This window comes from Astatotilapia calliptera, chromosome 20, assembly GCF_900246225.1.
Source record: "Astatotilapia calliptera chromosome 20, fAstCal1.2, whole genome shotgun sequence".
Classification (NCBI taxonomy): domain Eukaryota; kingdom Metazoa; phylum Chordata; class Actinopteri; order Cichliformes; family Cichlidae; genus Astatotilapia; species Astatotilapia calliptera.
The window spans coordinates 12,468,966-12,612,220 of record NC_039321.1 but is presented as its reverse complement, the minus strand read 5'-3'; the positions used below and the strand labels follow the sequence as shown (position 1 = coordinate 12,612,220).

General features: G+C 40.6%; 8 protein-coding genes across 9 annotated transcripts; 5 read left to right on the top strand and 3 right to left on the bottom strand.

The window, feature by feature from the left end:
* Positions 1-6,766: 6,766 nt before the first annotated feature.
* efhd2 (EF-hand domain family, member D2) lies at positions 6,767-14,306 on the bottom strand. Its single transcript, XM_026153738.1, has 5 exons — positions 14,143-14,306; positions 13,743-14,044; positions 8,792-8,939; positions 8,552-8,686; positions 6,767-7,162 (listed from the first exon to the last, which is right to left on the bottom strand). The coding sequence occupies exons 2-5, from the start codon at positions 14,027-14,029 to the stop codon at positions 7,031-7,033; spliced, it is 702 nt and encodes a 233-aa protein (XP_026009523.1). The 5' UTR covers positions 14,030-14,044; positions 14,143-14,306; the 3' UTR covers positions 6,767-7,030.
* Positions 14,307-22,284: 7,978 nt separating this feature from the next.
* On the top strand, positions 22,285-31,584 carry tbc1d25 (TBC1 domain family, member 25). The gene is made up of 7 exons (XM_026153737.1): positions 22,285-22,610; positions 25,766-25,875; positions 25,968-26,122; positions 26,400-26,527; positions 26,615-26,803; positions 27,141-27,416; positions 28,181-31,584. The coding sequence occupies exons 1-7, from the start codon at positions 22,566-22,568 to the stop codon at positions 29,879-29,881; spliced, it is 2,604 nt and encodes an 867-aa protein (XP_026009522.1). The 5' UTR covers positions 22,285-22,565; the 3' UTR covers positions 29,882-31,584.
* A 2,848-nt stretch (positions 31,585-34,432) lies between these two features.
* Positions 34,433-40,318, top strand: ndufb11 (NADH:ubiquinone oxidoreductase subunit B11). Its single transcript, XM_026154893.1, has 3 exons — positions 34,433-34,684; positions 35,609-35,739; positions 39,899-40,318. Exons 1-3 carry the CDS (start codon positions 34,511-34,513, stop codon positions 40,026-40,028), a joined length of 435 nt encoding a protein of 144 aa, XP_026010678.1. The 5' UTR covers positions 34,433-34,510; the 3' UTR covers positions 40,029-40,318.
* A 2,711-nt stretch (positions 40,319-43,029) lies between these two features.
* rtel1 (regulator of telomere elongation helicase 1) lies at positions 43,030-87,832 on the top strand. Its single transcript, XM_026154286.1, has 32 exons — positions 43,030-43,364; positions 47,122-47,317; positions 55,696-55,789; positions 56,464-56,545; positions 60,880-60,940; positions 64,854-64,929; positions 67,163-67,247; positions 67,414-67,479; positions 69,181-69,337; positions 69,603-69,641; positions 69,719-69,794; positions 71,354-71,451; positions 71,566-71,621; positions 71,813-71,884; positions 72,075-72,156; positions 72,325-72,457; positions 73,450-73,563; positions 76,565-76,605; positions 77,936-78,021; positions 79,822-79,899; positions 80,048-80,125; positions 81,485-81,631; positions 81,731-81,846; positions 82,008-82,131; positions 82,574-82,739; positions 83,042-83,199; positions 83,318-83,413; positions 83,792-84,002; positions 85,056-85,193; positions 86,688-86,876; positions 86,969-87,097; positions 87,492-87,832. Exons 1-32 carry the CDS (start codon positions 43,263-43,265, stop codon positions 87,560-87,562), a joined length of 3,417 nt encoding a protein of 1,138 aa, XP_026010071.1. The 5' UTR covers positions 43,030-43,262; the 3' UTR covers positions 87,563-87,832.
* Positions 87,833-89,007: 1,175 nt separating this feature from the next.
* icmt (isoprenylcysteine carboxyl methyltransferase) lies at positions 89,008-97,152 on the top strand. Its single transcript, XM_026154682.1, has 5 exons — positions 89,008-89,271; positions 90,811-90,899; positions 91,053-91,222; positions 91,879-92,096; positions 94,918-97,152. Exons 1-5 carry the CDS (start codon positions 89,053-89,055, stop codon positions 95,095-95,097), a joined length of 876 nt encoding a protein of 291 aa, XP_026010467.1. The 5' UTR covers positions 89,008-89,052; the 3' UTR covers positions 95,098-97,152.
* Positions 97,153-101,649: 4,497 nt separating this feature from the next.
* Positions 101,650-104,680, bottom strand: LOC113013885 (troponin C, slow skeletal and cardiac muscles). The gene is made up of 6 exons (XM_026155103.1): positions 104,544-104,680; positions 103,846-103,876; positions 102,849-102,995; positions 102,606-102,720; positions 102,251-102,387; positions 101,650-101,860 (listed from the first exon to the last, which is right to left on the bottom strand). Exons 1-6 carry the CDS (start codon positions 104,565-104,567, stop codon positions 101,829-101,831), a joined length of 486 nt encoding a protein of 161 aa, XP_026010888.1. The 5' UTR covers positions 104,568-104,680; the 3' UTR covers positions 101,650-101,828.
* A 5,479-nt stretch (positions 104,681-110,159) lies between these two features.
* On the top strand, positions 110,160-114,652 carry LOC113013631 (60S ribosomal protein L22). Its single transcript, XM_026154685.1, has 4 exons — positions 110,160-110,256; positions 111,063-111,170; positions 112,823-112,947; positions 114,265-114,652. Exons 1-4 carry the CDS (start codon positions 110,245-110,247, stop codon positions 114,407-114,409), a joined length of 390 nt encoding a protein of 129 aa, XP_026010470.1. The 5' UTR covers positions 110,160-110,244; the 3' UTR covers positions 114,410-114,652.
* A 2,316-nt stretch (positions 114,653-116,968) lies between these two features.
* Positions 116,969-136,045, bottom strand: rcc2 (regulator of chromosome condensation 2). Of its 2 annotated transcripts, none has more exons than XM_026154177.1 (13): positions 135,995-136,045; positions 133,105-133,326; positions 132,613-132,706; positions 127,126-127,269; positions 126,920-127,051; positions 126,582-126,670; positions 124,274-124,388; positions 123,455-123,621; positions 123,155-123,335; positions 122,263-122,368; positions 121,097-121,169; positions 119,379-119,456; positions 116,969-118,663 (listed from the first exon to the last, which is right to left on the bottom strand). In XM_026154177.1, the coding sequence occupies exons 2-13, from the start codon at positions 133,303-133,305 to the stop codon at positions 118,559-118,561; spliced, it is 1,485 nt and encodes a 494-aa protein (XP_026009962.1). In that variant the 5' UTR covers positions 133,306-133,326; positions 135,995-136,045; the 3' UTR covers positions 116,969-118,558. The 2 variants fall into 2 exon arrangements, with proteins under 2 accessions (XP_026009962.1, XP_026009961.1); XM_026154176.1 differs by lacking the exon at positions 135,995-136,045 and adding an exon at positions 134,371-134,491.
* Positions 136,046-143,255: the final 7,210 nt, after the last annotated feature.

The window sequence follows — 143,255 nt, the reverse complement described above, 5'->3', positions numbered from 1 at the left end:
ACTCAGGCACAGCTGGCTGCCGGCGGAGCTCACGAGCACGTCACTGCAACTCCCCCTGGCTTCTGCGCCGTGGCTGCTGAGTGAGCCCTCATCTGGGACTCTCCTCAGCTCTTTCTGGGATGGTGGCGCGGCTGCCCCTCTGTTAGTCTTCCTTGGTCTCTTGTGTTCTGGGGGCCTCTGGATGTCTGGAGCCTGGATCTCCTCCATACCTGCTTCATGCCCTGGAGGACGGGGCTGTGGCCCCCCCACACCCTCTAGCAGATCATTACATGAAGGAACCTTTTAAAAACAAGTGCATTCATGCTCATAGGTGTACACACGGGTCCTCACACACACAAACTACACCCTTTTTGGCTCCTACCTCAAAGCACACTGTGCGCTGTCGATCTTGCATGTTGCACAATAATGTTTAATATTTAGTATTTACTTTTTTCTTTCTCAACAGGTGATCCTGTTGTACAAGACCAATTTCAGGCACTTTTTTTCACTGTAAATCAATAAATGTACTTTTTTATATCCTAAACCATACATTCCTATAATTGCTACCTAATATATCATTTGCTCAAAACTTCTTAAACTAAAACGTCTTAATTTAATCTGTGCCAAGTACACAACAACATTGGTACAATTAATGTTAGGCATTATTTTATTCTCCTCAACTCAAAAAAACGAAATTTTTATTGACTAAACAGCTAATACATCAACCAAATAACTCACAATCTTTCAAATTTGAGCATTTAAATTTTCCATTAAATAAGTTTGTAGTCATGTAAATGTGTTCATGTATATAAGGGATGGGTATTCACTAACTGATATGATTGAGACTCTAGAGCGGCTCTAGACTCTAGAGCGGCTCTTCCTCAACCTCCTCCGACCACAGGTACAACATGCCCAGGACCCACTACAGTTTGCATACAAGGCGGGTGTCGGAGTGGAGGATGCCATCCTGTACCTCCTACACAGAGCCCACTCACACCTGGATGGGGGAAAAGGCACGGTCAGGATCCTGTTTCTTGACTTTTCCAGTGCCTTTAATACCATACGGCCCTGTATGCTTCAGGAAAAACTGAACAGGATGGAGGTGGACCCCTGCCTGGTCGCTTGGATCTCCGACTACCTCACCGACAGACCACAGTACGTCAGGCTGAAGGACATCACGTCTGACACAGTGGTCAGCAGCACAGGAGCACCACAGGGAACTGTGCTGTCCCCTCTTCTCTTCACCCTGTACACCTCTGACTTCGGCTACAACTCTGAATTATGCCACATTCAGAAGTTTGCAGACGACACAGCCATCATGGGGTGTATCTGGGATGATCAGGAAGAGGAGTACAGAAGTCTGGTGAGGAACTTTGTCGCATGGAGTCACACAAACCACCTGCAACTCAACATCTCAAAGACTAAGGAACTGGTTGTGGACTTCGGGAGGTCCAGAGCAGGTCCACTGCCGGTTCAGATAGAGGGGGAGGAGTGGAGGTGGTCAACAAGTACAAGTACCTCGGGCTGTGGGTGGACAATAAACTGGACTGGTCATGCAACACAGAGCACCTGTATAAAAAAGCCCAAAGCCGACTGTACTTCCTCAGGAGGCTGAGGTCTTTTAACATCTGCAGGAAGCTCCTGAGGATGTTTTACCAGTCGGTGGTTGCTGGAGTACTTTTCTATGCTGTGGTGTGCTGGGGGAGCAGCACAGCAAAGAGGGACTCATCCAGGCTGGAGAAACTGATCAGGAGGGCTAGCTCTGTGGTCGGCATGAAGCTGGACACTCTGGTGACAGTGGCAGAGAAAAGGACATTAAAGAAACTGATGGACATTATGGACAATGCCAGGCATCCTCTGCACACGGCCATTAACAACCAGAAGAGTCTGTTCAGTGACAGGTTGCTTCTCCCAAAGACAAGAACTAACAGACTTAAAAACTCCTTTGTCCCACACGCCATCAAACTGTTTAACTCCTCTCTGGAGGGGAGAGGGAGGGGAAACAGGTGGACAAAGGAGGGGGGAACAACTAAGCTGTAGTGCCTCTTCACCTCACTGTGCAATACCTTTTGTGCAATACTTTTGTAAATAGTCAACAGTGCAATAGACTCAATACTTGAAATGTGCAATTCACTTGTATTTTTATTTTTTATTCCTATTTATTCTATTTATCCCCTTTGTATATTTTATTTATATTGTCTCTGTATTTATATGTGTGTGTGTGTGTGTGTGTGTGTGTGTGTGTGTATATATATAATATTCTGTAACTATGTAACTTCTGTCGGTGCTGTGCTTTTTTGGAAATCGAATTTCCCAGAGGAACCCACCCGAGGGATTAATAAAGTTCTATCTATCTATCTATCTATCTATGATTCTGATTCACAGGGTCCTGATTCAAGTCAATTCAATTTTACTTAGACAGTCAAAAATATTATAATTCTGATCATTTACAGTACATATCCATATTTGTATATCTATGTATAAAAACAAGGCTGACACTGTGAGACTTCATCAGAGGTGTGAGCGTCACAGCAGATGCCTTTGTGTCAAAGTAACTGAGGATAAAACTCAGAAAAACATGAAGGATTTTCCTGGCCTGGCTTTTTATAGCAGATAACCTAAAAATATTCTGCAGGAGATCAAAAACTGAAGAAAACCATGAATCAACATCTGAACATTACCTGATGCTGAAGTGAAACAGAGCAGACCTCTTGTCAGAGGTTATTTTTGAAAAAACAAAACAAAACAAAACTGTGGGCAACAATTCTGAACTGCAGGAAACCGATTTTTTATGGTTTTGAAGTACACTCAGAGAAATGACCTGCTCAGCATTACATAAATCCTATTTTCAGTATATGCTGGTCAGCTAGCTAAGTCTTTTCTTTACTTTACCTTTGTATTTCTCCAGCTTCTCGTGTTCCTTCTTCCTGATGTTGCTGTCATTGGGAACCGCTACATCTATCACTACAGCCATGTTCTTCTGCTTGTCCACCACTATGTCTGGTTGGTTAGCCACCACCATTTTGTCCGTTTGTATCTGGAAGTCCCACAGGATCTTAGCTCGGTCATTCTCCATCACCCTTGGGGGTGTCTCCCATTTTGACCTCGGGACTTCCAGGTTATACTCAGCACAGATGTTCCTGTACACTATGCCGTCCACTTGGTTATGGCGTTCCATGTATGCCTTGCCTGCTAGCATCTTGCACCCTGCTGTTATGTGCTGGATTGTCTCTGGGGCATCTTTACACAGCCTGCACCTGGGGTCTTGCCTGGTGTGATAGACCCCAGCCTCTATGGATCTTGTACTCAGAGCTTGTTCTTGTGCTGCCATGATTAGTGCCTCTGTGCTGTCTTTCAGTCCAGCTTTGTTCAGCCACTGGTAGGATTTCTGGATATCAGCCACCTCCTCTATCTGCTGGTGGTACATACCGTGCAGGGGCCTGTCCTTCCATGATGGTTCCTCCTCTTTCTTGGGTTTCTGCTGCCTGAGGTATTCACTGGTCAGTTGGGGCCATCTTCGTGATGTAATTGTGGATGTTTGTTGTCTCATCCTGGACCGTGGTGGTGGTGTGGATCAGTGAATCAATGTCTCGTTCACTCTTGATGTCATCCATGTAGAGAAGGTGACTGACAACTGCTCCGTTCCGTAGTTGGTATCCGTAGCCAGCCTTGTCAATGATCTCACTACGTCATACCCAGCCCAGGGGCTCAATATCTTTCATGTTTGTTGGAGGTGATACTGAGCATTTTTGCCCAACCGCATGTCTGAAACCAAATTTTCACCAGACCTGACACGTGTGCAAAATTTCACAAGTTTTTGAACATGTTTAGGCCCTCAAAAAGCCAATTCATTTGCAGAAATGATAATAATAACAATAAAAGCTGCAAGCAGCGATGGGTGGGCCCTCGCACACATGAAAATGGCACAAAATGTTAACAAATTCCTGTTGCACATGGCTCCAAGAAACTTTTTTGTACATCTTGATAGCTTACATGTGGGTGCCAAAATTCAGACTCACAGATCAAGCAGGGGCTTCGGTTTTGAAATTGTCTAGGAGGAGCTGTGGATTTATTTTGAAATACTCAGTGAAAATGACCATATAACATGAGAGCCTTCGTCAAGTTGGAGGTCTGTGACAGGTTACATGAATTTTTTAAGCTTAAAGCACAAAGCTGCTGTAACTCCAAGACACATTTGTCCAATCTCCACCAAACTTCACAGGCATGGTGAGAGTCCAGCCCTGAACAGACTGATATGCAGTTTGTATGCAATACTGAGAGCGCCACCTACTGGGAACAGGAAATACTCAGACGGGTATAATCATAATTAATTGAGACAAATTTGTCCCAGCAGTCAGCTAATATGACAAATTCTCAAATTTAGATAAATATAAGAACACATTGTTGACTTAAAATGACATTTTATTGGTATTGGGGTGAGTGTAGTAAACTAATAAGACAAATAGAGGAGGAAAAAGCAGTGATGCTGGCACATTTGGGAAGAACTGTAACTTCAACTGATTGGTCATTTAACAATGATTTCCTTATCTGTTCATCTTTAATCTGACATTATCATGGCAGTTTACCTGGTAAGAAGTAAACCATCTTCCTTACGTGGTTAACCCGTAAGGTTTGTCCAAAGTTGCCTGGATAAGCCAAAATCCTGCTCTGTAGTATTTGGCTCTGGTGAGTCATTTCAACACGTTTGTAAACTAAAGCATTAATTTCAGTTTATTAACTGTGTGTCTATCATGTCCTTCCTGATGCTGAAAAACAAACATTTTCCAAAGTACAGGGTAAAATTGCTCATACTGGAGATTTCAAAACCTTATTCTTTTAAAATGTGCATGCAAGTATCCAAGCTGGGTTTTTTCAGCAGTTTAGGTTGTTGGGTAATTTTCACTTTGTGCCCCCTAATACCAAATGATGGCTGCTTCCAGCTGGGTAAAGGCACCACATAGAGCACCTGTGGGAAGTGATTTGGTGTTTTTTTTTCTCCCAGCTGGATGGCAGGTTGGACGAAACACAGCGTAGCTCCATTAGATTATTTTTCAACAATGTGCCTCATACAGTATAAAACAGCCTCTTTAAAAGTATTAATGCTTGTACTACACTAAAAGAGCTGCAAAAGCACAACAGTAATCCAGCTGTTAAACATGTCATTCCAATTGAAAAAAATATTTAAGAACCAATCTGTTTCAATAGTCCCGTATGAAGAATAAGAAAAGTATATGAACAAATCACTTAACTAGACGCCCCAAAAATACTTTACGAAGAAAGGGCATTGTATCAGAATTACATACATCTTGCAATCACAGTTCACATTATAAGCCATGTAGGACAGTAATTTGGAAATGTGAGCAGAAACCCATACTAACATCATGAATACGCACCTCAGACCATAAATGATTCATGTGAACAAATGTCACACGATAAATTAAGTCTTTTTAATCAAAATATACCAGGGATGTGTATGAATAAATGAATGCTAATTCATTTGAGAAAACAATTTAAAGAGTAATTTGAGTAGGTGAACTTAGGCTGTAGCACCAAGTTTAACTTTACTTCACATATTGGAAGTTTAACAGAAAAAAAAGAAAAGAAAAAATGCAATCAACTAATTTAGCAACGCAAGAATTATAAAAATAAAATAAAAATTAAGAACACAAACACACAGGCCTAGAGACTGCTCGACAACCCAGAAACCAGCGATCGCAGTATTCCCCAACCAGTCTGGGGTGGTCGCTGGCAGTAGTTAGATTTGTCACAAAGCCTTGTATAAGGCTTGATTATTATAGTTTACTGGGCTCCACTTGGTTCCAAGTAACATATCCTTTGCGAATCATATGGCGAGTGTGGACTTCAAAGAAGTATAACCAGACAGCTCAGCCATGATGTCTGCAGCTGTCCGTCTCCACAACAGGCTTTAGACTCTGACGGAGACGATGACTGATTACTTATTCCTGTTATACAGTCTGCTGCCTGGAGCGCATGTTAGCGCATTAAATTCTCCACAGACGAGTCTGTGTGGTCACAAAAAAAATCTGGCAAGTGCCCAGATGTCTGCTTGGCCCCCATCTGATGATGACATTTACAGAGCTCTGACCAATCACCTGTGGATAAGGTGATGCACTGAAACCTTCCTTGTGATTGGTCACTAACAGGTCTCTACAGTCTTACATCGTTACCTTGGAAGAAACAGAGCTGTCTACTAAAAGCAAACTACTTGCCAAGAAGCAGTGAAACTGTACAAGGGTGACACAACTTAGAACCAGACGTTCAAAGCAGAAGCTGCACCTTTGAAACATGTTTTAGCATTAAGGCACAATTTTTATCAGTTTTTGGTTGCGTCACATTTTTAAGTTTCACTACGACTTGGTGAGTCGCAGTATGAACCAGGAAAGATATTTATATGATACACACTTTATCATGAACCTGGTTTTTGTTCTTATGCCTTTCATTTACACTTCAGGATAAATCATTTTGATAGTCTGATGGCACATGTGGTTAAATCAAAGCAGAATACAGTAAGGTCACATCATTCACAGCGGTTAGCAGCAAAGTTGGTGAATAAAACAAAGAAGGCTGATTGAATGAAAAAAAAAAAAAATAGTGCTACAAAAATATTACCTAATTTCTAAAATAACTTCATTTTAAATCTCTGTAGTACACGAAGCATGACACTAAGGAATGATGACCACTACAGCTGTCCCGAGGCTTCTCAAGACCAAGTTACAACCCTGGTATTGGACCATACGACTCTTTGTGCAGTTAAAAAAAAAAAAAAAAAAAAAAAAAAAAATGTAGAGCATTACATTGAGTGTCTCTCTTCTAAGACTGTGCAGTACTGAGTGTGGAAATTATGACAAATGTTAGAACTGTGTTTAGTAACTTGAAATTTTGATGTTTAAGAGGCTTAAGAGACTGATTTTAAGAGGGCAATACTGATATTTCATATTGTAGGATTTCTATTATTATTGTTAAGACTAAGAGTCTTCAATCTACCAATTTGAAAACTGACAGCATTAGTGATTTAAAGGTCTTGAAGGAGTTATTTGAAAGCTGACTGCAGTTCTTTGAATGCGGCTCGTCTTTGTTTCTGCTCCTCAGCTTGCTTTTTCTTGACCTCTTGTTCCTGGCGGATCTCTGACTCAAATCGGTTGGATTCATTGATGGCCTTGACCTGTTCAACAGAAAAACACAAAGCTGCCTTAGTAAAGAAGTGAGAATCACAAAATAAAGAAGAGAATCCTCTGACCTCTAAACGACAGCTTTCAGGGTTTTCATCAATCTACTATTAATTTGTACCTTTAGTTTTTAATCAGTGAGTGAAACGCATACACATGTGACATAAATGCTGAGTCATGTCAAGATGAGGCGATAGACTCAACCACTGGAAAATATTATACTTCCTTGCTTGAAATGCTTTTGCAGCACATCTTGGATTACTGCCAACACTTATTACCACACACCAGTGTGTGAATGGGTGGATGACTGGATATGTAAAGCGCTTTGGGGTCCTCAGGGACTAGTAAAGCGCTATATAAATACAGGCCATTTACCATTTATTACAAAGCACAGTCCAATCAGTAGCAGAGGATCAGTTTTTCATATTGGTGTGTAGAACTCACACAGTCAAACTCACACAGCCACTAATCACAACGTTGCATGTTAAGGCAGAGATCAACAACAAGGTCAAAAAATAAACACATTAAAAGTAAGATAAAAAAAAATAAAACAAGGAGAAATGTCTTAAAATGAACAACTACAGGAAGATTAATCTACACGAGGTCTGTCAGCTTTAAGCGACCTGAGGTACGAGGTAACGGCCTGAGACCAACTTCCTGAATTCAGATGACAAAACATGTCCAGGATGGATAATAAGGCAGAGGCCAGCCACCCTTTGGAGAAAGCTCATATCTGCAATCTCATCCTCTCAGTCACTACCCAAAGCTTGTCACCATAGGTGAGGGGCATAGATCGACTGGTAAATCCAGAGCTTCGCTTTTACTCAGCTCTCTCTTCACCACAAGAACCGATCCTCAATCGGTGAACAAGACTCGGAGATACTTAAACTCCTCCACTTGGTCAGGGATGAGTTCCTGCCCCAGAGTGGGCACTCCACCCTATTCAGCTGAGGACCATGGATATAATAATACTTTAAATATTTTCCAAGGGTCTCTTGTGTTCAATGTGGAAACAAGATTGCCCACAAATAACGCTCTCGCCAAATAATTAGTCTTGATTTCAATTATTTGTATTTTTTTAGGAGGTGCAATGCATCCCTGTTTCTCTGTGCCACTAATGAAATGATGTGTTTTTCACTAGAAAGTTGGGAATCATCTGGTTCAAATTTCTGTGCAGAGTTTGCACAGTTTCTCTCTGAGTTTGCTCCAGGTACTCTGGATTCTTCCCATAGTTTAAAGAAATACATACTAAGTTAATTGGTGATAAACTAAATTGACAAAAGACGTTGATGAAAGTTAAGTGCAATGACGAGGTGACATGCAATGATCAGAAAGACTAGGAAAATTCTATAGAATAAATCCTACTCTATTCCATTTCAACTTACTTTAGCTTCAAAAAAGGTCTTGGCTCCTTTGACCCCCTCTGTAGAGACGTCAATTTCAGAGAGGCGAGCAAGGGCACAGAGGCCACTGTCCTCTGCCAGCTCTCCTGCTGCTGCCTTCCTGAAAATCAGTAGGAACTGTGGAAGACAAGAACAACAAACAGATACTGATAGAACAGGAACTTCGATTCTGACTCTGAATTTTAATTTAATTAAAAAAAACAAACAACTCTCTTGCTTCACCTCTCTGAAGCTGAGCTTGTTGTCGAGGTCTTCATCCACCTCTTTGATCATATTCTTCAAGCCGATGTGCGTCTGCGGAGCTCCAAGCTTCTCCATCATCAGCTTCAGCTCCATTAGGTCAATGTAGTTGTCCTTACCAGCATCATACCTTGACAGAATTAAACAGAAGAACAACTGTTGCTACATTTGCTGAAAGAGTTCATGCTGGTTCTGACAGAAAGATGACAGAATACGCAGTGCATCACAGTCAGGGAGGAAATTATTTGAACCCCTGCTGATTTTGTAAGTTTGTCCACTAACCAGTCTACAATTTCAGTGGTAGGTTTATTTGAACAGAAAAAAATCCAGAAAAATGCATTGCAAAAAAGTCATAAATTGATTTGAATTTTCATGAATGAAATAAGTATTTGATCCCCCATCAAGCAGCAAGTTTTCTGGCTCCCAGGTGTATTTTATACAGGTAACAAGCTGACATTTGGAGCCTTTTCAGCTCGTTACCTGTATAAAAGACAGCTGTCCATAGAAGCAATCAATCGATCCAGATTCCAAACTCTGCACCATGGCCAAGACCAGAGTTTTCCATGGATGTCAGGGACAAGATTGTTGACCTACACAAGGCTGGAATGGGCTACAAGACCATCGCCAAGCAGTTGGGTGAGAAGGTGACAACAATTGGTGCGATTATTCGCATATGGAAGAATCATATAATAACTGCCAGTCTCCTTCGGTCTGGAGCTCCACACAAGATCTCACCTCGTGGAGTTTATGATAATAAGAACTGTGAGGAACCAGCTCAGAACTACTCGGAAGGAACTCCATCAAACATGGAGGTAGAAACGTGTTTTGGGGGTGTTTTTCTGCCAAGGGGACAGAACAACTGCATCACATCAAAGGGAGGATGGATGGGGTGAGAACCACCTTCCTTTAGCCAGGGTACTGATAATGGGTCGTGGGCGGTTATTCCAGCATAACAATGATCCAAAACACACGACCAAGGCAACAAAGGATTTGCTCAAGAAGAATGTTAAGGTCAATATTAAGGTCTCGGAGTGGCCTAGTCAGTCTCCAATCCCACAGAAAATCTGTGGAGGGAGCTGAAGGTTAGAGTTGCCAAACATCAGCCATGAAACATTGATGTCTTTGCAGAGGATCTGCAAAGACGAGTGGGACAAAATCCCTCCTGAGATATGTGCAAAGAAAAAAAAAAAAAAAAAAAAAATCTGACCTCTATGATTACCAGCAAAGAGGGGCAGCCATCTGGCATAGCCGGTTGAGGGTAAAAGAAGACAACCAGAGATTAATAATAGATAATTATTAAATGCAGAGTGGTGGATAAGCTAGGGATGTTCCTAGTGATCAATCACTTTGTCAACTAAACAAAGAAAAAAGTTTTAGTCGTCTAAAACTAGGAGGCACTCAGATATTAAGGTGCACTTGAGAACCGTCTAATAGAGCATATGAACAAACTAATAACCAAAAGGTATTTAAAACTATTTATCACATTTTTCAGTAATGACTTTGTCGCACCGTGACTTAAATGAGGGGCTTATCTGGAGTCAGGTCCAAGGGGCAGCAGCAGGGAATGAGGCGACATTTGGTGAAATGCAGAGAAGGCTGGACATATTGCTAATCCATCACCCAATGAGCAAGTGGTTTGGTGATGGTGGGAAGGAAAAACTCCTTTTTAACAGGAAGAAACCTCCAGAACAACCAGGCTCAGGGAGGGGCGGGGCCATTTGGCGCAACCAATTAGGGGTGAGGGGAAGAAGACAGGGGCAGCAGGGTGGCACGGTGGTTAGCACTGTTGCCTCACAGCAGGTCCTGAGTTCAATTCCACCATCAGGCCGGGGTCTTTTTGTGTGGAGTTTGCATGTTCTACCTGTGTTTGCGTGGGTTCTCCCACAGTCCAAAGACATGCACTTAGTAGGGGATAGGTTAATTGGAAACTCTAAATTGCCCATAGGTGCGAATGCAGGAGTGAGCGGGAATGTTTGTCTCTGTCTACGTGTTAGCCCTGCGACAGACTGGTGAGACTTGCAGGCCATACCTAACCTTCCTGTATACCAGGGGTGTCCAACTCGAGGCCTCGAGAGCCGGTGTCCTGCAGGTTTTAGATCTCACCCTGGGTCAACACCCCTCAATCACATGATTAGTTCGTTACCAGGCCTCTGGAGAACTTTAGGACATGTTGAGGAGATCATTTAGCCATTTCAATCAGCTGTATTGGATCAAGGACATATCTAAAACCTGCAGGACACCGGCCCTTGAGGCCTGGAGTTGCCCACCCCTGCTGTATACTGTGCCAGCCACTTGGTTATGGCATTGCTAGGGACATCGTTACACAGCCTGCACCTGGTTTCTTGCCTGGTGTGCTAGAGCCCAGCCTCTATCAATCTTGTGCTTAGGGCTTGTTCCTATCTTTCATTCCAGCCATTGGTAGGATTTCTCAATATCAGCCACTTCTTCTATCTGCTGATGCTGCATGCCGTGCAGGGGCTTGTCCTCCTATGATGGTTCCTGTTCTTGCTCCTCTCTCAGTTTCAGCTGCCTAAAGTATTCACTAAGCACATAATCAGTTATAGCCATCTTTCTGATGTACTCATGGATCTTTGTTCTGTGGTTCTGAACCCCTAATTTGCTGTAAGAAGAGACATGGTGATATTCATAGGGGAGCACAGTTAGGGGGCAAGTTAAACATGCACTGGAGCCTGGAATAGGAGGTATGCCCACAGGGAGCAGAAACTGAAGGAGTGTCAGAAATAGTTGTTGACTAATTGACTTTGTTTAAAAATAATAATAATAAAAATAAAAAAAACCTGACAGATTAGTTGACTGCCAAACAATCCTTAGTTGCAGCCCTACTCTGCACCTTACTAAATATCCCCTAAATAAGTTAAAATTACATTGTTAATTTGTTGTACAACAATCTCATAAAAGCAACAAGATGAAACATGTTGTTAAAACAAAGGTTTTCTATGGAATTATGTTTCTTCATCCTGAGTTGCAAAAGAATTTAACTTTCTCCGTCTCCAAAAAGGAACACCGTTGATGATAACTGTAACAAATGTGCAGTAGGGGGAAGTGGCACACACCGTTTAAACTAAACACATTTACACAGCAGCTTATCAGTTCAAACTGGAATGTTTGAACTGATAAGAACTAATCCATTAGTTCTCACAGCTAGAATTACTCATGAATGGGGAAACGTCTTCTCAGTTTTTTAATCAATTTAGAGAATCCTGCAAACATGTAGTTGTTCCTTAGTGTGTTAAGAGGGTAAATACACTGTTAAATGTAATTAAACTGTTAAATCTTAAACTAACTGTTAAATTGCAGTTAATGTCAGAGTAGAACGCTTGCATGTACACGCCAGCCTCTATCAACTTGTATAGTGGGTGCAAGTTTTCTTCCTGCAACATACAAATGTGATTTTGTTTCAGGAGAATGTATTTTCCTTATGTTGATGGCATGAAAATGTTTGGACATTCTGCAAAATTACGTGATTTGATTACGTGACCATCTCACAAAAAAGCGGAACAGCACCCCCATCGTGTTTCTACGTCAGTACGTCCGGTCATTTCATGTCATTTTTAACCTTCATTGTAACTGCATCCAGTTAAGGAGAGCACCACAAAAATGTTTTTAACTCCCAAGACAAATTTACAAGAACAAACTGTAAAGCCCTGATGTCTCAGGAACAGTAAAGAGTTTATGCCGTAAGCAAAAAGCACTTAAGTGGCCTAGACAGGCCGAGACAAGATAGAAACTTGAAGAATCTGGGTTGGGCATTGCAAAGAAGCAGCCATGACTTGTGAACATGCAAACATTTCTACCCCGATCTGATTTTTACTGTACTACAAAATTCTTAAACTATGTTTTCTTTGTTCTTTTAAAACAAAGTAGCAAAAAACAAAACTTGATAAATGTTATGAGCTTGAAACAATCTTTGAATGTGGTGTTGGAATGACCATGTCAAGATTCTTCCTGCTGAGAATTTTAAATGTGATTTCTGGCATTTGCAGCAGGCAAATGGCATTTAGTTTAATTACATCTAAGAGAAGACGGACAGTTCTACACTACATTTCCAAAACAGGGCAACTCAATCAAAATCATCAAGGATTAACATTTCAGAGGAGGCTGCTGCAAAGTACATTTCATGAAGAAAGACTAGTTGAGTTTACTGAAATTAAATGTTTGCAACATCTGGAAGAGGGTTCAGGCCAGCACACGTGAGACTGCCATGGGCTCCTGATGTCTTCCATAGGCAGAACTTCCTTTTTATTTCAGGTAAATCTCTTATTTGCAAAGACGCATAAAATGAGGACTGGTCTCCTAATACACCTCATAACGGTCAGACCTGCATGTAACAGGTTATTAACAAGACTCATGCAAAGCTGTGTTTGTGGTTTAGCCATTTATAGTCTTCTGTAAAACAACATTACCATTAACTGTAAATAACAACTAATTATCAGTCAGCACTATGTCAGACAACAACAACTAAAAATGAACTTCTTAACCTGACTTGAGTTTCCTCCATGTTTCTTCTTTACAGTGATGATGTGACATTTTTTTAATTGTTCTTTTGCAAATGTGTGAGTGTAGGCATTACTGTTCACCCTGGAAATCACATATGAAGGATAATGCAGACAGCCAAAGAAACAGCGCGCATATATCTATATCCATATTTATATCCATAGGGAGGAAGACAGACACAGTTGTTTATTCTGTCATTTGTAGTAGATGGATAAGGCAAGTTATTTCCTGTTTAATTACGATTTGAGCTACACCAGCAAACTGTCAAGTCAACTTCCTTAATCTCAGTGCGTAATCTCAATGCTACTTCCTTGAAAACCAGTGCCCAGTAAAATGACATTAAAATGGGGGCAGCGCTGTCTATAGGCATTTCCAAATTATAGCTCAATTTAACAGGGGGATATTGTGAAACACTCACGTTTTGAACAAAGTTTCCATATCTTTGATCTGCTTTCGAGAGAACTCTTTAAACTCAGTGTAGGGGTTGAAGACCTTCATGCTGGGTAGGGAGTGTTCACCAATCCCCTCGTTCAGCTCTTCTCGCCGCAACAGTTTAGCGCCCAGCTCCGAGTTTGCGTTGGCCGTATTCGCTTTCTCTTCCGAACCAGTGTGCTGTCCGGGAGCATCCACGGCGACAGGATCCTCGGATCCTTCTTCTATCTGCAGCCGACGGCTGAGTTTGGACGAGAGCTCATCTGTGGCCATTTTCAAACCAGGAAACTAATAATCAAGAGACGGACACATGTCTGATAAACGTTTTACAGCCAGAGAATACAGAAACAATACAGAATGTATGTCAAAATCACAAAAACACTCACCTTTCTTTATTTTTCTGTCAAATAATGCAAAGTTAACATAAATATCTCCACTCCAGAATGTACAGGACGCCAGATAACTGTTCAGTACGCTGTCACGTTTATCACCACACCTTTTAAAGTGGCAGTTAGCGTAGTTGTAGGACGGGCGTGTTTTCAGACTGTCGTGCTCAGAAGCCACTAAAGCCTTTTAAGCCTCGAATAGTGTCCTGAATTTTACAAAAACACAGGCAGCCCCTGTGTTCTTTTCTTTAAAAAAAAAAAAAAGTAAAAGAAAAGAACATTAAAACACACCTGGCTGTATTTCATTATCTCACCATGTTGCTCCACTCCTGCGTGTCTTCACCTTTTTGCACTCCTAGTTATCCTTCTTATCTATGTTTTATTTATTAGTTTTAATAACATAACATCCGACAATGTACCACACCGGGAAAAGTCCCATAGTCCTTTTAACCAATGGGAAAAAATGACTTATGATTATTTTAAACGTAACTCAAGCAATAAACCAGTGTTGTGTTTACACATATAAACAACTTAGCAGAGAACCAATTTTGGAACTTGTAACTATGGTACTGACGACAAACAACACATAGTTGTTCCACTTTCTTTAGCTGAATGGTGTTATCTCTGGTATTTCAGTTTGACAGGCGTTAAACGGTATTTTTGCACCAACGAGTTGATTTACAAAAAGAACTTGGCATATCTCGGCCTGGTGTGCAGTGTGAGCTTAAAAGCAAAACTGCCCACTGCACACAAACAAATAAACAATAATAAGAATTGTAAGACACACCTAGACACAGTCAATATGTTCAAATTTGCTCATTTATTTACACAAGCTTTTCCACGGCACAAGCCTGTGAAATGACATTCACTACCCACGTGTATGCTTTGCACACTTTGTTTCTCCTTCGCACAGCATGTCCTGCTTGCGCTGTCACACTCCCACTCTCCTCTTCCACAGACCAGCTTCTGACACTGCTTTTTAGCCTCGTCATAAGCTGCTCTGCCACCTACTCTCTTACCAGATACTAAAAATAAGGGAGGCATGATTAGAAAGATAGTCCAATCTCACTCATAAATGTAGACATTAAAATACTTTGCAAAGCCCTTGCAAGAAGATTAGAAAAACTCACTCCATTCATAAATACATGCTGATCAAACAGGTTTTATCAAGGCAGACACTCAGCCAATAATACACAGAAATTAATTAAGGTAATAGATTATTGCTTTGATTCATTATTCATAAATTGGATCAAAACACTATACAGCTCTCTAAATACATCTGTTAAGACAAATTATGTTACATCCCAGAGCTGTCTAAATCTAAAGAGGTGCACCAGACAGTGGTCCATTTTCATCAAACCACTAGCAGCAGCAAAATGTAGATATTAAAGGAATTTAAACTGAAAATACAGACCATAAGATAAGCCTATATGCTGATGATGTATTGCCTTTCCTTCTGAAGACAATAACATTCATAGATAAGTTCTCATCCATATCAGACTACCCCATTAGCTGGAGTAGATCAACAGTTCTACATCTGAGCTGCGAATTTCAGAACACCTCCACCAGTCCACTACAATTAGGTAACATTAGATAATTAGGTATAGATTTTTCGACCAGGCTCTCACACTTGGTACAATTGAATCATATTCTCCCACTAAGAAGAAGAAGAAGATCCCACGCATTGGAATACTTTACTCATATCACTCATGGGAAGAGTCGCACCACTTAAAATGATGATTCTGTTTCAAATAGACAACTGGTTCTTGCTGATCTCGAATAAACTCTTTACTGCCTGGTTTAAGTCACTAGAAAAAAACCATCACGTATAAGTTTGAAAACTCTATTAAAGCCAATAAAAACCAAAACAAACAATGGTGGTCTACAACTACCAAAATTGTATTACTCCTTCTTGACCAATAGATTGCTTTATCTTTCGAAATGGATCAAATCAAGCTCGCCTGTGGCTGCACCTAGAAGAAGCATTGTGTGGGAAAGTGAAAATCTCTAGTCTGCCTTTCATAAGCCTAGAAAGCATTAAGCATCATAACTGCTTTAAAAGCCTTAACATAAACACCTCTCTGACAGCCTGGTGGGAATTTTTAATAAATAGCTCATTCTTGACTTATCCCATGTAAACTAACATCTATTTAACAATCCAGACATCTGCCAGAAACTTGCTGGTCTGCGTCCTTTGAAAGCTCTGAGGAGGGGAGGTCCATGGAGGTTTCCAGAATGTCTGGGGTATAATAGCAGGCCAGAGGGCAGGCAAGCAGACAAGGAGGTGAAGCAGATGTCCAGGTGAGACCAAACTGTGAGAAACAACAACCTCTAAATTCAAGGAGAACAAGGTTACACAGGGAAAAGCAGGTAGAGGAGGTCTACAAGTCCAGAGGTTCTGGCAGAGGTTATGTGAAGACTATCCACATGGTTTAGTTGCTGTATCCCAACCTCACTGAAGCTGAGCATCTTGGCTGACGTAAGTGAATTAGATAGGGAAACAAAAACATCACATATAGTCCTTACTGCCCTATGCATTGCTAAGAAAATTATCCTCATAACTGCAAATGAAAAAAAAACCAGTTTGTGTATTACTCAATGCAGAATTTTACTTCTAGATCACATTAGTTTGGAAAAAACGTCTGTCTCCTCGAAAAAACAAAAAAACAAAAAAACAAAAAAACAAACTACTGGATGAATTTATTTCTTATTGGTCTGCACTGATCAGTTCCTTTACTCAGTTGGGGGTGGTCGGCTATAGTCACATTTCCCTGTGTGGCTTGCAGGTGGCTGGGGGTGAACTCTAGGTCTAAGGAAGTCTGGCAGTTTTCTGGGGTCCTAAAGGTTGCAGCTGCTGTTTTGTGGCATACGTATGTCTGCTTTGGTCGGTGGTGGTGGGTGGCTGTGAGGAGTGCTGCCTTGTAGTCTTGGGATGTGGGGCCTGGGGTGGCGGGTGGCTGGTCTCCCTTGCGCAGGTCTGGGTGCAGGGCCCAGGATGGACCAGTTGAGCGGATGGCGTCACAACGGGACCCACACACAGATTCAATCACAGACACCAAGGATACAGTTCTCACACAAGCTTTAGTGCAAAACGTAAAAGTAAACAATGGCACAAGGAGAGATTGCTTAATGTGCTGGGAGGAGAAGACTAGGGAGAATCTTGTGGCTTACTTGGCAGGAGGAGCGGAAGAAGCTCCTGGGAGAAGTAATATTGACCGGGTGAGTGTCCAGAGAGATGGGAGTGTGAAGTGAATCCAACCTGGTTTGTACAGTGATCCAGAGCAGTGGAAGGCAGGAAGGCGGTGAAGCATGATCCAGAAAACCTGAAGCAGCCTGAGAATTTCCAAAATGGTGACCAGCATCCGGGTAGAGATGCAAACTGCACACAATGTGAGAACAAGGTAAGTTAATTATAGACGTGACTTGTGAAGCAAAGGTGGCCTGTTACTAACACAGGTTAGATAACAAACTGGCGAGGAACAGATGTGGACATTGGTCTTAAATACTGCCTGTTGATACTCCTGGATCAATGACAGGTGAGCATAACGGCCACCGTGCAGGGGAAAGCACAGCGTTCGATAATGTCGACCATAATATCCTATTAGAGCCATTAGAGCACGCTGTAGGTATTACAGGTACTGCGCTGCAATGGTTTGTATCATATCTACAGTGGGGCAAAAAAGTATTTAGTCAGCCACCGATTGTGCAAGTTCCCCCACTCAAAATGATGACAGAGGTCAGTAATTTGCACCAGAGGTACACTTCAACTGTGAGAGACAGAATGTGAAAAAAAAATCCATGAATCCACATGGTAGGATTTGTAAAGAATTTATTCGTAAATTAGGGTGGAAAATAAGTATTTGGTCACCTCAAACAAGGAAAATCTCTGGCTCTCACAGACCTGTAATGTCTTCTGTAAGAAGCTTCTCTGTCCCCCACTCGTTACCTGTATGAATGGCACCTGTTTGAACTCATCATCTGTATAAAAGACACCTGTCCACAGCCTCAAACAGTCAGACTCCAAACTCCGCCATGGCCAAGACTAAAGAGCTTTGGAAGGACACCAGGAAAAGTATTGTAGACCTGCACCAGACTGGGAAGAGTGAATCTACAATAGGCAAGCAGCTTGGTGTGAAAAGATCAACTGTGGGAGCAATCATCAGAAAATGGAAGACATACAAGACCACTGATAATCTCCCTCGATCTGGGGCTCCACGCAAGATCTCATCCCGTGGGGTCAAAATGATCATGAGAACGGTGAGCAAAGATCCCAGAACCACACGGGGGGACCTGGTGAATGACCTGCAGAGAGCTGGGACCAAAGTAACAAAGGTCACCATCAGTAACACACTACAACGGCAGGGAATCAAATCCCGCAGTGCCAGACGTGTTCCGCTGCTGAAGCCAGTGCATGTCCAGGCCCGTCTGAAGTTTGCCAGAGAGCACATGGATGATACAGCAGAGGATTGGGAGAATGTCATGTGGTCAGATGAAACCAAAGTAGAACTTTTTGGTATAAACTCAACTCGTCGTGTTTGGAGGACGAAGAATACTGAGTTGCATCCCAAGAACACCATACCTACTGTGAAGCATGGGGGTGGAAACATCATGCTATGGGGCTGTTTTTCTGCCAAGGGGACAGGACGACTGATCCGTGTTAAGGACAGAATGAATGGGGCCATGTATCGTGAGATTTTGAGCCAAAACCTCCTTCCATCAGTGAGAACTTTGAAGATGAAACGAGGCTGGGTCTTCCAACATGACAATGATCCAAAACACACCGCCCGGGCAACAAAGGAGTGGCTCCGTAAGAAGCATTTGAAAGTCCTGGAGTGGCCTAGCCAGTCTCCAGACCTCAACCCCATAGAAAATCTGTGGCGGGAGTTGAAAGTCCGTGTTGCTCGGCGACAGCCCCAAAACATCACTGCTCTCGAGAAGATCTGCATGGAGGAATGGGCCAAAATACCAGCTACTGTGTGTGCAAACCTGGTAAAGACCTATAGTAAACGTTTGACCTCTGTTATTGCCAACAAAGGTTATGTTACAAAGTATTGAGTTGTATTTTTGTTATTGACCAAATACTTATTTTCCACCCTTACGAATAAATTCTTTACAAATCCTACCATGTGGATTCATGGATTTTTTTTTTTCACATTCTGTCTCTCACAGTTGAAGTGTACCTCTGGTGCAAATTACTGACCTCTGTCATCATTTTAGGTGGGGGAACTTGCACAATCGGTGGCTGACTAAATACTTTTTTGCCCCACTGTATCTAATAGACTCCAGTTTGTTGGAGAGTCTTCTTCACACACTGACGTTAATTATGGAGTTCCACAGGGTTCAGTGCTAGGACCAATTCTGTTTACATTATACTGCCTCGGGGAAGCATGTATGATCAGATTATTATGCATGCTTCCCATTAATGGCCTCATATTACCACATCACCCTATTAGAGCACATCACTCTCACACTGCAGGTTTCTTCTGTTAATTTGTGCATTTTACTCTGTGAGAGGAAGTTCTCACTCACTTCCTGTATTTATAGCTTCCTGTTTATTGTTGACTTCACAGAAAGGGACAAGATGAAGAGAGGGAAGAAAACTGTTGTCATTTAATAGAAGTGCATTTTAGGGTTTTGTTTGCTTTAGTGTTGTATGTAATATTGTAAAATGTAATGTACACTTTAGAAGTGTGTGTTTTGTTGCTGGTGAAAAGTGAGTAAGAGGATGATTATAATATTTAGTCTCATATATGTGTCTTACATGGATGACTGTATTCTATTTGTATGGACTAGCCCATTGGAGGCAATTTTGTTTGTATAGCTTGAGAGTATTTAAACAGAAGAACTTAGTTGTTCAAGAGACGAGGACCAGGTCAGTGTGCATGTGAGATTCATTTTGATTGGTTTAAGTTTAGTTATGTTTATTTGTCCAAGGCAGCTTTTGAGTTATTGATTCTTGTAAATATTTTTTGTCACAATGTTTGCAAATAAATCACCTGCTACATTGGACAGCATCTGTTTCCTGATCTTCTTCAGCCACTTTGGCCAAGCCATCTCAGTCATTTTGCAGAATTTAATTTCCTGCTCTTTTAGTTGTTCGGCTGTTTTGCAGGGTTATACAAAAATGTTTTCATGAGCTTTTGACTGAGATTCTGAGGTTTCTAAAGCTACGACTGATGTCTGTATTTAAAAAGACTTTGTGTCACATCATACTAAACCTGTTCCCAGGGGCAAGAGGGACTTAAGAAGTTAATAAGTTGTATTTGGGGAACTCCTGACTGAGGTTTCCCTGAGTCAAATCACCAAGAACAATGACTAAGGAGTCCCTGTTTCTCTGCTCCACACAGCATTTGCTGAGCAAACAAGCACTGGGCTTGAGGTTGCATGTACACACAGACCAGAATAAATTAATAAAACTCATGTGGGGAGATTGCAGTGAATGAAAAAAAATATTCCAGATGACTGTCACCAAAGCAGTTGCTAACAGGAAGTCATATGATTGTTGGGTTCTCTGTTGTATTACTGTAGGGTCTACCTTACAATACAAAGCACCTTTTGGCGACTGTTGTTGTGATTTGGTGCTGTATAAATAAAAATGAAACTGAGCTGAAAGCAGTGTTTCTGAATAACACTGAGCATCTTCTTCAGTGTTATTCAGTCCCATCTTTGTTGAGTCCTCCAGCAGTTCCTAGAAAACAAGTTAGATGCGTAAAGGTAGCATGTGTCAATTTCATGCTGACAATGTTTCCATCCTTGGCTACAGCTCTGAGAAGAGTCAAATCAGAGCCAACCCAGCTAAGGTCCAAGCAGTTCTGGACTGGCCAGAGCTAACCACTTGAAAACATCTTCAGCGCTGCCTCGGCTTCTCTATGTCTTTTATGTTGCTTCAGTTGTCCAGTCTTAGAATATACATTGGCCACGCATGTCAAAATTCACCTGTCATCCAGCCAAAGTTCAAGTTGCTACAATGTTGTCATATACAGACAACATTGTAGCAACATTTACCCATAATGTGAATCCTTAGACAAACAAAAGTCTCAGAGACGTCTGAGTGGCTGTCTGCCACCTGTCTTCAAAACAAAACTTCTCCCACTCTCCCAGTTGGTCTGCTGCATCATACCTGGAAGTGCCACTGCTCCCATATTGCACTGGATTTTGCTACCTGACTGCCTCCATCTGCAGGTAACACTGTCGTTCTCACAACTGACCGTTTTTCACACGCTGTGTACTTCATTACTCTCCCTAAGTTCCTCTCTGGCCATGAAACCCCCCACATCGGTTTACTTAGAAATAACTCAGGAAGTAAAAGTTATCAGCAATATTTTATTATCTTAGACAAATGCATTTATATGATATTCCGGTGCATACTCCATACCAGTTTTGAGTGTTCAAAAATCAGGCAGGTGGTAGTGTGCTCTGACTCGGCAGCTGTTCTTTCAAGTCTACAATCATTTTGTTCGAAGACAAGGCAGGGCATGCTGTATGCTATTCTGGAGACTATAAGAAGGATAAGGTGTTGTGGTGGCAATATTCACTTTCTTTGGGTGCCAGCTCATGTAGGGATCAGTGGAAATGAAAAGGTGGATAGGTTGGAAAAAAAGAGCGTTGACTAAAAATAGGACTGAGATGGCAATTACAAGCAGTGGATCTGAAGCAAAAGCTATTGTTTGGAGGCAGGTTGTTAAGGAGTGGCAGACGCGGTGGGACTCGGGAAGTAAGGGCAGACAATTGTATCATCTTAAGAAGGAGGTGGCAGAGAGTAGGTTGTATAGGGGTAATAGGAGAGATGAGGTGGTCATTACCAGGCTTAGACTGGGACATTGTGCATTAAATAAAACACTACAGATGATAGGAGAACATGAGACGGGGCTTTGTGGAGTGTGCCAGGAGGAGGTGGAGACAGTAGAGCATGTAATACTGCGGTGCAAGGGTTATGATGTGGAGAGGACAGTTCTGCAGAATAGGTTGACGGAGCGAGGAATTGGGGAATTTAATCTAAAGAGTGTGTTGGAGGGTAGTAGGGCACAGGTGAGGGAACTGGTGGGGTTTCTGAAGGATATAGGTGTTTATGAAAGAGTGTAGGGTTTTTTTGTTTTTGTTTTTGTTTTGATACAAATTGTAAACTCACTGTCTGACCCATACTCCGGAACAGTAGGAGGCGGTAATGCTCCTTTACGTTGGTTGCCAACCGCCGTTAAACACAAAGAAGAAGAAGAAGACTCCATACCAGTTGGTGGCGGTAATGCACCAATTCGTTGTTTGTCAACAGCCAATGAATACAAAGAAGAAGAAAAAGAATCAGCAGAATATCGTCAAGCATAGGAACTCGGCTGGAGCCACTTCCATCATGTCAGGATAGAAAAGCAAACAAACAGCAGACAAAGCTCGGTCGAACCATCCTTTTCCGAAACGGAGTCTTTACGATGGAAGGCGAGGAGGAGAGGGGTGTTGTTCGTGTCAAAGTCAAGGTGGGAGGATGATGGTTTCTTTGACTTCCACATAGGCTGCCAAAGACTGCTAACAGCGAGCAATCATATTATCGCATAGGTTAAATTGGCTGTTTAGACAGACACGCTCCCGCGTTAATGTTAAACATCGAAAATATGCACTCCGTAAACTGGATGTTTAGCAGTGTGCCATAACAGAGGGGGCCTCTTCTATTTATTTGGGGGTTTTCGGTAGAATTGCTTTTTCTCGATGCCGATCAGTCATTGTCCCTGTCAGTTTACACTGAGTAAACCTGTAATGTACACCTGACACGGTTATCGGTCATAACACGTTGACAATATCCAATGCAAACATCGGGCTGTCACAGAGGTGAGCTGACGTCACTTGCCTGCCCAGAAAATGTGTGCGTATTGTGCCTGTAGGTATCCCCGGCGGTGTTGTTTCCCCTGCGTCGGGAGCACGTCCGGTTGACTCCGCCTCCATTACAAACAGCGAGACGTGGAAGTAGCGATGTTTACTTTAGTGCAAAACTGAAAGATGACTGTCGTTACAAACAGAAAATGATACATTTATTGTTCTCACTTTATGAGATTATTTTAACAAACCGACGACCTTTTGCCCGATAATCATTTTTATCCTCCTGTACCTTCACTGCATAAAGAGCTAAAACTCCAAAATTTCAGGAGTAGCTGGTCATTAGAAGAAGTGTTTGTGAACTAAAAATCAAGAATGAGGGAAACTCTTTGTCCGTGATTTGGAGAGCCCAGTGGGAAGTCTGCCGGGGATGCCGTGGCAGGACAGGTGCACCAGCATTTTTGTTGTGTCAATTGTTATCTGCATCAAAGACATAACAGCTTATAATGTTACGAACCTTTTTGCTGTATGTTGCACAATACTTCAAAGTTTAAAGGTCATAATATGACAAACTTCATGCAGAGGAAAGAAATGTACACTGTATACCCTGCATCATTTAATTATACTGTTAAATTAATGGCCTTTTTGTGACACAAAAGAAATTCATAATACTGTTATAGTTGCATAAATAAAAGTAGGGTAGAATGTGTAGAAACTAAAAAGCTAGTTTCTACACATTATTTCTATCACATTATCAGATATCAAAAAGGTTTAATATTCGAATGCACATTTGAACAAAATGTATTCAAATATTGAACCAAATAATAATGTTGATTGAGATAAAAACCAGAAAAAAAATCCCTTCATCCTTCAAGCTCGAGTCCTCTACCAGAGTCTTGGGAGCTCAAGGGTCCTGCACGGTATCTTTGCTGTTCCTAGTACTGCGCTCTGCTGGACACCACTACTGTATCCGGTTGGTCAGCCATCACCAGTTTATCCGCCTGTATCTGAAAGTCCCACAGAATCTTAACTCGGTCATGCTCAACCACCCTAGGGGGCGTATCCAATTTTGACCTCGTGACGTCCAGGACATACAGATGTTCCTGTACACTATGCCGGCCACTTGGTTATGGCGTTCCATGTATGCCCTGCCTGCTAGCATCTTACACCCTGCTGTTATGTGCTGGATTGTCTCAGGGGCATCTTTACACAGCCTGCACCTGGGGTCTTGTCTGGTGTGACAGACCCCAGCCTCTATGTGCTCAGTTCTTGTTCCTGTGCTGCCATGATTAGTGTCTATGTGCTGTCACTCCAGCTTTGTCCAGCCACTGGTAGGATTTCCAGCCACTTCGTCTATCTGCCGGTGGTACATACAGGGGCCTTTCCTTCATGATGGTTCTTCTTGCTCCACTTCTTTCTTAGGTTTCTGCTGCCTGAGCTGTTCACTAAGCACACAGTCAGTTGTGGCCAACTTCCTGATGTACTCATGGATGTTTGTTGTCTCATCCTGGACGGTGGTTCAGACACTCACTTGCCCTCTGCCTCCTTCCTTCCGCTTAGTGTACAGTCTCAAGGTGGTGGATTTGGGTTGAAACCCTCCACACATGGTAAGGAGATTGATGTAATCTCTCCAGCATGTCTTGGGTTTGCCTCGGTGCCTCCGTCTGGTGGGCCGTGCCCAGAACACCTCACCCAGAAGGCGCCGAGGAGGCATCCTAATCAGATACCCAAACCACCTCAACTGGTCGTGCTTCTTTTCCAGCTGAGGACCACAACCTCAGATTTGGAGGTGCTTGTTCTCATTCCCGCTGCTTTACACTTGGCTCCGAACTGCTTTAGTGCAAGTTGGAGGCAACCACCAAGGCCACATCATCTGCAAACACTGTTTTTCCCATGTGAGCGTTGAAGTTTTCCAGTAGAATGACAGAAACACTAGATGGATCACCCTAAAGCATCCCACTCAGTGACCCCAAGAAGGCTGGCTAGTCTGAACTGTCCATTGGTGCATAAGCACAGATGACAGTCAGGACCCATTCCCCGACCCAAAGGTGCAGGGAAGCAATCATCTCATCCACCAGCAAAAACCCCAGCATACTGGCAGCAAGGTGAGAGAATACAAGAATACCCATACCTGCCTACCACCTGTCACTGAGACCGGAACAGAGTCCAGCCCCAAGCTGTGCATTGAAGTGAGGCTACTGTAGCTTTATGTATCTGTTAACCTCAGGCTTCTTATTCACCACAGAGGTTACATTCCATGAGTGTGGTCCCATGACGCTTCTTTGGGCTGTGCCTGCCAGCACAGATGGCATAAGGCCCGACCCCCCAGACGCTCACCTTTGAGCTCCCTCTCCAGGCCTGGTTTCAGGGTGAGACCCCAGTAACCCTTTTGCAGATAGAATAAACAGTCCCTTGATTTCTATTCTTTTCATAGGGGTCGACTTAATCGTGCTTTGTCTGGCCCCTCATCCAGGACAAATTTGCCCTGAGAGACTGTAGCACCCCCTAGGCAACCCCCCACCCCCCAACAACAGAGGATGATGTGGAGCATTATTCCATTAATTTTATGTGTTTTGTATGCTTTACATTCAAATAGACGAATTATTATGTATTTTGTTTTATAATTATTTTACAGTTATGGTCTAGTAACAATGCATTGTTTTTTATTTTATTATAGGGTGGTATAGTATCCCATTGACTTGGTTTGTATCTCTTATTCTCCTACCATGGTTTAACCACACCAAGAATGTTTGTATGTTTACTTGTTTGTCAGTGATGAGATTGTAATATGATTTTTATTTATTTATTTATTTTTTCCCAGAAATGTGATGGGGCACTTCCTGTGGAGTTTCGCTCCTTTGCTGTTGATCCCCAGATAACATCGCTGGAGGTTTTGCAGCACATACTTATCAGAGCCTTTGATTTGAATGGGTAAGAATAGTCAGAATGGCCAAACAGACTTATAAACAGAGAAGTGCCCAAAGAATTTATCTAACATTGTTTAAATATCTTTCTTGAATTAGGAAGAGAAATTTCAGCGTTGGTTACCTGTCTCGCGATCGCAGCGGGGCTGAAATGTATATGTCTCTGGTCTCTGACTGGGATTTGGATGTTGCGTTTGTCAGTGCAGCCAGACCATTTCTGCAGCTCAAGATGGATATAAAACCTTCTGAGGACAGTAAGAACACCAGCAACTTAAATCAAGACTGAAAGCAAAAATGTTATAGATTTCTAATTTATGATGTAAATAATATAAATTTTAAAGATCAAAACTACAGTCTGTGGTAGAACATTTTGTTACCCATCACATCCAAACTTTTAAAAGTCTGTTTGCAGAAGAGAAATGATTACAACAAAGAATACCTCTTTCAGATTGAAACCAGGCATCAAAACGTGACACAGGAAGGACTAAAACACTGTTGCTGTTAAATCTGCTTGTCATTATTTCACTGCAGGCCCTGTTTTGGAAGACTGGGACATCATAAGCCCCAAAGACGTGATTGGCTCTGAGCAGCTTCTCACAGAGAAGACTAGATCCTTGGCATCTGCAGCTCTTCCCTTCACCCAGTCTCTACTTTCCCAGGTTCCTTTACCTTTCCTCACTCTGTTTAACCTAACCACACTCTCTGAGCCACGTTTTTGCTGATGCACCTGTTTCTATTCTGTTTAGGTGGGCCGGACCCTGTCGAAGGTCCAGCAGGCCTTCAGCTGGTCTTATGGGGAGGAGATCAAGCCTTTCAAGCCCCCTCTAAGTGACGCTGAGTTTCACAGTTACCTTAACGGACAGGGACAGTTGACCCGGCCTGAGGAACTCAGACTGCGAATCTACCATGGGGGTGTGGAGCCGTCGCTGCGGAAGGTTTAGCACCTGTGTTTGATTAATATTGTATATGAGCACCTTGTACGCTCTAAACAAAATAATCTGGTTATTATTTCTGGTTATTATTTAAACTGAACAAATTCTCGTGCTAATTCTAGCTATCCTGCTATCCTAGCTCTCCCTCTTGGCTGAGAGTTTTAACAGTCAGCCAGCTTGCAACCAGATTTGAACTGATACGTTCAGTCATTTGCGATTTTTGGATGAAAAGATGGAACTTGAAGGACAATTAAGAACATATATGTGCAATTATAGAATTTGTATTTTATGACTTACATTTCTCAAGGATTAACTCCTCTGTTGTCCTCTGTTGGGTTAGGTGGTTTGGCGTTACCTCCTGAATGTCTATCCAGATGGACTTAGCGGACAGGAGAGAATGGACTACATGAAGAGGAAGACGAGAGAGTATGACCAGCTAAAGAGAGAGTGGACAACCCGGGTTAGTCATGAGGACCTTGAATTTATCCGTGGAAATGTTCTCAAAGACGTCCTGAGGACGGATCGAGCTCATCCATACTATGCAGGCTCTGAGGATAGTCCCCATTTGACTGCCCTCACAGATCTACTCACCACATTTGCCATCACTCATCCACAGGTTTGTATTGGCGCATTATCTGGAACGCAAATCTTCTCCTGCAGTCTGAATCTCTTAACCCTCTGTATCCACAGAAACGCCAGAATCTTGGCTAAAAGCTCAACAAACAAATAGAAGAGCATGTAAACACAAATGACATAAACACAAAGCACGGATTCCCTGTTTGCAGAGTCGCAGACAAGTATGTAACATTGAAAGCCGGCATCTCGCAGATTCCAAAACTGCAAGTTTCATCACGCTCCGACCAAAATTCAGTGAACCAGCAGCAAAAGAAAACCAGACCACGCTTCGAGTTTGAAAAATAGTAGCATGAATTTTGTCTTACCTTTGCTGTTTTTCATCTAAAACCTATTTTGTCACTGTTAAAGTTCATTAACTAAATAACTCCATCTCCTACAATGCCTCAGAGAAGTTTTTCATCAAAGGAAAATCACAATTTTCTGCCCGTTACAGAGATTACTGTCTGATAGTGACGGCACGTATGAGAAGAAAAGGAACAAACCAAGACAAAATAACAAGGCTGATATTTTTCTTTAAGAAAAGACTGAGTTGCATGACTTTAGCTTTTCTAATGGTTTGCTCAAAGCAATCCAGTTTTGATTCCTTTAAAAGTATTTTAATGTCGGCTGTTTTAAGGAAGAAAGACCACAGTCTTAAATGATACATTTGATGATTGTGACATGACATATAACGTGATATAGAAATGTGTTCTTTGTGCAAACTGTCATCTTTTGTAACGTTTTGCCATTGTGTTGTTTTTCCAGATCTCTTACTGTCAAGGCATGAGTGACATTGCCTCCCCAATACTTGCAGTAATGGACAACGAGGCACACGCCTTCATTTGCTTTTGTGGCATCATGAAACGCTTAGAAGGAAACTTCCGGCCAGACGGGCAGCTCATGTCTGTTAAGTTCCAGCATCTGAAGCTCCTCCTGCAGTACTCCGATCCTGAATTCTACTCTTACCTAGTGTCCCGAGGAGCTGACGACCTCTTCTTCTGCTACCGTTGGCTTCTTCTGGAGCTTAAACGAGAGTTTGCGTTTGATGATGCTCTAAGGATGCTGGAAGTTACTTGGAGCTCTCTGCCCCCAGATCCTCCTGAAACTGAAGTGGAGCTTCTGGGGCCACCTCTGGAAGCCGACGAAACAATGTTCAGCAACTTTGAGGACAAGACGGTTGAGGACTACTTTCAAGATAAGGAACAAAAAGAGAAGCAGCGTCGACGGCACATGCTGCGACCTTCAAGAGAAGAAGCAGACATGAACATAAATGCCATCGCTGATGAAATGGACAGGCAAAGCGTGAGCTCGGACAAAGCAAATGTGGGTGACGAGTGTGATATCCCTCAGGTAACCATGGCAAAGACAGATTTGAAAGGTGCTCCCTTCGAGAGGCAGACTAGTTTTGGGGAGTTTAAATATTATACTGCCCGAAATGAAGACAGCTTTGATATGGAGGAGGTTGAACAGCATCCTCCATGTCAACAGGGTGCAGTGGTTTCAGAGTCGATAACGAGCATCCCGAGGCGCCAATCCACAACTGACACTGAGGAGGACACGGGAGAGCAAACACCACTGTTTAAAAATTTTGATAATGATGTTTCTCCACCTCTTTTCCCAAGCAGCCAACCCGTCTGGAAAACTGGCTCCTCTGTCTCTCCCATGTCTTCAGTGTCACCATCGAGTTGGCCTGGTGTTTCTCCAGACTCTCCTCCAAAGTCCACATCACCATACGTGAGCAACGAAAGTGAGGCCTTACCAAGAGCTGGCCTAAACGTGTCAGCTTCTTCTACTCAGTTGCCCAGCAGTACACGCATCAGTTCACCCACAACCCCCACTGCACGGACATCCGTCAGCTCTCTTTCTACTGCTCAAAACAGATCCCTGCTGTCTTCACCCATTTTGTCCTTTGGAAGAGGAACATCTTTGTCTGGTTCCAGGTTGTACTCAAACAGTCTCCTCTCACCTGGCAACAAATCCCCCAGCAGCGCTGCTAATACGCCCAGTTCTCTAAAAGCCGAGACCACTGGCATCAAGCCGTGCTCCTTGCCACCTCCTCAAGAGTTTGGTAAAGGCAACCCGTTCATGCTGTTCCTGTGCTTGTCCATCCTGTTGGAGCACAGAGACCATATCATCAAGAACAGTTTGGATTACAATGAGCTAGCCATGCACTTTGATCGCCTTGTGCGACGCCACAACCTGAGCAGAGTGCTGCAAAGAGCCAAGGCCCTGTTTGCAGAGTACTTGCAAAGTGAGGTGTGGGACTCAGAAGAAGGGGATGAGGTTAGCTCAGACTCTCCAACAACAGCTACTGCTACTCAGCACTCCCCTTCTTCAGCCATCTCTGCTAAGCCCATTTACAGCCCTTTAGCATCTCCACAGTTGTCATCTCCAAACTCAACCTATAATTTGGCAAACACCATTCCTTCTCTGATAGCTCAAAATTCCTTTTCCACCAGTTCCTGATTCTGTTGTACATCACTGGCCTCCTTTTCCGGACTGCTTAGTGGATTCAGCTCTTTCAATTCTGTCTCTAATTAAATACATATATTCCTTAAGGTCAGTGTAATATTTTTCATTTTTCTTGCTTGTTCTCTGGAAGTCGGGATAAAGAACCTAAGAAGCCTTTTTTCCATTGGGGTTGCTGATTCTTGAAGCTCAGTAATTTGGGGATCTGATATTTGACCCTGAGCCTGTCTGAATCATACACTTGGTGCATTTAAGCCGTGTTGCCACTTTTATCATGTTTGTTTACAATCTGATTTCCTCTCCAGGAAGCCATGGAAGTATGTTAATTAAAACACGGGAGTTCAATTATTTAAAAACATAATGGGATGGTGGTTTCTTGAACTCATGAGTCAAGTCTTTGCTTTCACTCATCCCGAGTGCACGAACCACTGAATAATTGCAGAATTTGTATGTTTTGTTTTGTTTTTTGTTTGTTTGTTTGTTTGCTTGTTTATTGTTTTTAAAAAAAAACAACCTCAAGTGTGACTTGTTACTCATAAAATAACATGCTCGATAGGGATGTGACCCTGTGACCCCAATAATTTAATCCGATAATCTAAATTCTTTTAGTTTGGATATTTTAAATAAGTGTGTGTGTGAACAAGGAGCCACTCGCTGACTATTTAGTTGGCATGTTGTTTCATTTCTTTGTATCTTCAAAGCAAACATGCAGAAAGGCATTTGCAGTGACATTCACTGTGCTCGGGAGCACATGGTACACCATCCAGGACTCATTTCTGCCTGAAATTGCTTCCTGTTGAAAGTAGGTTGTCCTCTAAAACACTCACTTGAGGCAACTAGTTGTGAACTGGTGCCATACAAATAATATTGAATTGAAAACATACTTGGCAATATTTGACACATAACACGACCATAGCTGCATACTTATTGGCCAGTAGTTCCTCATAGAGTAGCTATGGTCCAGATGAACTGGTTTACTTATTACAAACATATAGCTGCTGCGTATGGTCCAGTCTCTGCTCTTTAGACGTTTTCCAGTCAATTTCTAGTTCTTTCTAATTCATCTTGGAGTTGTAAGACTAGCTCACCATAACCACAACCTACCCTATACTGGAGCAGACAGTATGAAGGCGTAGGTTCTGATGTTGAAACTGAGATGGGGCCGCTGTCTCTGATCCAACCTCTGCTAAGCCGCTGTTAAAACAAACAGCTGTGACGTCTCTTTAAAACATGTTAGCCCAGGACAAAAACTGGCTGCCATGCTGTGAACATCAGTGTGGTTTCAGTCTACTTTGTACAAATGCCTTTTTATTAAGAGACCTTGTGCTGGGGTCACAAATTAAAACTACATCAGTAGTAAAGTAAGTACTGCACACTGTAAATGTGTTTATTGAGTAATGTTTAATTTTAGCACTTTGCTCATTGCTCTTTTCCAAAGACAGTGTTTTATGAATGTACAGCTCGCATCTTCTTTTGTCCTTTTTGGAGGGAAACTAAGATCTCACAGAGTGAACGCGACTAACAGCAATCAATCAAAAAGCAGCTGAAAGCTGTCAGGACACGCCCAGGAGGATTGGCCCTATTTTGTTGTTTTGGTTTTTTTTGAGTTGATTCACAGATTTATTGATCACATTAGATATGTGCCTGTGAAATCAAAGCTTGCATTGTGCTAGCTCTGATATAAACTCCACTTTAACAAAGCTTACATTCATCATTTTCTGTTATTGTTTGTGTCAAAGCAGTTATGCTCATGCTGTGGTTATAAAAGGTGGTGATGATATTCTGGTCTTATTTTTTACCAGCTCAACATAGGTGAAGGGAAGCAAAATACATATTTATGTTTTAGGCCATGACACTGTCAATAAGCTGGGCAGCTGGAGAAATGCTTACTCTGGATGGGTTTTGGCCCCGGTCACATGAATCCATCCTTAGACCACATGCTCGACGTTCCAGACCTCAGCTCAGTTGTGTGCCATCTGTTAGGGATATGAAGGCACAACTACAAATTTTGGGAGTAGATCTTAAAACATTCTTCTTCTTAGCATGGTTTACCTTACCTATTCTTACTTTTTAAGGGATAGGTATTCTGCAAACACAGTACTCATGCAAAAGTAACGCTTATTTGAGAATTACCTTCTGAGGACTGTTTCTGTTTAAACAGAATTTGAAGTGACTGATATCGTTGGAGAAGCTCGTATGGTTCTGATTCTGGGGTTCTGTTTTGCCTCCTTTTGTATGTCAGTATTTAATATCAAAATAAACCAATCTGAAGTAACTGTACTCACTGGACTGTGAGCTAGCAATATGTACATTTATTTAAAAAGATTTATCTCAAGTTATCTATGTAAACAAAAGTTAAAACACAATGTTACTGATTGTATATTGGACACAAATAAATATTCAGTGCAGCTGATTGCATGGAGGATGATTGTTTTGAACTGATTCATGAAGGCTACAAAAGTCCAAGTGTAGAATTTGAAATACAATCCTGTTCTCAAAACTGCCTCAATTTTAATTTTACTTGGGTGGATCTAGTACTTCTTTGTTAATTCATTTAAAGCAATTAAGCATTTTAAGAAGTTAGTCTAACTGATGCACACATGAGGTTCACGCCTGATTATAAATTCTGCTTCACACCCACCATCTGATGACAAAGTTGAGTTGTAGACACAGTAGGGTTGAATTCGATGTCAGCACATCCGTTGCAGCTGTAACAGCATCAGCTCTTCTTGGAAGGCTTTCTACAACGTTTAAGAGTTTAATTATGTCAATTCTGACCATTCTTCCGAAAGCACATTTATGAAATCGGACACTGACGTTGGACCAGAAGGCCTGGCCTATTCATCCCAAAGGTGTTCTGTCGAGTTGAGGCCAGGACTCTGGCGTGGAAGAGCTTGACTAGCCAGAACAAACTCCCTCATATATGTCTTTGACTTTGATTTGTACATTGATGCACAGTCATGTTGGCACAGGAGGGGCCATCTCCAAACTGTTCCTACAAAGGTGAGAGCATGAAATTGTCCAAAATGCCTTGGTATACTGACGCATTAAGAGTTCCTTTGACTGGAACAAAGGTGCATCTGACAGTTTGCATTAAGGTTTGGATGCAGCTGCTCAGCCATGGAAATCCATTCCATAAAGCTCTGTATGTGCTGAGCTAATCTGAAGGCCAGGCGAAGTTTGCAGGTGTGTATCCATTTACTCTACAGAAAAGCTCCGTGTTGCTGTCATTCCCAGTTGCTTCACTGTTATATTACCTGTATCAGTTGACTAAGGAGTTTTTAATGAGGAAATTTAAGATCTGGAATTGTTACACAGGTGGCATCCCGTGTAACAGGGTACTGCTCTGTCACAAGGAGCAGTCTGCAGACTTAGGTCCTTGCTTTTATACACCTGTGGCCAATGAAGTGATTGGAAAACCTGAATTCAATGATTTGGATGGGTGTGTGAATTATTTTGGCAACAGCATCATTTATATTGCTCATGTTATGTTTGAGCAGGGGTAGCTTGTCGGCTATTACGATTGGCTGTCTACCTGCAGAGAGTGTTGTCAGTGGAGGGAGTGTGCAAAATAATCAGCCCACCGCGTCTGTGGGCTTCACTTCCTGTTGTTGTAGCCAATTGTAGACATGAGCAAAGTTGTAACTTACAAAAGAGTTGAAGTGAAATCAAGTGGAGGACTATACAGGAGCACATTTGCAGTGGTTGAAAACATGTACATGGACCCTATGACAATGACAGATTTGCAGGATCATAAACCTTTAATACTTATTTTATGCTTGAACATGGATAGTTCAAAGGTAGCCTGTCGGCACTCACAGACTGATAAAAACGTAATACATCTGGTCTTTAGGCTACTCGTAATTGTTTTTGTCGGTCCATCAGCAAACTGCTGAGAAGATTAAAGTTATAACTTACAAACAGCTCAAGTAAAACGGAATTTTAAAACAATAAAAAATGGTCATTGCAGCTACTGTCTGTTATTTCCATCCTTTATTTTTCATCATTTATGATTATTTTTACATTTCAACTCTCTTCCCCTTTCAGTGTCACACAGTCAGCATTTTACTGAAAAATAGATGATCTGCGTCCAGCAACATGAATGCAAAACTGTTGAAAACATGACAAAATCAAAGCTGAAGAAATGTTTTAATCTTGGGATTTATCAAAGAACATTAAAAAAACAAAAAAACAAGCAGAGGACGAGGCTGTAGTGACAGATGTAGCTGTACTGAATGTCAGCAGCGTCAGGAAGAAGGAACACGAGAAGCTGGAGAAGAACCAAGAGCTGAGAGGAGAACAGGGAGAGCTGTGGAGCGTGTAGGGGTATGATATGGATCAGCCAGTTTGTGTTAGCGCTCTTTTAATCTTAGCAAACAAAATAGTTAAAGCAGATTAATGAACTTGCAGATATGCTAGGTGGTTAGTGATGTGTGGAACTGTGTATACACACGTAAATGTTGCCTGACATTTTTTTCCGAGTGTCATTTCGGTCCACACTCCATCACAGTTGGTGGCGGTAATGCAGCGTTTCGGTTTTTGGTAACCGTAAACAAAAAAAGAAGAAGAAGAGTTGAAACCGTAGTTTCCGGTTCCGGGCTAACAGTATCCTTCACAAGTGGCAAAATGTTGACCCGAATTTCGCGGTTTGGGCTGACTTTGCCCCGGTTACTTTATAATCCACCAGCCCGGTTGGTCTCCCAGTCTAAAGCGAACAGTGCTACAGGCTCAACCGCGGTGACGGAGCTCCACCCCGAGGTCCAGCATTCTGGTCACGGTGAGGTCAGCCCGTATGTCAAGGTGAGTTCTGCTCGATCAGATTTGAGGACAGCATGCTAATGTTATTTTTACACAGTAAAGGGCTTTACACACCGGACGCGTTCAATTCTGTGCGTTTAAATTATTCTCGGACACCCCCATTAATGCAGCCGTTCACGCCGACCGCGTATTTTCACTGGACGAATTTACGGCATTTATTTTTTCCCAACCAGGCTCGATTTTTGCGGTTCTTCAGATCCAAATAAACCGATCTGATTGGTCAGATCGGTTTATTTTGCAACAAGTGCGCTGAGAGTTTAAATTGCGCACCAGTTCTGAATATACAATAGTATCGCAATGATTAAAAATAAAAATTCATTGATTAAAAAATACTATTTTTACCGCAGACATACAGCTAGCCTGCTCTGGCTCAGTCGGTTCTCTGAAATGATTTGTCTGCCCGTGAGATCCGATCAGGTGTTCGTTTTGTTTCTGTTTGTTTGTTTTTTTTAAGCAGTGTATTTTGTGTGAGAACCATTGAATCTTACAAGGCCGCTATTAATTTAAAATAAAACACGAATATGCCTATCAGAAAAACAATTAATATTTCACAAATGTGTAAATATCAAAAACTGTCCATAATATTAGACTGATTTTAAAAGCTGCTTTAAGCTATTCCCTGTCAGAAGAGGTCACCTGATAATGCAGGAAAATGTCTGTGGGACATTTAAGCGTTTGCAAATTCTTCAGTTTATTCCTCAGGTTCAACTTTCCTCTGGCTTGTCTAGATGTAGTCAGATAAGGCGGTTTTAAGTCAGATTCTCCTGAATAAAACAAAGAACTTTAGTTGTTCTGTTAACATACAAATCATATCAGAAAGTGTAGACAGGCCAGTATCATCCTTCCAGTACTGACTGAAAACATGTTGGATACTTAAACTGGTCCCCTTTTGTGGGTTTTTTTCAGAATCCGGAATACCATGGCTTCTCCAGCGATCCAGTGGAGGACGAGTGGAATATGAAAGTGGGCTTCTTCTTCGGCATTTCAGTTGCTCTCGTCATTGGAGGAACTTTTATCCACTATTTACCCGACCATGGGTGAGTTCTCAATTTATCTTTTCATATCAGCTCATTTATATGGTGGCTAGACTTAGCTATGGTTCTTTGTCAAAGGACAGAGTGAAAATGTCAGATGTCTTGTCCTAAGTTAAAATAGGATTATATACACTACTCGTCAAAAGTTTCAGAACACCACAACTTTTTTCTTTTATTGAAAATTATTCAGTTTAATGTCTCATTGCACTCTGAAATGAAAGCATGCTACAAATAAGTAATTGGAGTTTAAAAAAAAACCAAACAAGTCATGGAATCAGTTTATAGACCAAAATTCTAAACCTTTACTCATCAAAGTAGCACCTGATATAACAGCTGAACACACCGGCTGCATTCTTTCTACAATGGAAATCAAATATTCTCCAGAAAGTTCTTCCCATATTCCCATCTTCCTTTTTTCCCAACATAGTTCTGGCACAGCTTGGACTTGTGTTTTGGGTCATTATCTTGCTGTAGGATGTATTGCACTGCAGAATGCTGTTGTAGCTGTTTTGGTTCAGGGAGCCTCTCACTCTGTACAAGTCACCGACCCTGGATCCAGCAAACAGCCCCAGACCATCACACTTCCTCCTCCATGTTTGACAGTCGATGCCACACACTGTGGAACCATCCTTCACCTACTCCACCGCAAAGATCCTGTGTGATGAACCCAAGATTTCAAATGTTGATCCATCAGCCCATAATACCTTCTTCTTCAGTAGTCCAATGGTGGTGTTTCATGTCCCAGCCAAGCCTCTTTGTCTTATTCTGACGTCTGGCTTTCTTGCTGCAACTCGTCCTGTCAAACCTGCAGCTCAAAGTCTTCTCTTCACAGCTGAAACTGAGACTTTCATACTACGACCACTATTAAGCTGCTTGAAGCTGTTGTCCTGTGAGCCGCCTATCACACAGCTGTTAACTTGTCCTCTGATTGAGTCGTGTCTTTGGGTCTGCAGACCTCTTCCTGTCAGTTTGTTTCTGAGCCTTTGGATGGTGAAGGAAACTGGACTCACTGACACCTTGACTTTCTTTTCAGTTTCTCTGTAGGACAGACCGACATTTATAAGTGTTATGATGGTCTGTCTCTCTTCCATTGTTAATCACCTTTTTCTCACCATTTGTGTACCATCACACTGCTTTCTGCATTACAACACTGTTCAACTGATGCTGACGAGCATATGGTACCACAGTGTGTTGCAACACTTCTTTAATGCAGACACAGGGGGAAGTAATCCAGAAAAGTCGGAACAGCTGTAGAAATTAGTAGCACCAGCTTTCAAGGCTTGATCAAGCTCCATTGTTGCAGAACAGATTACATTTTTAATCCGTTTTTGTATAATTCTGAAATGTACATGATATTTCCCCCTTTTTTTTAACCTCTGGCAGTTCACCGCTTTGTACCATTTCAAGCTATTTATTGGACTTGAATTGCAATAAATAACTGGATAAATGTGGGTGTTCTAAAACCACGCGTGTGTGCTTTATGTGTGTACACGGATTCTCTGTCACCATACCACCAACAACGGCGGGCTCCCAGCACACAATTTCAAAACCCCTGCTGACCCTGACCTCTCAGCATAGGTTGAACTTGGGATATAATTCAGTTTTACTAGAGTAAAAATAAAATCAGCTTAACACCTGATTTGATTGTGGCCCATCGAACCATTGACCCAGTAATGGCCAAGAAAAAGACTAAAGGCAGCGAGGTGTCCTTTCAATGTAAAGGTATGATCAATAATTGTCGGCACCACCAAGACTTATATCCAAGTTCATTTGTATGCACTTGTATGTTACTGATATATTAAGTGTGATTATATTTCAGTATAGTGGTGTGCAATTCTTTACCAGTTTGTACCAGTTCCTACTTGGAAAGTCCACTGGTGTCTGCTCAGATCTGCAAACACTTTAAACAACATTCTTTTAGTTATTATCCTGAGAAATGTGTGTTTTGTTTTGGCTTTTTTTCATGTTTTTATTTTTTTATTTTTGGTAAAGCGTCATGGTCAGAGGACGCTCCAAACTAGTAGAGCAGGGCGATATGACCAAAAATATTTATCTATGTCATTTTCTTATCGTTGCCCGACATTATACCAGTATTACCGTGAACGGTATGGCCCAGCTCTACAAACTAGTCACCAGTTCTTGAAATTGTCCCCATTTTGGCCTCATCAGAGTACCTTGGGATTAAGAACACTATGAATGCTGCAAAGTGAGCCGTCGTTTCTGAGCCGTGGTTAAGCCAGCCGCTTACATTTTCTCACCAGGGTGGAAATTGGCACCTGCCGCTGGCCAAATGTGGGTAAATTTCTGAAGTGGTGTGTAAATGTGAACAATGCACAAGCCACTGTGGTGGGTTTCACAGGAGGCTGTTGCTAGCATCAGCCTTGAAGAAGTGCAGTCCCTATAAGAGAGTGAGGAAGATGAAGGTGGAATTCACGTAAGAAAATCGACAATTCGGGCAAAATGAGTGGCTGCTTTGAACATGAGCCACCCTCAGTATCTAAAGTGTAGCAATTAATCCCCACATGCTGCCCTGCTGAGGAAACTAAGATGTCCTAACCAAGCAATAACTGTACCAGCCCGAATAAAAAGGAAAACTTTCAGTAATCAAACAAAATGAAATAAACTTATGTTTGCATGATGGCTTGATTCATAGTTAATCATCCAGGTAAAGAAATCCCCACAATGTTGATTCTGTTTATCTCCCCCTGAAAACACTACATCCAGTTGAATGAACTTCCTGTCATTAAATGTAATTGTTTGAGCGATCACGAAGGGCCGATTTTATTTTTGTTTTTGAATCCCCTCCCTGATCAGCTGTGTTCTTAGGACTGTGGTTAGAGGCGTAGCTGCCACTGACACGTTACATGAAAGGACTTTGAAATCTTTCTGATTCCATTCTGGCCCCTTTGAGCGCGTCCGTACTCGAGGCTCGTCTGTTTTTAACAGTTCACATCATCTTTGTCGCGTTTGTGTAATACAAAGCAGCAGAGGAATAGCGTGAGTGAAAACACTTTCTACATCCTTTTTGTGAAAATGTTATTTTTCACACCCTCCCGCATACACTCAGTATTTTGTTCTCATGTATTTTTTTTATTTATTTTTTTGGGTTAAAAATACAACTGCTTAGATCATCTGTGTTCTTGTCTCGTAGTTTGTGTGTGAGCACCCGTGTGTACACCTGTGAGCATGAGCTAGCTTTTATTCAAAAGGTTCCTTCATGTAATGACTGCTAGAGGGTGTGGGGGGGCCACAGCCCCGTCCTCCAGGGCATGAAGCAGGTATGGAGAAGATCCAGGCTCCAGACATCCAGAGGCCCTCAGAACACAAGAGACCAAGGAAGACCAACGCTTATCAATATATTAATAAGCAATACTTGGGAGCACAGCAGACGCTAACTGAATATCAAGTTAATAACACTTTATTTTTTTTTAAAGAGTGACTTGAGATTAAGAAACTTAAATTTTACAGTTGGAATATTTTTAAAATGTAAATAGAATGAAAGTATTTGCGAAACTCTTTAGAATTGCCTCACATAGAGGATTTAAAGTATAACATGAGGCTTGCAGACAGCAGCGTTTGTAATTGTAAATTCATGAAGGAAATTGTCCCTTTTCCAATCAGTTATTGTCATTAATAACACAGTAATTTAAACTGTGGCTCTACTGAAGCAAGGTGCGAGCAGCATTATTGTAAATGTTCTTGTTCCTGTTGTTGTCAGAGTTTGTCCATAACAAACACAATGTCTGAATCTGAGTGTGTTCTTAGGTTGTCCAGGAGACTTGTGCATTTATGTCGCAGGTTGATTGATTGATTTTTGTATCACTGGATCTGCGGCGTGTGTTCTAGACACTCATGTAAAGAGAGAGGGTGAGCTCTTACTTGATGACTGCCCGGTGGTGAGCTGGATGGGTTGGTGGGGGAGGATCCAAGACACCATGCAAAGAAAAGATCCAAAAATGTACCCATCAACTCTGATTTAACATGGACGGATGAAAGTTGTCCTGTTGACAAAACATCACAATTGAATATTCTTTCTGGAATTCATGAGGGTCTAAGTGGAATAATGAAATGTTTACACCTAAACTTGAGTTAATTATTGTTTAATTATAGGTTTCATTCTGATTTTCTCACCGTCCATATCTGGTGTATTTTTGTGTTCCAGCATGCGGCAGTGGGCCAGAAGAGAGGCCGAACATTTGATTCAGCAGCGCGAGGCCGATGGTGGCCCTCTCATAGAGGAGAACTACTATGACACAAACAAAATCATTCTTCCCACAGCTGGAGGACAGTAACCTGTCCACTGTAATACCTGATTATTGTATTTCACTGATAAAAATAAAATATGTGTGTTGAATTTTGTTGTTATTTTTTGTGGACAGTGATGACGTACAGTGGCATTTTACTCAAAGCCCTGCTTGTGTCGTGGATGTCGATTTAGATGTCAGCCAGTCGTCACCTCTGTTTTTTGTAATGGGATTGTTATGTACTGTAAGTATTGTAAGATGGTGACAGAAATCTTACAGTAGGAGGTGTAAGACATATTAATCCGAGCCAATAAAAACATAGAATATGTTTGACCGTACCTGTCAACCCTCAGCCTCTTCTATTTAAAAAATACACTGTAACTTCAGACACCACATATCAGTATGTAACCATAATAACTGGGTACTTCTACGTTACATGACTTGTATAAAGCTCCTAGCCTGATATAATTCTGAAAATGAAAGACAATGAGGGAATATAATAACTACTCTGAAACATTTTTACAAACAAACCACTCATCCTAAAACACATTGATGAGAGTAATCGCACTACTACACATATTACACAAGTCATAGTTACTGTTGGGACCAAGTAGTGTTAATTATATTAATATTAATGAAAGACCTGAAATAAAACTGTATTCATGAAATAGACTAGAACTTACAGCTAGAGTTTCATAATCTGCATCTTATACACTTTGTTCACTCCACAGACATGCAGAGTGAACTAACAATGTCAAGCCTTTGTGTTTTCCCCAAACACTAAGGATTTGAAAGAAAAGCTCTTTCCATGATGACTTTGTAGTCACTTTGGTGTACTAGTGAGTTACACGATTTGTATAAAAGTCTTTGCCAAGAGGGCAACAGAAGTCACTACATAGTATAACACATAACAATATTCAGTACAGACAAGTGAATCAACGCAATAGCAAACATTCAACATTGTTACAGAAGAGCGATTCTCTCGCTCCTTTAACCTGGACCTAAACTCCCCCACTGTGGCGGCCCAACACTCCCACGTTTTGTTTAAACGTAAGTACTGAGTGTGTAATCCATGTTTTGTATAAATACATTTGACAGCACGGGTAAACCTTTACACAAAGTAGCTATGTAGCCGTCACTCACACATCACGGAGCCGTTGGTATTATGGTTTGTTTTTGATCATAGTGAATTTCATCGCGCAAGCAGTTCATTAGGCATAAAGAAAGCTCAGACAGGACCACTCGAGCTACAATTCGAGGAGACTTGTTTATACCCCACAGACGGACAGCATTTGGGCAGAACGTCCTTTCTGTCCAGGGTGGCCATCTGTGGAACAGTCTTCCTCAACCCATTAGAGAATGCTCGACATTCAATTTGTTTAAGGCAAAGGTTAAAAACTGGTTATGGACAAATCAAGTGTGTGATGTATGAGTTGTATAGTTTTAATGTTTTATTTGGGAACAGAATGGTGTGTATGTGTAAGTTTGGTGATGGAGTTTTTATTATGAATGAATGATGAATTTTTATGAATTATTATGTCTATTTTTATGCTTAAGGACAACAGATGGAAATTAGCCCTTGGCTATAATCTGGTATGTTTACATTCATGTAGTTTTCTTTTTTACATTTATGTTCATTAACATGCACTGTCCTAAATAAATAAATAAATAAATCAGTCTGTTAGTTAAAAGTGGATTCTGAAATTAAGTAAAAAAAAAATGCTGGCCAAGTTTTGGGGGGATTGTTGAGAGAAGATGAAGAGTTCAGCAGATTGGTGAGACACTGGAAGAGCAGAAAGATGAAGAAGGTGTGAGAACACCTGCTTTAAGGAGAAAATATAGTTTTGTCTGCTTTCAACAGAAAATGTAATTTGCAGCATTAAGTGACTTCATCCTCACTACAATCCGTTACTTAAAGAATATGTTTATACTATAAAAAGAGACGCCAATAAAACTCTTTCATTAATTACAGGCGATCTATTTCTTAACAATTTTCACGACAGATGTGTGGGGTTCTTTTTCTTATGCAGGTTCACTATGACCAAAACTCCAGACTCCCAGTAAAACATCACGCCAGTGTCACAAGATAAAGTTCAGGAAAGTTTCTGCATAGTTCAGAGGCTGCTCAGCAGAGGATGAAGATGTGCGTGAAATGGACTGTTACGATTGGTCAGAATTATCCCATGAAAATGTTAACTTTTTTTTTATAAAGAAGGAAAACACATGTAGTCTTTTCATTTAAATGTATATTTTTAAGTTAATTAAAATCAAAGCTAACGCTATGCCAGCTTCTCACTTTGGTTGACAGTGTAAAACCAACCTGATGACATGAACTTCCAGAAAACCTAAAAGTCAAACAAACACATTCAAAGTTTCAGGGCTGTGAGCACAAACGAAGCCGTCTGAGCCCAAAAACAGCTGTAAATCAGTGTGGTCGTTACAGTGAACATCGCAGACTTTTCTCTGTTTGTTTTACTATATAAATTGATTTATTGTGAGCAGCAGGAATATTAACAGATGGAGAAATTTGCTGAAGCACATCGATCACTATAGTCACAGATCTGTCTTTAACAGTCTCATTATTTTTTTCCCCTTGTTTGTATGAAAACATCTGCTGATCACAATTACTGACAGTCTGATATAATAAGTAGCTTTGTTTGGAATTGTGCAGGGCATGTCTGCATCATTGTTTCACAGAAAGATGTAGTGATAGCCAAATTGGTCAGTAGATGTCACTGTGGAGATGAGTTTCAGATTATTTTAAAGCCTCGCTCATTTCCTTTGCGGCACTTTTAGGTACAACACCGGCATCGACGCGCGTTTTGTAGTCCATCTTCTGCACGTTGTAGTTTTAGCGTGGCAGACATCAATACTTTGGAGACTGTAAAAAGTCGTTGCGATTCTCAGTGCACTGCTTTTCTCCTTATGAGTTATCCTACCCATTTTCCCCGGACCTGCTCACTTTTTCCATTGAAGGCGAGAAAAGTGGTTTAGAAAATTAAAGGTTGTTGTTGGAGTGTTCAGGATTCCGTGACCCTTTGAACGCACCAGTCGTCAGCGTCACAGTGCGCATGGGCAAGTTAACAGAAAGCTGGCGCGAAACAACAAGAGTTGGGAACTCCTTTCTACTGAGTCTAAATGAGCCAGTGTTAAAAGTACATTATACCACAGTTCAGCCATTTTAACGGGTCAAACAGTAGAAGGGACTACAGCGCTAGAAGAAGTACCTCTCTAAACAAGAACAACTACTCTTGCTGCTGCCGACTGACGCCAGATGACAGGATGCCTTCGCTGACTCTTAGGGGAGTGACAGTGAATTTCCCCTTTTCTCCGTATGAATCTCAGAAGGCATACATGAACAAAGTAATCGAATGTCTTCAGGAGGTAAGAATCGACTGTCATGTGTATGTCTGTTGATGGAAACGAGCTGCAAAGGGCAGTACTGAGTAGCCACAGCTATGCGGCCACCATGCTCACCGTTTGCCGCATGACAGAAGTGATCTCGCATCTGCTCGCGCAAAACGCCGCTTCCCAGAAAGCACAACGGCGTATTGCCGACATATATCTGCTGTGTCTGTCGGGATAGGCGCCGTTTCCTCTTTGGGAACAGGTCGTTTAGTGGTGCTTTGCCTGCGTTTCAGGTGGCAGTCGCATCTACGTATTGCTTTAGCGACTTCCTCCTGCTCTCTGTGCCATACTCATACAGGCTGATCTTCTCACTCAGGTCGTGGTGTAATGTGTGCATTAAAATACAGCAAGCATTCCTATATTCTTTAGTGATAGAACAGAGCCAGACAGATACACACGTTAGCTGTTTACATTCGGTCTTCTTCTCTTTATTATCCTATACCTGAAGAAGTTACACACACACACATAACATGGCGTGGTGCCCACTACTGGCGATAGCTTTTATAACACACAATATACCTCGGCTCATACATAACATTATGAATTAAGCAAAAAAGAAAAGCACGTGGATACTTAGTTCCTTTCTAAAATTCAGTGTAGACTACTGCAAACATCTGCTTAGGAATGAAAAGTGATCCAGGCACATGTATGACCTCTTTTTGAAACCTCAAAACACATTGAAGATGACAGAAAGACAACATATCCTTAATAAAGGTGAAAGTAATGGTTTTGCATCTTGATTTATTTTCAACATATACATTCATGCACAGCAAGACTGTGACTGAAGAGGATTCTGATGCAGCAGATTTAAAAATAAAGTAATCGAGTGCAGCTGAATGCACAGATATCTTTCAGGACTGTACAAATACACAAAATGAATGCATTTTAAACAGCTTTATCCAAGAAAAGACATTTCAGCAGGTCCAGAGTAAGCAAGACTTTACATCTTCTTCTTGCAGAAGATTTTTCATCATCTTCAGGTGTGTGTGTTTTGATATGAATTTTACCCCTAAGATTGCAACCATTAGAGGAACTGATTGTAATCAGAATCCACAACATTCAGCTAAAGAGGTTTCCTCCAGGTGAATGTGTTAATGGAGTTACCCTTTGGTAAAAAACAAAATGCTGGAAAATAATTTATTTTAATATACTTTGACTTTTATGTTTGAGGAACGCTGGCATGAAATGTGTTATCTGCCCAACATAGCAGCTAAGCACAGTTTTCTAACAGGGCGCCATCCGCAACAGGACATAATCATTAGGCGATCGTGGCTCAAGAGTTGGGAGTTCGCCTTGTAATTGGAAGGTTGCCGGTTCGAGCCCCGGCTCGGACAGTCTCGGTCGTTGTGTGCTTGGGCAAGACACTTCACCCGTTGCCTACTGGTGGTGGTCAGAGGGCCCGGTGGCGCACTGACAGCCTCGCCTCTGTCAGTGCGCCCCAGGGTGGCTGCGGCTACAATGTAGCTTGCCAGCACCAGTGTGTGAATGTAGTGTGAAGCGCTTTGGGGTCCTTAGGGACTAGAAAAGCGCTATACAAATGCAGGCCATTTACCATTAGCTAATGTTAGTAAACTCTCTGTAGTTTTTCAGACAAACACGTTAATATGATATGAAAATTCACATTATTTTATGTAGATGACTGTTCATCTTCTGTGTCTTCTATTTTCAAACTGTTAGCTTCATTCAAAATCCACACTCTATTTTCAAGACACACTAAATCACCAGGATGGATTGCCCGGAGAGTTAAAAAGCGTTGGTGAAATGGGGGTAAATTATGTTGGCAGTATGTCGCTGTGCTATACTGGATGAAGTGTGATTTATCGAATACGTTCCTATGTAATGCTGGTGTTGCAGTGATGTGCACCACTGGATTTTTGTAACCTCTTCCATTGTGTTGCTACAGTTACAGCTGGTTGAAGAAATGAGTGTACAATCATATTGGTTTTTAATTCAAGTTCAGTTTTATTTATACAGCACTAAATCACAACAACAGTCACCTCAAGGTGCTTTATATCGTAAGGTAGACCCTACAATAATACAACAGAGAAAACCCAACAATCATATGACCCCCTATCAGCAAGCACTTTGGCGACAGTGGGAAGGAAAAACTCCCTTTTAACAGGAAGAAACCTCCGGAAGAACCAGGCTCAGGGAGGGGCGGGGCCATCTGCTGCGACCGGTTGGGGTGAGAGAAGGAAGACAGGATAAAGACATGCTGTGGAAGAGAGACAGAGGTTAATAATGATTCATAATTAACAGCAGAGTGCCTAACACCACTCATCACAGTGAGTGAAAAGGGGTGAGAGATGCTGAAACACAGTGCATCATGGGAAGCTTCCAGCAGCCTAAGTCTATTGAAGCATAACTAAGGGTGGATTCAGGATCACGTGACCTAAAGTCAAAAGTCAAATTTATTTATATAGCACATTTAAAACAACAACTGTTGACCAAGGTGTTGTACAATTAAGATAATTAAAAGAAATAAAAGCATAGGGAGATATGATAAGAGTTAAGAAAGAGAATCACGAAATTAGAAGATTTGAGTGAGAAAGAAGATAAATAAAAGTAATACAAACTCATTCTGATTTAAAAGCCAAGGAATAAAAGTGTGTTTTCAGACGGGTTTTAAAAGTGTCCAATGTTGGGGAGGTCCTGATGTGAAGCGGCAGTTCGTTCCACAGTTTAGGAGCAGTCACAGCAAAGGCCCGATCTCCTCTTTGCTTTAATCTGGACCTCGGGACAGCCAGGAGCAATTGATCCGCAGACTTCAGTGATCTTGCAGGAATGTACCAGTTTAAAAGATCAGAAAGGTATGAGGGTGACCTAGCCCTGACAAAAAAGGAACCTGACTTTTTAACAGTGGCACCAAAAGGCAGCACACACAATAATGTGTTTCAGTGTGTTGTTTCACGTAAACCAGACACTAATTTTCAGCATGCCTCCATAATAAAAGAGATTGGTGATAAACTGACTTGCTTATGGTCCAGATCTGTTTTAATACTTGATGGGGAAAAAGACATGACAAAGGAGGCTTCATGTCATGGGTCTGTCCTTACAATTGCTGTATAGTTTCTATGTAAGAATAAATAAATAAATAAAATAAATAGCACTCTGGTGACCTGTCTGGGGTGTACTCTGGCTCTTGACTGCTGACAAACAGCTGAAATAGCCCCCATGTTAAGTTGAGAACTGATTTTAAAATCAATCTTGAATGTTTTTGAATGATAACATATTACCCAAGCAGGGCATTTTGCTCTGGCAGTGAAAGCTTACTTGTGCTTCTTAGTCTAAATTTACCAGGCTCTTCTATTATTGAACTACCTCTAAGTTTGGGTTCTGGAGCCAGACGCCTTCCCTGCTTTTAACATTGGGCTTCAAACAATCCTCTTTGAACTGGATCAGGTGACCCTGAACCATCCTTAGATTAGGCTGCTGGGGAATGTCCCATCTTTGCACTGAACATTCTGGTTGTCTAGTTGCTCTGATAGTTTGCTTTGTGCCATGGCGAGGTGTATGTCTTACCGTTCAGCTGATCTGTGCAGATATCTGCCCTGATAACTGAACCTGGTTCTGCTAGATATTTCTTTCTGCTAAAAGGGAGATCTTTTTCCACAATGCCAAATCTTTGCTCATAAAAGCGTAGTCTAATACCTGGAAGTCTCTAATACTGCAATATTGTCACTATCACAATGTGGGGTTTTTCTGTTTAGCTTTACCTGTCTGGTTATTTCAGAAAGTCAATGGGGTTCTGGAGAGCCCAACAGGCACAGGTAAGACTTTGTGCCTGCTGTGTGCCACCCTGGCCTGGAGGGAGAACTTCAAGGACACCATGTCTACCTGTATGATGGCAGAGAGGCTGGGCCAGGAGATGTTTCCAAACACACCTATGTCTTCCTGGGGGACAGCTGCCACTGACAGTGACAAACCATGTATGTTTGTATCATCTGCAAATCAAGAGTCATTTGTAATTTTACTTGTCAAAGAAGAATAACAGATACATATGCACACATACAGACATGCTGTGTGCTTACATCGCTATGCAATAGAAAATGAGCTAGCACTGATTTCTTTATATTTTGATAAATGATAAATTGACTGCTTCTTCTATAGTGCTTTTCTACTCTTTTTGAGCACTCAAACCACTTTATATTTTGTTAGGAAAATAGGATTTAACGATTCACTCAAACATGTATATGTTTCCAAACATACATGGAAATATTCTACATAAGGCAAAATCAGCATTTGTACAAGTTTAACAAGGTGGAAGTCAATATTTGGTATGATGACCATTATTCTTCAACATCGTCTAAACTCCCTCTTTGTGATTTCTTCAGGAATAGTTCCTTTTGACTTTCAGTGGATGTTCCAAAGCTGTTCTTTGGTTGTCGGCTACTTTGTGTTCCATTCCCTGTCAATATGATCCCACACTTTTGAGTTATGGTGAGATCTTGGGAGGTCAACCATGACTGATGGTCTTCCATTGTGACTTTCTTCTATTCAAGTATGCTTTTAAAGCATTGGCAGTATGTTTGGGATCATTGGGAATGGCTTAAATTTTCATAACCAGATGTCTTTAAGATGGGATTGCATGCTGGAGCAAAGTCTGTATTAGAGCAGGGCGATATGACCAAAAATATTTATCACGATATACATTTGAAAATTTCTGATAACGATATAACTGACACTAGATAAAATACTTTACAACTCCACAACTTTATTAGTGAAAAAAAAACATCTATGTATTTTCACTTAAACAAGCAGCTGTTTTTTTTTTTTTATGTGCATTAAAGTTATATAAAAATTTAACAGTGCAAATGCAAATTCCTTGCTCACAGTTTAACCAAAAGGCATTTCCAGTGGAAATTGGCCAACATATCCTCAGCATAACCATGTATAATATCCACAAAACTTAAAAAGAGGTTATACACACACAATACGGTAATATTATGTTGAAGCACAGTACGTATCACTCCGCCAGGCTCCTGACTACGATAGCTGTAATGCTCCGACAATCCATCAAGCGGTGCGGGTTCGTAGCTTAGCAAAGTCGTACTAAAACATTTGACAGATTTTCGAGCGCCGTGTACATAAAATCGTTTCGAGGTCAGTAAACACAACCAGAGTTCATACATAAGGCCCATTGGATTATAAGGGGCACTGTCGATTTTCAGAAAAATCAAAGGATTGATTTTAAGTGTGCCGTATTTTCCAAAGAACACGGTAATAACGACAGCCCACTAGCATGCTCTACCAAAAATAGTGCTTTGTTGTGTATCTGACGGACGAAAGCCAAACCAGTTCCACACTGAAGTTGCAGCATTTTTACAAACCAATTCTGGTTCATCTGTTTCATTCAACGATTTGCTTTTCCCGACATGTGCGTATGAAAACAAAGGCACTGCGCATGCGCGTTTTACCCATAATCTATCGCGATATTTCATTTTGCTATCATTGCCCAAAATTATACCGGTGTTACCGTGAATGGCATGATATGGCCCCGCCCTAGTCTGTATTCATAAGTTCACCAGTTCTGACAAAAGTCCAACACCACTTGTTGAAATACAGTCCTAAGCCATAAAGCCTCGACTGTGCTTTACAGATGACTGTAGACTCTTACGTTGTACTTCTCTCCTGACATCCTCCAAACATATTGACAATAATTTGAACCAGAACTTTGATATTTTGATTCATCAGACCCGTCACCATTGATTGTCATTGATTGTGTAATTTGGAATACTTTGTCCTTTTCTCTGTATCATGTGTACACAGAATGTAGTGTAATTCAGTTCAGTTTTATTCATATAGCACCAAATTACAACAACAGTTCCTCAAAGTGCTTTTTATTGTAAAGACCCTACAATAATACAAGGAAATGGAGAAAACCCCAACAATCACATGACCCCCTATGAGCAAACACTTTGGTAGGGATGGAAATGGATAAGAATTTAGCAATTCCAGTTCCATAATCGATATCACTTATTGTTTCGATTCCTTATCGATTCTCAATGGCTCTACTTTGAGGAATATATCAAAGACCTTGCCTTCATGCAAATCAGTTACATCCTGCATGGTCAAATGTTTGTGCATGTTGGAGATATTTGCTCTCTTTGCTGTGATCAGTGTTGGTGTCATTACTCCAAAAGAGTAAAGTTAAAAAAAGTTACTACACAACACTTTTCGTAAAAGTAATGCAGTACCTTACTTAATTACACCCAGGACAAAGACATTTGTTATATTACTCTGTTACAGTCGTAGAGAAGCTTTGTGACCAGGCTGCTGACAGTAATAGCAATCGAGGTTGTACCTTTGACTGCAATGTATAGGTTTCTTACCACACCTAGGGTCCAAGCTTTCAGCACTAGTTGCCCATGGAGGTTTTACCTCCACAAACCTTGGTCTCCCCACAGTTACAGTGGGGCAAAAAAGTATTTAGTCAGCCACCGATTGTGCAAGTTCCCCCACTTAAAATGATGACAGAGGTCAGTAATTTGCACCAGAGGTACACTTCAACTGTGAGAGACAGAATGTGAAAAAAAAATCCATGAATCCACATGGTAGGATTTGTAAAGAATTTATTCGTAAATCAGGGTGGAAAATAAGTATTTGGTCACCTCAAACAAGGAAAATCTCTGGCTCTCACAGACCTGTAACGTCTTCTGTAAGAAGCTTCTCTGTCCCCCACTCGTTACCTGTATGAATGGCACCTGTTTGAACTCATCATCTGTATAAAAGACACCTGTCCACAGCCTCAAACAGTCAGACTCCAAACTCCGCCATGGCCAAGACCAAAGAGCTTTCGAAGGACACCAGGAAAAGTATTGTAGACCTGCACCAGACTGGGAAGAGTGAATCTACAATAGGCAAGCAGCTTGGTGTGAAAAAATCAACTGTGGGAGCAATCATCAGAAAATGGAAGACATACAAGACCACTGATAATCTCCCTCGATCTGGGGCTCCACGCAAGATCTCATCCCGTGGGGTCAAAATGATCATGAGAACGGTGAGCAAAGATCCCAGAACCACACGGGGGGACCTGGTGAATGACCTGCAGAGAGCTGGGACCAAAGTAACAAAGGTCACCATCAGTAACACACTACAACGGCAGGGAATCAAATCCCACAGTGCCAGACGTGTTCCGCTGCTGAAGCCAGTGCATGTCCAGGCCCGTCTGAAGTTTGCCAGAGAGCACATGGATGATACAGCAGAGGATTGGGAGAATGTCATGTGGTCAGATGAAACCAAAGTAGAACTTTTTGGTATAAACTCAACTCGTCGTGTTTGGAGGAAGAAGAATACTGAGTTGCATCCCAAGAACGCCATACCTACTGTGAAGCATGGGGGTGGAAACATCATGCTATGGGGCTGTTTTTCTGCCAAGGGGACAGGACGACTGATCCGTGTTAAGGACAGAATGAATGGGGCCATGTATCGTGAGATTTTGAGCCAAAACCTCCTTCCATCAGTGAGAACTTTGAAGATGAAACGAGGCTGGGTCTTCCAACATGACAATGATCCAAAACACACCGCCCGGGCAACAAAGGAGTGGCTCCGTAAGAAGCATTTGAAAGTCCTGGAGTGGCCTAGCCAGTCTCCAGACCTCAACCCCATAGAAAATCTGTGGCGGGAGTTGAAAGTCCGTGTTGCTCGGCGACAGCCCCAAAACATCACTGCTCTCGAGAAGATCTGCATGGAGGAATGGGCCAAAATACCAGCTACTGTGTGTGCAAACCTGGTAAAGACCTATAGTAAACGTTTGACCTCTGTTATTGCCAACAAAGGTTATGTTACAAAGTATTAAGTTGTATTTTTGTTATTGACCAAATACTTATTTTCCACCCTGATTTACGAATAAATTCTTTACAAATCCTACCATGTGAATTCATGGATTTTTTTTTTCACATTCTGTCTCTCACAGTTGAAGTGTACCTCTGGTGCAAATTACTGACCTCTGTCATCATTTTAAGTGGGGGAACTTGCACAATCGGTGGCTGACTAAATACTTTTTTGCCCCACTGTATCTATAGGGAGCTAGGTAACATTCAGCCAGATTTGCAGCTTCCTCTTCTGTCTTTGGATTGTTCTCCTTCACCCATGTGCAGACATCTGGATGACGCATGTGAAGAAACTGCTCTAAGATGACGGTTTCCGCAATCTCTTCTTTACTCCGACTGTCACGTCGCGTCCATCGCTTATAGAGCCCCTTTATCCAGTTCAAGGTTTCTCTAACACACAGTTCCTCTGGTGCTCTGGAACTGGTATTTGTAGGTCTCCTCTGCCACATTAAAATTAGATAATACTGCAGCTTTAATAGCATCATAAGAGTCAGACTGTTGTTAATCCATGTCAGCATAAGCCTCAAGGGCTTTGCCATCCCTGTGTTTCAGCTATGCATTCAAATCGTACAAAGAAACTTTCAGGATGCTCACCTTCCTTAAAGTCTGGTATTCTTGTTGAGGCTGTGCACGGAGTGGTTGAGATGTAGGAGGCTGCTCAGCTTGGTGTTCAGGGGCTCCATGAGGTGGTAGCACAGCTAATAGCTGTGGCAGCTGTTGTAGAAATGTCAATCTGGACAGAAGGCTGATATAGAAGTTTAGAATATACATCATGTTGCAACTTTTGCATATGTTATTGCTCAGCTGTTTAATCTGTTCAAACTGTATTGTCTGTGTTCTTTTGGATCATTGCATAAATTCTCAAATTTCTTCAAAGATATCAGGTTCAGAAAGTTCTTTACCACTGGCTCAAAATCATCCTCGTCAGCCATCGCTCCTTCTGTTGGTGGATCTAGCTTATATGTTTTTCCACCTTCTCTTTCTTCAATGTCAGGAAGGGAACTTTTCCTTGTCCCACGGGTTTTTCCACATCTTACTGCTCTCATTTAGTGTGTTTTCCTCTTTAATTCACTTCTGACACCACAGTTACGCAGAGAGGTCTGGTGAGGATAACAGCAGACAGCACTCTGACTTAACAGAGAACAAGGGTAGTTTATTGGCCCATCTTTGGCACACACAGCAACTTCCTAAATAACAGCCTATCCATCTCTCTCTCCCACATCCTGCATCCTGAAATATATTTGTTTAATCTGCCCATTGAAGTACATATCTTGTTCAAAAATGACTCCAAGATTCCTCAGTGTTACCGGAGAAGAAGATAATGGCATCTGGTTAGACACCATATTTTCAGAGCTGAGTACACTGAACTCTATTTGATCTGAATTTAGAAGCAGAAAGTTAGAGGTCAAGAGGTTAACTAATTGGTGTGTGTTATCTGTGGCGTTATTTTTGTGCCACTATTCTGAGCGCACGTAAAAAAAAAATTGCAGGTGCAAGTGTTGCATTTATCCGCACACACACACACAATAGCAGCCCCTCTCGCTCAGTTTTTGCATTTGCGCTCGCTCGCAATGTGTTGCTCGCGCTCTCAACATTTCTGCCTGTGCGCGTTCAACTCTTTCTGTACACCGTTATATTTGTGCCACAAAACCAGCCAATCACAGACTTGGATGCAAAAAAATCTGATTGGCTGTTTTGGTCTCCAATCAGCTCAAAATGATGAAATGCAATATCCCAGAATCCATTTCGTCCAAAAATCAAACGAGGCAGTGGCGGAGGAACACAGCGTGGTGGAGTTTGAAATATTACTCTGTCTGGGTCACAAAATAAACTTTTAAGATATTTTCATGCGAGAATGATGCTGTGTAAACTTCAAATATCTGCTTGATTTATCAAGACATCACATATTTGCATAAGTTAACGTTTTCTGAGATGCCTGTTACCCACCAGCTGATCGCATAGCTGGACTGGCCATTGGGCATACTGGACATTTGGCGGTGGGCCGATGGTGATTTTTCATTTTTATGTTTGTTTGTTTGTTTTTGTAACGGTATAAACAATGAAAGGTGGTGGATTAGCCAATTGGTCATGATCAACTCTGGGCTGGACCAATTACAATACATCTGTATTGAGGGGAAAAGGAACGTGATTTGTCCCGGACTTCAGCTAGAATGAAAAAGACACAAAGCTGGAGTTATTCTGTGTTTACGCTGCACAGCTGTCTCTTCTTCTCTCATTCTCTCCCCTCTCTCTCCTGTTGCTACTTCAATCATGAAACTGCTTAATGATCAGCTGATCGTCTCTCTTGTTTGTTTATCGCCCACTTTGCGCCAGAAAGACGAAATCAGCGGATGTCGCGCTAAACAACAGTAGCACGTTCAAGCTTGATGAGCTGTTAGAATTTATTTTATATTACTTTCTAGGATCAGCTGATGTTTGCTGGAGCCACAGCTGTTAAAGCTGCTGCTCATGATATCGGTTTGGATATGTGGTGAGAGGGAAACAAATACATATATACCAACAAGACAGTGTACATCACTGTCACAACAGCGTTTGTTTTAGTTCAAAGGCTTTATGGTTTTTCCTGTAATACCTGGTGGTGTAGTCTGTGATTTATTTTTTTATTTTTATTTTTGTCAGTTCAGCCTTATATATTACATTTAACCCGAGTGACCACCCGGTCAGCTGGTGGGTAACAGGCATCTCAGAAAACATTAGAGCACTTATCAAGACATCACATATTTGCATAAATTGAGCAGATATTTGACGTTTACACAGCACCATTCTCGCATGAAAATATCTTAAAAGTTTATTTTGTGACCCAGTAAGAATAATATTTCAAACTCCACCACTCTGTGTTCCTCCGCCACTGCCTCGTTTGAGTTTTGGACGAAATGGATTCTGGGATATTGCATTTCGTCATTTTGAGCTGATTGGAGACCAGAACAGCCAGTCAGATTTTTTTTTTGCATCCAAGTCTGTGATTGGCTGGTTGTGTGGCACAAATATAACGGTGTACAGAAAGAGCTGAGCGCGCACGGGCAGAAATGTTGAGAGCGCGAGCAACACGTTGAGAGCGCGAGCAACACGTTGAGAGCGCGAGCAACACGTTGAGAGCGCGAGCAACACGTTGAGAGCGCGAGCAACACGTTGAGAGCGCGAGCAACACGTTGAGAGCGAGCGCAAATGCAAAAACTGAGCGAGAGGGGCTGCTAGTGTGTGTGTGTGTGTGTGTGGATAATAGCAAACACTGAAATACAGTTTTTGCAGGCAGCAATGAATTTTGTTCACTCAAATTTAGCTTTTCTTCGCTCAAAATAAATTTCTCCTCAAAATGCAACACTTGCACCTGCAAATATTTTTTACATGCACTCAGAATAGTGGCACAAAAATAACGCTATAGTTATCTGGCTTCACGGAGAGATAGAGTTGGGTATAGCAGTGAAGATGTATGCTATGCCTTCTAATGATACTGCCTAAGGGAAGCATGTATAATGTGAACAGAATTGGTCCTAGCACTGAACCCTGTGGAACACCATACTTAACCTCAGCTTGTGAAGAAGACTCTCCATTTACATGCACAAATTGGAGTCTATTAAATAGATATGATATAAACCACTGCAGCACAGTACCTGTAATACCTACAGCGTGCTCTAATCACTCTAATAGGATATTATGGTCGACAGTATCGAAAGCTGCACTGAGGTCTAGCAGGACAAGCACAGAGATGAGTCCACTGTCAGAGGCCATAAGAAGATAATTTGTAACCTTCACTAATGTGATTGTTGTACTGTGATGAGTTTAGAAATTTGACTGAAAGTCTTCAAATAAACTATTCCTCTGCAGATGATCAGGTAGCTGTTTTACCACTAATATTGTTTGTTTTGGTTTGGTTTTTTTATTTGTTTTTTTTGTTTGTTTGTTTTAGATAAAAGGAAAGTTAGAGATTGGCTCATAATTAGCTAAGACCTCTGGGTTAAGTGATGGCGTTTTAATTAATGGTTTAATCATTGACACTTCTGATGAATAGTTGATAGAACAGCTGAAGGGCCAGATGCAGTTCTGCTGTGTCCTGTACTAGGTCTTTGATGGATTTCTTTCCCATTTCTCAAGGACATGACATTTAAATATTCTTAATATTTAAACGCAATGGAGGTGCTGAACATGGTCCACTCGGACTGAATGTCCCCAGTCTCCTCGAAATGCTGTCTAAGTTCAGATGCGGCAGGCTGTTCCAGCAACACCCCTGCAGGTCTCGTTGCCCAGTAGGATGAAGAAATTCAGAAACGAAAATACTGATAAATCAGATCAGTGCGTGAAATGTTCATACACACGATTTGCGCATATACACTGTTAGTAAATGAGGCCCAATATCCCAGAAGTTTGACTTGATGGTATACTATGTTAAAAAGTGTTCAGTTAATTTTTTTCAGCAACGTATAAAGCCCTAATTGTCTTTTCTTATTGTTGTCAAGCCTACTACACTGATGTCCCCAAGATCATATATGCAACGAGGACACATTCTCAGCTTACACAGGTTATTAATGAGTTAAAGAACACTTCATACAGGTAAGCATTTCTAAAAACTACTGGATATAACTTTTTGATCATGCATGATTGTCTGAATGACAGCTATTCACAATATAAAACAGTTTTATTTTATACAATTTGGGGAGGAATTCAAAACAGCTGCAAATTTCAAGGTCATCAGTTCTTGAAACAATTGTACATAAGTAAGTTATTTGTCACTGCTGGCAAGACCCTGTTAAAACGGTTACCCTCCGATGAGAGGAAACTTGGTTAGGATGGACAACCCAGGAACCACAAAAGCTGGAGCCTACCATAACCTGGAAACTTCTACAGCATCAGCTTCACTGTTCAGTGAAGCGACTTTTACATTACCATGCACTGAGGCTGTCAACCAATATGCTCTTAAATCAGCATTTTCAAGCTCATCTGCAATTTTCAGCTACCTACATAGATGGGTCGAAACCCAAATCCATTTAAATTGTACATTGCACAAAGTTACAAAATTATCCTGAAGCTTGTTGAAAGCTACTAAAAGTGTATGATCAAGGTGCAACTTGCTAAGTGGCATTTGACCAAATACTACTGGTGCTTTAAAGGGTTATTACATAAGCTATAATCATTTTGAAGTCTTACTGAGTGCAGCACCTTTTGTCTGTTCTGGTTTTTTTGGCTATTTGTGGTAAACCAGTTCTCCCATGTCTCTTTCGATTCAGCCCAAAGGTGTGTGTGATGGGCTCAAGAGAGCAGTTGTGTATTAACCAGGACGTCATGTGTCAGAAGAGCAACCACGTCAAAGTAAGTTATAAAGGCAATATTAGAGATATAAATATAATGGGATGTTTTAACTGCTATGTCTAATGAATTGTTTTAAACACAAAACAGTGAATGTTTGCAACCTCACTACTGATTTACCAAAAAATATCTATTTTTGACAGACTCACAAAGAACAAAAATCAGTTGTGCCAACTGTATTCTATTGGACTTACGCTCAGAACAGTAGCTTCACTCTTGTTCTGCTCAGCGGCCTAAAACTATAGCATTACATAAATCAGTTCTCCACCTGCTGCAGGTTCTGGTTGGTGTGGTGCCTTCAGTGTGCATTAGATCTCAGGAACACAAGCACTACTATCGCCCGCTCTAGTTCAAGACGGTGGAGCTTTATTATATCTGAGGCTGCTCAATGAAATCAACGACCATCTCAACAGCAACTTTAGATAATCTGTAGATAAGCTTTGTTGTCACTGTTGCAGGAAAACTGAAAAATAGTTTCTTTGTTCAAACTCATTGTTGGATCTCTTCAGTTTAGCATCATGAATCCAGAATAGAAGATGATGATGAACTTTTATTTTGGACATATAAAACAACCAAAACAATATATACACATACACACAGATACATGCATAAACAAAATCAAAATGACATAAAAATACCCACTCATCATCAAGTCCAACCCCATTATCAACATTCTATTCACCATATTCATCATTACCCCCACTCCCCCTCAGATGGCTGAATACACTTGCCCCACACAAAAAAGAGGGGAAAATGTAAGTATAAAGATGGGTATAATAATTAGTATAATAATGATTCCAATCATATCTATTATCAATGTCCAGCCTTGTGGACATTGATCCTGCTCAGCACCGCTTCTACATCGGTGGGGGAGAGAGTCAGACCACCAACCTCTGACTCTCTCCCCCACCGATGTAGAAGCGGTGCTGAGCAGGATCAATGTCCACAAGGCTGCAGGCCCTGATGGCATCCCCGGGCGTGTTCTCAGAGCGTGTTCTGGGGAGCTTGCAGGAGTGCTCACAGACATATTCAATCTGTCCTTGGCCCACGCTGTGGTACCGGCCTGCTTCAAATCCACCTCCATCGTCCCGATACCCAAAAACTCCAACCCATCTTGCCTCAATGACTATCGCCCAGTAGCACTCACCCCCATCATCACTAAGTGCTTAGAGCAGCTGGTCCTAGCACACTTCAAATCCTGTCTCCCCCCCACCCTGGACCCCCACCAATTCGCATACCGCCAGAACAGGAGCACAGAGGATGCAGTCTCCATCGCACTGCACTCTGTCCTCTCACACCTGGACAACAACAACACATACGCCAGAATGCTGTTTATAGACTTCAGTTCAGCATTCAATACAAACCACCCCTCACAACTCATCAGGAAACTGACAGACCTTGGCATCAGTTCCCTCATCTGCAAATGGTTACTGGACTTCCTGACCAATCGCCCCCAACATGTCCGGCTGGATAACCGCTGCTCATCTACAATCACGATGAACACCGGTGTACCACAAGGCTGTGTGATGAGCCCTTTCCTCTACTCCCTCTTCACCCACGACTGCAGACCTGCTGATGGTTCCAACACCATCATTAAGTTTGCAGATGACACCATGGTAATTGGCCTCATCAGTGACAACGATGAGGCCGCCTACAGGGAGGAGGTGGATCGTCTGGCTGAGTGGTGCGACAGAAACAACCTGCTGCTTTACACCGAGAAGACCAAGGAGCTCATCGTGGACTATAGGAGGAATGCTGACCCACATCCACCCATCCACATTAAGGGGACGGCTGTGGAGCGTGTGAGCAGCTTCAAGTTCCTGGGAGTCCACATCTCCAAGGATCTCATCTGGACGATCAACTGCTCCAAGCTGGTCAAGAAGGCTCACCTGCGCCTCTTCTTCTTGAGGACTCTGAAGAAGAACCACCTGTCCTCAGACATCCGGTGAACGTCTATCGCTGCACCATCGAGAGCATCCTGACCAACTGTATAACAGTCTGGTACGGGAACTGCTCTTCCTCGGACCGGAATGCGTTGCAGAGGGTCGTGAAAACTGCCCAGCACATCGCCGGAGCACCACTTCCTGCCATAAAGGGCTAGGAAAAGACCCCAGTCACCCATCACATGGACTCTTCACCCTCCTGCCCTCTGGGAGGCGCTACAGGAGCCTCCGGACTAAGACCACCAGGTACCGGAACAACTTCTTCCCCACAGCTGTCAGACTCCTGAACTCTGCCTCCTGACATCTGACCCACGTTAAACTCATGGACTGAACATATACACACACACACACACACACACACACACACACACACACACACACACACACACACACACACACACACAATGGACAACTGTACCCTCAAACACACAATAATAACATGGACTGAACCACCACTCACAACCACTAGCACTTGATATAGCCTCTGTAGAAATTATCCACACCCTCACTTATCTTGACTGCACTACTGTATAGCTCTGTGTAAACAATCATTCTGTACATATGATAATTTTTAACCCTACAACTGTTTACAACTTGCATAGTTCCCATTTCTGTATAACTGTATATCTCAGATTTCTGTATAGTTTTTCATATTTATATCCTGTCCATAGCCTGTACATACTTATAGTTATAGAATATTCACAACATACTTCATACCGTGTACATTATAACATACCATAATAGACCCATTTCTGTAATATACTTACATATCTATATTATTGCTAATATATATTGTAATATATCTATATCACTAAAGCACTTCTGGATGGATGCAAACTGCATTTCGTTGCCCTGTACCTGTGCATGTGCAATGACAATAAAGTTGAATTCTATTCTATTCTAATATCTATTAGCATAGTTGTATATAATATCAGTCATCAGTGCCATTCATTTCATAATGGCACAGATTTTGTAATCTATTGTTCCATCAGCTTTGAGGGATCACCTGATGAAGGCAACAGAACCACATCATCTGCAAAAAGCAAATGAGGTGACCTCCAAATCTGAGTCCATGTTATTCAGAAGGAAATGGGTGGTGTGCCCACTCCGGGTCAGGGACGAGTTCCTGCCCCAAGTGGAGGAGTTCAAGTATCTCAGGGTCTTGTTCACAAGTGAAGGAGGAAGGGAGATCAACAGACGGATTGGTGCTGCAGCTGCAGTGATGTGGACGCTACACCGGTCCGTTGTGGTAAAGAGAGAGCTGAGTGTAAAAGTGAAGCTCTCAATTTATTGGTTGATCTACGTCATGAGCTGTGGGTAGTGACTGAAATAACGAGATTGTGGATATGAGCTTCCTCCGAAGGGTGGCTGGTTTCTCCCTTAGAGATAGGGTGAGGAGTTCGGCCATCCAGGAGGGGCTCAGAGTAGAGTCACTGCTCCTCCACATCAAAAGGAGCCTGTTGAGGTGGTTCGGGCATCTGACAAGGATGGCTCCTGGTCGCCTCCTGGGTGAGGTGTTCCAGGCCCCGGGGCAGACCCAGGACACGCTGGAGAGATTATATCTCTCGGCTCGCCTGGTAACGCCTTGGTGTTCCCCTGGATAAGCTGGAGGAGGTGGCTGGGGAGAGGGTTATATCATCTGCAGACAGAGAGAGAGATGAAACCTTGTTTTTTCACGTAACAGTCACATGAAGATTCACCTTCCAAGGCCTCGCCCCGCAGGCCCTCTCAGTCCCAAAGGTCAGAGACGGGTCTCCTCTTCTCCAGTGATTTATGGTGCCTGGGTGTGCCAGTCTACATATAACTTGCAATACCTAACTGTGTGTGGAATAAAGCATAAAAGACATATGTGACGCTATCCTTTCTATCTCTAACTAATATCTCTATACGTATTCTATTGTAAAACACATAATCAATACACTAAGGTAAAAGAAATTTCCATCAGAGTACCAACGTGAAAAAAATATACAATAGCAGATCATTAAGAGCGACAATACAAACAGTCACACTGCCTCATGGTAACCGTTCCTGACAGTTTCAGTTCCTTCTGCAGATTATTCCAGGAAACTTAATTTGAACTTATGGACAGAAGTCATTAGTAGGTTCCTATTTTTACAGTTTTTTTGTTTAAATACTTCTAATGCTTTAATTTGTATTAGCTAATATTTTTTTTCTTTCATTTTTATTCTGACAGTCCTGTTGAGTAATGAAAAAGATTTGATTATTTTCAAATTCGTAAGTTTCCTGGGTCAATCTATCTATCTTAACACATTAATTTGCTGCACTACGTTGCCAGCGATCTAGCTGGTAAAAAAAAAAATGATAAGTAACGGGTTATGGGTAGATAGTTAGTGATTTTTGTCTTATTGTGGAATCAATTTTTTTGTTTTTCAGGTTCATATGTGCAGAGGAAAAGTTTCCACCAGGTCATGTGTCTACTACAAAAAACTTGAAGGTAATGGTCTAACAGAGTGACTATATCCGTGTAGCAGAACGCAGTCTAGAAAAGCATGTCCTGTTACCTTTTTATGTTTGTGTTGTACAGACTACATATATCATTCAAATATTATATTATTCAACACTAATAACTTTCAAAGTATGGCACAACCTCTGAGGAAGCACTACTGTGAGGAAGTTTGAAGTCCAGGAATGTCCAAAATGTGGATATTAATGAAATGTCTACTGCCTGCTTTTAGTTGATTTAAAAAGGGGGGAAAATTGTTATGTTGAGAATGTGGTCCATGCATTTGTTACTTTGATGACAGACTATTATAATTATTTATTATCACGCTGTGTCAGCTCTTTTTCTTGCTGTGGAAAATGAGATACAGTGGGGCAAAAAAGTATTTAGTCAGCCACCGATTGTGCAAGTTCCCCCACTTAAAATGATGACAGAGGTCAGTAATTTGCACCAGAGGTACACTTCAACTGTGAGAGACAGAATGTGAAAAAAAAATCCACGAATTCACATGGTAGGATTTGTAAAGAATTTATTCGTAAATTAGGGTGGAAAATAAGTATTTGGTCACCTCAAACAAGGAAAATCTCTGGCTCTCACAGACCTGTAACGTCTTCTGTAAGAAGCTTTTCTGTCCCCCACTCGTTACCTGTATGAATGGCACCTGTTTGAACTCATCATCTGTATAAAAGACACCTGTCCACAGCCTCAAACAGTCAGACTCCAAACTCCGCCATGGCCAAGACCAAAGAGCTTTCGAAGGACACCAGGAAAAGTATTGTAGACCTGCACCAGACTGGGAAGAGTGAATCTACAATAGGCAAGCAGCTTGGTGTGAAAAAATCAACTGTGGGAGCAATCATCAGAAAATGGAAGACATACAAGACCACTGATAATCTCCCTCGATCTGGGGCTCCACGCAAGATCTCATCCCGTGGGGTCAAAATGATCATGAGAACGGTGAGCAAAGATCCCTGAACCACACGGGGGGACCTGGTGAATGACCTGCAGAGAGCTGGGACCAAAGTAACAAAGGTCACCATCAGTAACACACTACAACGGCAAGGAATCAAATCCCGCAGTGCCAGACGTGTTCCGCTGCTGAAGCCAGTGCATGTCCAGGCCCGTCTGGTTTGCCAGAGAGCACATGGATGATACAGCAGAGGATTGGGAGAATGTCATGTGGTCAGATGAAACCAAAGTAGAACTTTTTGGTATAAACTCAACTCGTCGTGTTTGGAGGAAGAAGAATACTGAGTTGCATCCCAAGAACACCATACCTACTGTGAAGCATGGGGGTGGAAACATCATGCTATGGGGCTGTTTTTCTGCCAAGGGGACAGGACGACTGATCCGTGTTAAGGACAGAATGAATGGGGCCATGTATCGTGAGATTTTGAGCCAAAACCTCCTTCCATCAGTGAGAACTTTGAAGATGAAACGAGGCTGGGTCTTCCAACATGACAATGATCCAAAACACACCGCCCGGGCAACAAAGGAATGGCTCCGTAAGAAGCATTTGAAAGTCCTGGAGTGGCCTAGCCAGTCTCCAGACCTCAACCCCATAGAAAATCTGTGGCGGGAGTTGAAAGTCCGTGTTGCTCGGCGACAGCCCCAAAACATCACTGCTCTCGAGAAGATCTGCATGGAGGAATGGGCCAAAATACCAGCTACTGTGTGGGCAAACCTGGTAAAGACCTATAGTAAACGTTTGACCTCTGTTATTGCCAACAAAGGTTATGTTACAAAGTATTGAGTTGTATTTTTGTTATTGACCAAATACTTATTTTCCACCCTGATTTATGAATAAATTCTTTACAAATCCTACCATGTGGATTCATGGATTTTTTTTTCACATTCTGTCTCTCACAGTTGAAGTGTACCTCTGGTGCAAATTACTGACCTCTGTCATCATTTTAGGTGGGGGAACTTGCACAATCGGTGGCTGACTAAATACTTTTTTGCCCCACTGTAGGCTTTCAGTGACTCCCATATAACTGAAAATGATATCCCAAGGATCTGGTTTCATTCAAGAAGTCTGACCTTACCTCACTACTGAGCGCATACACTTCATGTCCCTGCTGGTCCACAGCCTTAGTAAATTAATTTTGCCCTTGTATTGGGGCGACCGTGGCTCAGGGGTTTGGGAAGCGTATCTGTAACCGGAAGGTCGCCGGTTTGATCCTTGGGCTCTCTGTCCTGGTCGTTGTGTCCTTGGGCAAGACACTTTACCCTACTGCCTACTGGTGTTGGCCAGAGGGGCTGATGGCGCGATATGGCAGCCTCGCTTCTGTCAGTCTGCCCCAGGGCAGCTGTGGCTACATCCGTAGCTGCCTCCACCAGTGTGTGAATGCGCAAATGAATGAAGAGTGGCATTGTAAAGCGCTTTGGGTGCCTTGAAAAGTGCTTTATAAATCCAATCCATTATTATTATTATTATTATTATTATTATTATTATTACTATTATTATGTAATTTCCAGCTGCACCACAGGATACTTATGAAAATCCCCATTCACACACCTGATCTCCACCCACTCTGCCTCCAACAATGCCCCCGTCCAAACCAGGTTTTGATGGGCCGAGCTCTGCCGCGTGGCATAGTTTGGAATCTACCCCTCTGGTACCCTACAGGAACGCTGTATGGCCCTCCAGAAATTGGGGACACAGAACACATGGCCCATCTCAATTAACAGACACTCGGAGGTTGTGCAACTGCAGCACTCCTGCCCCGACATCTGAGTGACCCATGGTAAATCGGGTGCAGTCGCCACCGGAATCATGGGGAGAGAGAGGGAGAAGAAAGAAAAGGGTCAGTAGGTCACCACAGCGGTCCCTCAGTGACTGGAGGTGATAGGACGGAGCCAGGAAGCTTCCCCATTGGGGCCACAGGGGGTGTAACTGAAATGCAGACAATTCAGTTCGCATTTCTGTGTTTACAGTGATTAGTCTTTACCCGTTTTAACGTCCACAATTCTGGTTCCAGTCGTCTTGCTGCCAAGCTTGGCGTCACGTCTTGTTCCTCCTCTCTTCCCAGGTCTTGGTGCAATATTAAAATACACAATGAATGTTTGGAGGTTTTAATGTGAGCTGTGTTTGCTAAGTTCACCTGGTAATGCCACCAACTGATTGAGTGTCGGAGCTCAAAAGTAAACATCGAGCATCCACAAATACATCAAGATGATGTCTCCATGTGTGCGTCAGGCACCTGAAAACACATGGTGGTGAGGAGCCACCATGTGTTTTCTGTTTTCTCCTCTCTTTTTGTCTTTCCGGTGAGCCCCCAACCTGTCATGGCAGATTTCCCTTTCTGAGCTTGATTCTGCTGAAGGTTTCTTCACTTGATTTTGTTTTATTATTGTGATTTTTCTCCTAAATATTGTAGGGCTTTACCTCGTAGAATGACGCACCTTGATGTGACTGTTTTTGTTGGTTCTATATAAATAAACATGAAGTGAACCAGCTCCTGTTTTGAGTTCAGGCCACAGACTGGTGTGTGTCTGCTCCTGAACTCTACATGTTTTTAATTTAGGCTTCAAACTTTAATTTTGGATAAAGCTTGTAGTAGGTATGGAGTTAGTTATGCTGCTAGTTATAATGACACTCATACATTCTGAATGTTTTAGCATTGTAATAGTATGTGTAATTAATTACACTTTATATTTTGATTACACTCTAGCCTTCTGTACATAGTATTTGATTTATTATAGTCCTTCTAGGAAAAAATCTGTTTGAGTCTGAAGGTTTAGGACCTGCCTGACCTGAGGCATCGTCTGGAGGGCAATGGGTCAAACAGGTGGTGGGTGGGATGCAAGGGGTCACCTGTGATGGCCCTGGTTTTAATCACATGTTTCAGTGATTTAGTATCCTATAAATACCAGATCTCAAGCTTGATTTTTCTTCTTCTTCTAGAAAAGAGCACTGATAGAGACTTTGTTAGTTCTATCCTTGATGTGGAGGATTTGGTCCAATTTGGCAACAAGCAGAGGTGTGTAATTGATGTGTTCTTTTTTTTTGTAAATTTCTGTTTCACTAATAAGTCTCTGTTCTGCACTTTCTTACTTTGGTAAGAAATAATCATTGGTAACATTGGCAGGTGGGTATGTCTCTGTGTGACACCAAAGTATTGTCTTAATATTTGATTTTTCTGCTTCTGATTCAATCTGTGGAATCATTTAAAAAGTAGTTAAAAACTTTTCTGTTTAAACAAGCCTGCTGTTGATCAACATTCTTTTTAAAAATACATTTTTATTTACATGTAACCTTTTGTATTGTCTATATTGGTATGTTTATTTTAACTTTTGTGTACAGCGCTTTGTGACTGCACTCTCTCCAGTGTGAAACCTCCATTGTGATCCATCTGTCAGTAATCTACAGATGGTCACAATTTAGAAAGCTGAACTCTTGATTGGAACAGTGAGGTGACCCAATAAATATGTTACAAAATAGAGGCATTTCATTATAGTGGGTGAGTCTGCTTATCCACTTAAAGTGGGGATATTAAACATGCAGCAAGAACTAGACTTCCAAAGGGTCCACTGTAGCATCACCTCTGCAAATTAGGAAAATTGCAGATTTATTAAAAATATTAAAAAAAAAACAACACACAAAATTTTTTTCGATACTCTTGTTTAGTTACAAAATACTCGTGAGTGGTTGGGGGGAAAACTGAAGTGTACAGTTAGCTTCATAAGCATTTAGACAGTTATTAAATGTGCCATACAGTAGATTCTCACAGTCAACAATAAAAATGTGATTTAAGTGTACACTTGCAAAGTGAGTGGGGTTTAACAGACATTAAGTCTTAATTGTTTCAGAATTGCAGCCATTTTTAATGCATCGTCCTCTATTTTTAGCAGTTTAAAAGTAGTTGGATAACTGACTGATAGACAGTTTCATGGCCAGGTAAGGACTGGTCTTTCATCATTTCATGACAAATTAAGCAGAAAAAAGATCTAGAGTTGATTCAAAGTGTTGAATTTGTATTTTGTATCAGTTCACTAAAACTTTCAATACAAGGACCAAAGTCATATCGAAGTGAAGGAGAACATTATTATGCTGAAAAACCCAAATTACTCTAAAATAAGAGTGGTCAAATCAACAATCTAAAAGTGCCTGAGTGTGAAATAATAATAAATAATAAATATGATTTATGAAATAATAAATTGGCCACTAGAGGATATGTGGGCCACTGATATCAGGACATGAAAACTCCTCACGATGTATAGAGATCTCCATCAGACGCCCAGCACCACAGGCAACAGAAAGAGGCGAAGTTACAATGCAGGATGAAACCCTCAGCATCCATGAAGACACTAGCAAGATGGGCCACCCGAGATGAGCTGCTCCAAGTATGCCAAAGACATGATCAGGAACCATCATGGACAATCCCTGCAGTGGACGTACCATCAACATATCAACATGTTAGCTAGAAAAGGCCAGGTTAAAGGACAGCAGAGTCCTTAACGGACAGGACCCAAGTTGCAGAGTGTGCAATGGCTCCCCGGAGACTATCCAACACACAGTAGCAGGATGTAAGATGCAAACTAGGGCAGGCTACACTGAGAAGGACTATCAAGTGAGTGGGATACAGGAACATCTGTGCTGCATGTGTACTAGAAGTCCCCAGGTCCTGATGGGAGACAACACCAAAGGTGGTTGAGAAAAATTGGGCCTGTGTCCTGTGGGTCTTTCAAGTAACAGAAAACCGCAGCTGTGATAGAGGGGACAGCAACATCAGGTAGGAGCACAAGAAAATAGAAAAGTGCTAAAATAGAAAATGGAGAAGGGCTAAAGTAACAACTGGAGCAGATTTGAAATGAATGAAAGGGCCTTATCACAAATGAGCCATTATCATTTGAAGGATGCTTTTTGACTTTCTTTCAGTAGTTGTCCTGAAACTTCACTACCAAGAAACAGTACCAGAAGCATGATGTTTTTTTTTCATTTTAATGTCTTTTTAACCCTTCAAATTCTGAGTCAAAATGCAACAGTCACCTGAGCAATAAATCTTAAAAGTCTTAACAACCACCTCCCCTAACAGTGCAGCAACTTGTCCAAGAACCACTGAAACTCAGTAACTGCTGGGCTACGTGGTCACAGGCTAGTGGATGGAAACTATACCTTTTGTACTATGTTATCTCTTTAAACAGCTATCAGAATGAGTCAGTTTTTGTTTGAAGTTCATGTATTTGATTTCGGATTTGCACATTTTTCCACAGAGTCTGTCCTTACTACCTCTCTCGTTCACTGAAACAAGAAGCAGATGTCATTTTTATGCCATACAACTACCTGCTAGATCCAAAGGTGAGCTCAGTCATCCATCCTCATTACATCTCAGGATGATATATGTGACCATAATTGAGCATTGAAAGAGACTTTAGTGTTATGATTGGCACTGTCATTTCCAATTTCCATGAATCCTAATATTCAACTGCCACTCTCTCGCTCTCTCCGTCTTTCCATTCCACAGAGCCGTAAGGCACTCAGTATCGACCTGAATGGAGCTGTGGTTATCTTTGACGAGGCTCACAATGTGGTATGGTTATATCTGGTTTCCTTTGTTAAATGTATTCACTAAAAATTGGCATTGTTGTATATAAAAGCTTCGAAGACCAGAAGTGACCCACTACTAAACGGGGATGGTCTACACTAGAGGGTTTCAAATTCATGTTAACTTGCAGGCCACATCGGGCCTAATTTGAAATCAGAGGGGCTGGTCTACTCAAACCATGAGGACATATTAAAACCAATGTTTCCTTTGAAAACCAGATATTGAACTAATATCTTCAGAAAATGTATGATTTTTACTACATCCCATGTCATTACTGTGCATTATAATTTATAGATCGCAGTAGATCTCGAGTATTTTGCAAATGAACAAGTATTTTCTTCTATGACCTGAAAAACCTGTCAAAGCATATATTCTCCTGTATCATCATGCCATGTATATAACTTGGAGATTTCACAGTGTAATCTTCACATTCTGTCACCAAAGCACACTCTCTTTTGATTCACCCACTAATTATACTCACAGTATTCATTCACTGTATCTTTAGGAATTTGCTCACTTCGATTGTAGCCGACTCTCTAGCAGCACGGCCTCTTCACCTGTCCCTCCTCCACATTCCTGCTCAGTATGTCAGAGCTTTAGTTACTCCTCGGCCCTCTTTAGTAATAACGATACTTGTAATAAATGTAGCCTGTTTACAGCTCTGGAGTCCCGGGTTCACCTGTATCTAGCCAGGCCCATGTAGCAGGTGCAGCCAAAGCTAGCATAGCCACCGTTAGCTTTCACCCAGCATATTGTCCCAAGCAGCCGGGAAAACGGGACAGCTGGGTGACAGTCAGCAGGAAGCGTAGTCCTAAACCGAGGCCCTGGTACACCACCACACCTGTCTATGTCTCTAGTTGTTTTTCCCAACTTGGTGACACATCCTCTGAGCAGCAAACTCTAGTAATTGGCTAATCTGTTTCGACACATGTGAAGCTCGAGACATTTTCTTATTACATTTAAATTTACAGTTAATGCACAATGCAAGGTGCTGCATATTTAAGGCATGATTCATCATTGAAGAATGTGATAAATATGTGACCATGAACTCAGGGTCAAGGTCAGAGGTCACGCTTTCTGAAAATCCTACTTACCCTGATGCTGAGGTGTAGCACTGGTGCCTGCCAATGTTATAATATTTTTTTGGTCAATCATTTCAGTGGTAGAGAGCTAAACAACATATTTGGGATTTTTGCAAAGCAACAATCTAAGCATATGTCATTCTTGATTAAAGCTAATTTGTTATGATTATTAATGTGAACACTGTTCTGGAACATGCTCATCCTGTTATTTTCATCTATTTATTACACGATGGCCACTTTTCCTGACAAAATCTCATTCAGCTTAATGCAACAAATGTAACTTGAGACAAAGGACTTGTTGGTTGTGATGGTCTAATGCCAGTTTGCTCCACTAAAATCTATGTTTTTGTGGACACAACATTCTCAGACAAACTCTACATTTACATTACCTGTACTATCATTCTTTGACATGTAGTAACTACACACCATTTTCATTTCATTCACCGGGTTTAGAGGTTCTATATAAATAAAGTTACTATTTACAAAAACATTGGTTGCACAGACTTATAATAATGTTTAAAATGAATATTTGTTATTTGAATTATGCTGATAATTACTTTTGTTGATACTATCCCACCTGATCTGATGTCTTTTTTATTTGCAGGAAAAGACATGTGAAGAATCAACATCATTTGATCTCACTCCCTACGATGTAGCCTCAGCCATTAATGCTGTGGACAGGCTGCTTGTGGAGCAGTCTAAAGAAATCAGCCACAGAGACTCTGTGAGTGAAGACGTCAACGTGGAATCCCTCAGCTCTGGTAAGAAAACCTTCGCTTATACACATGTTCCTAACAGAGTTTTCCATCTAATACTTAGAGTGTATAGTTGTTTATGAATGTCATGGCATTTTGGGCTACTTGTATACTTGTATAAGTTTGGATTTACTTCTACTTTATTAGCCTTAGTTTAGCCTTGGCCTTAGTTAAATTATTAATAGTAATAATTTAGTTTGTTGTTTTGTAAAGCAAGTAAAGGATTGTCAGCTGCACGTCTTTTAATATTTTGTCTTTTGTTTTGTTTTAGGTTTCAAATTAGGTTTGTCCACCATTGCAAAAATCAAACGTAAGTATTGCGGAGTCAGTCGTCCTGTTGGTTTGTGACAAGAGTTAATTTTCAAAACTTATTTTCTGCTTTAACAGAGATACTACTGGATCTGGAAGCTGCCATTGATGCCTATGATGTTCCAAGTGATCAAGGCATTACCAAACCTGGAATGTAGGTGACAGCAGTGCTGAGCAGGCTTTCAAAATAAGAGCGTATGGGTTGCCCATTAATAAACTGATTATACAGTTGTTCCAAACATATGAAAATGAATAAATAAATCTCAAAGCACACTTGATGAGAGCTTGTCCAAGAAAATAATAAATATTGTCAAAGCTTTTCCACCTTCAACAATGCAGGTTTGAAATATGATGGCATTAAAATGTTTGCGTTTTAGCTTCACTAAGATACACACATCCTTACAGAACAGATAAGAACATGTATCTGTTCATGTTTATTTTGTTGGTTCCCTGAATGCCGTTAAGGTCATGTGGAAAAAGCAGACAATGTAAGAGAGAAAGCTTCTAAGGCAACAAAGCCAGACTTGAAGTGCAGTCAGTGTAAAACATCAGTAGGATGAGGGCAAGAAACAAGACTTTAAGTGATGACATCTGACCAGGATGAGAGTAAATTTTATTTTAAAGGCGTCAATTCGTCATTTTTCCAAAACAGACTGTTGACATTTATTTCCACACACGTCTGAGTCGGTTCTGTTCCATAGAGTATGGTTCAGGTAAGAAAACACACGTCACAGGTTGGTGTGTCGTATCGCTCGTGTGTGTTTTATGCATAGATTTGTGCGTTTGTGCTTCGTATGATGTCTGTTATGTTTAAAGGCTGTCTACATCCAATTTTCATTCATGGGAATGCCCTGAGAACTTCCTGACATTTAGCACGTGCATTTCCTCTCTAACCCAAAGGTTATATGCAAACTCAATCAGAAATCATAAGTGACACGTACAAGTTCACGCTTTGACCCCTGCCTCACTCGGCTCCGCCTCCTATGTACTGCATGTATCAAACAAAAGAAAAATGCCAAAATTAGTCTTTTAAAAAAAGGCTAAAACAATGTGGCCTCAAGAAAAACACCTGATTATAACTATTATTATAGATACATTGGTTCTTATATATAATGATCATATCTATTGGATTATAAGTGGAATTTATAGAGTGATTAAGACAAATTGAACATTGGTGACATCCTACATGTTATATACACAATGTACAACATTGTTGTGCAGAAGGAAAAACTGAGATATCACATTTGATTTTTAGCAGCATGAAAAATGCTTTTCTTTTACATCCATATTTGAAATAATTGTCTATAATGTTTTGTGTGAATCAGTGTTAACTGCATACAAAAAACATTTTTTTAAAAATGTACCTTAGTCAATTTAACCGCTGTTAAAATGGACACACAGCAGAACAACAACAAGCTCTGAGTCTGAGATCAGTTTTACTTATATTGTCATACTTTATTGCAGGAAACTGACACAAATGTTCCCAAAGTATTTTAGGGTAGTGTGGTGACACTGTGACAAATCTGTGGTTGGAGTCATGTATTTAAAATAAAACAAGAAGAAGAAAGTGGTCAGAGACTGTGTGGATAGTCCTTAGACTACCGTGACATAAACCCTAGTGGGGTTCTTCCTTAGGTGGTCAGAGAATGATTCTGAATCTTAACTGTTATAATAAACCTAATAAGCACTGCATGTCTCTATGTTGTGTCTTAGCTTCATCTATGAGGTGTTCGAAAAAGCTAATCTGACCTTCAGCAGCAAGACAGCAGTCTATGAAGCTCTGGAGCACATCATTGGATACCTGGCACGACGTAGGACACATTATCACATCATTTATCATTTGTAACATTGGGTGGTTTTATTATACCGATCATCTTAGTGCAACTAATTAACAAATGACCTGTTTGATGCATGTTTCTCCTCAGAGCCAGGAATATTTCTCAATACTAGTGGACTCCAGAAGCTTTCTGATATCATACAGGTACACTTTGTATGGCTATTAAGCTGTCAAACTGCTTCTTTGTTTGGGTTTTTGGATTGGTCCCATAATATTTGTGTGATTGAGATCATTCAACAAAATGATAGACTTTATTACTATTTATTGCATAAAGAGTAGTTATTTAATCACCTTGTGGCATGTTTGAAGGTTCTCCTTTGTTTTGTTATTTTCAGCTGGTATTTTGTGGTGAACCGTCAGAAAAGGAGAAACTACACCAGATGGAAACCAACACGGCTCATTTCAAGGTGTGTTTTTGTACAGTTGTGTTCATATTGGAACCAGCTAAAAGTAGCATATCTTTGCCACACTTGATGGAGAAGTAACTGAAACTGTAACCATTGTTTCGGCATCTTAAATGTTTAATTTCTTCTTCTTTTTTTTTTTTTCTTGAAATTAAATAACTAATTATGAGCTTCTGTCATTTGTTCGGCTCAGGTTCATATCCATCGGGACACCAGCATTCACTCAAAAAAACATAGTGTTGATATGTGGGCTTCAGGTTCATCAAAAAAGCAAGGTAACGGTGCACAACCTGATGCATTGTTGTGTTACATGGAGTCACATGAACTGAATGTAATATCATGATATTTTCTTTTTACATTTAGGTCAGAATGTGAACCCTGTTATGAGTGTATGAACTATTTGTACTGTAAGTAAATGTGATGTGTTTCTCTGGAAATTGCAGGAAATATTCTGAGTTACTGGTGCTTCTCTCCGGCCTTCAGTATGCAAGATCTGGTGAATCAAGGCATTCGCTGCATCATTCTGACAAGTGGTACCCTATCGCCCCTGTCTTCTTTCACATCTGAGATGAGAATGTAAGTTAGCTGTCACTCTGACTGCACAGTTAAATTTTTCCCACCTGAGTAGCAGCTCATTAAAATAAAACAAAAACACAATGGCCTTTATACCTGTTTAGTCTGAACACTGTCCAGAGTGAACTGTTCTTAAAATGTAAATCTTTGGTGATTTTTGTAACTCACCATGAAAGTTAATGATTCGTTTTAAAGCCAGAAGTATCAGCATAAAAAGTGGTCTTTAACATGGATAAACCAGGAATGCTGATACATTATGTTGCATTTATCTGTCAATAATTAAGAATGACTCTGACATTAGACAGACCTGTGTTTACTTGTTAGCATCCAAAGGCAGCATAGCACCTGCTGATGAATTACATCTAAAACATGTAACATATAGGTTTTTGGAAAGTTAATGTGTTTTGAAAATGTTGTAACCACACCTGGATTTTAAATTAAACAGTCAGACTGTCCAAACCAGGGGTGCCCAATCCCGGTCCTCGAGAGCTACTGTCCTGCAGCTTTTAGATGCATCCTTGTTCCCACACACCCGAATCAAATGAATGGCTTGTTATCAGGCCTTTGCCAAACATGATGGCATGCTGAAGAGGTAATCAAACCATTTGATTCAGCTGTGTTGGAGTAGGGATGCATCTAAAAGCTGCAGGATAGTAGCTCTTGAGGACTGGGATTGGGCAGCCCTGGTCCAAACGATTGCATTAACTGTTCAGAGGTTTCAGGCAGTTTTTACCCCTTAAGGGTGTGATTGTCCCCCAACCTGGCAGGTGGGTGGTGTGGACACACAGGTTTGTGAATGTGATAAATCATGAAGCGGCTGGTGTATGACTTTTAAATTGACACCGTAGGTGGATTTAATAACTCGTAACTTTAGTGTATTCACTTGATTGTCAGTGCAGCCCCTAATGAAACAGTGTTATGCATGTATCTGGGCCAAATATGTTTACTGTAATACATCTCTATATGCCAGTGAGTTTCTGCTCCTACTCTTACAGAGAATTCCCAGTATGTCTGGAGAACAGCCATGTGATTGAGCGCGACCAGATCTTTGTGGGCGTCATTGCACAAGGCCCAGATGGAGTGCCCTTAAGTTCAGCGTTTGATCGAAGGTCAGTATTCTTTTTTTAGCATATGATTACTTTCTAACAGGTCGGTCAAGTTTTGCCATATGCCTAAATACAAATTAAGGTGCATGGCAAAACTCATTTAGCTCATGGTAGTCTCTGACCTCTGGGGAAAAGTTGTCAAACCATATTTTTTCTCATGTTTTGATTTATTATAAAGTCAAGTTAAATCCTGCTGTGTGTGTGGAAGACTTCAACTCACTTTTATATAACACTAGTTCAGGAAAACTGTCTTCTTAAGGCACTTGATATTAGAATGAACACTCCAACAATCAAACTGTTGTGCATTAGAGGTAAACTGTAAATAAGCTGATTCTTATATAGAGCTATTCAGAGATTATTAAGCTAAGCACATAAAGTGGAAGAGTCATAGTAGCAATAAAATCAGTGTTCACAAGACATGAGATTCCAGATTATCTACTTTGTTTCTACTATATTACCAAAAATGAAAACACACTCACTGAAACACACTGAAATAAACAACTCGGCTACATCTGGAAAAAAAAACAGTTGCATCAGTCAGACAATTGCAGAATATGATCAATTGGAACTGAGACCATTTAAGTACATGGATCCAGACTAACTTGCAACTGCAGCATTTATTCGATGAGATAACTAATGAAATAATTAAATCGAAGCTTTGGCTTGATAAAAACAAATTGTCATTAAATTTGAATAAAACTAAAAATATGTTATTTGGAAATAGCAGTTTAACTACAAATGTTAAGCTTCAAATAAATGCTGTTGATATTGAAAGAGTCAATGAAAATGGATTTCTTGGGGTAATAATAGATCAAAGACTTAACTGGAGAGCTCACATAAGATATATTCATTCCAAAGTATCAATAAGTATTGCAATACTAAACAAGGCAACGCAGGTATTAGACTGGACATTACTTCTACTGTTCACTGGTTTCACCTTAATTAAGTGGTGGGATTAAATAAGTTTGCATTTCTTCAACTTCTTTTTGATATCTAACTGAATCTTTGCTAAATGAACTTTTGTATATACATATACATGATCAAAATAAAAATTAGCAAGAAAACAGAACAGCAGGTTAAACTTATTACTTATTCAGACATTCTCATAGATGCAAATCTGAAAGTGCTGCTGAGCCTTCACCTGTTCAACTTGCCTTTTACATTAAACCAGACATGGTCAGAACTGCTGTCTCTTTTCTCCATCATAGTTACAGCTTTCCTTACTAATGTATTAAAGGCATTATTAACATTATTAACATTATTAATTTTTCACATACTTTGGTACGTTTTACTTTATGTTTATTTTTAGATTTGATGAAGAAAGCACCACTTTGGCTTTCTTGTCCTGACAGAACACTACAGTGTTTCAGTATATCAGAACACCAGTGATGAGTTTAAAGCTTTTGAGGGAATCAAAGTGTTTGTAAGTTCAAGCCTTGGTCACAACCAGTCCAATGGACAAGGTGACAATGCAAACAAAAAAAGAAGCTGCTAAGGCAGTCACACCAGGACAAAGGAGATCCTTTTGTTGTAATTCTAGAATGCTAGCAAGGAAACACTACTATAATAATAATAATAATAATAATAAAAAAACCCAACTACCAGATTTATGGTTAGGATATACAAGAGGGATACCTGGAAGCTAGAAAGCATTCTGGAAACGCATGAGTAGCTAAGATATTTCAGGATACACACAAAAAATGAAGGGAGTACAAGAGAAATGGGAATTGAGGAAAAACAGAAACAAGCTTGCTGTCTGTGGTTGGACAACAGGTTGTCCTTGCAGGAAGATGAGTCCTACAACGACAATAAAGGCTGTCAGTGGCATTGAGCTATTAGATCCACATTCACAAGAAGGAAAGATCAGTGTCGCAGCAGGATACATAATAAAGAGATACATAACACTTATAGTGAACCGGGTCAGGGAGATGTATGAAAAATCCTAGGAAAAAAATCCAACCTTATTTCCTGTTCCATAGAACGTGTTTGGTTGATAAGAGTTTAAGTAACTCTTGGTTAAATCGAAATTTTGTAACTGGAAACTGTTATCTTATTATGAAAAACCTTTCAATATAGTGCTGATTCATTTGTAAGACGTTAGACAGTTTTTGTTTGTTTGTTTGTTTGTTTGTTTGTTTGTTTGTTTGTTTGTTTGTTTGTTTGTTTGTTTTAAATAAAAAAAACCCTGATTTGTTAACCCCTTAAAACCAGTGGGAGCGCTCCTGTAGGGTTTAGGTCAGACTTTTAGATCAAATTACCATAACTCTTAAAACAATGGGGCAATCAAAAAATTCCAGCAGTTTCTGAAAGTATCACCTTTTTCAGTTATATTAGGGTCATTATGGTAATCCCAGGCAGGGCACCACATCTAAATCTCAGCAAACAACACAGAAAACAACAAACAGCAAAACGGTAAAAAAAAGAACCCAGATGCCCAATAAAATGTCAGTTTTCTGTAGAGCTTCATCACACTCACTCCCTCTCTCTTCTCTCAACCAACCAGTCTTTTGGGACTGCTGCAGCACTGTGCCTGGGTTTAACGTTATGACCCAAATATCACTGTATCGCTGCTTTCAGGAACCACGAAGTCTTTCAATTGAACAGATGGGAGTTACAGATGTTGAAAAACCTGTCTGATATCAGCGACAGGCTAGGCTTTAGAGGGCTAAAACAGGGGGTGTAATGTGTTAGAGAGATGTCCCTCAGAGGCACCCATACACTTTTCAATTCATGGAGGATGTGTCACTAGGAGATAAGAGCTGTTGTGGCTCAGCAAACAATGATGCTCTAAAACAGGGCTGGGGAACTCCAGGCCTCGAGGGCCGGTGTCCTGCTGCCTGATCTGCCTTATTTGTATGACACAGACAATCCCTTAGCAGTAGCAGTTGGTGAGAGTGGGAAGGAAGAGCTCCTTTTTTATATGTTACCTCATATATATTTTACTGGTTCTGACTGTGAAGTTTTTACTTGATTGCTAAACTCAAACTTTAAATTTCTGTCACAGGTTTGTTCCTGAAAACATGGCATCTTTAGGCAACACTGTTGGTAAGATCACAATATACAGTATTGAAATTGTTTGATTGTGCTAACATCACCAACATTGTTAACTTTTAGCTCTGTTGTTCATGGTTATTTCATATTGCTTATTATCTTTTTGATATTGTGTTTAAGAGTAGCACTTTTTACTACAGCTTGGCAATAACTGGGTCATAAGGTAGAAACAGAAGGTACTCTTGTACCTGTGCCTATGAAGCAAAACTAATGACTGATAAGAATAGCAATATATTGATTAGACTTAATAATACTACTAATACTGGCTGATGCTGTGACATATAACATATTACTATTTCTACACTATATTGCCAAAAGTATTGAAGACAAGTGTGCGATTGTTTTTATCACTATTTTAATGATGGTGCTCGTGTTAATTTGGTCGTTGGTTGTTGATCAGTGGTCAAGACAATCATGACCGCTCATTGTTCCTCAGTGCTGCTGGTTTCAGTCATTATGCAAATGTACTGTTTATAAGGTTGGGGAAACCTGAGCTGAGACAGTCACCAGGTAGAGTGACGAAATGTCTCTACTGCTGACAACAATACATCTGTATGAACAGGATTAATGTTTTAGGACTGTCCATAAATTTATTTGCCAGTGATGTAATAAAAAATAACCATAACATGATTATAACATTTATATTTAACACACAGACATGTTTTTCTTCTGTTCTGTTTTTTAATTATAGGAAGTATACACACAGATTGTGCAGATTGTTTAATGGTGTACTAATACGACACATTAAATAATATTTACATTGTTACCTTTAAACAAAGAGTAAGGTTGTTAACACAAGGCAGGATTAAAATCCAGCATTATAATACAGAGTATCCTACTTTTTAACCATTAGTTACTATTGCTTTGTTATTATAAGGTTAATGTGAGGGGCCAGTATATACATATTCAGATGCACAGATATAGGAAGATTATTATTAGCAGGTATATGTCATATATGATATATATCATATTGCCAGTATATTACTGTAACTAATTGGTTTTGCCTTATAGGCATACGTTTTTCTATGTTATTACACCCAATTTTGGCCCGTTACCACAACTCGCCTATAACCAATGTTGATACGAGGTAAAAAATAAAAACTGCTTAGATATTATTCTGGTGATTAAGTTGTAGTAATTTGCTATTTCCATATTATTACATTTTTGGCTTTTAATGTCTCGTTATTACCACATTACTGCTGAGCTATCATAGGAAGTGCTACCATGTTGGATTGTATATGGAGTGTGAAATCTTTTGTTTTGATTGTGATATATATTTGTAAGTTATACTCACATATATTTGTAACCTGTGTTCTTTTCTCAGCCAACCTGAGTCGTCTGGTTCCTCATGGACTCTTAGTATTTTTCCCTTCCTTTCCTTCAATGGAAAAAACATTGGAATTCTGGAGGGTAAGTGGAAAGTCAGCAGAGTCACCTGAGGAAAGAAATAATAGTTTGGGCGTGGCGTTTTTAGCTTTTCTAGTCACTTTTATGTTGATGGGGGTTTTTTTCCCATGAATTATATTTTGTATTGTCTAGCAAATTAGAAATACATTTAATGGAAATTTAATATGGAGACGACTATGCCAATGCTTCTGCTACTGGTTGACTTGTCAGCAGCCAATAAGAGGTAATGGGATGTGTGACAATTGTGTCACACATCCTGTGGAACCAGGACCCCAGTACAGGAAGTCTGGATCAGGTCTCTCTGTTTAAATAGTCCAGTCTCTGAGCCTACGAGTATTAAAAATTGCAGAGAGCTTAGATGGAGCCAATTGATGAGGGGACTCGTCCAGTTCCAACTGCCTCTTAGCCTCCCGATGTCTACTCTGCCTACCCGAAAAACCAGGGCTGAGTAGCCTTGCAGTGCAGAACACCTCACTCAGTAGGCATCCTTGTAAGATGCGCACACCATCTCAGCTGGCTCCTTTCGATGTGGAGGAGCAGTGGCTCTACTCTGAGCCCCTCCTGGATGGCTGAACTCTTCACCCTATCTCTAAGGGAGAGGCCAGCCACCCTTCGGAGGAAGCCAATTTCCACGATCTCGTTCTTTCAGTCAGTACCCACAGCTTGTCACCGTAGGTGAGGGTAGGGACCACCAGTAAATTGAGAGCTTCGCTTTTACACTCAGCTCTCTCTTCACCACGACGGACCTGTACAGCGTCCGCATCACTGCAGCCGCAGCACCAATTGTCTGTCGATCTCCCGCTCCCTTCTCCCATCACTCGTGAGCAAGACCCAGAGACACTTAAACTCCTCCTCCTCCTGGGGAGTGAGAAGCGCTGGGAATGAGGTGCTGATTCTCATTCCCAGCGCTTCTCAGTCGAACCATTCCAGTGCAAGCTGGAGGCGATCACCCGGTGAAGCCAACTGAACCACATCATCTGCAAAAAGCAGAGATCAAATTCCGCGACCATAAAACCGAATAATCAAATCACTTGAACTATACTTTTTCAGTTAACCTACTCGGAGCTAATGCTGATTCTCTTCTGATCTTTGAGAGGAGAGGGTTTGAGGAGAGAAAGAACCAAAGAATGTTAAGCCAAATTGTAAGTCCATAGTTTGGGCAGCAGTTGATCCCTCTGGCGTCTCTGCTGGAACTTTCAACTGTGAACTATGAGATCCAATTTTTTTATTTTACTTTATTTTATTTTAACTGCTCATCTTCTAGATGACAGATGGAAAACCCTTTATTTGTTCTGCACTACAGTATTATACTTGGTTATCCTTTCTCCCACCTCTCTTCCTGGATGTCACATCTTCTGAGGGGATGTCTGGGCTCACACCCATTGTGGCATCCAGTCACTGTTGTTGGCATTTAATCACTACACCTTACCATCCTCCCTGTCTGTTTCTCTCTGTGACCTTACTTCATCATGAATTTAAGCATAGTTTAAACTTCCAAATCGCTTTAACATTTTTTTATTTTCTCATCATTATTTCAATTACATAAATACTTCTTCTTATACTAATTAGAAGCTAAGAATTGATTTCTGAAGTGTGCAAGAAATACATAAGAAATGCATATTAAAAAATAGAATGTAAAGATATCAAAAGAGTTAATCATTAAGTCAAAAGCCTTGTAACCTGTATGAACCAATTTATTTATGTTACGTTTATGTTACTCCGCAGTCAAATGGATCATTTATAACAATCTAAGATGTTACTGTATAAAGTAATTTCCTGCGTGTGTATATGTGTTATCACCAGGCTACTGGACATGCAAACCGCATTGAGAAGTTAAAGCCCATGTTTGTTGAACCTACAGAGAAGGGCACCTTTAATGAAGTGAGTGGTTTTTTTAGGTATCTAATCACTTGGCTGTAAACCCCTCTATTCACATTTTCACATCTAAAAATATTTCCTAAGTTGCTTATAGTAAAAAAAAAAAAAAAAGTAAAGATCTGATTAAACTTTAGCCTCTGTCTATTCCTAGGTCATTGATGGTTATTACACCAAAGTCAATGATCCCCGATCCAAAGGAGGAGCCTTCTTTGGTGTGTGTCGAGGGAAGGTGAGGAGGCTGTCCATGGACTCTGCAAAAGTCCTACAATGTTTTCTGTTGTCATGTTTCAGCTCAAAACTTCAGCTGTATACAGTGAGTATGCAGTTGTAGTCAGAAGTTTACGTACACTCATCGTGAGCATGAATGTACAACAGGCAAATCATCCATCTGTACCATACTTGATAGTTGGTGCAGTGTTGTTAGGTGTTAAGCCCTCACTTTTACTCGTCCAGTCCAGTTTTCATTGTCTGTGAAGGTCTGTGAAGTCATCCAGGTTATCATAGTCTAAGGAGCTTGGAAAGAAAAGCATTTGACCCTAGAACTGAAGAAGCTTCTCAGCTGAGAGGTGAAACGTCTTCAAGCAACTTAAAGAAGTCCAGACACTTTTCTTTCCAAGCTCCTTAGACTACCTGCTCATTGTCAACAACAACACAGTCGTTGTCTTGTTTGTCCAAAAAACTTTTCTCCAGAAATCATTTGCCTTCTCTGTGTGGGCAGCTGCAAATTCTGTTGGTGTTGAATATCCTATTTTCTCAATCTGAGGCTGACCGTTTGAGTCTCCTTCCAGAGCTTGATAAAGTGGTGAGACATCTGAGTAACTTGTATTTACTTAAATAGTTTGAACTAATGATCTTGGAATTTGCAGTTCAGAAATGTTCCAATTGGCATAAATCTACAGTTCTCATTATTAGCTCATTACTGAGTTCCTTGGATTTTCATATTGTTTTGAGTATTGGTCAATCCAGACAAATCTTGTAGTTGTAATGGATCATGATCACTGATGAGTTTAATGGCCTTGACCTCATCAATTTGAAAGACAAAGACCTTATGAAAGATTTAAGTGGATGTCTGTTGATATTTGAGTTTATTATATGCCTTTGACCCTGTGCGATTAATATAAAATCTCAATTAATTTAAAGTAGTGCATCCAATAATGTTCAAGTCATAATAGATGAATGCTGTAAAACCATTTCAACCTGGAAAAAGAGCAGTTGAAAGAAATCATTAGAAGCCCAAAATAATCATGACTTTTATACCAAGTAAACCTCTGATCACAATTGTATATGATATTCAAAGGACATGTTGACACGAGAGGACAAGGGTGCCAAAGATGTGACATCTTTTTTTTTTCTTTTGTTGACACACTGCATAACTACACAATGTTTTTGTAATGATGGCTCGTGAGTGTGAATGGTTGTCTCTCTTTGTTAGCAGTTTTATTGCTTTTCCAGGGTGCACGCTACCTCCTGTTCTGTGATGCTGTGACTAATTGGATAAACATTTAAGAAGATGCATAGACAGATTTTCTTTCATGTTAGTGTAGGGTTACACAAATAGCCGTTCTGTAATTATATCTTCTTGTCTTAGGCGAGCGAGGGTCTGGATTTTGCAGACATGTTTGGTCGGGGTGTCATCATTACTGGCCTTCCTTTCCCTCCAAAAAAAGACCCTCGCGTTGTCCTGAAAATGCAATTTTTGGATGAGATGAATCAAAAGAATTCTGTAGGGCAAAAGGTGAAAGAAAATCAACAAAATTAACTATTGAGGTACACTAAAGGATTGCTTGGTCGTATAACGGTAGTTGGATCTCTCTGTCTTTGTGTGTGTGAACAGTACTTATCAGGGCAAGACTGGTACAGACAGCAGGCTTTCAGAGCTGTGAATCAGGCCATTGGTAGAGTGATTCGTCACAAGGAAGACTATGGAGCGATCTTCTTGTGTGATCAGAGGTCAGAGCTGGTTTACTTCAGTAACATCACATCAGAGGGAACATTCTCCACTATACCACACAGCAGCACACAAGCTTCAATTAAGTGCTTCGGTCACCTTATTTATTATTTATTGATGATAAAAAAATGATTGTTAAACTAAAGGAAAAGTTTCCCAACAGATTTAAAAATGCTGATACCCGGGCCATGCTTCCATCATGGGTGAGGTCTTATGTGCGCCTCTATGACACCTTTGGCAATGTCGTCCGTGATGTCTCTCAGTTCTTCAGGACTGCACAAAAAATGGTGGGTAGTCGCACCTGCACAGTTCATACAATGCTGCAAATTCTTTCATTATTCAGTTTTGTTAAGGAACCAGCTAATAGTACTGATTCTGATCTGGAGGGAAGGTTTTTTTATTTTAAGCACTGAAAAAATGGAAAACTTTTTGATTTAAAACACAAAAAGTGAATAATTACCTGGAGTGTTTCCATTAATGGCTATGACACTGTTCATCGTGCTGAAATATAATTTGATGTCAAGTGTTTTCTGTGAGTTTCTGTGGAATAAAGGTGAAGATAAGAGTTTTTTTAACACCATGTCAACCTTATTACTTTCATAATAAATGTCTACTAACATATCGTTTATCTGGTTTTCATTCATTGCATGTGCAGTAAAGGTGTGTAGACACTTGGTTACAGTTCAGGTTGTCAGCTTCTACTGACAGTGTGTGCATTAAACATTTAAGAGGCCTGTGGTTGGGAAGAAGGCTCCAGCACACAACCACGAGACTGAGTGTTCACGAGACACTCAGTCCTCCAGTTCCACTTCTCGCCGCTACTTGCAAACTTCTCACACCCAGAAGGCCAAGGTGTTGGACACATACCTTCCCAGCTTGAAGAGGAGGAGACTCAGTTAGTACACAGATGATGGATGTGGTTTGATGTTTTGCTATTAAAGATCAAGGTGTGCTTTTGCTATACCAGATACGTTTAGCAAAGGGTTTCACAGGAGTGTCTTTAGAATTCATTATGCAGTTGAAATGGAGAAAAACTACATTAGAAACAATGAGTTCAATAATAAATGGTATAAATTGAAGTGACTAAAAGCCAGTTAAACCGAAACCTACAGCTGGAAGCACTAGTTTTAAAATTTCCAGCTACAGCTACTCTAAAGTGAGTCCTTGATGAATTTTAACCCTTGTTTTTGTGGTCAGATGAGAACAGTGGAGCCAGTGGAATGGCCAGGATCTGCCTTGAGTATGAGAGTGAGGTGCAGGACAGTCAGAGGAGACCACTCAACTTGCTGGATGCTTTGGAGCAAGGCAACCACGGCACTGGAGAGGACAGTGATTTTACCATGGGAGAGGAAAAGGTAGCTCGTTTTATTAACTCACATCGTGTGTGTGTGGGGGGGTGGGGTGAGGTGGGGTGTTACACTATAAAACAAAAAAGTTTAAATACCACATTTTCCACTTGTTTTGCTTTTGAAGGCAAATCATTTGTCCACACTGTCTCTTCAATACGATAAGAGGATGGAGGATGAGTTGCGGGGTGGAAAACGTAAAATCAAGTTGGTCCAAGAACAGGTAAGTGGTGTTCTAAACAACACACAGCTGGACTCGGTGAAAACGTCTTTTCTGACTGTTGAAAGTTGGGGATGAATCGTTAAAGTTTAAAGGGTTGGGATAATTATGTTTATCTGTGGCCTGCTGTTAACTCAATTTGAACTTTTAAGCAAATATTTATCTAATAAACCTATGGTGCACACACCTGATGAAAGTGCAGACAATTAGTAAGAATGATGTGAAGAGGATGAAAACTAGAAAAGCTGTTGGTCCAGATGACATACCTGTAGACGTACAGAGATGTGTAACAGAGGGCAGTGAACTTTGAACCAGATTGTTTAACATCATTTTGAATTTACACTGCTGCTGAGATTATCTTTTCCTCCATGGTTATTGAAGAAGCTGGGTGTCCCTGAGGATTTGTCTCAAGAACGTAAACCCAGCAGGGCTAAGACATTCCTGGCGGACATGAAGAAGTCCCTGAGTGAGGTCTGCTGTCACCACATCATGCGGGCGCTGCACACCTACGAAAAGACTGATGACCTGAATCACCTGCTGACTGAAACCGCATTTTTAGGCAAAGACACTAATACTCAGAATCTCCTACATGGTAAATCTTCTGCTCTAATAAACACAAAGCGACCTGAACATTCAGACTCGTATCTGAGCCTCAGTGTTGCATGTGGTAGCACTGCATGTTGTGTACTGATACTAGAAGGTACGGCAATACACTGCTATTAAAACGATAAACACCACACATAGTTAACACTGAAGAATGACAGTACGCTGCCACCTATAAAGTATACCTGCTTTGCACAGGTCTGAACTCTACAGAACACGTTTTCTTAATTTATGATTAGACATTTTACGCTCTTTGTAAAATGAGTCTAACTAGTGCAACTATTTACAAATCCGTTAAAGTCTTTGCACTCTTTTCAATAAAGTGTTTTAAATTATTTTAATATGTATAATTAGTATGTTTTAAAACGTACACAGCACGATAGTTTGAATATGTGCAGAATGTATTGACAAGCAGGGTTTCTATGAAGATCACATTTTCTAAACTGCAACGTTCAGGTTGTTTCATTTGATATACAACAAATGACTGTGCTTTGTTGCACTCGAGCACAGTACAAAATTGTAAAAGTTGTGTCTCTGTTCACATGGTAAAGATGAAATGAGCTTTAATTCAAGGGGTTTAAGTATTGCTTTAACTGTTAAGGAATTATAACATGCATTTTCAGAAGCTCGAAGTAGTTAGACAAACCAACATAATTTTAAATAAAGATTGTTTTTAATAACTGGGTAAAAATCTCTTGCAGTCAGTGATTTCCTAAATTGCCCATCAACATTGCCATATTTAGATACAGTGCAGATCATAGTCAGTCAGTATGAGTTTTCAGCCTTGTGTCTTACAGAGATTTCTCTACAATAATAGAATCGTTCTTTGTAGTTTGCCCTGTTTTTTCACAATAGCTTAGGAACCCCTCAACCAATGTTACTTTTAAAAAACTGAATATACCTGTCAACATTATTAGTCTTGATATCTACACAGGAATAATATCAATGTCAAAGTCATGATTTCAGTATCAGGGCACCACATTAACAGTGTGTTAATGCAAAACAGTTTGTAGTTGATTGCTATTGCTGCCTTGTGTCACAGGCCTCTACCACTTTGTTCGCCCACACCACAAAAAGAGGTTTGATGAAAATTGCCAGAAGATGGCAAGGCAGGGCTGTGGATACAAACCTGATCACACTCTGTCCAAGGATAGGAAGAATACAGTAATGCTGCAGAACGGTAAGAAACACGCTCTTCATTTTGTTCTTGGAAATGTGTGTGAGATACATGGATTAGAAAAGAATGTCAAGGAAGAATTTTGGAAGAATAACACAATATTCCATTTTAAACATGAAAGACGAATTCCAGGCCATACTCGGTACAGATGTTCCTGTACACTATGCCGGCCACTTGGTTATGGCGTTCCATGTATTCCCTGTCTGCTAGCATCTTACACCCTGCTGTTATGTGCTGGATTGTCTCTGGGGCATCGTTACACAGCCTGCACCTGGGGTCTTGCCTGGTGTGATAGACCCCAGCCTTAATGGATCTTGTACTCAGAGCTTGTTCCTGTGCTGCCATGATTAGTGCCTCTGTGCTGTCTTTCAGTCCAGCTTTGTCCAGCTACTGGTAGGATTTCTGGATGTCAGCCACCTCCTCTATCTGCTGGTGGTACATACCGTGGAGTGTTCTGGCTTTTGTTTGTCTCATCCTGGACTGTGGTGCTGACACTCACAGTCCCCGGCCTCTTTCCTTAGCTTAGCTAAGTCCAGCACCTCAGGGTGCTGGACTTGGGGTGAAACTGTCCATGCATAGTCAGGAGCTTCCTGGTCTTGATGTCAGTGGCTTCTATCTCCTCCTTTGGCCAGCTTATTATCCCAGCAAGTTACCTGATCAGGTGTTGATAGCCCGGATCTTGTTCTTACTGTTCAGCTGACTCCTCAGGACTTACCTGACCCTCTGCAGGTACTTGGTGGTTGCAGCTTTCCTAGCAGCTTCTTCATGGTTCCCATTTTCCTGTGGGATCCCCCAGGTACCTGTAGGTACCTCTGTGTCTGCAATGTTGTTCAGTTCTGACTACCTTAACTCTCTTTGTTACCATCCAACTACACTTCTCCAGTCCGAACGACATTCCGATGTCATTGCTGTATATCCTGGTGGTGTGGATCAGTGAATCGATGTCTCGTTCATTCTTGGCATACAGCTTGATGTCATCCATGTACAGGATGTGGCTGACAACTGCTCCGTTCTGTAGTCTGTATCCGTAGCCAATGATCTCACGAGGGGGTTCAGGCCTATGCAGACCAGCAGCAGGGACAGAGCATCTCCTTGGTAGAGGAGATCAACAAGTCACCTTGGTTGATGGTGACTTGTGCTATGGGCTTGAAGTTGGCCTCTAGTGTTGTACGCCACATTCCCATTGAGTTTCTGATGAAGGCTCTTAGGGTCCTGTTGGTCTTGTACAGTTCTCGGCATTCCAGGATCCAGGTGTGGGGCATTGAGTCATAGGCCTTCTTGTAATCAATCCAGGCCGTGCACAGGTTGGTGAGCCTGGTCTTGCAGTCTCAGCTGACTGCTCGGTCTACCTGTAGCTGATGTTTTCACCTATTCTCTGCATATTATGCTGCATTTTTGTCAAACAGTAATGATGTTTACTTAATACATACCCATACAAAAAACTTGTGTCATGTAATGTGTGTCAGTGATGGTTAAGCATAAAACTATGTTGATCAGGTTCTACATCAAAGAATGAAGTCCACACTACCTTTCTGACTGATGTGAAAAAAGCTCTTGGGGCAGAGAGATCGACACAGCTCTTTCAGGCTATTCACACCTACAAAAACACAGACAACTATGAAAAACTGGTGACCACAGCAGTGAACTTATTCACTGAGAGAGATGAGAACTTCGGCCTTCTTGTCAGTAAGTGTTCTTCCAGATCATGAGATGTTCTCTGCCATCTTCCTGTAAATGTTTGTGGTTTGAAACGACTTTCTTGTGTTCCTTTTCTTAAGGATTTGGTATGTTTATTCGTCCTAACCACAAGAAGCAGTACAAAGACATGTTGGATGGCTTGATAGGTCAGCCAGTCTCTACTCCTGATGTTCCTGTTATGATTGAGGAGCAGCAAGAACAACCTGAAGGTAAATCCCTGTGGTCTAGAAAAGTGTGCTTTACCTTGTGACTAATCATTCTCATTCATTCAGTTTTATTTATATGGTGCCACTTCACAATATACTGTGGGCATATAACTTTACCCACCCCGCAAAACTGAATATTCAGTTCTCGTTTAGTTTTTTATTTTTTGGTTTCTGTCAGCGCCTTAACACATGACAGATACAGATAACTCTTTATTGTTATTGCACAGTCATACATAGAACAACAGTACAACGAATTTGGAAACTTTTTTCCATGTGTCATCCTGTTGTGTGTTTGATGTCATGTTTTTTTAAGTAACGAAAAGGATTTGAAATAATAAAATGAACACGACATCTGACATATAAAACTTTCCTTTTGCATTTTTTCTTTGTTTTCCAGCTTCGCTTTTGTCTCCTTTGAGGTCCCAAAGCAAGATTTCCAGTTATTTCTCAAGCAGCCAAAGAAGATAGAATGCAAGTGAATACTAAATGAATGGTCCAGAATTCCTTATTGAGTTCAGGGTATCATAGTTCAAACTAACGTGAGTTAAATTTCTGTCTGTTGTCTTCAGTGACCATCCCAGGAACAAGTCTGTTCCTCTGCTGAGTGGATCTTCTTTTTTTAACTTGTTCTTGATGTTTGATGTTTTGAATGTAACTGTAAAGAAATTAGCTTTTTTCCATGTGATGAAATGTAAATCTGATATGGATAAATAAAATCTTTTTCATTTTGTAAGATAATTGAATTGATGAAATATTCTCATGACCTGAGTTTCATTTGTACGTCCAGCAATGCTCGAAGCAATAAAGTGTAGCTTATTGATTTGTAAACAAGTCATACACCAATGAAAATAATTAGTATTAGCATTACATTTATAGAAAGCGGAGACTGCCCCCAACACACACACACACACACACACACACACACACACACACACACACACACACACACACACACACACACAGTTTCACAAGAATAAATCAGATCAAATCATGCCTAACATACATAACAAATCATTTGTGCTGCCTGTCTGAACTCTACATTCCTAAGTTAAGTAAATATTTCCTATGTTACCAAAAATATTTGTTATTAGCTGAAAATGTCAAGTAATGGAAGAATTTTTTTTCAAATCATTCTATTAGGAAAAGAATCAGGAAAAACACTGTTACAACTCAGTACACTTAAAACTGTATTATTGTAAAAATGCAACATCAAATGGACTATTGTCACTGCTGCATATCTTTGACACGTGGATTGAAGTTGAAATCATTTAAAATATTTTATATTTAAATTCCAGAATCATATTGGATAAAGTGTGTGTGTGTGTGTGTGTGTGTGTGTGTCCAAGTATATATTAATTTTAAAAATCAGCTTAATTACAAGACTTGAGCAGCGTGACATTAACTGTCCATATCTGCAGGTTGGATTAATCATGATTTTAAAGGCTGTAGGTTGCAGTCATCACTTGAACACTGTATAGAAATGTAAGGGCTCAGTGCTGATTCTTATAGTTGCATCTGCTTCAAACTGTAAGAAACATGCGAAACATCACAATACTAAAAACGGTTGGCAGGTAGGAAGCACCAGGTTAAATCTATATTTTTATTTGGAATTCGAAAATCGTTTTTGAAAAGATGTTTTTATTGAGAGTTTAATTCTTTGTTTGTGAATTTTTTTTTTCAATTTGAAATATTCAATTTTGAAATATTGAATTATAAATAGTGCTTTCATTTTTAATTTAATTATTAAATAATAAAATCATTTTTAACAAATGCATGTATTAACGCATATTTTATTGCACAATTCATTATTGAAGCACAAAACTGTTTATTTGATCCGCATGACTCTTCTGGTTTTCTGTACTGGCAGCTGATAAGATACAAAGGCAGTCACATGACGTCACGAGATTGTCATTTAGTTCTCGCGATATCTCATTTTACCACTGTACAGTATTTCCATCATGGCAGGCAGTAAGTTGGTATTAGAGGCTAGAGTAAGTATAAATGGCTTTATCTTAGGGCTTAGCGTGGTTGTAATTCCTCTGATCAGAACCTGGTTTGGACGTCACGACTGGGTCTTTGATTATCTGACCGAGACTCCCGGGAAAATTGCGATTTCTTCTCATATTGCCCTTATTAACGGCCTCTTACTTCTGATATACAAGGGACCTCTGTACAAGGTAGGTGCTGTCATAAGGTTACCAACTTCCTGCTTTTGTGCTGAATCTTATGCTGAAGTCGTATTTTTTGTGACCTCAGTTTGTTTTGGCATCCTGCAGTTAATATAGCAATCAAGTTTTACGCCATTTAATATTAAATGCTAAATCTTGCTGCTAATGTTATCCAACTGAGTCGCCTAGCTAGCCTAGCTAACACTGAGTTAATCTCATTAGCAAAAGAAGAGAGAGGCTGTTGGTATTAGTGTGCTAAACATAGAAGTCTGTTAAGCTTAGGAACTTGCTGATTTTAGACAGTTGAAATGGCTAAACTCTATAACTGGTACTAACAGTTACTTTATGTGCTGTGACAAGAAAGTAATACAGAAGTCCATTCAGAAATCTGCTCATTTAGTCCTGTATTGGTTTGTATCTAATATAATTTACTTATACAGCATTGCTTGAGTTGATGAATGGAGAAAGAGGCAGTGATAAATTACAAAATGAGAGAAAGGAGGACAGTTACAGGATTAGGAAGCGCATAGGATTAGCAAGGAAGATGTGAGGGCTATAAATAGAATGAAAAGTGGAAAGGCGCTTGGTCCACATAACATACCTGTGGAGTTATGGGATTGTCTTGGTCTCGCTGAGAGAGCAGGGCAGCGGACTTTGCAAACACATTGTTTAATGCAATGCCTGAGAAATAGAGGAGGAGGATACTGGTACTGCTTCTCAAGGACAAGGGTGATATGTAGCACAGTAGTAACAACAGAGCGAGAAAACTGTCGAGCCTTATCAAGAAGCTATGGGAAAGAGTTTTTGAACTAAGACTGAGAAGACCCCTACAGATTGTATGTTTGCATTGGAGAAGTATAGATAAGGTACTGTCTTTCTGGATGTAGACAAAGCATATCTTAGGATGCTAGGAGACACATTGTGGTACTGTATGAGTAAAGTCAGGAGTGACATAGAAGTGTGTGAGGTGTGCAGCTGGAATGAGTTCCAGGGGATACATGGTCTGGTACTTGTATACTGTGCACTCAAAGCACTTTTTACTACAAGACTTATTCATCCAATAATACACACATTTATTCAAGCAGTTTTCCTATCAATGAGTGCATTGTCTGTCATTCACTCACGCTCTGCATTGTGGATGCACAGGGGGCAGCTTGCCCATGGATCATTTGACATTCAGACTGGAGGAGCTGTGAAACAAACTATCGATCTGGAGATGACCCCTTCTGAGCCACAGGTGGGGCTGGGATTTGCCTTGAGCCCCATCTTGTTCACAGGTTGAAGATGAAGTCAGGCAGGAGTCTCCCTGAACTTTGATATCTGCAGATGACATTGTGATCTGTAGTGAGAGTACAGAGCAGGTGGGATCAAGTTTGGAAAGGTGGAGATATGCTCTGGATAGGAGAAGAATTAAAGTCGGTAGAAGCAAGACAGAATACATGTTTGTGAATGCGGAGCAGACGGGTGTAATAGTGAAGGACGAGTTTTAAATACCTGGACAGTGAAAAAGTGAGTGCAGAGTGTGTTAACAGCATGTCCTCGTTCTAGGTTGCTGTGAGGGCCTGCTTTTTGGGAGTGACCTTTGGCTGTGGTTTAATTATAACCTTCTCTGAAACCACTTGGACACATTTTGGCTGGTATGTACAATTGTTATGTTGTGTAAAACTATATATATGTCACACTTTCTTGGTTAAATTCTACATAGATTTTCATACGTTGACATCAGGATGTGTTTTTTCCTAATATAGGCCGGCTACAGTTGAACGTGAAGTAATCCTGTCTTTCTGCAGGTACATGTGTTCCCTGTCGTTCTTCCATTACTCCGAGTATCTGGTAACGGCCATCATCAACCCTCGCAGCCTGTCGTTGGACTCATTCCTGCTCAACCACAGTGTGGAGTACACGCTGGCTGCTGTCTCATCATGGGTGGAGTTCATTGTGGAGAAGCTGACCGTTCCAGGTTGGTGTGTCATCTGTGTAATGACCTGCACTCAGTCCACTCAGAACTGTTGAGAAGGGAGGTTGCCTGATCCAGTATATTAGCTCATGCTGAAATAACAATGATCTCAGATTACATCCAGACTGTGGAGCGTGTGCATGGGCTAATGGATTCATGGCTGACTCACATCCTATGTGCAGAGCTTCTGGCCGTGTCGTAGTACCCAGTATGATGCTGGCTGCTGCCAGAGATGTATCACTTTCCTTGCTGTCACATGGGTATGACAATCAACAGTTCCAAAGAGTGGTTGGAGATTCGTGTTTCAAAATAGGAAGTAAACATGTTTGTTAAGTTTAAGTAACATTATAGTTTAGCTGGGAACCTGTGGCGACATGCAAAATGCATGAACAGCTATTCGTGTAACCATCAACATCAAAGAAATATAATAATCTGTTTTTTTAATAGATAACAGAGAAGGAAGGAGAAAGAGGCCAGCCATCATCCTTTCATGGGAACATACTGACACCTAATGTGCTCACACCTCTGTTGAATAAAGGAAGTGATGTACCCTGGTTTCCTGTTGGCCTGCAGACCAGCAGCTGGTCAGATCCTGATCTGCGCTCTCAGGCTTTTTATGTGCTCACCAGTATTTCATCGGTCTTTCTTATCTCTTATAGAACTGAAGCAACTCAGCTGGTTGAGCGTCTTGGGTCTCTTCATGGTTCTGTGTGGTGAAGGATTACGGAAGGCGGCCATGTTGACAGCCGGTTCCAACTTCAATCACATTGTCCAGAATGAGAAGGCCCAAAGCCATGTGCTGGTCACCAGTGGGGTCTACGCCTATTTCAGACACCCCTCCTATGTGGGCTGGTTCTACTGGAGCATAGGAACACAGGTGAGCTGCAGCAGCAATCATTAGTGTTTAACTTCAGCTCATTTTTCCACCTGGTGTGGTTTGTTTGTGCAGGTGTGAACACAGTAATCGCGCTCACGTGCAGACCAAAGCAGCCTCAGCGAGACTGTTTGGTTCTGTGTGGTTCCAAACAAACTCCAGAGTGACTCTGGATCACAGTTTATGATGTGAACGTGCTCACACACTAATTCGAACCATCTACCAGGTGTATGGTAGAAGTTTGATCTCACAGGAAACATCCTGTAGCCACGTATGCTTCGTATTCTCAGTGCAGGAAGGCGCTATAAGCTCTGCATGGGCTAGCAGCTAGCTGTGAAATGACTAAAGAAGTCTTCAGGCTCTGAACGTTTCTCCCACTGTAAACACTACGATCAGATGAACACAATCAACTTTCTGGGGATAAAGAAGTCTTTTCACTTTCTTTCCAAGCTCTTTAGAAAACCTTTGGGATGAATTAGAGGAGAGACTGAATCAGGCTCATCCAACATCAGCCTCACAAATGCACTACTAGGTGATTTTTAAAAGATTCCCATACACACACTCCTAAACTTTGTAGAAAGCTTTCCCAGACAATTTGAAGCTGTTATGCTGCAGGGTGTGCCGACATCCTAAATCCTTAAACCTTGTAGTTTAAGAATGGGATGTCAGTTAAGTTCATGTGTGTGTGACGGCAGATGAGCAAATACTTTCAGATCTGGAAGCTACATCCATCTTTTATAATGTCTGTTAAGCCCACGCAGCCCCCAACAGCAGCAGTGATGACGATGCTGGCACAGTCTAACATGGAGTCTGTTTACAAACTGTAAAGAGCGAAGAGGCGGAGGTTTATGTCATCCAAAACAGCAGCGCTGTTCCTGTGGTCACCATTAAAACCTTTACTGGGAAAAAAGCGAGTGTGAGTCCTTCATCGTGGCGATCGTGGCTCAAGAGTTGGGAGTTCGCCTTGTAATCGGAAGGTTGCCGGTTCGAGCCCCGGCTCGGACAGTCTCGGTCGTTGTGTCCTTGGGCAAGACACTTCACCCGTTGCCTACTGGTGGTGGTCAGAGGGCCCGGTGGCGCCAGTGTCCGGCAGCCTCGCCTCTGTCAGTGCGCCCCAGGGTGGCTGTGGCTACAATGTAGCTTGCCATCACCAGTGTGTGAATGGGTGGATGACTGGATATGTAAAGTGCTTTGGGGTCCTTAGGGACTAGTAAAGCGCTATATAAATACAGACCATTTACCATTCATCAAAGCAGCTGATCAACAAACTCCAACATGAAGAAAAGCAACTCAGCAGCTGTTTGTTTTATACAGAGAAAAACCTGCAGATGAACTGTGAACTTAGTCCGATAGCATGTTTAAATGATACTGCTGAATGATGACGGCAGCCATCCTATTTTACATGGAAGAGAGCAGGGGTGAGCCTAAAGGGGGGCATGGGGGGCACTAGACCATATTAATTTCAATGCTATCGTAACACGTTTCAGATTGAAAGTGAAATAATATAAAAATTTGTGTTTGGTACGTCGCATTAATATTTTTGTACATGGACCAGTAGAAGATGGAGCCGCTGACCTGAGGGTTGTTAGGTAGATGTTGGTAAACTTTAAAACATTGCAATTTCTAAAATGGAAACCAGTAAGCAGTTCATTTAAAAGCCTGTGTTTTTTTTCTCTTTTGAATATCAATTATTGCTCGTTAATAGAGCTCGCTGAGTGATGTAATGAGATCTCTGTCTCCACCTTTCATGGATCTTCTTAAAAATAAAGAATGTAATTCTTGAAAAATGTAAATAAGCCCTTTTGAGCTATAAATAAGTCAAGTGGGCTTTATATCGTTTTCAAGTGCTGTTTATGTGCAGCGGATCTTCAGCAGGAGTTTGTTCATCAGTGAATTGAATCAGAATTTGTAATGAACATATTAGAAACCCTGAGATGATCTAAATGTGTATCTCAAACGATTTAGATGCAGTTTTCTATGCATCTAACAGCTCTGTCGTATCTAAGAGTAATGAGCAGCACTACAATAATAAAGGTAAAAGAAAATATTGATACTGTGTATTTTTACAATTAGGATCATTTTATCTTCTTGTTTGTTAAACACAAGGAACACAGTTTGATCAGAGTATAGCATCAAGTCAGTTAAACATGTGGGATATGTTAGGTAACGAGATTATTCAGTTTCAGCTGCTTTGGAGTTAAAAAAATGAACAAAACAGGAAGTTTTCCAGGTGGAGGCTATTTTATTTAATTTGTCACTGCCTGTGCCCTGCAGGTACCACCTGTAGTCCAGCTGCTCTGTGATGATACTGTGTGTGCCACTGCCAGAAGCGTTGCTGTGTGGCACCGATGGGCCGCTACTGTAGAAGAGCTGGACAGGGCCATAGAAGGTTCTTACACCATGAGCAGGACCAGTATCTGTTCTTTGTAGGAGGGACGCAGCGAACAATTAATAACAAATACATTTGTCAAGTTTTAACGCTGAGATCCAAACTTAAAACAAAACAAGCAAAAACATTACAGAAGACGTAACGTTTGATGTGATCGGGCACACAGAACAGGATATGAAGGGTTACTGCTCGGCTGCTTTAATGCAGCTGTCAGTGTTTGAAATCCATCATTTGTGGTTTGTATGTTTTGGAACACTTTGTGTAGAATTATGAAAGATTTCTTAAAGTACTAACTATGAACTACATGTCCCACTCCTGCTGGTACACAGACCTCAGTCACTGGTTATTTGGTTTACTATTGGAGGGGTTTTCTAAATCAGTTTAATGAATTGTTTGTTGTTGCTGACATCTGTTGTCTTTTTCTGGCTGCTGCAGGTGATGCTGTGTAACCCACTGTGTATCCTGGCTTACACAATAGCCAGCTGGCGGTTCTTCCGGGAGCGGATAGAGGAGGAGGAGCTCTCCCTTATCCATTTTTTCGCCGAGGACTATGTTGAGTACAAGAAAAGGGTTCCCACCGGGCTGCCCTTCATCTCAGGCATCCGTGTCAACTAGACTGAGGAGGTGGATGCTGGACGCAATAGACTTAAAGCTCTAAAGCGAGTCAGACCTGATGGGTGGGTGTGTGTCTGGGCACGGCCCTCCCGAGGTAAAACCCTGCAGCTGACTGAGAATCCGTAGCTCACAGGCAGAAACCATGATAGCTGCGACAGTGTCAGGCTGCTGGACTGCTGTTTTTATATCAACCTCCAACATTCAGTTTAAGGCCAGACAAGCTGCACTCTTCTACATGTGTCCCATTTCATTTATTTCTCATGTGTCATTTGTACACTTGTAGCACGCTTTGTGTTCTCACTGATTACCTGTGTTGTTGGAGAGTGATGTGATCATTCTCTCAGGGGTTAGTAGCAAATGTTTGGACAGGAAATCAACCGGGTTCAAAATCATTAGTGTACAAATTCTTGTAGTACTTCTCCATTAAAGCAAACTATTTTTGATATGAGACAGACCCACACGGAGACTCATTATATTCAAGTCCTGATGTCTAAGTCTGTGTTTATCATCACCATGTTTCCAGTGGCAGATGTGCAGAATAAATGTCTGTTTATCCTCTGAATCTGGATTTAAATGAACAAGTCAGATTGGTTGGGAATGTTTACATTTTCTTTCTAAACATGTCCAATTCCACATCGTCCCTGCTAATCCCAGTTTGTCCAATCACACGTCTTCATGTGAAACCTGCAGTCAGGCGTTGCTGTTAGGTGTAGTGTCAGCATATAAATAAAAAGACTTTTTGTAGCGTCATCTGTAGTGTGATGTAACAAAAAAAGTCTTTTCTATGTGAAAAGACCAAAATTACAAAGAGTGAAATTCAGTAGCACAGGTTGGCTCAGTGCGCATCCTCAAAACATGTGATCTGGTTTAAAAGGAGTTGGACAATAAAACATGTCATGATTTATGGAGACAAATAGTCCCAATTCTCACTTTGTACCTCAGCTTTTCTCCTTTTTTTGAGCTGTGAGCAGAGAGGAAGATGAGCAGAGGTGTTTAATAAGATCAAGGCCTCACTTTGAAGTGACATTTGTTCAATTTTAAATGTTCATGAGAACTTTTATATTTACTCTTAGTTCCATTTACAACATGACAGTGTGACAAGAGCATATGAATACCATACAGTTTTGTTTAGTTACACTCTTACAGAGCATTTCGTCGTCGTATATGACTGACTGCAAACGTAGACCTTCATATGTATATCGTCCCTGTTTGCGCCTCCTGTAAACCTGTGATGTGACTCAGAGGCAGGAAAGGCGAGAGAAGTGACAAGGTAGAACAGAGTGGAGTCACAGGAAGTGCTCACAGAGAGCAGTTTATCACAATAGGACAAACATTTTTGCAAAAGGGGAAATATAAGAGCTCAACAGGTTGATACAGGTTGAGTGATGAATATGTGAAAGGTTGGTTTTTATCAAGTTAAATATACAAAAGTGTTTAACAGAATTTTATGCATGGACTGATGAAATAAATGAAGCTATACAGGAATCAGCCCCAACATTAAATCTACTTACAGCTTAAAAAACATTGAGTATTACTAAAACATGTGATGCATGGAGGCTCAAACAATTCTCACACAAATGTCTCAGAACCAGAGACCAGGTGACATCACCAGAGGTCCTCGGCCACAGCTGTTTACAGCTCAGGTGGACCAACACAGCACTGGGCACATGGCTTTAATGTTGTGGCTGACAAAAACTTGATTAAGGATCGTTTCTAAGCACCTGAGTACAAGAAGGACGTGTGCATACAGCATTAAACAAGTGTTTAGTGCTGTATGCTCGCATTATAAAGTACCTGAGGCTGTTAAAGTAACGTGAGCATGATCTGTATTCAACAGGAAGTGCTAGCAGCGCTCCAGTGCTAGAGCTCCTTTTGTATTTTAGGAACTGATTTTTCTTTTTGTCTCTCCTGTCAGCTTGTGACGCTCAAACTGTTATCCAAATCAACCAAATGACTTTATACTGTCAGCTGTAGCCGACGGTATAAAGCGCCTTTAGGGAACAGTTGTTGTTAATTGGAGCTACATAAATAAATCTGAGCTGAATGACTGAGTTATATTTGGTGTTTTTGTTTTGAGGAGAGATTGGATTACCCTTATCTGACTGTGTGTTTAAGGCTTTAGTATCAGATTTCTACTCATGTAGTAAAAACACTGAAACCACAATATTGTCCGTAGATGCAGAAAAGTGTTTACAGAGTAAACTGGAATTTTTTATTTGCAGCTTTACACGCATTTGGTTTCATAAACTGGTTAAAAATAGTTCCCCAACAGCATGTGTCAGGACAAATGAGCAAACATCCTCCAGCTTCTGTCTCCAGGCAGGGATGCCCACTCTGCCCTTCACTGTTTGCAATTTTTAACCAACCACAGCATCAATCAGACAGGCTTTAGTGATTAAGGGCATTAAAATCAGTCTTTATGCAGATGATGTGTTACTTTTTCTCCAACAACAAAGACATACGCTCATAGATGAGCCTGGCTCATCAGAACAGGCACTATGCAATAATATAGAGACCATTCATTACCATTCATCAGCTCAAACATCAAATGATGCTGTAAAGCATCATTTGCTCTCTGACAGCAGGGTGGGAGTTTCTATAAATGAAATGAGATTTAAAGACAGGGTGTCCTGTTTTCTGTTAGCAGTGAAAACATCAGTGACGCCCTCATGAAAGGGAAATGTTTTGAGGGGAATGTACTCGTGAGCCGTGAGCAACTTTAATAGTGTAATTCTGCTGGATAGAACTGACATCTGTATGCAGATGACTCTGCTACAACAGAGAGAAAAGCTAAATGGGAGGAATGATGGTACTTTGATGAACCGAGGTGCAAAAGGTGGAAACTGCAGAAAGTGTGTGTGCACAATAAGTTAGCATTTTTTGTTTGTTGTTGTTGTTTTCCCACATTCTACATTCCATGAATCACACGAGCTGCTTTTCTTTTTCTCTGTTGGATTTTAATGTGAAATATTTTACTTTAGGTGTGAGATGACAGTAATATTACAGTACTGTGTACAAATGGTATATTGAAATGGGTAAATAAGGTCCAACCATCTGGTTCAAACAACCAAAACACCACAGTCATTATTAAACAGACCTTCTGCCCATAGATGCTATGTGACCATCAGAAACTGGGAACATGGCAACACTAAGAGCGTAGGCCTTGTACCTGTTTCTGTGTTTAGCATGGCAGTGATCTGACTTCACCTGGCAGGCAGATGTTTTGGCATTTCACCCTCACTCAACATGGTGTTTGATTAGCTTCACTGTTTAACTGGTAACTTATTTGTATGTGTGTTAACGGAGACATCCATCAGGGTAGTCAGCATGAAGACCCCTGCAGTGAGACAGCACCCTGACCCGAAGCTTTACCTGCTTCTTATATATAATAAACCAAACACTACGTTTCCAGGTGTCCGGTGGTGCTTGAATACGATTAATTTGTTAATGTTTTAATATCTCATGGTAGGAGTGGTTACCATAACAGCACACGTGCAGCACATCTGGAGAGTATTAACTCAAGTTTAATTGTTCCACGTTTTGTCATGTTACAGTCTTATTCCAAAATGGATTAAATTCATTTTTCACCTTAAAGTTCGACACACAATGGCCCATAATGTAAAAATGAGAACAGATCATGAATGAATCAGATGTTTCTACAACTTCATTGGAGTCCGCCTGCGGTGGAAAATGCACACACTCAGTAGTTGAGTGTGCATGTCAGAGCACAAACTCAAAGTCAAAGAAATTGTGTCGAGGCACAGATTTGGGGGAATGTACAGAAAGATTTCTTCAGCATTGAAGTGAGCACTTTGAACTCCAAAATCACTTAATGGAAGAAGTATGAACCATGCTGCCAAGAGCTGGTCGCCCCGACACGCTGAGCGATCGGTGTAGAAGGGCCTTAGAGAGGAAAATGACCTGGTTCTTAGTAACAAAGTAACACTGTGAGGAACCTTGGAGTCATTTTTGACCAGGACATGTCCTTCAATGCACATATTAAACAAATATGTAAGACTGCTTTCTTCCATTCGTGCAACATCTCTAAAATTAGAAATATCCTGTCTCAGAGTGACGCTGAAAAACTAGTTCATGCATTTATTACTTCCAGGCTGGACTACTGTAATTCATTATTATCAGGAAGTCCTAAAAACTCCCTGAAAAACCTTCAGTTAATCCAAAATGCTGCAGCATATTTCACCTGCACTGACGTCTCTTCATTAGCTCCCTGTTGAATCCAGAATCAAATTTCTCATCTCATACAAGGTCTTGAAAAATCAGGCTCATCATAAAGACGTTGTAGGCTGTTAATTTACTTGTTCCTAGAGTATTTAAAAGTAGAATGGAGGCACAGCCTTCAGTTTTCAGGCCCCTCTTCTGTGGAACCAGCTCCCAGTTTGGATTTGGAAAACAAGATTCCCCCTCTACCTTTTGGATTAGGCTTCACATTTTATTTTGCCAGTTTAAAAATGATTCTATCCCCAGGTCAAATACATAAATAAGAAATACACTATACATATAAGTTAATATATAAATAAATATACTTGTTCTGTTTTTAATTGCTGGTTAAAAACTGAGTTGCATCAAGTAGTGACTAACATTATTAATGTCATCCAAAAAAACGTTGATTCTGTTCATCTGGACGTAGCGTTTCAGGGAGAGAAATGTGTCGTCACTCATCCAGGTGACTTCTTCAGTCTCAGCTGACTGCAGGTTTCCAACCTTATAAACAGAGGCTCTCTCTTATCACCCGTAGTAATCCCATATGTGTCAGGAGTGTCAGAACAGTTGAGACGCATTTTTTCTAAACACTGCAGGCTCTGTGAAACTCTGTGGCTTTTAAACCCCAAAACACGCTGCGCCAAAAATTGGTCCACCCCAAGGATCCCCCAACACAAACAGAGTAACAGAGTGTACGCTGTTGGAGGATTGCCAGGATTTATACATCGGGGAAACCAAACAACCTCTGATGAAGAGGATGGCACAACACAGAAGAGCTACCTCGTCAGGCCAGGACTCTGCAGTCTTTTTACACCTACAGGCCAGAGGACACTCTTTCAAGGATGAGGATGAACACATCCTGGACAGGGAGGAACGCTGGTTTGAGGGCAGTCAAGGAGGCCATTTACGTGAAAAGGGAAAGACCATCTCTGAATGGTCTAAGGGTACATCTGTCACCATCTTACAATGCTGTGATTGCAGTCATTCCCCAACTCTCTGTGAATGGTACTCATGGACATTGATCAGTGCAGGAAACCTGCAGTCAGCTGAGACTGAAGAAGTCATCTGGATGAGTGACGAAATGTTTCTCCCGCTGAAAATGTCCAGATGAACAGAATCAACCTTTTGGGATTTCTTTACCTGGATGATTAAGCATCGAGACATTTTCACTTAGGTGTAGAATAAAGTGCTTGTATGAAAGGGTCTGAATGGGTGAATGAGGCATGTTGTATAAAGTGTGTTGAGTGCTCCAACAGTTTAAAACAGCCATATAAGAACCACCACATGTACTGCTTAAAGAAGTCCAGTCACGTCCTTTTTTCAAGCTCTTAAGAAAGGATCAGGTCATTGAGCAGTATTTATACTGTAGCACTAAAACTGATGATAAGGTTACCTTTGAGCTTTAGGTGGATGCTGTCTGTAGAAAAGCTTCCCAGCACATCTAATTTTAGGTTACTGTTTTATTAAATCTGCTCTTCCACTCTCTTTTTTGTCTGCTGGTGCAGGCACAACGATACTTCAAGATACAGTGACAGAGTCCAGCACAATCGCAGGTGTGGCCCTGAATGAGCTTCCACACCTGTAGAAGGTTATGGCAGCTCCTCCACACTCCTTATTAGAGGAGTTTGAGTTGATTCCATCTGGTTGTAGAAACAGTATCCCAGCATACAGGACTGCAACTCCCCAACCATTCGTCTTTTAAATAACTCACCATGTTCTCAATGGTCATATTGCTTTGTTGTGTATTTATTGCACATTATTACATTTTGCTTGATGTTTGTGTGATTTCTACTGACTGCACAACAAATTTGCATTTGGGGATAATAAAAACCTCCCTGATCCTCCAGAGTCAACTTATCCTTCTGTCCTCCACCCGTTGTCTCTGTCTCTGTGTCTTGCCAAGTGCGTGGTGTATATGGACGTGGACATTTGAATGGCCACAGTCATAATATATATGGACATACAGTAATAAGTTGAGAGATGTGATAAAGTGCGAGGCTTCTTCCCGCTAACCATCAGAGCATTCCACCGGAGTGTTGAATTCCATGTTTTGTTTCTTGTGGCTTGTCTTTGCTGTCATCTCCTTTGTGCATAGCCTCATGTACCAAGGAGGGAAGCGAGTGGAAAACTTGGAATTACCTGCCAAGTTTCTTTCTGTGGAGCCTTGGAAAAGCCACTCGAACTTTTATTCCTGCCTCGTGTCCTGCGCTGGAGTCCAGTGTCCCATTGAAACTATAACACGACTGTGCAGCTCAGTTAAGCACCATAGAAATAATACTAATTCACTTTCAGTTAAGCTAATTTACACAAAATTTTATGACAGACAAAACAAACATCTAAGTATTTTTATTCAGAAAAAATATTTTATTCAATGAAATCTCCTGGAAAAGCTGTTAAGGCCTTGAAGGTACAGTATTAGAAAAACCGGTGAAGATATCTTCAAGAAGGCCTTCGATGATGTTGCCAACGCATGTAGAAGATAGAAGATGTGAAGCCTCCGGCAGAATCCTTTATTCAACACCTTTCATGAACTCCAGGAACTCTATCAGAGACAACGAACAGGTCAGTACATCAGTCACATCAGCAAAGCTATTCATTACTAACGATCCATGACTGGGTACAATGGAGGAAACAATGTTATTTTGAACTTTTCTACACAACACTGTTTGATTTAAAATCTATGGGTTTTAAAATCAAAGTCCATAAATATCATTTTCACAGTTACTCCTTTGGATTTTGTTTAGTTGCCTTTTGAACTCAGTTTCTGATTTTTGTTACTTTATGCACTTTGTCAGCCACAATAAAGAGCTCAGTGACTCTGTAATCATTCTCCGTGAAATGGTTTGTGAACGTGATGAGAATGTTCTCCTTATGTTGTCAGGAGTCAGCTGTTTTGTGCACATTTTAATTACAAATAAACTGCTTCCCATACCATCATAATCAATTTTGCCATCATTGTTTTTGTCTCCATCCTTCATCAACTCTTCGATGTCATCTTCAGTGATGGCCTCTCCAGTGGACTCCAGCATGGACTTCAGCTCTTCTAAGTCTATGTATCCATCTCCATTCCTTCACATAAAAATACACTCATCAATCCTACGTGGAATACTCGCTGAGCTCTTTTGGCATTAAGATTTTTACTGTATGTGTACTTCACATACGCAATAATATTCAAAACATCCCTCAATCTCCTACTGGCAGTTAGCAATGATTTGTGTGGTATCAGGCTGGTGGTATTTTCTTTGTATTCTGGCTGCGTGTGAACAAAAAATGCAAAAGAGACCTACTTATCAAACATGCGAAAAAGTTCAGCCAACTCCTCCTCAGATTTTCCTTTGCTCTCCTCCTTCATGCAGCGGACCATCATAACCAGGAACTCATCAAAATCTACCGTCCCACTTCCTGTGAAAATACAGCAAATAAATAAATCAGGACTATAATGTCTTTTTCACCTTTTAATTTTTTTAAATATGCAAACCATGTCGTGAAATAAACATGTTCCTGATGGAAACATACTAATACTGACATACCATCTTCATCCACCTCGTCAATCATCTCCTGTAACTCTTCAGGAGTGGGATTCTGTCCCAGCATTCTCATCACCTTTCCTAACTCCTTGGTACTGATGCAGCCGTCCTCTGCATCCTGAATGAAGATATCAAACGCAGCTTTGAACTCTGAAAAAACAAATCATTTTTGTTACTGAGATTGTTGTTAACGTTGCACACAACAACAAACAGCCGATGCAGACCAGACTGATGCTGAAAATATAACATCTGTGAGGACGAAACTAACTTTGAACTGTTTCTATCGGGCGCTTGTTTACATCATCTAATATTACAGGAATTCACTGATTATCCTTTGTTATGATAAAAGCTGTCATTTAAACACAAAGATCCAAATCCTATAATCTTATAATTTATCCACAATGGAAAACAGAAAACAAAAGAAAATATTTACACTGGAAAAATACTGTTATTTATTCTGGCACCATTTATGGGAAAGAAATAGGCTTTCCTGTGGTGTGAGGTTTATTGTCAAACAATGAAATAATCCAACAACCACAAATTTATCAATTTAGTTTTATTTATTTTGTTTGTTTTCTGTTTAACCATCTTTGATTTGTCTAAAATATTTATTTATGCTTGCTTGAAAACGTAGCTTCACATATCAGATACTTCACAATCTCAGGCCTTTTTCCACACATGGAAATCTGAGGCAATGATCAGGAATCCCTCAAAAAGTATTTAAAATAAAAGCCTGAAATGGTTCATTGGTTTCTCCTGTCATGAAAAATAATCAGGATCTGTAATTGAAACAAAATGAACACAAAAAATAATGAAAACAAAACATATTCATATTATTAATATAAAGTGCTTTGAGGTGACTGTTGTTGTGATTTGGCGCTGTAGAAATGACACTGAATTATAATTCTATAACTTCTTTCTCAAAGGTGGGATGAATAAAGCATTTTTCATTTCATCTAATAAAGAGAAAGACAGCAATGAAAAGAAGTCGTTTCCTCACCATTTTTTTGCTCCTCTGTTAAGTTCTCGACCTGGAGGAAAACATCACATTTTAATTGACATGAAATTCATCTGACTTGTGTTTTTCATTTGGTGATTGTTTGTGGCACTCAGCAGCAGCAGAGGTTCACGTCTGCAGCTTCACTCCTGCTCTCAGTATGGACTGCAATGTGACACTAATTTCTTCACTTGCTATTCTTGTTTATGGGAGTTGAGTTGACGGAGTCAGCAGCTGTCACTTCTCTTCTTCCCTTCAACTGTCCAGCTGTTCTTTGTTCTCTTGTCAGGCACCATTTATTTATACATATAAAAGTGACATTTTCAAACCATTTTCAGACCAGCGTCTTGACTCCAACATGAGTTTGGTGACCTCGGGCAAATATTCAAATGAATCCCTTTTTCTTTTCTATGAACTTTCTCCTAAAATTCTTCATTGCACTGCATTGTGAAGTTGGTCAAATATATCACACTGGTACACAAGGCTGACTGAACTCAGATTTCACTGTAAAGCTCCAGTAACGCAAAGCTTACAATAATAACATAACTTCACATTTTCAGGAGGACACTGACAGTTGTTAAAAAACAACTATACAGTCTGTCTTATAATATAATTATGTAATTGTCCAATAAATATGTATATCATAGAAAACATGTTATAGAAGGAAATATAACAGCATACTCGGCAATATCAGTACTCACCGCTGCTTTATATACATCATCCATGGCTGCTTATCTGATCCTGCAGTTGAAACAAGAGCACACTCAGACACAGCACGAGGACTGGCAGTTATAACTCCCTCTACCTTTATTGTGAGAGGACTGTGAAACTAAAAAAAGGCTCTTGACCTATCTCACAAAATTCAAGGAGGATGGTGGGAGGGGTGACAGAGGGATTAAAGGAGAGAAGTCTATAAATAGGAAACAACAGAAGGCAGCAAAGAACAGTGAAACACTGTCAGTAGCCCCTCAGCTCTCCACTGCAGCACATTTGAATCATATCACTGCAGGCTTCAGCTTTTTCTTTTGGTCTTTGAAGGTTACTCCCAGTAAACACCAGGACTGCTGTAGTTCCCAGTGACCTACACTTACAGGACTGTAATGGACCGTAATATCTTAAGAGCTTCGCTGATTTTAGAAAAGACATGGTGTCATTGAACCGCTAAGTGCTGGAGGGAGCTTTAGTCGACTTCCAGTGAAGAAGAAGATAACGTCCTGCCATTAAGAAAGTGAACGTTAAAATATTTATTGGTTAGAGGTCAAGTGGGACATGGCAACATGGGGGAAAGGTTTAATGATCACTGAAAATGTCCTTTTTTCATGTCCCATGAAATCGAAATAATTCTGCCAAAAGTGAGTAAGTGATGAGCCAGAGAGTCAGTGAGACTGGGATGGATCTGTGACTGTCAGGTTTTAGAGAGCAGGACTGTATGAGAGAAAGCCGAACGCAGACTGAACCTGTGTGATTCTTTTAGAGCATTGTCTCACCAGTCATCCCCCAAATTTAGACCCAGTTCACGTTCCCAAGCAGCCTTTAGTAACTGGTGAGGAATCAAAAAATGACATTTCATTATAAACTTTAGAGCTAATTGGCTTTTGAAGAGGGTCTTGGCTCATAAGCTCCTCCCACTGCTGTGGAGAAAAGAACTGGGAATAAAACCTTGGCACAATGTCTAATCTGAAAGCACTGAAACAGGTCAGAAGGACGGAGATCTGAGAGAGAGAGATCTGTGACGCTGCAGAAAACACCATCATTGTAAAAATCATTAAAACATGCCAGCCCCTTATTATATCATGCTAAAATGGTTGAAACAGATGATTCCTCAATAAAGGAGATAACGTAGATACTTAGAGAGTTAAATTTGACATGCCTCCTAGACTGATGCCAAATTTTCAGTGTGGAGTGAACTAAGGGTTAAGCCAGAGAGGTTGGATGGAATAGAAGAAGTAAAGCATTTAGAGTGGATGAGAAACAGGACGGGGGCTCTACACTGCGCCATAGAAGGTCCAAAGATCTGAACCAGAAGGAGATTTTGGGGATATGCGCTGTCCAGTATGGAACAGGAAGTTAGGAAGTGACAATCCGCCTCTGAATTTTACATCTCTGAAGTGTGGATTTGTTCAGATGGTCATTTTAATCACACTGATTTTACCAATAAGTGAAAGAAGTAAGCTTCCCTATCTTTGGAGGTCCTGTTTAATTAGCAGAGAAAACAGCATTTAATGTTACATTGATCCTTGATGTTTAAAGTCAGAGGGGCCTAATTTAAAAAAGGGACATCAGAATGTGTGAGCAGTAATGATGATAGGCTAGCATTAACTTTTAGCGATGGTCACTCTATAATCAGAGAATGAACCAAATCTGTGAAAAGCAGATAAAATAAATGATTTGGAGAGAACAGGATCTGGGACATACAGCAATAAATCATCAACACAAAGCGATAACTTAAATTCTGTGCCTAATTGGGAAATTCAGCTAAAAATAGAGGAGGATCTCAGAAAGACTGACAGGTGCTCTATGTGAACAATAGGGGGGATAATGGGGACGCCTGTCTCGTGCCACAGGAAAGACTAAAAAAGCCTGAGTGAATGCTATTGGTGGAGATGCTGGCATGAGCAGATGTATAAAGGACTCTTATAGAAATGAGAGCGGCAGATTTTGAAATTAATCCAGTTTTAAGTGAAACTACTGCAGTTGTCAATGGTGACAAAGGCACCTGTTTGTCCATTATGGAAACTGTTAGCCGATAAAAGTCTAATCATTAAAAGTGCTTCTTTCTGTCACTGTCAGGCTCTTATTATAAATGTCTACAGCTGCTTAGAGAGAGATTTGTTAAAGAGCCTGATCATTTTGGTTTAAACAGAAACAAGTGATTTATGCCAGAACGTCCTGTCCTCCCTGTTTCTCCTCACTGCTTCTCTGATATCCGCCCCTCCTCCTCCTCATACCTGCTGTGGCGAATGAAGCCTTTGGGCCTAACCACAGTTGGTCATTGAACAGTGTAAAGGTAAACCAAAACATTTTTCTTTTTTGTTTCTGTCAATCTTGAATGAAGTGATGCTAAAATACTGTTTCTGTAAACGGAGCTCTGCTTTGAACAGAGAAGTACAGATGCTTTTTGTGATGGAGGAAAATTATTTTATTCATTTCACAAAAAGATGTATCTTTGTAGACCATAGCGCTGTCAAACACTCACAGCTGTACATGGCTGTGATAAAACAAGTACTATCAATGAAAATACTTTGATGGCATGAAAAAATGTAACAAAAGGGCAAATTATTATGTGTAAACACAATACTGATGTAAAAAACAGTCTGGCGTGCTCAGTCATCCAGATAAGGCAATTCTGCCTGACCGGAGAGGTGATGAAACGTTTCTCCCACTGAAAACATGAAAATAGGACTAAAAATAAAATATTAGTAAAAGTACAAATTTATGACAATTCTTGCATTGCATCAGTTTTCCTAATTAACTGCTTAATAAGTGTATATTAATGTTACAAATGGTAATAATGTTACAGAAGTTCTACATATTCATATTTTTATGCACATAGCAGTGTTTGAAGTATGATGTTGTTTTTCAGAGAGTAACTTATAATTGTGCAAAATATTCTTGCTGCACCCTCCTTTATAAATGATCTCAATAGGGAGCTGGAACAAGTTGTCCCGGTGGCATCTTCACCATCACTGTTGAGAGAGGCGATGCCAGCACAGACAAAGCATTGTTTCTTACATGGATTCTGCATGTGCAGATTCAGGAACACTGAATCTCATTTACCCTCAGCAACTGAAGCCGGCTGTGAAGTACTTCAGAACATCTTCCTTCAGCTGGATGCCAGCAGGCTCTTGACCAAAGTACAGATGCTCAATAATAATGTGTATGAATGAGCTGAATCTTCTGACAAATGGGCAGAATTTTATTTTAGACTGAAAGTGAATAAAATGATCCATTGGTTAAAACAGCAGAGGAGGGAAAAACTACACTTGAGAAAATGTTAGCAAACTTTGTAACGTTTGTTGAAGGTTGGTGAGCAAGTTCAAATTATATGTTTATGAGGTATGTCGTATTTATACTCCATGCAATACAGACAAAGAGTAAAGAAAAATATGTGATTTTGACTGCAGGGTGAATGTGCGTAAACATACTTACATGTGCACGACTAAAGTGTCATCTTATTGACCTCTTATGTTGGCAGAAATGTTGTCATTTTCATTTATCTGTCCATCAGTGTCATGTGGTTTGGGTTTTTCTTTTAAACTCACCTACAGTGCAGGCATGTATTGATCAGTATTACAGTTAAAATCTACACAGATCCATAAAGGAATACATCCAACCAGTGTTCCCTCTAAGCTGTGCATGGAGACTGTGTCAGCAGTGCGCGATTGATCCAACTAAAGCAGGATAACATTTATTGTTCCTGAGCTTCATGTCAAAGTAAGGAAAAAGATCAGAGATGGATCATCAGCGCAAGATTATTATCAGAAATGGTTTCCATACTGTTAACTGTCGAGTGGTTTGAAGACGCAAGACCATTAAGATCGGTGATATGCTCGGACTCAAGTTCATCATTGGCTAGTTTAGTATTTAGTATTTATTTATTTATTGTCATTGTCAAGAACAATGAAATTGCGTTTGGGGCTTCCATACAACCCAAAAAAAAGAAGAAAATAATAAATACCCCTTAAAACCCAAGTGTACATATTTAACCCAGTGTGACTCCAATGCAATAAGACAATCCTTAGCAATAATGTTCGTAGAAATTCAGACAAAGACCTGAGAAACATGACAAAATACAACAATGCAACCCATTCAATATTATTGTACTGTGAGATATGATATCAGATATGATAGTTATCTATTTAAGAAAGAGGGGGGGGGGGTGGGGGGGCAGGAGGGGGAAGAGAATAAAGATATGATGCACCAATGCAGACCAGTTCATTGCTATTAAGAAGTTGGATTAGTTTGCAAGACAGTCACTCAGATAGCAGGCCACACAATCTGATAGAGATTCAACAAACACTATGGAGTTGATACGATGGGGCTAATGGTCACCTTCTTGGGTACCAGCGCATCATGAATCAGGGGAAATGAAAAGGCAGGTGTTATGGGGAATCTTATGTTGAGTAATTGTATTTGTAATGTTTTATTGTAAGTTCGGGGCACTGAGAATTTAATTCATAGAGTCCCCAGGAGACATTGAAACAATGTTTAGTCAATATCAGGTGATTCTATTGAATCAACGTAGTGAATTGTAGTGAATTGTAGTGAATTGCTCACTACACTCCCCTCAGAAAATAAATGTGCTTTTGTTTTATCTTTGTTTTAAGACGATGATCAGCTCAAAGTGCTCAAAACGTACTTATAGACATTTCTCATGCTGAAATAAAGAGCACTTATCAGCCTACTGGAAACAGATTATTTCAGCCCGGTTTCCTGTTTGTAAACTGACTGATCTGCTGCCCAGTGTCCATCACTCCCTCCCGTTAAATCCCGTTTGTTACTTTTAACCCAGATCAGTCACTCTGAGAGGAAACAGGCTCCAACAGTTCTGCGCTGAGAAAACGGGCTGCAGTTGTTTATTTTGTGGAGGCTGACGTCACCAGGGGTGTCCAACCTCAGGCCTCGAGGTCCGGTGTCCTGCAGGTTTTAGATCTCACCCTGGGTCACCACACCTGAATCAAATGATTAGTTCGTTACCAGGCCTCTGGAGAACTTCAAGACATGTTGAGGAGGTCATTTAGCCATTTCAATCAGCTGTGTTGGATCAAGGACACATCTAAAACCTGCAGGACACCGGCCCTCGTGGCCTGGAGTTCCCCCACCCCAAACAGCAGCTGTCCACGTTAAACCGTCACTGTCACGTGGGCGTGTTTCCTGTATCAGCAGCAGGTGTTTAACAGCTGACAGGTAAACCCGCGGGCCCGTCAAACTAATCGTTGTCGTGAGGAAAATGTCGACTCGTTGTTTATGTTACAAAAAGACGGACCAGGCAGAAGGTGTTTTGGTTTTTTTTTTTAATTAAAATAATTTAATTGTTATCTTAATATAATATCGATACGTGTATATATTTGAACGAGCTGGAGATGGAGACTTTATTTTGCGGAGGTCTTTAATATTGTTAGAGCGATCAGACGGTTCCGTGAAAATGACGAATCTGCGGGTGCAACATTTTTAACACGGAGAGTGAAAAACAAATCTAACCAGTTAATGTAAAAACTAGTTAACAAGGAATACCGGGACTATTGCGAGGTTCTATGAACATCCATTGCTGTTTTTAAAAAAGTTTATTGGATGAATGGAAATGAAGCGATTTTGGGACAAAACGAATTCCATCAATTTTTCGGCGTATGATGTGTAGCGCATGCGCACCGCTTGCTCTTCCTTTTTGATAGCTTCTTCACCATGGCGCCTATTGTAAGTAAAAAGTCGTGCTAAAATCTATCGAAGTTGTATCTTTTCCTATATGAAATCTGGAAAAAACTGGCTTGTTGCATCTACATGGACTAAAATGCAGGGTTTGGGTCCGTTTGTGATGGTTTTTTTCGGTTACACAGCTGAGTTTTTTGTGGCCTATGGCTGTCTGTGAGTTAACGTTAGCTTAGCAGCGTCGCAGAGCTAACCACGTTGCTAGCCCTATAACGATACCTTTGTTTAATAAGGTGCGCAGATAAGGTTTTGGAGGCTGACAGTATCTACGGAGCTGTGTTTGTTTGTTTGACCTGCTTGTTAGTTAATCGCTCCGAGACGTGGACGTTACTAGTCGGGGGATTGACGCAGAGCTCAACTCATGGAGATGTTTTTAATTACTTTTAGTCGTACTTATCAAAACATTAAAGAGTCGAAAATAGCACTTATGCATACTTAATGTTGTCATTGAATGTTCTTATAATTAAAGTCGAGCTTTGGCTAGAATCGAAGTACAGTTGCATCATCACGTATATTAAACTGTTATGCTGAATACATATAACTCTGTAGGTAAAAGCAAAATCCGCTATTAATTCAGATTGCAGGATTTTTGCGGTTGAATGTGATGGTGACCAGATTTTACCAATCGCTCTTTGGACCTATGTACTGCACAAACGGGAAATTAACATTTTGATACATTGGAATGTTAACAGTTGGTTGTTGTTGGGTGTTTTACTAAATTTTGTTCATATAAATGTAGTGGACAGCCTAGAGGTTCTTTGCAGTGAAGTAAATGTTTGTCCTTCCATTGGCAGAGGAAGCAGAATGTCAGCAAAGGTGGTAAGAAGAAAAAGCAGGTCCTAAAATTCACACTGGACTGCACGCACCCTGTCGAAGATGGCATCATGGATGCTGCCAACTTTGTAAGTTTTAAGCTGTAACTTTTTCTGAGTTATTTTATTACCAATTTAAGACTAAAGGCTGTCCTGCACAAGCTGCAGGGCTTCTTTGAGATGACATTCCTAGCCAGATCTGGCTCACTCTACACCCTTTTTGAGTTCAGCCTCCATTTGGATTAGCTCGGGAAACCACACCTTTACACACACACACCTAAGCTTCGGACTATTTTTTTTTTTCTTCTTCTCTTCAGTCGGTAACATTTCTTGCTACAGATGTCTTTAGGGCCACATGACACTAATGGTAAATGGCCTGCATTTGTATAGCGCTTTTCTAGTCCCTAAGGACCCCAAAGCGCTTCACACTACATTCAGTCATTCACCCATTCACACACTGGCGATGGCAAGCTACATTGTAGCCACAGCACTGACAGAGGCGAGGCTGCCGGACACAGGCGCCACCGGGCCCTCTGACCACCACCAGTAGGCAAACATGGGGTTAGTATCTTGCCCAAGGATATTTGGCATGCAGCCTGGGATCGAACCACCGACCTTCTGATTAGTGGCTGACCTGCTCTGCCACCTGAGCTACAGCCACTAAGGATGAATGTCATTAACATTTTCTCAGTACTGGTAGTTGTCAGCACCTAGTTACTGATACTCACTATAATTTAGTGTGAAATGCTTAGTTACTGGTTATACTTATACGAGTTGTTAAGAACAAACTAACAAGGCCAATGTGGTTATGTATTACAAAGCTGAGGTGGTGGCAATTTTTCTGGCAAGTGGCAAGAAACAGTGTGTTTACATGTTTAAGATGATATCTAAAACAAATAAGAGTAGGGTTTTTTTTTCTTCTCTTTTAAGCAACAAGAAAATTGGTAAGTACCAACCAAGTTTCTGCACGTTGAACAGATAATGAGGTAAAGGTCTCCTCTCTGTGTGGCTCCTGTCAATTGATGAAGCTTTCTAGGTGCTAATTAGCTTTCTAAACTGCAGTTATTGGTTATTGCTCACAAGCATTTTGATGTCAACACAGCAGCATAACAGCTGTGATTGGAACACCTGAATTCAACAACTTGGGTGGGTGAGTGAATACTTTTGGCAATGTGGTGTACGCGCCACCAGAAAAGCTGTGCACAAGGACAAACGTTCTCATAATGCCAGTAACTGTACCTAGGATAAAGAAATGCAGATCTATTGCTTAAATAAAAATAGTGCTCGTTATTTTGACTTGAGGTGGAAAAACACTTGAACGTTTAGTTTGAAGATTGAAGGCTTTGCTGGAAACACAGGACTCTAAAGCAGTTACATGTAACACAGTCAAATGTGCTGCACAAAAAAGTCAAAATGAATTAACACCGAAGGAATAACCCCAGAAATGACTAATTTTTGAATATGTAACTATCTACTTGGGGACAAGTTTAATACCAGGGTTCTGTAGCCATCAAACTCACAGCCATACAATTGGAAAACAGCTCGTAATAATCCATACTACTGTTAGCTTCATTTAAGCAAAAAGGCCTGATGCATTTAAAATCCACAAACTCATTCACCGAAAGAGCTTTGTTGGTTTTATTAGAACTTTGCTTGTTACTCTTCAGTGAACTTGTTGCTCATGTGGAGCATAAATAGAGCCGTCGATATAAAGTAACATTTTTACCACATGTTAATTGCAGGAACAGTTTCTGCAGGAGCGCATTAAAGTGAACGGCAAGGCCGGGAACCTTGGTGGCGGTGTGGTCTCCATTGAGAGAAGCAAGAGCAAGATTACAGTGTCCTCTGAGGTGCCCTTCTCCAAAAGGTATCAGGCACTCACTGTGTTGTTTGATCCTAATGTAAAGTTCTGAGTAAGATGACGAGACCACATTACTAACAGAAGCAAATGTAAAGACCAGTTAACTCAACATCTTCATATAGATCATGTGACGTTACTAAAAACTGCTATTGGTGATTTCACTGTGCTGAAGGGTTCATGCAGCTGCAGCCATTCACAAATACTAACATTAACATTTTCATTTTAAGACATTAACAATATGGTGGCATATCGGTGTCAAACGACAGCTGACACACATCTTTAATCCTGAATGATCGGATATCGGAGAGAATGTAAAAATAATAATAATGAAACGATGTCTAATAAAGTGTCAAATATATTATATGAAATGTAACTTTCTCTCTTGCTGTGCAAGAACAAAGCTGCACAGGGTTTTTATTGAGTAGAATCATCATGTGACGTGAGCTGGGATATTACAACTGAAGACTGGAACCTGTAGTTTAATTGAAAGTGTAATTTCACAGCTAGTGAGCTTATTAGTCAGTTTTTTTTTATTTAATAGAGGATTCCAGAAAAGCTGAGTCTTTTCAAAACTAAAAATGGATAAATGTATTTGCCACGTAAGCAAATAGTTTAACAATTAATGATGATGTCAGGGAATGGATGTTTAGGGAGTTCATCATCATCATGATCGATGAGAAAACGGCCCATGGTGAACAGGATTCAGTTCTTAAAGGTATAATGGCAGTTATGAGTTCAGATGTCGCCACACCACCACTCTGTTGTGTTTGTCGGGGAAAAATGTGCTATTTTCATGGCATTGTTAAAGCAAGGTTTGCATAGCTTTTTGTAACATTCCATATACCAGGAAGCTATCCATTAGAGATGGACTGATCCGATATTACGTATCCGTATCGGTCCGATACTGACCTAAATTACTAGATCGGATATCGGAGAGAAATAAAAAATGTAATCCGATCCATTAAATATCAAAAATCACCTCACAAAACTTGCGACATGGCATAACTGCTCATAACCGTAGCGCGTCGGAACAGTATGCATCACGTGATAGAGCGGCTGTGGCGTGCGGGACCTGTCCGCGGTCTGGTTGAACATTTAGAGTTTGAACTTATACAAAATGCAGCAAGATATTAAAAAAACAGTTTTATTGATTAAAAAACACTATATCGGATTCATATTGGTATCGGCCGATATCCAAATTTATGATATCGGTATCGGACATAAAAAAAAAAAGTGGTATCGTGCCATCTCTACTATCACCCACCGTGCTGCTGTTCCCTGAAGGGGATTCAACTGATGATTCAACATCTCTTGTTTTTCCAGATACCTGAAGTATCTGACAAAGAAGTACCTGAAGAAGAACAATCTCCGTGACTGGCTGCGTGTTGTTGCCAACACCAAGGAGAGCTATGAGCTCCGCTACTTCCAGATTAATCAGGATGAAGAGGAGGAAGAAGATGATGATTAAAATGGCAATTAATCTGATTTTGTGTATTTAAATAAATGTTGTTTACAATACAGAGTTTTTGTTTAAGGTTCTTTTTCATAATGTGATGACAGATCCGGAGCAACATTATTCATTCCAGTGTTACTGCACTGTAGAGCACTCACTGTAGGATCTACATAGGACCCAATGAATCATGGAAACAAGATTTTAAAAAATTGCAAATTAAGCAGCTCAGATGGGCTGAAATAAAACTGAGCGATGTGATTTTGTTCATTCTTCATTGTTGTGAAGTGGGCGGAGTCTTCATATGGTCAAATATGAGTCAATTACTGCTGGAGTTGAAAACAAACTGCTTGTAATTTAATGTAAGAGTTCTTCACAGGGTTCTTTCTGTCCTGTGACAAACCCAGTACACCCTCTGACTTATTAGCTTGTAGATCCAGCTTTAGGAGGACATGTTTTCTGTTTGTCTTGCGTTGTTGTAGAGCAATTTTGGCCCCACTACAACAATCTGTTGTGGATTTGCTGGTGTGTTTGGGGTCACTCTCCTGTTTCTCAAACCAGTTTTGCTCCTTTCGTAGTCTTGATGGTGGTGATTTGGTGGCTGAGGAAAGGCACAGACCAGTTTCATGTCATTCCACATGATACCACTCAGCCAATCAAATGTGTGTATTCTGGGCAGCAAACACTACGACTGTACAGTACAGACAAGATTTAGAGGCAAATGATGCAGAAAAAGATGGTAGAAAGCAAAAGAGAATGATACATGTAGGGGGAAAAAAATGAGAGCAATACAGTAATGAAGTACCAATACTTCAGGTTTCTGTATTATTTTTTTTTCTGACAACGTTTTGCTTTTAATCCCTACAGTTTTAAACAGGTATCTGAACTTTCTACTCCTTTCACAACAGGCTGTTTGCTTAAGTTATGGTCAAACGTCTTAAAATACCCCAATTTGTCCTGTTATCTATTGTAATTCAAGTTGTTTAAGTACAATGAAAGCTTGAAATGTTACAAAGTGGTGAGCTGGCAGAGGTTTAAAAAAGTAAGGTTACTCAAAACTGAAAAATCATGTACATTTCACAATGATACATGGGTTAACAATTTAAAGCTGTTCTGCAGCAATGGAGGTTGATCAAGCCTTGAAAGCTGGTGTAATTCCTACAGCTGTTCCAGCTGTTGTGGATTACTTTGTCTGCATAAAAGTTGAACAGTGTTGTACTACAGAAAGTAGTGTGTTGGTACAAAAATGGTGAGAAAAAGGCTATTAACAATGGAAGAGAGAAGGACCATCATAATACTAGCCAGCTGATTCTAATAATATGGGGTGATAACAGGAGGAGGAAAAACTGCAGAGGTGTGTAAGACTGGCCCCCACTATAGTCACGTTTTGGGTAGGTACAATAAGTTTGTCCAGGTTTCTAGAAATTAGAGCTGCTCCATCCAAACTGGGATGGATTCTGTGTCTCTTAGAAAGACCATGTTTTCCCCAGAAAATTTCCAAATGATCTATGAAGCCCACATTTTTGGACACCACTCAGACAGCCACCATTTTAAGGCAAACATGGACCCTAAAGATCTTTAAAATGTTTTTTCTAACCAGATTCTTACTCTGGATGGCATTACCTTGGCCTCCAGTAACACTGTGAGGAACCTTGACCAGGACGTCCTTCAATGCACATATTAAACAAATATGTAAGACTGCTTTCTTCCATTCGTGCAACATCTCTAAAATTAGAAATATCCTGTCTCAGAGTGACGCTGAAAAAGTAGTTCATGCATTTATTACTTCTAGGCTGGACTACTGTAATTCATTATTATCAGGAAGTCCTAAAAACTGCCTGAAAAACCTTCAGTTAATCCAAAATGCTGCAGCATATTTCACCTGCACTGACTTCTCTTCATTAGCTCCCTGTTGAATCCAGAATCAAATTTCTCATCTCATACAAGGTCTTGAAAAATCAGGCTCATCATAAAGACGTTGTAGGCTGTTAATTTACTTGTTCCTAGAGTATTTAAAAGTAGAATGGAGGCACAGCCTTCAGTTTTCAGGCCCCTCTTCTGTGGAACCAGCTCCCAGTTTGGATTTGGAAAACAAGATTCCCCCTCTACCTTTTGGATTAGGCTTAAAACTATGCAAGTGCTGGATCAGGTGACCCTGAATCCTCCCTTAGTTACACTGATGGGGGCTTCCTTTGATGTGAGGAACCCCCCTCTCTGTTTCTACACTACTCCGCATTAAATCAGTCATTATTTCTCTCTGGTTTTCTTCCACTACAGTGTTGTCCGGTCTTCCTGGTCATGAGCGCCCCTCTGAGCCTGGTTCTGCTGTAGACTTCATGTTAAAAGGGAGTTTTCTTTCCCACTGTCACCAAAGTGCTGGCTCATAGAGGACAGCAGATTGTTTGGATTTTCTCTGTATTTTCTGATGGTCTTAACCTTACAATGAAGCACCACGAAGCAACTGTTGTTTGGTACTGTACAAATAAAACTGAACAACCTCCCCACCTCTGAGGTGGATGGATGGCTGAATCGTTTTGTTCAATCTGACCTGAGTAGAGGTTTGACTGCACAGACAAATTCATTTACAGGAATCTTTATTCAACCATTTCAATGAAATAAAAAAAAAGCAAGAAACAAACCAAACAAAAACATAACCCAGAGAAATTTCACCATTAAAAAGAACGCACTGCACCTTATCACGTTGAACGAGTTTAGACAGTGCATTGGTGGTTTTGAAGGTTCAGACCTGTTTGTGAAATTGCTTAGAGCGCTGTAAAAGTTAAACTTAATGAAATAAACAAGAGGAAAAAAAGAGCTAAGAGACTCTGTGGTCTTGGAAGGACTGAGGCGCGCATCATTGATGCAAACATTGAAGAAACAAGGAATGTAACATCAACATGAAGTGCACAGAACATGGCTGCTGTGTCTCAGGTAATATTCTTCCATACACTTACTATTTAATGCATAAGTGTGCTCACAATGACAAGTGCGACTGCATAGAGTAAACAGAGTACCTGAATGGTATACTCAACAGCTGGACCAGGATGCATACGAGCCATCCGTGTTGTTGCACCAGATCATCTTTTCTTAGTTTCCTGTATATCCATAACAACAATAAGCTTGGCATTTTTCAGACTTTTGGCAGTTGTTAATAAAGCTGTGGTGTTGTAAAACTGCACGTGGATACTCCAAGTATAATTTGCAAAGGAAAAAAAGCTTTTTAAACCTCATTCTGGGGCAGTCTCCAAAAGTGTTTTAATCAGATTTGACTTACGATTCTATGCATACAGTTTGGTCCTGGTGAACACTAAAGTCAAACCTTCAATTCAATCAAAAGAAGCTTCAGAATAGCTGCCCAGAGGCTGCCAAACATCAAGACAACTTCAGTCAGTGGAGAGTATACAACCAACTGTGTTTAATCTGGGTAAACACTATCCTGTCGACCTTAATGCAGTCTGCAACAAAGTACTTAAGTGCACTATATGGAAGTGTATTACTGCAAGTATTCAAAATGAGACACAGTGTATGTTCCAAATCCTGATTATAATCTGCAGCAGTCGCATACACTCGGTCACACTGCCACAGACAAGATGGATCAGCTGATCCTCGGAACCAAATAAACAAGAATTCCATAACCTGAACATACATGTAGAAAAAGGCACAGGTATGGAGTGTTGGTCTTTAAAATGCCCCCAGTAGGAAAAGACCGAGGGCTCCTGGAGTAGCACCTGTAAATGTCACAACTATCAATACTGAAACAAACAAACAGAATTAAGAGACCCGACATGAATGAGAAAAGAAACTGGAATGGGTTTTTTGGGAAGCACAACTTTGCTGGACGAGATGTGCTTAGAACAAACCGTTGCAGGCTCATTGGGAAGTAAAGATATCTTGACCATTCATTGTGAGAGCTGGACCATCCAGAGCATCTGTCAGTCTCCAGTCCCATCTTCTCTGATTTGAGTGTCCAAATTGTTGTGGAGTCTGTTGGGAGTCGAGATGTGTGGATAACCTTCAGACTCGTGAACACCTCTCCCCTCAACTCAACCATCCCACTAGCACGATGCCGTGACTAGTAGCGACTGAACAGGTCAGGTATTCCTGCTGATCACATGGTTGTTCCTCTGCTCTGTGAAATGGGTTGAGGTGTCACTGCTGGTGGGCCCTTCAGATTGTTCGGGGGTTGTACTCAGGCAGCTTTTTAAGTTTCTCCTGTTCCTGCTCAGTATCCTGTCTAGCAATGACCAGAGAGTGAGAGTAGCCCATCACCACCTGGAGAAACAACACGCACGTTATTTGAAAGAGAAGGACATTTCCCTGCTTCGTGGTAAATAGACAGGTTCTTATATTTCAAATCTACCCGAGTCCTCAAAGAGCTTTGTACAACCTGCCTCGTTCACCAAGTCTCACAGGCACTTTTGTCGTATGCTTTTTCAATTTAATTTAGCTGACTTTTTTTTTTAAATATACCACCACATCACAACAGATGCCTCAAGGAACTGTACATTGTAAGGCAAAGAGCCTACAGCAACTATTAGTTGCTATTGTTATTATTAATTGCTACAATGTGTAGCAATTAGTCTACAGGTTTAAGGACATCACTACTGAAGTGGAGTACAAGCAAACTAGGGCTGATATAATGCTTATTCAAAGTTTTACTTTTATTCAATCCAAGCTCACACACATTATACAGTTTATCTACCCGTAAGCACTTATAACTCACTCACACACACACACACACACACACACACAAGTTTTTGGGAGTCTGGGATCGACTCTGCAACCGTCTGATTGGTGGCTGACCAATCAAATCCAAGACTGTCTGAAACTATGCATCAGATTTGGATCGGATCATTCACACATTCTAATTATGTGAAACTTTGGCACTGCTTAATTTGATCAACGATTGATCAACGATTGATCAGCGATTGTAACAGTATGCATCTTAATGACTCTACTTCAAATAGTTACCACCTTGTCCATTTACCTGCTCAATGTAGATGCCATCCAAGGTCTTTACCTCCTGGGCGGTGGTGGAGGATTTGGGTTTGGTGTCTCCGTATCCCTGCAAGATCAATGACAGATGTGATCAATGTTCATCTCCTATCTTACAACAAAACAGCCAATATCACAATATTTCACTTGCATAAACATTGTTCGAATTTGGAAGCAAGTCACTGGTCAAATTCATCTTCATGTGAATGTCAAAGAGATTTTGACAAGACTGTAGCAACACTAAAGCACACTACAAAGTTTCAATGTAACAAGACTGTGGAGTCTTATGATCGTTTTCCAATTCATCCTCCAACTTTAATTTTCCTGTGTCCCACTTATTTTAAGTTATATTAAAATAATTTAAGTACTAAGTTGTTTTGCATCCTTTTCCCCTGTTTTCCCTCGCTGCCTACTGAACAGCCATCGGATGGTCTTCTGGTTTTTCGCCTTCACAAACTATACAACACACTGATGGCCCTGGATACTCATACTGCAGTCAAAAACAAAAATGCACAAGGTTGGAATCAGGCGGTGGGATAAAATTGTTCTTAGTATACAATGAAGTGCAAGCTGCGCCAAGTTGCAACTCTTACAGTTTAACAAGTCCATTTCAGTCTGGACTGTCAAAACTGATTCCAAAATAACTGACCAATGTGAAAGATGCAATGCCTCTTCTTGTAACCTGAGCCACATGTTTCCACTCCTGGTGTAAAATGAACAAATGTCAGACTGACTATTTCATGATCATGTCTAAGGTTTTAGGGACACGGGTAAATGCGGAGCTTTTCATTGCTATTTTTGGGGGTTCCACTTGTTCCCCTGTAGATTACAAGTCGTTCTCTGTTAGGAAGATATATCCGCCTTCTCTGGAGTTCACTTTTGACTTCCCCAAGTTTTTGTGGCTCAAAGACCAGATTTCTTTAACTGGAAAAGATCAATTTCACATTTAAAAGGTAGCTCTTAATTTCTTTCAAATCTCTTTTATTGGTTACATTTTTCCAACTATGTCTGTAGTTTGTGTATACCCTGTAAGTTGATTCTGTTCATCTTGATGTTTATCATAAATCCCCCCTCCCAACTGGAAAACTTGCTACCTGGCGCACTGCTCTGAGCATGCGTGTTTAAATACTGTCAGTGCGAGTTTCAGGCGAGCAATGAATGAGACTCGCTCGTCGCTTGGATTTTAAGGAGGATGTCAAACAAAATGTGGTAATTTCCAAAACATGCTGTAAAACTATTGCTGCAAACGGAGCAGTGGCATGAATTTATTCCACCAGCTGAATCATCCACTGCAGAATTAAGACTGTTTTACACTCTGCACGCCAACGTCTCCCCACACACCAGCGGAAACGTTAAACCAGCTGTGGCACCTGTGACTGTTCTCGGTCAGTAGTTTTTACACTCAGTATCTAGACTTTTGTTTCTGTAATTTGAGGGCATCACATTTTTTATTTCACAGATTTTATGTTATTAGCACAAAAGAGCATCTGTGTAATTTCAATCGTTTTATTTTGTCTCACAAAATATTGATATTTTCACTAACTAAATTTTAATTTTATTTTAACTAAATGTTACTATTTTAACCAAACAGAACTATTGTTCTGTATGTTTTTTGTTCAGGTTTAAAAACAAAAATAACGACAGATTATGTAGACGATGGCCTACAAAGCTGTTAACACTGGACATGTGATGTCTCATAATGACTCTTACCAGCTCTCCAAATGTGGGCGAGGGTCCCCAGCTGATTGTACTCTCATCTGCAGCAATGATGATGCTGCTCTTCCTGATCGATACAAACATGCAAACAGAGTCAGAGCTACGGATGTAGATAAGAAAACAACAAATAGTCCCAAAAGTGTATGTAAAACACTATTAAAAGTGCTTTACTTACATTAATTGTATTGTAAAGTACTATACATACATATTACACATAGGGTGCTGAATAACGACCCATCTTATCTTAAAGACCTCATAGTACCATATCACCCCAAAAGAGCATTTGGCTTTCAGACTGCAGGCTTATTTGGGTTTCCTTCAGCTTCCTGGTGCCTCTTCTGTGGAACCAGTTCTCAGTCTGGAGTCAGACACCCTCTCTACGTTTAATGCAACAGGTCTATGCTGCTGAAGGCTTCCCATGAGGAGTGTGACGTGTTTTTTCTTCACTCTCTTTTTTCATTCACTGTGTTTTTACGCCACTCTTCATTTAATCAGTTATCCCTGAACCTTGTTCCGCCAGAGGTTTCTTCCTTTCAAAAGGAAGTTTTACCTTCCCACTGTTGCCAAAGCGCTTGCTCAAAGGAGGTCATGTGAGCGTTTTCTCTGTATTATTGTAGGGTCAACTGTTGTTTTGATTTGGAGCTATACAGGTTAAACTGACTCTAATATGCATATGATAATATATCAGTGTGTGTGTGTGTGTGTGTGTGTGTGTGTGTGTGTGCACGCACAGTGAACCTTCAAAGGTCAGTCTATAAATCAAAGCGTGAGAGAACTGACCCTGAGGAACTGTCCAATTAGGGCAAGATAATCCCAAAACCAAAAAATACTGCCGGCTGTGAGTGGTACCCCTCAGCTACACCTATGGCATCAATATAAAAAAATCCTAGGCGACTTCCTTCCTGACTTATCACATTCACAATATTTTCAGAAAACGTGCCTTGTGATCTTGAGGTGGAGGTTTAAACTTATCTGAGGTTTCTAGTAGATACATCTATGGTATGAATCTACGTGAGCTTGTTCTTGAGTTATCACATCAACAAACCGTCCACGCTGTCCACCCACCTGGTGGGGTCCCCACAATACTCAATCAGGCTTTTATGGCTGAAGGGTAATAAAAACCAAAAGAAAAAAACGAAACAAGTGACGACAGCACTCACCCACATGCCAGGCTGCGGATCTTCCAGCCACAAAGATCCTGCACAGCTTTGGGGTACATGGTTGACTCTCTAGAAGTATTGGTCACCCCCCAGAAAAACAGCCCACCTGTAAAATACAACATGTACAGATTTATACGTGTGCTCCTCTCACACCTCTCATTAAAATTGTAGTTTCTGTAAACAACCTTGCAAAGAAAAAAAAAAAGTTTTCTGTTCTTTAGAAGACAGAAAGTTAAAGCCTTTCTTTTTCACGATTACTTCTTTATGGTTTCAACAATTTGAATTCATTAAAAATGGAAAATAATAATCGCAGCTTGTAATGGCTTTTTGTAGCAGGAAATAGCCATGGTACAGTTTTTGTCCACTAGGGTCTGAATGGCATACACGTCATCATCTGCTAGGCTTCTGCTTCAGTGACGTCTGAGGGAGTCCATCCTCTTCATACTCACTTAGGTCAGCTGAATGTTTCAAGTGAGGTTTTTAAACAATCTTACCAAAAGCCAGAAAACATTTTGGGATTTAGAATTAAAGAACTGGTTTATATTTAATTGATTTAATTCTTCGTTCTGCCAGTGTAATCTTATGCAAATGACTATAACACAAGTCTAAAGTATGAGCAGACTGATAGGCGCCTCTTTTATGCTCCTAATTTCCTTCAAACAAATTTACTGTGCAGCTACAAAGTTACATTTTAACTCCATGAGACTTGTTTCTAAAATTCAGTTTGTCTAAACTGTTGATGGAATGGACTGGTGGGCAATTCTGCGTGCCATATGACTTCACTTTCCTGAACATCCAAGTTAAACAAGAATCTGTGAAAACTAACAGTATCAACGTTCGTGCAACCTACTTGAGCGAGACTGTTTAGAGATCTTGTTGCAATGTGACATACCCATCTCGCTGACAGCAAACGAACATTGGTAGCCTGCATAGATCTGACTGGCACCACGGCCAGGAAAGTCAAACAGCTTGACCAGCCGGGGAACCATCTCATCCTTCTGCTCGGTGTGACCGAGGCGCCCATAGCCGCCAAAGCCCCAGGTGAACACGCGCTTCTGAGAGTCCAGCACCAGCTGAAAACACAAACAGCAGCAGTTTGTAAACCCTTTTGCAAAATTAAAAAAATCAATCAATCAATCACTGGCCATCTAATTTGATTTGCTCCTGATAAGACTTCTGGGAATCCTCTCACCGTGTGATTAGCCCCGCAGGCCACGTCTCTCACAACCACGTTAGGCACAGGCATGATCTGGCCATCCTTGGACTTCTCAATGAAGATCGCGACACGACGAGGGATGAGCTCACAGTCGAACTCTATGCGCTGGGCACGAGCTATGAACTTTCCATCACTGTTGTGGCCTGCAGTGACAGAGATGCAGAACAATAAAAAACTAATGGAGTTTATCGTTCCCAACACATCAGTGCTTTCCAGTGCACAAACTACACTACTGTGTCTACATGATACATATCCCGTGGTATGAATTTCAGAATTCTATGCCACCTCATTCTCAAGTTATCACATTCACAAACTTGGATGTCCATGCTGTCAGCCCAAGTCTAACCTGGGAAATTCACCATGATGAAAATCATTTGCGTGCATTTAACTACAGTTTTCTAGAATAAATCAGCAAGAAAGGTTTTGTCAAACACGTCAGTGATGGTGAACTGTAATGGGCTCGATATAAAATGTCATTTCATCTTGATAAGTGTGTAGTTTGTTAACATATGAAAACACTTTATTTACCAACCCAAACAGATGCACCTATGGTATCAATTTCAAAATCTCGAGTTAACACATACACAACATTTTTGGAAAACTTGACCCTGAGGTTGAGATCGCTGAAATTAAAACTGCTCTAAGTTTTAGTAGATGCACCTATGGTAACAATTTAAAACTCCTAAATCGCTGAGGCGTGAAAACTGGTGTCATTGCAAACAATCTTCTGCAGCCTTAAGCAGTTTTAAACTGTAAACAATGTTAAAACATGAAAACAATGTGCTGAGAGCTTACCCAGCTGTCCATACTCTGGGCAGCCGAACGAGTACAGGTTTCCTTTGCAGTCCACCACCATGCTGAATTCAGCACCACAAGCCACCTTCACCAGGGGCTGCCCATTGTAGGAAATCTAGAGAGAAACACAATTCAGTTTTATTTATATAGCGCCAAATCCCCACAGTTGCCTCTAAGTGCTTAATACTGTATGGTTGCACCCTAAAATAATGGAGCGAAAACCACAACAATCAGACAACCCCAGCAGCCTAACCCCATCACAGCAAAACTAAGGGAGGTTTCAGGGTAATCCGATCCAGCCCCAACCAGCTTTATTAAAAACGATGCTTTAAGCTTATCTTAAAAGCCACGAGTATATCCGTCTCTTGACTGACTGGTTCAACAGAAGAGGGACCTGAAACCTGAAGGCTCTCTCTCCCACTCTACTTTTAAATAGCCTAGCAGGCAGTCTGAGAGGAAGTGATATGGCTCAGCACGAGTAACAATAACTTTAATTGTGTATCACATTTTAACTGAATTTGTGCTTCACAGTTTGAATAAAAGACACATTAAAAGTATACATGTTCAGACATACAGACCAACCACATGGGGTAAAACATTCATTCCAACATACACACTTAGATGTAAACTACAGCCCAAAATAAAGAGGAAAAGATTAAGGGAACGCTAACCTATAAATGTGTTTTCAGCAGTCGTTTAAAAGAAATCTCACGCTCAACCTGACAGGGTGTTTGGGCACCACAGCCTCACCAACATAATGTTAGGAGACCCTGGTTAGAGGATTGGACAGGTCAGCCGCAATGGTAAGCTCTCTGAAGTTTACCAATGCGGCTGACTAATCAAAGGTCCTGGGACCCTGTTTCTCAGCTCATTCCAGGTGCTGCATGTTTGTTTTTTTATTACAGGTACAGCAGTTTGCCATACATTATACAGAGCTCGAGACTAACTTTTTTTTTTAGGTGCATCAGCATAAAAGTTGGGTGCACCCAAATTTTTTTGACCGCATCACATTCTTTACTTTGAAAGGGCCTGCTTCACCGCTCCACTTAAGATCAAAGTGGTATGTGGCCTGTGATGTAAAATGAATTTGATACACATCGATCATCATTTAAGACCAATGCATTAATTAATCAAAGGAGTAATTAATCATATGATTATTGGGGTTTTCTCTGTATTATTGTAGAGTGTTTACCTTACAATATACGTGCCTTCAGGCAACAATTTGCTACATTTATACAACACTGTTTCTGATGCTGGATTTAAGAAATAAGTTCGCTTTTAAAACATGTAAATGTTTTGTTCTTATGTATCACTTTTCTACTCTGCAGGAGCGCTCAAAGTTCTTTATACGATGCCTCATTCACACCTCTTCACACAAGCACTGTTTCAATGCAGAAGTGCTTTCTCTCTAACATTCACACACATTCATGCTCTGATGGATGCAACAGAAAGCCACTCCTGTTTGAGGATTCTGACAAGAGGAGGCAGCGGTGTTGATTCATTTAAATTAACCACCTCACTGCTGTAACCAGGTTTCTAGCAGGCAGAGTAAATCAATAACTTGATTAAATAATTAATCATTTACTCACAAAGACTTAGAGCGAGACCACTATAGAGTAAGTTGTGCACAAGAAAACTATAATCCAGGCAAATAATTTCATTTCACAGGATCAATTAAATTCCTTGCATGTAAATTCAATAACCTGCATGTGAACTTAGCAGCCACATGCACAAAGAAGCCACTGTCTACGTGAGTATGTCTCCTTGGTGCACTGTTGCAGTTTCACAGTCTGTGGGTAGCTCTCTGCGCTCTAAATCCTGTATGCACAAATCAACTGATTTCTGAATGTTGGAGGCAGAGCACAAAGGAAGGAGGTGTCCTGCTGTGGTCACTTTGATGGACTGTTCAGGTTACAGCTTTAAACTGAGTTACATCGCGGCAGCGCCGTAAGCGCCGTTTTAAACCATATTTGTTTACAATTTGGAAAATAAAGTTAGCAGAATTAACGATCCACAGTCATTGTTTGCTGTGTAGCAGAGGAATTGCTGACAACCAAAGGATTCTAAGGTAAACTATGAAGCCACTGCACTGCTGTCCCATTAATTAACAATTTTGTTTTTGTTTGATAATTTTATATAATTGTTTTGAGTTTGTTTTTGTTATTTTGAAACCATAAAAGCTATGGAATAGCAGATTAACTGTATTCATTTCCTGTGACTGACGAGACTTGGACAGCAGTGACACCTACACCACCACACTTTATCATCTGATAAAGGAAGGAAAAGTACGAGTTACACCCTGGCTTACCAGTGCTGGGGTGAGGACTGCATCAGTCTGGTTGCCCTGACCAAGCTGGCCCAGCTTGTTCTCTCCAAATGAATACACAGCGCCATCCTCTGAGGAGACAGAGTACCATCAGCAAACATGTTAAAAGCACAGAGCCATTACCGACTGGATTTCAGTTTGGAAACATCCTTCGATGACCTGTGCAATCAAACCAATAATGCGTAATCCAATCCCAGAATACACTGGTGTTTTATTTCAACAAGCGGCTGTATTACATGATCTTGTGGCTGTTCTGCACAACCACTGAAAACAGCTGCTGTTGTGCAAGGAAAACCCACACAGTCCCCAGTTAAGCCTACCTGTGAGTGCCAGGGTGTGATTGCGTCCACAGGCTACAGAAACAATAACATGCTCTGCCAGGGCCTCGATCAACTTGGGAGCTTCCAGGCGCTTGGTGTCTCCATGACCCAGCTGACCTTTGTCATTACGACCTAAGGAAGCAGGAAGACAAGCTCAGTGTCTGATAACACAACCAACACAGACAACCACTGTGCATGTTACTTACCCCAGCTCCACAGCTTGCCCTCTGTGGTTATGAAGAGACTGTGAGCAGCACAGGGGCCGGACACCACGCAGCTAACCTGGACGTCATTTAGGCAGCCATAACGATGAGGGCCCCAGAGATTTTGGCCCAGGTTGCGGAAAGCAGCTAAGAAACACACACAGAACCCGTGTCAAGACCCCCCACACACACAAATGCACAACACTGGCACAACCAGTGTTGCCAACTCCTCATTAAGGAAAATCACTATTGGCTGTCCTAAAAGTTGCTAGAAGTCGCTAAATGACGTCATTGCCTAATTTGCATAATTGGTCACGCTAATCTAATTGTAACCTATGTTGTTGGAGAGAGAAATAACATCGTGGAAGAGACATAAAGTGAGTAAAAAACGTCCTAAATGCATTTAGAGTTTATTTAGAACTACAAATTAAATTTCTTTTAGCAATTGTTTTTTTTAATGTCACAATTCCAACCCTGCTCCTTTGTCCTTGGACCGGCAAAAGTGACCCGAAATAGGCACTCTGGTGGAGTTACTGTGTGTGTGTGTGTGTGTGTGTTTATAAGTAGTTTTAAACCTTGTGATCCACAAAACAGCATAAGAGTAAAAGAGTAAAAGAAGAACTGACTGCGTTACAGCACCCGCTGCTTGTTGAGAGTAAAAGCGATATACACTTTCACATCTTTTTTTAGTGACTTTTTTAAAGAAAAAAAGTCGCTAAGGGGTCTGAAAACTCGCTAAATATAGCGACAACGTCGCTAAGTTGGCAACACTGGGCACAACGCTCCCTCTGTACCTTATTCTGTTCATAAACACTGCATTCTTTAAGAATGCTGACATTTCTATAAACGGAGCACAAAAAAGAACGTTTGTGTTTGATCATTTCTTGTAACAATACTTCTTTGTAATAACTAAGCTGCACGGTTGGCTTGGAGAACTTTAATAGTTTAACTGCACAAAAAACATTGTAAAAAAAAAAACAGCGTTGACTGTATTTATGTGCCAAGTCAAAAATATACTTTCTAAAGAAAATATTTTTGTTAAATGCAAAAATATATAAATAATGTCAAGTGCAGTCAAAGCTTAACATTTTTATTGGTCTGTGGAAAAAATGTTATATTTTTAAATAAATGCAATTTCATTAACACAATATTTTATATTATTTCAATTTTATTTTATTCAAAAAATATTTCAAGTGGATGTGGTCTGACACTGCCCACGGCCCCCTTTAGACTCACCCCTGCTTGGCCTTCAGTGAGCTGTGTAATATAAACATGCTAAGTTAACAGTTCATCTGCTGACTTTAACGGAGGATTTTTCACTGTGTAAAACAAACAGCGGTGGAGACAAAGTTTACTTTTCTTCAGGTCAGCGTTTGTTGATCAGGTGGTTTGATGAGGACTTTGCTAGCTTTTCCCAGTAAAAGGTTTTAATGGCGATTACAGGAACAGTGCCGCCGGTCAGCCCGACCTCCCGATGTTATCAGCTCCACCTCTCTGCTCTTCTCCGGTGTGTAAACAGACTCTAGAGTGACGAAAAACTAATAAAATGCACCTGGAAAGTGTGGCGCATTATGGCGTGCATTTTTAAGGATGCACTATTCAAAAATCGGTGACAACCACCTCAAAAAACCAACTTATCATACATCTAGTTTCCTTTGAAAACTGCAAGTGGCCAGAGTCAGGAAAGACTGAGAAATCCACTGCTGCAGCTGAGCTGTGGTGTCTTTCAGGGAGAGCAACAGCTTCCCACTCCTGCTGATACACCAGGACAGCAGTGAGAGGAGGCAGCCAGCTGAGAGATGGAGAGCAGAATAGACACGCTGTTGTGCCTTTATCAAAGACTGATAGTTTAAAAATAGTTACCCGTTTTCAGGTAATATTTAAATAATTCTGTCATTAAAATGGGATGTTTTCAGTCGTGCTCAGGTCCTACAAGCAAAAAGTAAACAGGTAGTTAAACCTTCGACAACACTTAAACATCCAGTCACATGAAACATGGTGTATTCTGGATTATACTACTGTTACATCTATGTATTTGTTGCATGTTATTGTTGCAGATGTCAAATGCTTTATATATTTTACAGTAAGTTCACAATGATGATATTCATTTGCATCATCTCTGCGCTGTTAGAGCCGTTTAAGACTGATATCTTTTCCATCTGGCTTGAAACAGTGCACACATACAAGTACTCCCAGTGTCACGCGAGCTTTTATTTCCTAAACAAAACTTACACTTTAATTTTTTTTTCCCATTTATACTTCCTTTGCAAAAAAATATGTTTGTAAATTCTGGATTTGACATAACCAAATAGATTGGAATATAAATACTCACTTCATGTAGTTAACACCATCATCATCTGGTTAAATAAACAAGCCCATTCACTCATTTGCGGTCCAGATGTCAGCATGAATGAACCTATTTCAGACTCTTTGGCTGCAATGATTTTTTTAACCCCAGGATCACACAGACTGTGATGTGTACGGCCAGTTCATAGTGAACAGGCTGCATCATCAACTGACTTCTCTACTGCAGATGTAAACTAATCAACCACTTATTGATTTTGTCTGGGTCTGTATGCCCCTGCATCAGTTCTGCACCATAATGAGAACAGCAGTCAGGTAAAGACAAGAGCATCCACACAGCAAACAAAAGCACTCACATGCACAGAGAGTGCTTTTTCTTGGAGCCAATTTCTTTTTATGTTGTTTGGGAAACTTTTGCAGTCATTTATTGAAAATTTTGCAAATAAATGAAAATACAGGAAGCACAAAGTCTGTGCAGTTCTAATGAGCTTGAAATGAATATTTGATACGTCTTTGTTCTTTGCTCTCCTCTATGAAGATAACACCACACACTGCTGCATCTCTCTCGACCTCCTACATAGATACCAGATATTGTAAATTTGCACTTGTCACTCCTTAAGACCTGCTGTCACTGAATTTTGAGGAAGCTTGTGAGAGCTTTCCTTAGTAAATCAAATTTTTGCCATTTCTGTCTTGAACAAAGGTGACGACAGGATTCAGGAAAAGTTGACTCTAGAGGGTAAAGAATGGCTTCTTGACAGCCACACATCTACTTCTGATGAGGCTTGGCATACAGTAGACGGATCAACTGACAGGCCAGATGCATCTTTTAGATCCTGTGTTGAGTCTTTGCTTGATTATGTTCTTATTTCTTATGGACATTAGTTCTTGAAGATCTCTGAAAGCTTGGAGGATTATTGTTTACAATATTAAGCAAAGTATAAAATAGAAATAAGACGGCTCAAGATTTTTGAGGAATCATTTTCAATGAGTAATTAGTACTTTTAACTGGTTGTAATGAAAGATACAATCAATGTGACTCAAACTGCTCCAATGTTACAGGCTTAAAGCTTTCAACATGTCCTGATGTTGTCTCCACACTCTCAGATGTCCAACTAGGGGCTAAATTTGACGAGTACCTGGAATCTAGTTAAGTGCTAGGGGTTCAGCTTCCAGTGCAACAAGTCTGCAGCAGTATATCACAGCTGATAACATTTGTCTAGATCAGGGGTGCCCAATCCCGGTCCTCGAGAGCTACTATCCTGCAGCTTTTAGATGCATCCCTACTCCAACACAGCTGAATCAAATGGTTTGATCTCTTCAGCATGCCATCATGTTTGGCAAAGGCCTGATAACAAGCCATTCATTTGATTCAGGTGTGTGGGAACAAGGATGCATCTAAAAGCTGCAGGACGGTAGCTCTCGAGGACCGGGATTGGGCACCCCTGGTCTAGATGATGTTCAATGATTTCTCTGCCCAGGATATGCCCCTAGTGCCCCTGAAGACAACAACACATGGACTTGATATCTACAATATGGTGAAGAGATTCTTCATGGAGGAAAAAAAAAAAAAAAGAAGATACCAGTGAAAAAGCTGTTGACGTAACTACAAATGGAACAGGCGTCATTGTGCAATGTAAAAATTACACAGATTTCCCAACATTTCTACATTACCCCCGCACCATTCAGCAGCAGGTGATACATGCAATATGACAACTCCCATCATAGAGATCATAATTAGCATCTGGAACTTTTAGCTGAATATGGTAACCTGTTACAAAACACAAAGATCCGATAGTGCAGGCGGGGGCGAGTTTGGCAGTGTTTTTGTCACTTTTGAATTCAATGAGTTAATGCAAACCCAAAATGAAGACATCTCACTGGAAATGCATTTAAAGCTACGATGAAAATTCTCTCTGTACATTTACAGAGGAAGAAAAAAATCCCTGCACTTTCCCTCTGTGCAGTCAGTGCTGAATAACAATGCTTCTGCATCTGGGGCTTTGGACGAAGCTGCAGACAAGTACGCTCAAGTCTTAAACAGACTCGGGCAAGAGTTTGAGAACAGGTTTAGTGACTTTGATCGACTTGAGCCATGTGTGTGTTAGTCATCTGAAATCATTTCATGTAAGTGTACACGACATGCACTGCTGAACAGCTAAGTTCAACTTGGATGCTGAACAAGATTAAAATCCTAACAAAATGACCTCCACACATCTCAAGACTCACTCAGAAGTGCAGTGTTGTTTATATTGTAATTATAGCCCAGATTACAGTTCACTGGTGTACAGCATATCTGTAAGTGGGAAACCAGGCTTCCCACTAACAGATATTTACAAAGACGTTTTCAGTAAAAGACGCTGTAGTTCTGTTAAACTCAAATATTGTACAAAAATGTGATCAGTTCAAATAAAAAAAATGTTACATGATTTGAAGTTGTGACAGTTAATGGTTTCTTAAAGAAAATTATTTTAGACAAAATGCTACAAATGTGTTCATTCATACAAAACTGTCAAAATATTTACAAAAATATCACAAGTGGAAACAGACTTTCAAATGTTGATACAGAAGATTCGCACAAATAAACAATGTTGTGTATTTAAATCTGCGTTCCCCAAATAATTGCAAATATTAATTCTGGGGAATCCTTGACACTACTGTGATCAGGTCACCCGCTCTCAGATAGAAATATTAGCACTAAAGGGGAACAGCTAAACTTTGTTATTCAAGATATCATACAAGTAGCACCTTGTACTACTCTGTATGCTTCAAGTAACTCTCAGTTTAACAAAAGGTCGGTGACCCTTGACCTAAAGCGCAGCATAGGTTGACCTCACAACTACCAGCACCATGGAAGCTCATGAAAGGTGTGTTTGTATCAAACAACAGACAAACTGTTTGATAGAATAGAAAGGTAAAAATAACATTTTGTAGCTTTGATTATGCACTGAAGCCTTTTCTTGATAAAAATAGTTTCTCTAACAGGCTCAGGACTACAGTGTGCACTCTCTGTACAAGGACCTCAGGAAGCTTCTTAATCACGCCATCATCACCAAAATATTAAAAATGACTAGATGAGTCATACTCCCTAAGAAAACAGGATACACGTGGCCATGCCAACATACAAAAACTAGACTATCCTGCGACACAGGTACATTATAGGATAGCCATTTGAATGGTGTTTACCTTGCTGTTTGGGAACCTCCTTTCTTCCAATCAAATCCCAGTTGGTTGCCCCAAAGATGAGCAGTTGGCCCTTTACCTTTGGGCACTCGAGTTTCTGCAAAAAGAGGACAATAACTATAAAAAACAAACAAACAATGAATAAACAAAAAAATAAATCTAATCTATTTCCTAGGTCAAAGGGAAAAGTAGGTTTTATTTTGTATTATTATTTAGCAATAACCAAACAGGGACAGCTTTAACACAAACTTTTCATACAGCAAATATTTCTTTTTAAACAAGAAAAACAATGAAAAAATTCTGATTAAATTTCATATTACAGGTCAGGCTGTACTATGAGAAGGGAAAAGCATAAACACACATGCTGATGAAAAACAACAAAGAAAGGCGAACGGTTTGACTGACGGTCATTATCAGGTAATAACTGAGAAATGTTTGTAACACAGAACACTTTAACTTTCAAAAACCAGTCAGTCTATGTTTGATCAAACGCACTATTTTCTCTTTCACGTCGTCTGCCACAGTGACCGGTTGGAGACCAGACTTGGTGGTGGGTTTGCCGGATTTCTTGTTGTTTTCCTGCTCAAAGTCAAACTCGTCATCACTGCTGAAATCCCTCTCTCTCCTTTTCCCGCTGGCTCGCTTCCTTTTCATCCCACCATTCCCTGAGACATCTGTCACCTTCTTGCGTGGCATCTTTCAAACTCAAGCTGTTTTCTGTGGAAAAGAAGAAACCACATAGTGTTATTCAGACCACATGGAAACTTAATTGTCAAAGAAACAAAGGCTGTGGAAAAGACCAAACGAAGGCTTGTTGAATAAAACTACTAACGTGTTAAATTACAGAAACACTTATTTGAAGTACAGCACAACACAATAAGATGTGAATGAAAAACCCTGTGCAGGAGTTAATTACCAAAAACTTCAACTCATTAAACTCGTGGGCTGGTTATGGCGGAATGGACGTTATTAAAAATAACTAAATGCTTCAAATCGGTCTTTTGTTAACGTAAACTTTGGCGAATTGGCGAACTTCACTGGCTACAAGTTCACACGCTTGAGTTGATGCTGCCAGCACTATATGTGTGCCGTTATATAAGTTTGCCACATTCAAGAAGCCCTAATTCATCTCTATTGTTACGTACAAGCTAATAAAATCTCTCCGGTTTTCTTAAATTACATTCTTAGTGGCTGTCTAATACTCGGCTATTCGACATTGGCGTCGGGGGAAATACACAAACAAAAACAACCACCTAGCTTGTTATGCACACACAAAAAAACCCAGCAAACTATAACAGTGCACCGGTTTAAGTTTGCGAGCTAGCTGCTAGCCTCATTAGGCTGAGCGGCTAACCTCTGTCGCTCTTTGTTCACATAATGGTCGGGTACCAAGCTAGCTGATGTGCTAACACACGGCGTACGAAGTTAAATAGTTAGCCGCTACACAAACAAGCTGCGCAAAGTTTGTATATTGTACGAAAACACCAACACTCTCGAACCCACCGTAAAATAATATCACATAAAATGGGAAAAATAGACGACTTGATAGGTTTCATTAAGCTAACGTTACCTCTCTACTGTATGCTAACACACATCCTAAATAAAGACATAAACACAAACACTCTGTAAAACGATGATACAACATAAAACTTTATCCACGTTTTCTTGGCTGGAAATATTTTTTAATAAGCCCAGGTACAATCTGTGGGATTTCGGGAAATATCATTATTAATTTTAGACAACTAAAAATAAATCAGATACCGGCGATTTCCTGATTCAGCGGCTCTCTGTCCGTCTCTGGTTTGATTGATTTGAACAAAAGAAGCTGCAGTCTGCTTTTACACCACGTGGTCTGTTTTTCGTATTCATACAGGAAGCCGATACACACAGGGGTGCCGCCGGGTGATATGGGGCCCCGTGAAGAAAAACAGCACTGTGGCCCCCACCTCGTTCATATTGCAAACCATGCGAGCCCAAAAATATAACACTGTGCAGACATCAATATTCTGCTTGGATAATTACATTTTATGACTCTGTGCAAGCTTGATGAGATTTTTAATGTTAATGTTTGCTAATGGTTGGTACCTTATACTAAAAACGAATAAAATATACCTTTACTACTGTTTAGAGAAATATATATATATATATATATATATATATATATATATATATATATATATATATATATTTACTTAATGCACAGTTTGTGTGAAGCACCTATAATTTTGCTGTACATGTACAATAACAATAAAGGGCTATTCTCTTCTATATAAATTAAATAATCCTCTGATATGTTTTTTTCAAACAAAGTATTGCAACATGAAATTTGTCTCTGTCCTGAGACCTGGTGGAAATAAAAATAGATTTTAATCTGTTTTAGCTTCCTGAAAGCTCTCACCACCTGCAACAGTCAAAGACAGTGTGCAAAATACACCCAGAGCTGTACATCTCTAAAGGTTCTCTGCTCATGTTACAAAATAAATAATGTGTAGAAAAGTATATTTCCCAAAGGGCCTCCTGCAACTTTGAACATCACCTACTTCTTGGGTCCTACCTCTGCTCGCCACACAGCACAACCCTGACAATAGCAGCCATGGCAGTTTGTCTTCCTGCACCTGTTGGCTGTTCCTACAACAGTCCCAGCATGGGAATAATCACTGCCTAGAATATAAATAAAAACACCTTAATCTGTTTTATTTTATCTTATTTTTCACTGTGGTTCATTCATTCATCTAATTTGTTTTTGATTAATGTGTGTAGACATGAGTGATTGTGTTTATGAATACTGCTGTGATGGTAACTATTTATTTTATTAAGAAATAATATTTTTTCCATATGCTTGACTCGGGTGTTTTTTGGCAATAAGCTCTCTAGCTTTGGAGCAAAACCCTTTGACATGAAACTGAAGATAGAAGGGTGATAGAAGTGTTGCACAGCAAGCCTCGAGGGCCGGTGTCCCTGCAGGTTTTAGATCTCACCCTGAGTCAACACACCTGAATCAAATGATTAGTTCATCATCAGGCCTCTGGAGAACTTCAAGACATGTTGAGGAGGTCATTTAGCCATTTCAATCAGCTGTGTTGGATCAAGGACACATCTAAAACCTGCAGGACATAATTCACACCAACACTCTTTCTGAAACAGCGAAGCTTCAGACATCGTTAGATGTTGTGATGGCCAAACCCGTGGCCACACTCTAAAGTCGGTAACTTTTGTATATTCAGTTTTCATTTGAACATAGTAATACATTTTAGTTGCCAATAACTTTATTGATTGGTTTGGATACATTTGTTCTATTTGTAAGCGCGCACATTTAGTTTACTTATGTATTCATACTACTTCATTTCTTTGCTTTCTGACTAACCTTTTTCTTTTTATTTCTTACCTGCCATCATCCCTGGGAGTTGCTGGACAAAAGATGGCAGCCAGGGTTTGAAACCATTAAAAAGGACGATAATTGGACCACACCACCACTTCCTGCTGAGGGGGGAATGTGTGTTTTCTTTACTTTGAAAACAAAGTATTTGTATTTAATTAAATATTTGAGTTTAGGGTTTAATGGGGTTTTGATTTTCTTCTTTAGGGTTTAGTTTATTAACAAACTAGATTGTACTGCATCGTTTGTGATTTATGATTTTGTTTTGTTTGTTACCCCTCATGTGTCACAATGGTGTGATCAGCCATTATATATACCCTTGTATGTCATTTCATGTTTAGGTCAGTTATGTTTGTTGGTAGCAGTCATTTGGGTTGTTAAGTTTGCAGTCTTTGCCTGAGTTCAGTTTTGTTACTTTGACCTCTTTTATGAGCTCAACATTTATTACTCTTGTAAATAGACCTGACATGGGCTTCCCACATTCAGGTCCAGACCAAAAAGGCTAGGCAGCGCCTGTATCACCTACGACAACTGTGGAAGTTCAGGGTCTCTCCAAAGATCCTCAGGATTTTCTATACAGGCGCTGTGGAGAGCATCCTCACACAGAACATGACATCGTGGTTTGGGAACAGCTGTGTGAAGGACCAAAAAGCTCTCCAGAGAGTGATCCGTACAGCAGAACGCTGCTGCAGGATTGCTCTCCCCCCGCTTCAGGACACCTACACCAGGAGATGCCGGACTAGAGCAGCGCAGATACTGAAGGACCCGTCCCATCCTGGCAACAAACTGTTCCAACTTCTGCAATCTGGTAGAAGGTTCCGCATCATCCGGGCAAGGACAGAGAGACTCAAGAGGAGCTTCTATCCCCAAGCCATCCGTGCCCTAAACACACACACCCGCCCTCTCACATCATCTATAATTGACTGAGACAGGACTCTTCCAGACACTAAACCAAGGAACAATGTACATTTCAAATTCCTTTAATTTTAAACATGTTTATATTGTCTATCCTGTAAAATAGTCAGATGTCTATTCATATTAATGTACAGAATTCACCTGCTTGCTGCTACTACTGCACGTAGTACGTACGTATGTACGTACGTCCACACAATTGTTGCACATGTCAAGGAGCGTGTCAGGCTACATTTCACTGTGTGTTATACTTGTATAACTATGCATGTGACAAATAAAGAACCTTGAAATATAATTTTTGGGGGTTAAGTAAATGGAAACTATATTTTTCTAATAATTCCTGGGACTCCTCCTGTTTTTTCAACTCGGTCCATCACAGATGTCAACAACATGATCGGATGTCACATGGTCACAGTTTCAACCACTGTCCAAACTGTGAAACCTAAAATTAGTTTTGTTTTTTTTGGCTTTTTTCTCTGCGCATTTTTGTCATGCTGGAGTATAAACTCCACAGTATTTATAAATCCATTGTTCGCCTTTGGACTTGACTTCTCTTCTATTGGTTATCCCTACACAGAAAAGAGAGGGGCGCTGGTGGCCATCGCACACTCGTTCTCTCTAACCTTCTTACTCACAAGGATCAGCACACAGTAAGCATTATAGCATAGAATAGGTCTTTATTGTCACTGTTACAAGAACAATGAAAGGCAGTTTGGCATTGTTCCATGAGTTTAGGGTTTAATGTAATACTTACACAATAGCGTAAGTATTTACACAGTAACACCGACAAATTTACATTAACACAAGAAAGATATGTACAAGTTATATATACATCTGCATACATACGGATACATTGAGTGTGTGTGTGTGTGTGGGGAGGGGGATGCTGCTGTTGCACATCGAGTGGGGTGGGGGTGCTGTTGCTACTATAATAATTACAGTTTAAAAATGTAGGAATGTTGGTTGCAATATAGTAAAAATAAAAATACGGTCTATAAATAAGGTGTAATGTCCATGAGTGTTGGCAGTGCAGTTATCCTCCAATCAGGGTGGAGGTAGGGCATGTTTGATAGCCTGTGGGTAAAAACTTCTATTGAGTCTGTTTGTCTTTGAGATGATGGACTTGTAGCATTTACCAGAGGGAAGGGGGAAAGTGAGTGTCCAGGGTGCGAGGGGTCCTTGATGATGATGATGCTGGCTTTCTGCTGAAGTCTGCCAGTATAAATGTCTCTGAGGGGGGTTAGTGAGGTGCCAGTTGCCCGCTCTGCTGCCCTCACCACCCGCTGCAGTTTCCTCTTGTCTTCCGCGGTGCAGCAGTAAGTCAGGCTCTCGATGGTGGAGCGGTAGAAGTTTACTAGCAGTCTCCGGGGTAATTGGGCCGGACGCAGCTTCCTGAGAAAGTACAGCCTTTGTTGTGCTTTCCCTACCTGGTGGGAAATGTTTGTGGACGAGGTAAGGTTGCCGAGATGTGGACTCTGAGGAACTTAAAGCTTTCTAACCTTTCTACCTCCTCCCCATCAATGTAGAGGGTAGAATATCTCAGAGTAGGTTAATTAGGTAAGTATAATTTCAGGTTTTGATTATTTTTTATTTGATTCTGCTTTTGCTCTGCATCTGCTAAACTCCTTTAATAAAATACTCCGCAATTAAAGTGTAAATTGTTGACATTTCCTTTGTGAAGCAGTAAAGATAAAAACTTGAGAATTAATCTACATTAATATGAACAGCTCTCACTCCAGCAGTTTAAAAGTAACAGACCCTTGGGGCTTGGTCCAAGCCATTAAATTCAACCCAGTCAGTTACCAGGTACACAGATCTAGAGGTCAGCTGTCCTTAACGGGTGTGGCTGGTAGGACCAGGCCTGCAAAGCTACTCAAGCTCCCAGTTTTTAATCAAAAGAGGGAGGGTAGACACCCAAAGGGCTTCGATCGCCTCCCCCATTGTTTGTGAATGTTAGACAGAAAGCTTTTAAGCAAAAAAGTGCTTGTACTTAATACAAAAGTGCTTGTATTAAATGGTGTGAGTGGGTGAATGAGGCATGCTGTATAAAGCACTTTGAATGAACTGGGATATTACTTGAGTGTACTGATGCAGCTGCAATCACAGCATTGTCCTCTGTTCAGAAATGCTCTTTCCCGTTTTACATAAATGGCGTTCTGTCTTCTTATTCGTCTGTTTTGTGACATTTGTTTAGGCTCATGTTGTTTGCTTTCCCGAATGATAGATCATGCATTTCTCCTGGCACGTAAAAGCATATGTTACTCTGTGCTGAGGGTTGGGCACATTTTAACGCTGGTTTAAGGTACAAATCAACTTTTAATTGTCCCCTATTACTAATGAAAATCTCACTATCAAAGTCTAGCATGTCCCCGTTGGTAAACTTGATTTGTTTTTTAACCAGGTTAATGTGATCAGTGAATTGTGGCACCTCTTGAGATTTAATTTTGACCAAAAGTCTTTGCCATTGTTAAAAATCTGAATTCCTGTGGATTTTTACTATTGTTTATGCCATCTGCATTTTCTTTTCAATATATCCACATACCTGAACTGATGACTTGGTGGTGTTCCAGGCTAGGATAACAGAGCGCTCTTTTTCACTTCCTCTATATACAAATTGGTGTCAGTAGGTAAAACTGGGGAACCCATGGCACATCCATGTTTCTGCCCGTTAGTACTGGCCCTTGTATGTCAAATATATGAAATGAAGACAGTTCCAAGAGCAGACTCACTTGAATCGGTGCTGATCCTGTTGCTGACGTTGGGACTAGCCTGTAATTTCTTACAAACCTTTGGGGCTTTCAAACCCCAAAACATGCCAAAAACTGGTCCACGCTAAGGATAAAGTCTTCGGTACAAATAGTGTATGCTACTAAGTGTCAGGGGGATTTATCGTCTTTCTGGGATGTTACCTGAGTCTTTGCTATTGCTGGTATCAGAGGCTGTAAATCCAAAACTATTCTACATATCTGTGGGCAGTAAAGGATAAAACAGAAATGTGTGTGGAAATTATACAATATACAATACTGGGGGTTATAAGCCTTAAAGATGAAAATAAATTCTAACATAAGCAAATATGTATCCACTAGTTAAATTTGAAGTCTAGTATTTCTTTTTATTTCCTCCACTAACTCTAAGAAAATTTACTTTTTAAGGAACACGGTTGAGTATTTAGTAAGTGAACTAAACAACTAAAGTTTTACCATATTGGTAAATAATCAGCTAAATTCCACCAACATCAAACTCTGATACAAAGTCAATTACAGTTACTTCAATGAGTAAAGCCCCAGAACACCTGCAGCAATAATCATTTCACTCACTGTCAAAGCCTCATCTCACAGTCTCATGTTAAGCTGCAGGCAGCTGCTGCAGTACTCTCCTGAGCGATAGGTGTCGCCACTCAGACAGTATCTCCACATAAGCGTCTCAGCTTCTTGCATAATACAGTGCTGCTCGCTCGTTGACTTTGTTAGTTGTTCCCGTACACGACTCAGGGGGACGATGCCTGTCAGTCTGTGGCACCGTGTCTGTGGAACCGTCACCACCACAACAACATTTGACTGTGGATTCTTTTAAAAAGCAGCTAAAACAAAAGGCTTGCTGTTGAGAATGTTATATTGAATTAATATTTACTTAAAACTACATGCTTATTTTACTGTCTTTATTTAGTTAATTAATCATTTTTGTAGTCTTTTGTGTACAGTGCTTTATGACCACTTGTCTGTGAAAAGTGCTTAATAAATAAACTTTACTAAACCTTTTCTACACAAGCAAAAAAGACAAAACCAGAAAGCAAGACTCTGTTTTGTTGCAAAATGTTTTCCACAAACTCAAGTTTTCCAGCTGTTCCAACAGCTAAGCTTCTGCACTGGAGCCTGTGTTGTATAATTGAAATGGTAACAAAAACCAACAGGACACTTGTGTTTTCATGCCAGCTGCGGTGGCCACAGCACAACGCACCATGTTACAAAAATTGAGAGGTGCATGATGACCGACGTGCCTCAAAGGCTGTGTTGCACAACGCATGATATGATGTCTAAATCAGCACAAAACATCCAGTAGACAGACATAATGCCTCCATAAGGCCTGTCTGACACCCATCAATAAAAGCTGCCATCATTTCCAATATTAAGCCTTAATATCATTTGATTGTATAACATAAAAAAGAGGGGGAACTATTTACCTATCTACCTAGATAATTTTCTAAACATATTTTTTATTGTTATGTATTTCACATTTTGACTGGGTAAAGATTTAGGCCCCAGCCTCAAGGGGCCACTGAAGGAACCAGTTCTTCATATTGGATACGTATATCCTCCCCAGCATTGCTCTTTGGGTTTGACAAGTATACAACAAGCTGAAACTCAATATGAATGTTCATAGCTGAAGACTCAACTGATATTGATCCTAAAGTCGTTTCCTATCACACACACTTTTCACATTTCACTGTTCCTGCATGTCCACGATGACTCCTGGGGCTAAAATTTGTGAAATTTCCAAAACAAGTTCAGCAAACTACAAATGTACATTTTTTAAATCCAATTTGTTAACAAAAAGCATATAAAGTGTAAAATACAGTGCTACACAGTACCAGCTGTACTGTGTAGTACTGTGGCATCACAGCAAGAAGGTTCTCAGTGTTTTGCGTTCAGTGTTTTATTTGTTCCTGAGTAAATCAGTTTGGCTGAGATTAAAGTTACAGTTTTCACACAGCTGAATGAATGTCAGACTGAAAACGATTAAACAGAAGTGTGAGATGGTCGAGAATTTACTCTAAAAAAAAGAAACTTTTTGAATGCAGGATATTTTATTGACACAGTTTAGCAGGAGCAAATCAAAAGCATAATCAAATATTCAAGCAATCAAATAATTTGAATTATACTAATCCAACCAACCTACTCGGAGCTAATGCTGACTTTGTTTTGATCTTTAAGAGGAGAGCGGAAAGCAGAAATGGGCACGCCATGGCTACGATGCGCCTATCTCTGTGTGGATATAATCCAACAGGAGAGGAGCCCAGTTCTTGTTTCCAATCAGAAACAATGGAGAGAGAGAGAGGGAAAAAGTCAAAAATCATAAATTAAATTAGTGGGCATTGGTTGCTCCTGTAGTATTACTACTACAGAATAATTCCTAATTTTCCACATTCCTACAGTCACACACAGACACTAATCTGTGAAGCTGGATCATGTTCACACACACAAAATCCAGAGAATAATTTTCATTACTCAAACTGCACTCATTCAACATATGAATCATAATTATATTCTTTATCTTTCATTAAGAATAAAGATGATTTACTATTAGCAAAAGCACATATTATGGCACGCTACATCATTTTAATCATTAAAGGCTGGGTGTTTACCCTCTCTCAGGTGATGGGAGGTAAGCCGGGGGGACTTCAGTCTGTCTCTTTCCCACCAATTGACTGTGGGTTCTCTTCAGGTACTCTGGCTTTCTCCCAGTGATATGCAGTTAGTAAGGTTAAATTAACTAAATTGGCCATAGGTGTGAATGGGAGTGTAAATGGTTGACCATCTTTGTATGTTAGCCCTATGACAGAATGGCCACCTGTCCAGTGTATAGCCTGCCTCTCACCCAATGGCAGCTAGGATGGGCTCCAGCACCCTATGACCTGGAGCGCAGGATGTATGCATTTAAACATGCTTTTGTTGCCAAGCCAGAGCAGAAGTTGGCTGCAATCAAAGTAATGGAGATCGTACCACCAGGATGATACATATTGGCTGCTGAAGGGAATTCAGTCATTCAGCATTACTCTCTTTTTATGTGCAGTACTGTGCAAAAGTTTTTAGCCACCTTATTTTTCATACTTTGCATCTAAGAATCCAGACGTTCATTCTTTAAAAAACAACAACTAACAATTATCTTCAGTTCTCCAGTCTTTCTGAAGCTCTTCAAAGTTTTTCTTTGGACATTAGCCACTTTTATTTGTTAAGCCGCCGTGGCGGGGTGTGATTTGTGGCTCAGTTGCAGGGGAGGGATGGACCAGTGGGTTCAGGGTGTGGTGTCAGAGGAGGCTGGCCCACACAGCTGCTGTCCATCACATGGTCATGCTTCCCTATTTCAGTAGGATGCCAGGACCTGACAGGGGAGTGTGTTGCATTAACAAGGTGGCTGGAAAGCTGCACAAACATTTAAATAGTTATAAATAAAGGAATTCACCTGTCTGTAACACTGTGTGCTCGGGTGCTTTCCAACACAGCTACTAAACACTGACCAGTGAAGCAATAAAAAAGTACCTAAGTCAAGGGATGAGCTACCATTGAGTCTACTAACAACAGAACACTTAGTAAAAAAGAAAAAAAATGATATTTATATATATATTTATATTTATACATAT

What these genes read in the sequence shown, in the direction of transcription:
- rcc2 (XM_026154177.1), bottom strand. Translation starts at nt 133,305, where the DNA reads ATGCCACGCAAGAAGGTGACAGATGTCTCAGGGAATGGTGGGATGAAA. An exon ending in GGAGGTTCCCAAACAGCAAG is followed by an intron (nt 127,270 to 132,612) that starts GTAAACACCATT and finishes TGTGTTTCTTAG; the next exon opens with CTGCTTTCCGCAACCTGGGC. An exon ending in GTTTGCTGTCAGCGAGATGG is followed by an intron (nt 122,369 to 123,154) that starts GTATGTCACATT and finishes TGTATTTTACAG; the next exon opens with GTGGGCTGTTTTTCTGGGGG.
- icmt (XM_026154682.1), top strand. Translation starts at nt 89,053, where the DNA reads ATGGCAGGCAGTAAGTTGGTATTAGAGGCTAGAGTAAGTATAAATGGC. An exon ending in ACAAGGGACCTCTGTACAAG is followed by an intron (nt 89,272 to 90,810) that starts GTAGGTGCTGTC and finishes TCCTCGTTCTAG; the next exon opens with GTTGCTGTGAGGGCCTGCTT. An exon ending in ACTTGGACACATTTTGGCTG is followed by an intron (nt 90,900 to 91,052) that starts GTATGTACAATT and finishes GTCTTTCTGCAG; the next exon opens with GTACATGTGTTCCCTGTCGT.
- efhd2 (XM_026153738.1), bottom strand. Translation starts at nt 14,029, where the DNA reads ATGGCCACAGATGAGCTCTCGTCCAAACTCAGCCGTCGGCTGCAGATA. An exon ending in ACAAGCTCAGCTTCAGAGAG is followed by an intron (nt 8,687 to 8,791) that starts GTGAAGCAAGAG and finishes TGTCTTCCACAG; the next exon opens with TTCCTACTGATTTTCAGGAA. An exon ending in AGACCTTTTTTGAAGCTAAA is followed by an intron (nt 7,163 to 8,551) that starts GTAAGTTGAAAT and finishes TCTGTTGAACAG; the next exon opens with GTCAAGGCCATCAATGAATC.
- LOC113013885 (XM_026155103.1), bottom strand. Translation starts at nt 104,567, where the DNA reads ATGGATGATGTATATAAAGCAGCG. An exon ending in TGACGAGGTGGATGAAGATG is followed by an intron (nt 102,721 to 102,848) that starts GTATGTCAGTAT and finishes GTATTTTCACAG; the next exon opens with GAAGTGGGACGGTAGATTTT. An exon ending in TGGCAAAATTGATTATGATG is followed by an intron (nt 101,861 to 102,250) that starts GTATGGGAAGCA and finishes TGTCTCTGATAG; the next exon opens with AGTTCCTGGAGTTCATGAAA.
- tbc1d25 (XM_026153737.1), top strand. Translation starts at nt 22,566, where the DNA reads ATGGAAGGCGAGGAGGAGAGGGGTGTTGTTCGTGTCAAAGTCAAG. An exon ending in AGAGCCTTTGATTTGAATGG is followed by an intron (nt 25,876 to 25,967) that starts GTAAGAATAGTC and finishes TTCTTGAATTAG; the next exon opens with GAAGAGAAATTTCAGCGTTG. An exon ending in TATAAAACCTTCTGAGGACA is followed by an intron (nt 26,123 to 26,399) that starts GTAAGAACACCA and finishes ATTTCACTGCAG; the next exon opens with GCCCTGTTTTGGAAGACTGG.
- ndufb11 (XM_026154893.1), top strand. Translation starts at nt 34,511, where the DNA reads ATGTTGACCCGAATTTCGCGGTTTGGGCTGACTTTGCCCCGGTTACTT. An exon ending in AGGTCAGCCCGTATGTCAAG is followed by an intron (nt 34,685 to 35,608) that starts GTGAGTTCTGCT and finishes GGTTTTTTTCAG; the next exon opens with AATCCGGAATACCATGGCTT. An exon ending in CACTATTTACCCGACCATGG is followed by an intron (nt 35,740 to 39,898) that starts GTGAGTTCTCAA and finishes TTTGTGTTCCAG; the next exon opens with CATGCGGCAGTGGGCCAGAA.
- rtel1 (XM_026154286.1), top strand. Translation starts at nt 43,263, where the DNA reads ATGCCTTCGCTGACTCTTAGGGGAGTGACAGTGAATTTCCCCTTTTCT. An exon ending in CCAACACGGCTCATTTCAAG is followed by an intron (nt 71,885 to 72,074) that starts GTGTGTTTTTGT and finishes TGTTCGGCTCAG; the next exon opens with GTTCATATCCATCGGGACAC. An exon ending in TACTCAGAATCTCCTACATG is followed by an intron (nt 84,003 to 85,055) that starts GTAAATCTTCTG and finishes CTTGTGTCACAG; the next exon opens with GCCTCTACCACTTTGTTCGC.
- LOC113013631 (XM_026154685.1), top strand. An exon ending in TCATGGATGCTGCCAACTTT is followed by an intron (nt 111,171 to 112,822) that starts GTAAGTTTTAAG and finishes TGTTAATTGCAG; the next exon opens with GAACAGTTTCTGCAGGAGCG. An exon ending in GAGGTGCCCTTCTCCAAAAG is followed by an intron (nt 112,948 to 114,264) that starts GTATCAGGCACT and finishes TTGTTTTTCCAG; the next exon opens with ATACCTGAAGTATCTGACAA.